At 58.6% G+C, this 125,452-nt stretch overlaps 4 protein-coding genes and 2 non-coding genes across 10 annotated transcripts in view; 3 read left to right on the top strand and 3 right to left on the bottom strand.

Annotated features, from left to right (window-relative positions):
• Positions 1-9,267: 9,267 nt before the first annotated feature.
• Positions 9,268-38,320, bottom strand: LOC135182745 (mucosa-associated lymphoid tissue lymphoma translocation protein 1 homolog). 4 transcript variants are annotated; one of them, XM_064157136.1, is made up of 15 exons: positions 38,219-38,320; positions 37,439-37,524; positions 37,039-37,157; positions 36,480-36,633; positions 35,693-35,871; positions 34,035-34,131; positions 29,340-29,366; positions 28,465-28,668; positions 23,027-23,204; positions 19,847-19,921; positions 19,179-19,306; positions 18,660-18,791; positions 18,292-18,554; positions 11,803-11,925; positions 9,268-10,064 (listed from the first exon to the last, which is right to left on the bottom strand). In XM_064157136.1, the coding sequence occupies exons 2-15, from the start codon at positions 37,446-37,448 to the stop codon at positions 9,750-9,752; spliced, it is 2,004 nt and encodes a 667-aa protein (XP_064013206.1). In that variant the 5' UTR covers positions 37,449-37,524; positions 38,219-38,320; the 3' UTR covers positions 9,268-9,749. The 4 variants fall into 4 exon arrangements, with proteins under 4 accessions (XP_064013206.1, XP_064013207.1, XP_064013208.1 ...); XM_064157137.1 differs by lacking the exons at positions 11,803-11,925; positions 38,219-38,320 and having other exon boundaries at positions 37,439-37,592; XM_064157138.1 differs by lacking the exons at positions 28,465-28,668; positions 38,219-38,320 and having other exon boundaries at positions 37,439-37,592.
• Positions 38,321-41,922: 3,602 nt separating this feature from the next.
• On the top strand, positions 41,923-79,936 carry ALPK3 (alpha kinase 3). The gene is made up of 13 exons (XM_064157135.1): positions 41,923-42,164; positions 57,552-57,673; positions 63,503-63,620; positions 64,210-65,245; positions 71,344-73,219; positions 74,499-74,646; positions 75,856-75,983; positions 76,195-76,230; positions 76,331-76,608; positions 77,496-77,584; positions 77,707-77,924; positions 78,102-78,150; positions 78,298-79,936. Exons 1-13 carry the CDS (start codon positions 42,022-42,024, stop codon positions 78,617-78,619), a joined length of 4,563 nt encoding a protein of 1,520 aa, XP_064013205.1. The 5' UTR covers positions 41,923-42,021; the 3' UTR covers positions 78,620-79,936.
• A 715-nt stretch (positions 79,937-80,651) lies between these two features.
• Positions 80,652-89,913, bottom strand: SLC28A2 (solute carrier family 28 member 2). The gene is made up of 18 exons (XM_064158169.1): positions 89,887-89,913; positions 89,473-89,602; positions 89,304-89,401; positions 88,200-88,291; positions 87,278-87,467; positions 86,810-86,951; positions 86,013-86,126; positions 85,595-85,672; positions 85,178-85,258; positions 84,774-84,854; positions 84,538-84,663; positions 83,300-83,430; positions 82,895-83,063; positions 82,525-82,722; positions 82,004-82,085; positions 81,440-81,538; positions 80,870-80,981; positions 80,652-80,775 (listed from the first exon to the last, which is right to left on the bottom strand). The coding sequence occupies exons 2-18, from the start codon at positions 89,545-89,547 to the stop codon at positions 80,652-80,654; spliced, it is 1,992 nt and encodes a 663-aa protein (XP_064014239.1). The 5' UTR covers positions 89,548-89,602; positions 89,887-89,913.
• Positions 89,914-91,834: 1,921 nt separating this feature from the next.
• On the top strand, positions 91,835-91,906 carry TRNAH-GUG (transfer RNA histidin (anticodon GUG)). Its single transcript has one exon. It is a non-coding gene; the product is annotated as a tRNA-His (tRNA).
• A 916-nt stretch (positions 91,907-92,822) lies between these two features.
• On the bottom strand, positions 92,823-92,894 carry TRNAH-GUG (transfer RNA histidin (anticodon GUG)). Its single transcript has one exon. It is a non-coding gene; the product is annotated as a tRNA-His (tRNA).
• An 11,674-nt stretch (positions 92,895-104,568) lies between these two features.
• SHF (Src homology 2 domain containing F) overlaps positions 104,569-125,452 on the top strand; it is a 21,727-nt gene continuing 843 nt past the window's right edge. The window contains exons 1-6 of one of the 2 annotated variants that reach the window (XM_064157130.1): positions 104,569-105,093; positions 113,986-114,115; positions 115,768-115,986; positions 117,499-117,636; positions 121,232-121,403; positions 121,771-121,890. In XM_064157130.1, coding sequence (XP_064013200.1) covers positions 104,626-105,093; positions 113,986-114,115; positions 115,768-115,986; positions 117,499-117,636; positions 121,232-121,403; positions 121,771-121,890 — 1,247 coding nt within the window. In that variant the 5' untranslated portion in view covers positions 104,569-104,625. The remainder of the gene's footprint in view (positions 105,094-113,985; positions 114,116-115,767; positions 115,987-117,498; positions 117,637-121,231; positions 121,404-121,770; positions 121,891-125,452) is intronic. The other variant, XM_064157131.1, reaches the window with a different exon arrangement.

Here is a 125,452-nt window from a genome sequence, read left to right as displayed (position 1 = left end):
GGCTCGATCCCAGCGCGGGCACTGCACAGGCACTGCTCCTGCGGGCAGGACCCCTTTGCTCACCCCCTTCACGCCCGCAGGGCAGGCGGGGGGGGGAGGGAACCAGGCGGCTTTCCCTCTCCCCCGAAGTCACGGCAGGAGAGGAATTTAGGGGTATACAGGACTCCAGGACATCAGGTATCAAAGCCTACAGTTTAAAACAAACCAAAAGATGAATTGCAGAGTTTTGTGCTTAACCAATGTCCCACAGCTAGAGATGGAGTTGGAAGTTGTGGTGAGGCTGTGCCCAGATTGCTGTGCCCTGTGCTGGGGCAGAGTCCAGCAAAGGGCCTGGATGTGCAGGAGGCTCACAGACACCTGCACGGCCCCAGCACATCACTGAGCTTTCTGTGCAAAGACAGCCTCAGAGAACTGTCCACCCAGCTCCAGACACACCTGCAGGGAGGGTGTCAGGAGGACCACTGCTGGCTCATGCTTGTCACTGGCAGGCACCTTTAAGTCTGCTCCTGGCCCCGCGGCCGCAGAGGGGAACTGAGGGTTTTAACGCAGAGCTCTGTCCCGGACCTTGCAGCAGAGCCTCACCAGCGCTGCGCTCCTCCAGAATCGCCACAGACTGCAGCTGCACCCAGGCAGCCCGGGCTGAGAGGCAGCCCTGCCGTGGCTGGGTGGGCAGCTGCAGGCACCTCTGTAAGGCAGCAGAGACAGGAGCAGGGTGAGGAGGCTCTGCCTGCTGCTGCGGGACCTGCAGATCTTTGCTTGTGCTCTGAGTGCAGCGTGCTGAGCTGACAGGTCTGGGAATAACACAAACCCTCCTCCTTTGGGTTTTTTTAAGGTTTAAATCTGTCCCTTCGGGCTTGTTTCATAATCTCAGCAAAAGGACTTGACAAAGGAAGAGACAAAGCTGTAGATCTAAAGGAGAAGCTGGCACAAACCAGCCCTCTGCACTTGTGACACGCCGAGGCTGGAGCAGCGAGCAGCACTGGTGGCAACCACTGTGCCCTGCTGGCACCTTTGTGAGGGAAGCCCCCAGATGAAATACTCTAAGGCCACGTCCAGCTGTAGATGTGGTCTTCATCAAATCATGGAGAGGTTTGGGTTGGAAAGGGCCTCCAGTTGCTTTTGTTGGAGTAATGCTTCCCCTGACAGCTTGAGGAGGTAGCTCCTGCACGAGCTTGGTAGTGTTTAAAGGGCTGTGTTGGAAGCAGCTCTGCTTCTGCTGACCCTGGCATAAGGAGAGGCTGTTTTCCACCATGTTGCTTGAGGCACTAGGAGCAGCTCTGCTCACAACCCAGCCCAAATGGGGAGGGTTGGTTGGCAGGGCAGGAGAGAACAGCTCCTGTCACCTGCCCCTGCCAGCTTGAGCAGGCAGGATGGGACCTGAGCTCTTGCTGATCCTCCAGGTATATCTGTAGATGAGGTCTTCATCAAATCACAGAGTGGTCTGGGTTGGAAGGGACCTCCAAAGCTCATCCAGTCCAAGCACTGCACTCAGCAGGGGCATCTTCCACTAAAGCAGGTTGCTCACAGCCCTGTCCAGCCTCACCTTGAACATCTCCAGCCATGGGGCCTCAGCCACTGCCCTGGGCAACCTGCTGCAGAACTTGTTCCTCACATCCACTCTCAATCTGCTCTGCTCTCATTTCAAACCATTGCCCCTGCTGTTGTCCCTGCAGGCCTTTGGGCACAGTCCCTCTGCAGCCTGCTTGCAGCCCCTGCAGGCACTGGAAGGCCACTGGCCCTGGGTTTCTTTTTGCCCCAAACAGACAGTTCCCAGACTCTTTGGCTGACCATATCCTGTCACTTTTCATTCCTCTTTCTGCTTGGGGTTTTTGGCTCTTGCTTGTTAGCTGAGGGACATAAGTCCTTTGCAGGCACTGCCTGTGCTGGAGGTCTTTGTAGGCAACCATAGAACCATGAATGTGAGGAGCTGGAAGGGACCTTCAGAAATCATCCAGTGTCGTCGTCCCCCACCAGGGCAGGATCACCCAGGGCAGACCCCACAGCAACATATTCAGGTGGGTGTGGAAGGCCTCCAGAGAAGGGAGCCCCAGCCAGGGCCACAGAGCAGCTGTCGGTTCTCAGGGCAGTGATCAATGTCCTTCTGTCAGAGCTGGGAGATTCACCTGGAGCTGCTTGCAAAACATTGCTTGTTCCAAAAGTCTAATTAATGCTGCAGAAACTCAGGGGGAAGGTTTCTGACTGGTGGGGAGGGGAGGGAGCTCCAGACACAAATGCTCCTGCACCACAGCAGTGCAGCCTGCAGCGCTCTGCAGGCACACTCCCAACCTGCTGTGCGTCAGACCTCACCTGGACACCTGTCAAGCCATTTGACACTTCTCACTTGGGCTTGTTGGGCTCTGTGACTCCCAGAGCATGTCCTCTGTATTGCCCCAAACTGAATTTTTTGCTCTTTCTTTGCTCCATGATACATCTGCTGCTGAGCCAACATTTACCCGGTGAAGATCTCACTGCCACCACTGAGCCACCAGGGACATGGAGAGAGCTTGCCTTGGCTCCATGCCTGGCTCCATGCCTGTGCTCAAAGCAGCTGGGAGACAGTGTTTGTGGTCCTCTTGCAGCAATGGACACTTGACCTGAAATTCCTGTGTCAAAAGAATCTTTGAATCATTGAATCCTAGAATGGAGGAGTGGGAAGGAAACTTAAAGGCCATCCAGACCAACCCCTGCCAGGGCAGGGGCACCCAAGGCAGGGCACATAGCAACACATCCAGGGTCCCAGCCTCCACCCAGCACTGCAGGGGCACCACTGAACCCTGGCCCTAAGTGCCGGCTCACAGCAGCTGAACATCCCCAGGGATGGGCGCTGCAGCACTGCCCTGGGCAGCCTGTGCCAGTGTCTGAGAACCCTTCCAGTGCAGAAACATTCCTTGAGCTCCAGCCTGAGCCTCCCCTGGGGCAGCTTGAAGCCATTTCCTCTGCTCCTATCCCTTGCCACCAAGGAGCACAGGCTGGGCCCTCCCTTCAGGCTTCACCATGGCAGGACCCTGCCCACTCCAGCCTCCATCTTCTTGATGAAGAGAGCAATGAGGCCTCTGCTCAGTGATGCCTGGGCTGTAGAGAAGGAGAGAAACTAACATCAGGTATCAGGACACAGCACAAAGAACACATCCAGATGGGTGAGGAATGGCTGAGGTCAGCCTGGAAGGGAAGGCCTTGGGGGTGTCAGTTGGTGCCAAAGTGCCCAGCAGCCAGCACTGCTCCCAGCCCAGAGGCAGCTGTGTGCTGGCTGCAGCCAGAGCAGGGAGAGCAGCAGCACAGGGAGGGGATTCTGCCCCTCTGCTCTGCTCAGCCCTCACCTGAGAACTGCCTGCGGCTCTGGGGCCCCAGCACAAGAGGGACCTGGAGCTGCTGGAGAGGGGCCAGAGGAGGCCATGGAGGTGATCAGGGGCTGGAGAAGCTCTGCTGTGGGGCCAGGCAGGGAGAGTTGGGGCTGTTCAGCCTGGAGAAGGCTGCAGGGAGATCTCACAGCAGCCTTGCAGTAGCTGAAGGGCCCCAGGAGAGCAGGAGAGGGACTTTTGGCAAAGGCTGAGAGTTCCAGGCTGAGGGACAATGGAGGGGAGACTGAGAGTGGAGAGGAGGAAGAAATTAATTCTTGAGTGTGAGGGTGGGAAGAGACTGGCACAGGCTGCTCAGGGAGGTTGTGGCTGCCTCCTGCCCGGAGGTGTTGCAGGCCAGGCTGGATGAGGCCTTGAGCTCATGGAAGATTGAAGATCATCTAGTTCCAAGCCCATGGCCTTACCCATGGCAGGGGGCTTGGAACCAGATGATCTTCAAGGTCCCTTCCAAGCCAACTCATTCTAGGAGTGCCTTGCAGCTCGGGCTGGTGGGAGGTGTCCTTGCCCATGGCAGGGGGTTGGACCCGGATGAGCTTTGAGTCCCTAAAGCATTCTGTGACTCTGTGAATCTCTGAACCTCTAAGAGGTGCAGGGGGCCTGAATACTTTTTTCTTCCAATGAAGCCTCGGGAGAAAGGAGAAGGAAGCCAGCAGGGAGAGTGACAAACATGGGCTCTGCAGAGAGGGAGAGGGAAAGAAGGGTCTGTGGTGGGGAAAAGGCTTCTGAGTGCTTCCCAGCAGCAGGAAAGGTGATGCTAAGGAAGCAGTGTGTGTGACATGGCCTTCAGCCCCCTGCAAATGAAGTTTGCCGTGGTGGGCCCCCCCCTTGGCCCCACTCCCTGTGGCCATCTGGGGATGCCAATGTCCCTTCTCATCCTGCCAGGCAGTGGCTGCTGCTCAGCTGGGCTGTGCTGCTGCTCAGGCTGCTCAGTGCAGGGCTGTGCTTGCTCCCACCTGTCAGGCAGAGCTCTTGAAGTGCAGGACAAATGTCTGTGGCCTTCAGAAACCATTTCCCAAAGGTTGAGCTTGTGTTGACTCACAGCAGCGCAGCAGAGAGATGGGCTGAATGCTCCTGCTGCACCCCACCGGGGAGCAGGAACAGCAGAGAGGGGCCAACCCCTGCCTGCAGCTGGCAGGGCTCTGTAGCACAGCAGCTCCCCTGCAGATCTCCACCATGGCAGCACAGCCACACTGCTCTTCTCCAGGAAGTTTCCCTCCCAGAATGACTCCACCTGAGAAGACTCAGAGGCCTCAGATGCTGGCAGATAACAGCAGTCATTAAAAAGGCATCAGCAAAGGGCATGCTGTTTGCTCTGCCAGCTCCAGCCCCGCCACAGCCTGGGGTAACCTTTCCAGAATCCCATTGGCATTTGCAGGGCAGCAGCACAGGTGGTGCTGGAGCCTGCTGGTGTCACCCAGAAAGGCCAAAGGCATCCATCTGAGTGGAGGTCCTGTGCCTGAGCCTCAACACCACAGCAGCAGGCAGCCCAGGGGTGGCTGTGGTGACACAGCAGAAGCTGTCAGCTCTGAGACCAAAGCCTCTGTTCACAGAAGCACAGAATGACTCAGGTTGGGAGACACCTCAAAGTTCATCTGCTCCAAGCTCCTGCCATGCCCAGGGACACCTCTCACCTAGACTCGGCTGCTCAAGGCCTCATCCAGCTCAGTCTTGAACACCTTCAGGCAGGAGGCAGCCACAGCCTCCCTGGGCAGCCTGTGCCAGGCTCTCACCACCTTCACACTGCAGAACTTATTCCTCAGCTCCAGTCCAACCCTGCTCTGCCTCAGCTCCAAACCATTCCCCTTGGCTGTCTCTAGATAGCCTCAGCAAAAGTCTCTCTGCAGCCTTCCTGCAGGATCTCTTCAGGCACTGGCAGCAGCTCTGAGATGTCCCTGGAGCCTTCTTCTCTGCAGGCTGCACCCCCCCAGCTCCCTGTGGCCGTTTGAGCTGATTTTGTAGCTCAGACATAGGGGAGAGGTGAACATTCCAGGGATAGGCCATAGAATGGCAACAATGGCTAAGTTCATATCATTCCACTGGAGCATCAGGAGCCTCGTGTCTAGAAGCACAGCTTGTTCTTCCCCCTTGCTGGCTTCTGCTGCTTCAGCTGTGCCTGCTGCTATCTTCCCCCGCTGCTGCTTTGGCTGCTGCTGCTTTTGCTGCTTCGCCGCCACTTGACCCTTCCCCATCTTCCTTAAGGCTATTATATTTTTCCTCTGGTTGTTTATTTCTCTGTGTTCTGTTATACAAACTATAAGAAATACAATTTAATCTTTCCCTCACTGTCAGAAAAAAAACCCATCTGTGTTGTGGTGAGTTTATTCTACCGGGGGAGGAATCCACCCTAACCCAGGACACTCCCTCAGCCTGTGCCCACAACAGAGTTGCTCCAGCCCTTGGAGCATCTTTCTGGCCTCGGTGAGTGGTTCCTATTTCTCCCCCGCAGCAGGGAATGGACACAAAGAGGTTACTCTGCTGACACGTCCTGGGTAGTCCTATCTGAAATCTCTGCCTTGTCCCTTCCATCTGGTTATTGTCAGCACTTGGTGTCCCAAGTGCCTCTGCAGCTGCTCGCAGCAGGGCCGCAGAGCGCAGCAGAGCAGGAGAGCTCTGTGGCAGCCCTCAGTGCTCTGACACCACCTCCGCGGATCCTCCGGCTGCGGCTGCAAAGAGCAACTCCCAGCCCCGGCAGGGGCCAAGCCGACAGCACCAGCACCGCTCCGGCGGGCAGCGTCATGCCAAAGCTGCCCAAACTGTGAGAGAAGCAGCAGCTTCAGACACTTCAGGGATCCTCCTTTATCCTCTGATGTTTTCTCTCCTCAGCTGCGCCGTGAGGTCCTGCAGCTCATTGCTAGCAATTAGTGACAGTGGGCACAGAGCCTTCAAGATGGGCTTGGACAGCAGGAGGAAGCCTGCCACCAGCTGCAGGAGCTCTGCTGCCACTCACTGCTCACCATCGACGCAGTCCTAGCCTGCTGGCTGCACCATGGCACCAACCCTGTACCCGTCACCATGGCTCTAACCCTGCAGACTGCAGCATGGCACCAACCCTTCACCCCTCACCATGGCTCCAACCCTGCACCCATCACCTTGACTCCAACCCTGCACCCATCACCTTGACTCCAACCCTGCACCCCTCACCATGGCTCCAACCCTGCACCCATCACCTTGACTCCAACCCTGCACCCCTCACCATGGCTCCAACCCTGCACCCATCACCTTGACTCCAACCCTGCACCCCTCACCATGGCTCCAACCCTGCACCCATCACCTTGACTCCAACCCTGCACCCCTCACCTTGACTCCAACCCTGCACCCATCACCTTGACTCCAACCCTGCACCCCTCACCATGGCTCCAACCCTGCACCCATCACCTTGACTCCAACCCTGCACCCCTCACCCTGGGTCTGCCTGGGACCTTGAGGAGTACTCAGATTTTCCCTTACCATTCACTGCCTGCATGCAGGGAAGCCTGCAAAGTGTCATGCTGAGCTCAGGGGAGTTAGAGTCAGAGAAAGATTTAGGTTGGAAGGGACCACAGAGCTCAGCAAGTTCCAACCCTCCTGTGCCATAGGCAAGGACTCCTCCCACTAGAACAGGTTGCTCAAGGCCTCATCGATCTTGGTTCTGAACACCACCAAGGAGGCTGTGGAGCACAGAATGACTCAAAGTGATTGAAGATGAGAGATCACATTCAGTGATTCTGTGCTCTACAACCGCCCTGGGCAACCTGTGCCAGTGTCTCACCACCCTCACTGTCAAGAACTTCTCCCTAGCATCCAGTTTCAATCTCCTCTCTGCCAGTTCAAACACATTCCTCCTCCTCCTCCTGGCATTACAACTCCTTGCCAATAGTCCCTCCCCAGCCTTCCTGTAGCCCACTCCAGTTCCTGGAAGGCCACTCCAAGGTCTCCTGGAAGCCTCCTCCAGACTGCACAGCCCCAACTCTCTCAGCCTGTCCTCAGAGCAGAGGTGCTGCAGCTTCTGAGCATCTTGGTGGCCTCCCCTGGACTGGCTCAAACAGTTCTATGCCCTGCTTGTGCTGGGGGCTGCAGAACTGCACACAGGACTACAGGTCTGAGGAGAGCAGAGCCAAGGGGCAGAATCCCCTCCCTTGCCCTGCTGGTCGCGCTGCCCTTGCTGCAGCTGGTGACCTCTAACCCAGTCGGTTCCGCGCTGTGAGCCGACCAGAAGCTGCTCCTCCAGAGTCATCTGCGCCGTCAGGCTGTGCCAGCCCTTGGGTTCCCGAGTCAGAAACAGGTCATCTGCTCAGTCCCGGCTGCCGAGTCCGAGAAGACTTTGTCTCCTCCAGCACAAGAGGGCCGACAGCCTATCCTGCGCCCGAGCCCCCTGGCTCCCTGGCCTGTGCTGTGCAGCTTGCTCAGCTGCACGCCTGGGCAGTGCCTGCCAGCTGCAGCGATGGTGGCAGTGCTGCGCCTCCTGCCGCTACCGTCCCAAACCGCTGTGTTGGTGTTACAGGCTCAGCCTCTAGGGGGTTGGGAGGTGGTCTGGAACCTGAGCCCTCCAGGTACAGAGGGTAGTTCACTCCACTCCCTCTCTGCAGCACTCTCAAAGCAGGCCAAGCTGTTCTGCCGCTGCCTTGCCTGAAGAGCAATGCCCTCGCTGCTCCAGCTGTGCCATGTGCCAGACCAGCTACCTCCCGGAGCCACCTCCACCACTGCCGTCCCTCTGGGGCTGTGTATGGAATTTTGCACCTCTTTTCCCTCCCCTTATACCTCTGTAAACTCCTTACCTTAAATATCCTTTATTCATTGCTCAAATGATCTTTCTGACTTCCAAAGAATCACAGCTAGACTGCTTTCTGTGGGCTTTACCCTGCCCACGCTCTCCACCCAACTCTTTTCTTTGCAAAGCGGGGAGAGGGGAGGCATCCTATAGTTCACTCTGTTCTGTGGGCTTCGGGGCTCTGGGAAGCTCTAAACCAGAACATTTAGTCACTGGCCACACGTTTTTCTGCCCAATAATCTCCTCCTCACCACAGTCACAGAGTCACAGAACTCACAGATGTCAGGGGTTGGCAGGGCCCCAACAAGATGGAGTCCAACCCCTCTGCCAGAGCAGGACCACACAATCCAGCTCAGGGCACACAGGAACACATCCAGACAGGCCTGGAAAGGCTCCACAGAAGGAGACTCCACAGCCTCTCTGGGCAGCCTGTGCCAGGGATCTGGGACCCTTCCAGTCCAGAAGTTCCTCTTGTGCTGAGCTGGAACCTCCTGTGCTGCAGCTTCCATCCACTGCTGCTTGTCCTGTCCCAGGCAGCAGTGAGCAGAGCCTGTCCCCCCGACTCCTGACTCCCAGCCCTCAGATATTGATTAAATCCCCTCTCAGTCTTCTCTTCTCCAGATTAAATAGCCCCAGGTCCATCAGCCTCTCCTCATCAGGCACTGCTCCAGTCCCCTACTCATCCCTTGGACTCTCTCAGCAGTTCCTGTCCCTCTGCAACTGGGGAGCCCAGAACTGAAGGCAGTATTCAAGATGAGATCTCACCAGGGCAGAGCAGAGAGGGAGGAGAACCTCCCTGGATCTGCTGGACACACTCTGCTTAATGCCCCCCAGGACCCCATTGCCCTCTTGGCCACAAGGGCACATTGCTGTGCCATGGATGTTCTCCACCAGCACTCCCAGGTCCCTCTCCACAAGGCTGCTCTCCAGCAGATCACCTCCCAGCCTGTCCTGCTGCAGTTTATTGGTCCTCCCCAGGTGCTCACCACAGGAGAGTCCCTCTCTGGTTTGGACTTGGGCGTTTTAGGCAGCTTCTTTGGGGCTGAGTGCAGCGTGTGGGCAGGCATGACAGGGTCCTGGGCAGCAGCAGCAGCACCTCTGCCACACGATCTGCCAGGGTGCCCTGCCCCACCACTCTCTGCCAAAAGAGTCTCACACCAAGAGTGCTCTGAGCGAATTCAGCTTTATCTCCTTCTTCATAGTGTCTCAGAATGGGTTGGGTTTGAAGGCACCTGAAAGTTCAGCCAGCTCCAACCCCCTGCCATGGACAGGAACAGCACAGGCTGCTCAAGGCCTCATCCAGCCTGGCCTTCAACACCCCCAGGCAGGAGGCAGCCACAGTCTCCCTGGGCAGCCTGTGTCAGTCTCTCCCCACCCTCACTCTCAACAATTTCTTCCTCCACTCTCAGTCTCCCCTCTCCCAGCTCAAAGCCATTGTCCCTCAGCCTGGCACTGCCAGCCCTTGCCAAATGTCCATCCCAGGTCCCACCCACACCAGCAGCTCTCACCACACCAGCAGCTCCCACTCACACCAGCTGCCCCTGCCCACACCAGCAGCTCCCGCTCATGCCAGCAGCTCTCACAACACACCAGCAGCTCCCACCCACAGTAGCAGCACCCACCCAGAGCAGCAGTACCCAGCCGGGTCAGGGGCAGCCATGCCCAGTGCCAGCCCACAGCAGGGCACAGCAGAGCTCACTCTCATCGTTCTCCTCTGGCTGACTGCTACTGGAGGGGCTGCTGCTGGGCAAGCTGTGGCTAGAGCCTGTCCTCAGATGTGTCTGCCCCGCGGGGTCCGTGCTCAGCACATCCTGCAGCCACACATGTGCAGAGGCTGCAGCCCCCTGGCCACAGAACTGCCTCAGCAGAGCTCTCCGGAGGGTTGTCCGCAGGCTCTCACAAGTCCTTTGCTTGGTGCCCTGCTGGCTGTAGTGCAAGTCCAGCTGCAGCACCACGTCTGCCTGCCAGGGGAGAGCAGAGGGCACAGTCAGTTAGCGAGCAGGGCTCAGCAGAGGCGCTGGGCTGTTGTGCAGGCTCACAGCCCCATGCTGTGGCCTGAGAGAGTAATGCTGCTGCCAAGGAGATCGGCGCTGTTCCTGCACCCCGGGCAGCTGCGAGCCTCAGCCGGGGCTGCTGCGCTTCAGGACTCCTGAAACCAGGCCACTGAGACCCCAGCCAGGACAGGGCACTGCCACTGGGAACATCACTCCCAGGATGCTGGCAGACGGCAGCAGGAATCACAGATGGCACACGTGGTCAGAGAGGCACACAGGGTCAGATGGCACACACAGTCAGGCAGGCACACAGGGTCAGGCAGGCACACAGGGTCAGGTGGCACACAGGGTCAGAGAGGCACACACGGTCAGAGAGGCACACACGGTCGGATGGCACACAGGGTTGGATGGCACACAGGGTCAGGCAGGCACACACAGTCGGATGGCACACAGGGTCAGATGGCACACACGGTCAGCGGATGGCACACATGGTCAGGTGGCACACATGGTCAGGCAGGCACACACGGTCAGATGGCACACACAGTCGGATGGCACACACGGTCAGAGGGCACACATGGTCAGAGGGCACACAGGGTCAGGGAGGCACACATGGTCGGATGGCACACATAGTCAGGCAGGCACACACGGTCAGATGGCACACAGGGTCGGATGGCACATATGGTCAGGCAGGCACACACGGTCAGATGGCACACACGGTCAGATGGCACACATGGTCAGGCAGGCACACACGGTCAGATGGCACACACGGTCGGATGGCACACACGGTCAGGCAGGCACACACGGTCAGATGGCACACATGGTCAGGCAGGCACACACGGTCAGATGGCACACACGGTCGGATGGCACACACGGTCGGATGGCACACATGGTCGGCGGATGGCACACATGGTCAGAGGGCACACACGGTCAGATGGCACACACGGTCGGATGGCACACACGGTCGGATGGCACACATGGTCGGCGGATGGCACACATGGTCAGAGGGCACACACGGTCAGAGGGCACACACGGTCGGATGGCACACACGGTCGGATGGCACACATGGTCGGCGGATGGCACACATGGTCAGAGGGCACACATGGTCAGAGGGCACACACGGTCAGATGGCACACACGGTCGGATGGCACACATGGTCAGATGGCACACATGGTCAGATGGCACACACGGTCGGATGGCACACACGGTCAGGCAGGCACACACGGTCGGATGGCACACATGGTCGGCGGATGGCACACATGGTCAGATGGCACACACGGTCGGATGGCACACATGGTCAGAGGGCACACACGGTCGGATGGCACACAGGGTCAGGCAGGCACACACGGTCGGATGGCACACATGGTCGGCGGATGGCACACACGGTCAGAGGGCACACATGGTCAGAGGGCACACAGGGTCAGGGAGGCACACACGGTCGGATGGCACACATGGTCGGCGGATGGCACACACGGTCAGAGGGCACACAGGGTCAGAGGGCACACAGGGTCAGGGAGGCACACACGGTCGGATGGCACACATGGTCAGCAGATGGCACACATGGTCGGCGGATGACACACATGGTCAGAGGGCACACAGGGTCAGGGAGGCACACACGGTCGGATGGCACACACGGTCGCAAACAAGGGGTGGGGAGTGGCACCTATGTGAGGGTGCAAGAGGAGACCTGTAGCTGGCAGCTCCATACCTGAATCTTCTGCAGCTCAGGCAGCTGCAGGCTGCAGTCCCTCTCCTGCTTGCACACCGAGGCCAGCAGGGAGCTCAGGAGCTGTGGGTGGCACTGCCTCGGGATGCCCACATTGTCCTTGTCCTGGGGCAGGAAAACAAGAGTGGACAGCAGGAAATAAGGCCCAGGGCAGGGTCCTGCACCTGCCTCAGGGCAGCTCCTCAGTGCCAACCCAGGCTAAGTGGGACGAGACCTGCAAAGGAGGGCCTGGGGATGCTGGTGGGGGAGAAGCTGGGCAGGATCCAGCAATGGGCACTGGCAGCACAGAAGGCTAAGGGCATCCAGAGCAGTGTGGGCAGAGCTGGAGAGAGGGATCCTGCCCCTCTGCTGTGTGCTGGGGAGACCTCACCTGCAGGGCTAGGGCCAGCTCTGGTGTCCCCAGCACAAGAGAGACCTGGGCGTGATGGAGAGGGTCCAGAGTAGGCCACTGCTCAGAGGGCTGGGGAACCTCTGCCATGGCACAGGCTGGCAGAGTTGGGACTGCTCAGCCTGGAGAGGAGAAGGCTGCAGGGAGACCTCAGAGCTGCATTTCAGTGTCTGCAGGGGAGCTGCAGGCTGCGACTGTTCAGAAGGGGCTGTGGGGACAGGATGAGGAGCAGAAGCAGGAGCAGGGCAAAGTTAGGCTGGGCACCAGGAGGAGCTGTGCAGAGTGAGGGTGGGCAGACACTGGCATAGGCTGCCCAGGGCTGTGGTGGAGGGTCCATCCCTGGAGACACTGAGGATCAGCCTGGATGTGTCCCTGTGCAGCCTGCTGCAGCTGGAGGTGTCCCTGCTGGGTGCAGGGGGCTGGGTGAGATGCCCTTTGGGGCCCTCCCAGCACAGTGCAGGCTGTGAGGAGTAGCAGCTCCCAGAGCTGACCCCATGCCTGCACTGAAGCAGGCTGCAGGAGCACATCTGAGCCCTGCACAAAGCAAAGCCAAAGCCAAGGCCAAGGCTGCTCCTGGCAGCTCACTGCTGGAAAGATCAACTGGAGGAGGCTGGGGAAGATGTGGGCTGGAGCTGGCAGAGAGGGAGCTGGGTGAGCCAGGAGGGCAGGGCTCAGCTCAGCGGGCAGGCAGCAGCTCTGCTGCCCAGGCAGCCTCACCCTAGTGCCTTCCAGGAGCTGTGCCTGCAGCAGATGCCAGGCTGTGAGGCAGAGCCACCTCCTGCCCTGCCTCACTGCACTGGGCACCTGCTGCCAGCTACCCCCATGGCATCACTGCTGTGCTGAGCCCAGCACCAGGCTGAACTGCAGCTGGAGACCCAGACGGGCACAAAGCAGATCACCCTGGATGCCACACATGGGTAGGAGGCCTCTAAGAAGAGATGGCCCCACTGCAGCCAGCCAGCTCCAGCCTCCAGCTGATGCCAGGGGAGGGAAAAGATGTGCATGGCACCAGCCCTGCCAGCCCGAGCAATGGGGGAGTCAGGACTGCTCCAGTCAGAGCTGCTGTCTGTGCCCTCAAGAGCCTTCAGGGACTGTCCTGGAGCTGTCAAAGATATCTCTGAACCCTGCTAGACTTGGCACACACATCACATCCTGAGCACCGGCAGCAAAAGGCTGCCCAGAAGTCCTCCCCAAAGTTCTTACTCACAGAATGGGTTGGGCTGGGAGGGACCCCAAAGCTCATCCAGCTCCAACCCCTGCCCCTCCCTCCAGCCCAGCTGCTCAAGGCTTCATCCAGCCTGGCCTGCAACGCCTCCAGACAGGAGGCAGCCACAGCCTCCCTGGGCAGCCTCTGCCAGGCTCTCCCACTCTCACTCTCAACAGTTTCTTCCTCCTCTCCACTCTCAGTCTCCCCTCTCCCAGCTCAGAGCCATTGGCCCTCAGCCTGGCACTGCCAGCCCTGCACAAAAGTCCCTCCCCAGCTCTCCTGGATCCCTTCAGCTGCTGCAAGGCTGCTCTGAGCTCTCCCTGCAGCCTTCTCTCCTCCAGGCTGCGCAGCCCCAACTCTCCCAGCCTGTCCCCACAGCAGAGCTTCTCCAGCTCTCTGGCCCTGCTCTGGCAGCTCCATGTCCTTGTGCTGGGGGCTGCAGAACTGGACACATGGCATCTGCCATCCCACACTCACACTGATGCTCATTCCAGCCTTAGCCCCAGCCTTCATCTCCACCCAAATTCTTCTAAAACTTGGCTCTGTCCCTGCCATGGCATCTGGACAGGGCAGGGACTCCTTCCATGAGGCCTTGAGCACCCTGGGCTGGTGGGAGCTGTCCCTGCCCATGGCAAGGGGCTGGACCTGGATGACCTTCGAGGTCATTTCCAAGCCAACCCATTCTGTGACTCAAGGAACTTGGATCTCATGAGCGCCTCTGTGGAGCAGCTCTGGGGCCAGCAGTGCCCACACAGAGTGGCCCTGGGGCCAGCAGTGCCCACACAGAGCAGCCCTGGGGCCGGCAGTGCCCACGCAGAGAGGCCCTGGGGCCAGCAGTGCCCACGCAGAGCAGCCCTGGGGCCGGCAGTGCCCACGCAGAGAGGCCCTGGGGCCGGCAGTGCCCACGCAGAGCAGCCCTGGGGCCGGCAGTGCCCACGCAGAGCGGCCCTGGGGCCGGCAGTGCCCACGCAGAGCAGCCCTGGGGCCGGCAGTGCCCACGCAGAGCAGCCCCACACCACCTTGCACCACGCCTGCAGCTGGAAACTTTCTCCTGGCTTTACAGGGATTGTCCTCGCCTGCACTTTTTGCCCACAGCCTCTGGTCCTGGCACTGGGCACCAGTGGGCAGATCCCAGCTGTCCTATTTGCACCCTCCCTGAAGATGCTGGCACAGCTTGATGAGTTTGAGCTCCTAAGCCTCCTGCTGCCAGCTCTGCCAGCAGTGCTGCTCCCCTGCCATCCTTGCAGCTCTCTGCGGGACTCTTCCCCGTCTCTGCTCCTGAGGAGCCCAGGAGTGGGCACAGCTCTCCAGGTGTGGCCTCACCAGTGCCAAGGGCACAGATCAGTTTGCCAATCACCTTGGTCCCTATGAGGGCCCTTTGCTGTTGTGGTCAGCTTGGTGCCCAGCACGAGGCCTCTCCAGCCTGCTGGCCTGCAGCTGTGCCTGTGAAGGGGACACAGCTTCTCAGGGCAGGACCCTGCCCTGCCTCCTGCTGACCCATTCCCGTGTGCCCACCCACATCCCTCTGGGTGGCAGCAGCAGCTGTTCCTCCTCACGTGCGTGAGCAGTGAACTTGCTGAGGGCCCACTCTGTTCACTCATGATGATGCAAACTGGTACTGGTGCCAGCAGGAATGCCTGGCACTGCCCGTTAGTGCATCTAGCTGGACTGCCCAGCAGGGACCACAAAGCTTCAAGCCCTCCTGGCTGGCAGCTGCCAGCTGAGCCCAGGTTCCACCCACTCCAGCCTGTTACCAGCTTGTCTGGGAGGCTGCCACACCTAAGTGTCCAAAGCTTTCCCATGAAATCAGGACAGCCAAGGTCCCCTGCTGCCCCCTCACCTGTGGAGCTGCTCACTGCCAGGCTCACCAGGCACAGCAGCCCCTCGAAACCTGACCACTGCTACTCAGCCCTGCCCTTGCTGTGCCTGGAGACAGCTCCAGGGGTCACTGCCTCCACTGCCTCCCCAGGGAGCAAGCTGAGGCTGTAGCTCCCCAGATATCACCTCTTGTCCCTCTGCAGGGCTTTCCTCTGGGCCTCAGGGAAACCACCAAGAGTCGAGGCACTGCCCTTCAGCCCATGGCCAGCTCTCTCAGCACCCACGGGTGCCCCCTGCCAGACCCCATGGCTTTATCGGTGCCCATTTCTGTTAAGTGCTCCCTGACCTGCTCTTCCTCCACCATGTCCTGCTTGCCCTGGACCTTGCCTGGGGAGGTGGTGGATGCCATCCAGGATGGCAGAGCACTGGGCAGCTACAGAACAGGGACCAGAGCTGTAAACCCCAGCACAACTCCCTATGGCAGGGCCTGCAGCAAGCCCAGGCCCCTCTGCTTGGTTCACCTGGGGAAGCAGTATGTGGCAGATGGTAGGAAAACTGCCCCTTCTCACCCAAACAGCTCCCTGGGCACACCTCACAGCCAAGCCTGGCCTTGTTGGCCTTCAGCCTCCAGCTCCTGCACTCAGCAAGGCCAGTATGGCTCAGGCAGTGCCAGCAGCTCCCCTGAGGGCTGGCACAACCAGGATGCTGCCAGCTTGCCAGGTGTGCTCCTGCAGACAGCCCTGCAGCTATCTGTGGCCCCACAGGTGAGGGTGAGGTAGCAGTGGGTGCCAGGTGGGCAGCTGAATGCCACATAAGCAGGCAGCAGCGGAGGTCTGCAAGAGCCAGCAGTGCTGTGGAGTAGGACAAGGACAGGCTCCTGCTGCCCTGCACACATTTCTGCCCCCCCAGCCCCTCTACAGACAGCTGTGGAGGCAACAGCCAGCAGCTGGGTGCCTCAGGTTGGGGGGCTGGGTGACACACACACAAGGGACCTCCATATTGCCGAGGGAGCTCGGAAGAGAAGACGAAGAGAAAGGGCAGGATCAGCTCCAATGCTGTGGCTGGAACCAGCAGACAGCAGGCAGGGGCAGTGCCCTTCCTCCAGCCACCACACAGCACCCAGGGGCAGTGCCCCTGCTCCAGCAGCAGGGCCCAGATGTTCACCACTGTCAGGCTGAAGGACTGCAGGGAAGGAGGAAGGTGCTCAGCAGAGGAGCAGCAGAGACCCCAGAGAGGTAGCATGGAGAGCACCAGGAAAGAGCAGGCTGGGCAGGCAGTGTGCTGGGCAGGGTGTGGGAAAGGGTGGAAGGAAGCTGGCAGGCCTCAGCAGTGCTGCCTGCAGAGTTGTTAGCAGGGTGGGCCAAGCTGGCTCAGAGAGCCAGAGCTGTTCCCAGAGGTGCCACCAGGAAGCTCCTCACCCCCACCAGATGGAACGCAGCAATGTGGACAGCTCAGAAATGGCTCAGGGGGAACTGGCTAAAGGCATCCAAACTGGAGCCAAAGCCTTCTGCAGTCATCATTACAATTGGAAAAGGCCTCCAAAAACATCCAGTCCAACCTGCAACCCAGCACCACCATGGCCACTGGACCATGGCCCCATGTGCCATGACCACTCAGAATCACAGGACCATGGAATGGGCTGGGTTGGGAGGGACCTCCAAAGCTCATCCAGTCCAAGCCCTGCACTCAGCAGGGACATCTTTCCCTAGAGCAGGTTGCTCACAGCTCTGTCACCTTGAATGTCTCCAGCCATGAGGCCTCAACCACCTCCTGGGCAACCTGCTGCAGTGCTCCAGCAGCCTCCTGCTGCAGAACTTGTTCCTCACATCCACTCTCAGTCTGCTCTGCTCTCATTTCAAACCATTGCCCCTGCTGCTGCCCCTGCAGGCCTTTGGGCACAGTCCCTCTGCAGTCTGCAGACTGGCAGGCAGCCCTGAGGTCTGCCTGGAGCCTTCTCTTCTCCAGGCTGACCCCCCCCAGCTCCCTCAGCCTGTCCTCGCAGCAGAGCTGCTCCAAGGCCCTGAGCATTTCTGCAGCCTCCTCTGGATCCTCTCCACCAGGCTCAGTCCCCTCTGTTTTGGGGTCCCACAGCTGGACCCAGCCCTGCAGGTGAGGTCTCCTCAGCACAGATCAGGATCCCTCTCTCTATCTCTGCCCACGCTCCTTTGGATGCAGCCCAGGCTGCCCTTGGCCTTCTGTACTGCCAGTGTTCACTGCTGGCTCCTGCCCAGCCTCTCCCCACCAGCACCTCCAAGTCCTTCTCTTCAGAGCTTTCTCTCACCTCCTCCCCCTGCCTGCACTGACAGAGGATAGCTCCACCTAGCTGCAGGACCCTGCACTTGCTCCTTTGAACCTCACGGCCACATGGCTCTGGAACATCACCAGGGATGGAGCCTCCACCACAGCCCTAGGCAGCCTGTGCCAGTCTCTCCCCACCCTCACTCTGCACAGCTTCCTCCCGATGCCCAACCTAACTCTGCCTTGCTACAGTTCCAAACCACTGCCCTCGGCCTGTCCCCATAGCCCCTTCTGAACTGTCCATCCTCAGCTCTCCTGTCAGCCTCTGTCAGTGCCTGACCACTCTGGCACCAAAGACATATTTCCTCCTCTCCACCCTAACTCTCCCCTGGCACAACTCCAGGACAGTTCCTCTCCTTCTATACCCTGAGACTGGGCAGCAGAGCCCAACCCCAGCTCACTGGGAGCTGCAGAGAGCAATGAGCTCTGCCCTCAGCCTCCTTTTCTCCACACCAACCCCCGCCAGCTGCCTCAGCTGCTCCTCCCCAGCCCTGCTCTCCAGACCCTGCCCCAGCTTTGGTGCCCTTCTCTGGCCCTGCTCCAGCCCCTCAGTGCCCTTCTGAGAGTGAGGGGCCCAGGGCTGGGCTGCATTAGGAGCCAATCAGGAAACCCATATGGCCCTGGTGGGTGGCAGAGGCTCTTCAGGAGGTGCTGACAGAGGTCTCTCTCCAACAGAGGCAGCAGTGCCAGGGGTCTTCCACCTGGGCTTGGCCTTTCCCAGCTCTCAGCACCCCTTGGGCTCCCCCCAGCCACTCCTCACCTCTGCCATGGGGGAAGGAGCCTTCTGGAATGGAGGGGAATGGGTCCAGGTGGAGCAGCTGCTCCCTGAGGTGTCCTCCACGCTCAGCCATTCTCTGAGCCCCTGAGTCCCAGGGGCCTGGCACAGCAGCAGGTGGGCATCAGCGAGGTGTGCTGGGGTGGGCAGTAGCTTGGCACAGACGTGGAGCAGGTTGGAGAAGAGCCAGTGGCAGTGTAGCTCCACCTCTGCCCCGCAGGAGAAGGTCACCACTCTGCTCAGCAGCTCTGCAAGCACAGCTCAGCTGTCGGCAGCTCAAAGCCTCCCTGCAGCAGTGCCACTGAGGGGCACAGGCACCTCTCCTGCCCCCTGCCCATGCTCCCAGGGCTCACCATGGCCATGGCCCCAGCGCTGGGCAGCTGCTGCCGAGGGGCAGAGGGGGTCGGTGAGGGCTCGGGGCTCCTTCAGCGTGTGCTTGATCTCCATCACCTGTCTGCCAGCCACCAGTGGGTCCTGCCCCACAGCTGGGCACAGCACGGGAGGCACAGGGTCATGGCAGGCTTCTCGGGCACCTTCCTGGCTGCCAGATCCTGCACTAGTGGGAGGGGTCCCTGCCAGGGCAGGGGGCTCCAACTGCCAGCCCATGCCAGGCTGTGATGCTGGGAATGAAGCTCCAGGCTGCTGCCAGCTCACCCAGAGTTGCCAGCAGGCATGGCCTGGCACTGGGCTGTAAGGGAGGGAGGGAGGGAGAGGTTGGGTGGGATGGGAAGGGAAAGGATGGGGAAGGAGGAAGGGGAGGGGGAAGAGAATAGAAGGGAAAGGAAGGGAAGGGAAAGGGTGGAACTGCTTCTTTCCTGCTGCTGTCTCTCTTGAGCCCAGCTGCTGCAGCTGGTTTCCAGCCCAGCCCTTACCCTCTAAGACCTTCTCCAGCATGTGTGTGACCTTCTTCTCCTGCAGGATGTGCTGCTTTAGGTACTTCATGAAGATGCCCGAGCTGAGCTCCCCATCTTGCAGCTCATAGGCTTCAGCATCTTCACTCCTGCAGCAGGAAGGACTTATGCTCACCCTCTGCAGTGCCACCCAGCCCTGAGTGAGGTAGGGCAGGGCTTGCTGGTTCTGGGCAGGAGCCCTCAGAGTGAGGCAAGGCAGGGCTTGCTGGCTCCGGGCAGGCTCTGCTGGCACGCAGGAGAGGATGGGAAGGGCACAGGATGGGCAAGAGCAGCAGAAAGGGTGGGGGGCAGAGCAGCCTCTTCTGCCAGCCTCCATGGGTGACAGAAGCTGACAAGCAGAGGAATTGACAGTGGAGCAGCTCAGGAGGCTTCAGGTGACATGCTCACAGCACAGGCACCTGGGCAAACAGGGGCAGGCCTGGGAGGACAGGACAGGAGCTGATGCCACCTTCGCCCATCACCTGACTGATGACACGCTACCACCGGGGCTGTCAGGAGGAAGGACAGAAGAGCCTGAGCAGCAGTGCTGGGAGCAGGGGGAGTGCCAGAGGAGACCTGAGAGAAGCTCTTTGAAGCCCTCAAAGCCACCAGGCAGGCAGGGATGGGCATGAGGCTGCAGTGGCACTCACGTAGCATAGCCATAGACTGTATTGCCCCAGGGCTGCAGTGGCTGCAGCTGTGACAGGGCACCCCCGGGGTTGTACCTGCAAGAGAAGACCAAGCCAGGATCACTGCTGGGCACAGCTGGCAGTACCCAGATCTGCCTGCAGGGCAGACACAGCTCCTGTCCAGGGCAGCAAGGCCAATACAGAACCACTCCCAGCAGACACCCGGTGGGGAGAGCCCTCCAGGTTCAGCCAGTCCAAGTCCCCACCCAGCACTGAATCTTAAGTGCCAGCTCCACAGCAGCTGAACTGAACATCTCCAGAGACTGCAGCACTGCTCTGGGCAGCCTGTGTCAGTGTCTGAGAACCCCTCCAGTGCAGAAACACTTCCTGAGAACAGCTCAGAGAACACGGCACAGAGAATACAGTGCAGAGAACAGCTCAGAGAACAGCTCAGAGAACACAGAGCAGAGAACAGCGCAGAGAACACAGAGCAGAGAACAGCGCAGAGAACACAGCGCAGAGAACAGCGCAGAGAACACAGCGCAGAGAACAGTGCAGAGAACACAGCACAGAGAACACAGAGCAGAGAACAGCTCAGAGAACAGTGCAGAGAACACAGCACAGAGAATACAGAGCAGAGAACAGTGCAGAGAACACAGCGCAGAGAACACAACGCAGAGAACACAGCGCAGAGAACAGCTCAGAGAACAGCTCAGAGAACAGCTCAGAGAACAGTGCAGAGAACACAGCACAGAGAATACAGAGCAGAGAACAGCGCAGAGAACACAGCGCAGAGAACACAGCGCAGAGAACAGCGCAGAGAACACAGAGCAGAGAACACAGAGCAGAGAACACAGCGCAGAGAACAGCGCAGAGAACACAGAGCAGAGAACACAGAGCAGAGAACACAGTGCAGAGAACACAGCGCGGAGAACATAGTGCAGAGAACACAGCGCGGAGAACATAGTGCAGAGAACACAGCGCAGAGAACACAGCGCAGAGAACACAGAGCAGAGAACACAGCGCAGAGAACACAGCGCAGAGAACACAGCGCAGAGAACAGCTCAGAGAACAGTGCAGAGAACACAGCACAGAGAATACAGAGCAGAGAACAGCTCAGAGAACACAGCGCAGAGAACACAGCGCAGAGAACACAGCGCAGAGAACAGCGCAGAGAACAGCGCAGAGAACACAGAGCAGAGAACACAGAGCAGAGAACACAGCGCAGAGAACACAGCGCGGAGAACATAGTGCAGAGAACACAGTGCAGAGAACACAGCGCAGAGAACACAGAGCAGAGAACACAGAGCAGAGAACATAGTGCAGAGAACACAGCGCAGAGAACACAGCGCAGAGAACACAGCGCAGAGAACATAGTGCAGAGAACACAGAGCAGAGAACACAGAGCAGAGAACACAGCGCAGAGAACACAGCGCAGAGAACACAGAGTAGAGAACACAGCGCAGAGAACACAGCGCAGAGAACACAGAGAACATAGTGCAGAGAACACAGAGAACACAGAGCAGAGAACACAGAGCAGAGAACACAGTGCAGAGAACACAGCGCAGAGAACACAGAGCAGAGAACACAGCGCAGAGAACACAGAGCAGAGAACACAGCGCAGAGAACACAGCGCAGAGAACACAGAGCAGAGAACACAGAGCAGAGAACATAGTGCAGAGAACACAGCGCAGAGAACACAGAGCAGAGAACACAGAGCAGAGAACACAGCGCAGAGAACACAGAGCAGAGAACAGCGCAGAGAACACAGCGCAGAGAACACAGCGCAGAGAACACAGAGCAGAGAACATAGTGCAGAGAACACAGCGCAGAGAACACAGCGCAGAGAACACAGAGCAGAGAACACAGCGCAGAGAACACAGAGCAGAGAACACAGCGCAGAGAACACAGCGCAGAGAACACAGCGCAGAGAACACAGAGCAGAGAACACAGTGCAGAGAACACAGCGCAGAGAACACAGAGCAGAGAACACAGCGCAGAGAACACAGCGCAGAGAACACAGAGCAGAGAACACAGAGCAGAGAACACAGCGCAGAGAACACAGCGCAGAGAACACAGCGCAGAGAACACAGAGCAGAGAACACAGAGCAGAGAACACAGCGCAGAGAACACAGCGCAGAGAACACAGAGCAAAGAACACAGCGCAGAGAACACAGCGCAGAGAACACAGAGCAGAGAACACAGAGCAGAGAACATAGTGCAGAGAACACAGCGCAGAGAACACAGAGCAGAGAACACAGAGCAGAGAACACAGCGCAGAGAACACAGAGCAGAGAACAGCGCAGAGAACACAGTGCAGAGAACACAGCGCAGAGAACACAGAGCAGAGAACATAGTGCAGAGAACACAGCGCAGAGAACACAGAGCAGAGAACAGAGCAGAGAACACAGCGCAGAGAACACAGCGCAGAGAACACAGAGCAGAGAACACAGAGCAGAGAACACAGCGCAGAGAACACAGAGCAGAGAACAGCGCAGAGAACAGCACAGAGAACACAGAGCAGAGAACACAGAGCAGAGAACAGTGCAGAGAACAGCACAGAGAACAGCGCAGAGAACACAGAGCAGAGAACAGTGCAGAGAACAGCACAGAGAACAGCGCAGAGAACACAGAGCAGAGAACAGCGCAGAGAACACAGCAAGAGCACAGCCAGAAGAGGTGAGCTGAGCAGCCCCAGATGGTGGCCATCACCTCCCTTGGCAGCAGCAGGTCAGCAGCACTGCTGCAGCCTGTCAGGTCAGGTGGCTCAGTGAGGGTGAAACACAGAGGTACAAACCCTGTGCTTAGTTGCAGCCACTCCTTCATGCCAGGGCACAGTCACCCCTCTGCAGCCTGCAGGGATTCTGCCTTTGCTCGACAGGCCACTTCAGCATAAAGAACACAGCAAGGCCTCCAGCAGAGCTTGGGCAGCACCAGTGCCCTCTGCACCTCATACAGAAGCAGGACACCCTGCTGGACCTGGCAGGCTGCTGATCTTATGGCACAACAAGGCGGACCTTTACAGAGGTCTGGACTGGGCAGCACAAGGGGGATGTGGCTTTGGGCAGCCACAGAAGTACCCCAGGAGGTCAGTAAGAAGCTCACTGCTGAAGCCGGGCTGAGCATGGCAGCTTCTTCCCCTGGCCCCTCTACACAGCAGGCTGTGCCCAGCTGCAGGCAGGGAAGGGAGCAGCAGCCTACCATTTCCTGCAGGTGTCCAGCAGGACAAGGTTTAGGGCCGTCTGCTGCTGCTGCATCTTCTGGAGGATCCTCTGCACGCTGATGCAGTTCTCAGGGCTGTAGGGCTGTGGAGCATCAACAGGGACCATGTAGTTCCTGCCCAGGTGTTCATAGCCATGCCCAGCATAGTAGAAGACAGCTGGGAACAGGGAGAGGAGAGCTGAGTTATGGTGTGAACCTGCAGGGCTCTAACTGCTTCTCACAGTCAGAGAACCAACAGAACTCTTTGGGCTGTAAAAGCCCTCCCACACCAACCAGTCCCAGTCCAACCAGCAACCCAAACCCACCATGTCAACACGGTTCTGGAACACCTCCAGGCATGGAGACTCCACCACCTCCCTGGGCAGCCTCTGCCAATCCCTGACCACTCTTGCACAGCAGACATTTTTTTCCTACTCCCCTTGCACCTCTGACACTGTCTGGGTTGAGACTTCTTAGGATGCTCAAAATAGCGTTTAGGGGCAGAATGCATCAGGTTGGAAGATACTCTCCAAGGGCACCTTGCCCAGCCCCCTGCACCCATCAGGGACACGTCCAGCTGGAGCAGGCTGCACAGGGACACATCCAGGCTGATTCTCATTGTCTCCAGGGATGGAGCCTCCACCACAGCCCTGGGCAGCCTGTGCCAGTCCCTCCCCACCCTCACTCTGCACAGCTTCCTCCTGATGTCCAACCTAACTCTGTCCCGCTCCAGTTGCAAACCATTGCCCTCGGCCTGTACCCACAGACCCTTCTGAACAGTCCCTGCCCAGCACGCGCCTGCATGACTCAGATGCTTTCCCCAGCCAGGAAGGAGCAGCGGGCACTAAGGGAGACAAGCACTGAAGTTCAAACATGGCATGGCAGACGAGACGTTTGCTGTCCTCAAACTTTGCTGCCCTCCAGGCTGCCGAAGGAGGTGCTGCAGTCCCCATCCTGGAGGTGCTGCAGAACTGTGTGGCCATGGCACCTGGGACACGGTTTGGTGGCCATGGTGGTGCTGGGCTGATGATCCTGGAGGCCTTCCCCAGCCCAGACAATTCCATGATTGTGTGAAAAAAGGGAAGCACCAAGTGCCATCTGTGTCCTCACTTGCCATGGATGCAGGCTAGGGATGGCAGCTTTGTAGCACAAGAGCAGTAGCTCCTAGGGATGGCCCTGGCCAGAGAAAGGAGCTGAAGGCTGAGTTCGAGGCGATGCCAGAGAGCAACCACCAGAGGAGGCTGCAGGTGAAGTCACGGCAATGGGCTGTCACCAGCTGGCATGGTGCCAACTTCCCTGCCAGCTCAGCCTGCCCCAGTGACTCAGAACTTCCAGAAACATCTCACATGTGCCCGATCCCTGCCCACTGCACCACCTCCAGACCCCGTGCTGACTTCCACTGCCTTCTGTGCCACAGGGAAGTGCTGAGGTTTGGCAGCAAAATCCAGCCCCAACACCTGCAGGGTGATCTCAGGAGATCTGTTGGGATGGGAGAACCTCAGAAAGCCCAAAGGAGTGATAGGTACCAGCAAATCTGCCCAACCACAAGACCTGCTGCTTGGGGTCCTGAGGACCCCTGCCCTTGTTCTGGTGGGCGACTTTAACCTACCAGACATCTGCTGGGACTTAAACACTGCAGAGAAGAAGCAGTCTAGAAGGTTCCTAGAGTGTGTGGAAGACAACTTCTTATCCCAGCTGTTATGTGAGCCTACCAGGGGGGCAGCCCTGCTTGACCTGCTGCTCACAAATAGAGAGGGGCTGGTAGGGGATGTGGTGGTTGGAGGCTGCCTGGGGTCCAGTGACCATGAAATGATAGAGTGTTCAATACATGGAGAAACCAGGAGGGGATCAACAGAACCTCCACACTGGACTGCCCAAGGGCAGACTGCAGCCTATTTAAGGAGCTAACTCAGAAAGTTCCTTGGGAAAGAGCCCTTAGAAACAAAGGGGCCCAGGCAGGCAGGAGCTGCTTCAAGAGAGAACTCCTGCAGGCACAGGAGCAGCTGTGCCATTGAGCCGGCAGCGGAGCCGAGGAGGGAGGCAGCCAGGCTGGATGGGCAGGGAGCTGCTGAAGGGATTAAAGATAAAAAGAGAATATATCACCTTTGGAAAAGAGGGGAGGTGTCCCAGGAGAAGTTCAAGGATGTTGCTAGGTCTTGTAGAGGAAAAATGAGAGAGGCAAAAGCCCATTTGGAGCTCAGGCTGGCCACTGCTGGTAAGGAGAGTAAAAAATGTTTCTTTAAATATCTGAATGGCAGAGAAGGGCCAAGGACAACCTCCAGTCCTTGTTAGATAGAGAGGGGAATAGAGTGACAAAGGATGAGGAAAAGGCAGAGGTGCTTAACACCTTCTTTGTCTAAATCTTCACTAGTGGGACAGGTTGTCTCCAGGACAGCTGGACTCCTGAAGTGGTGGATGGAGTCAGGGACCAGTACAGTCCCCCTCTAATCCATGAGGAAGCAGTAAGGGACCTGCTGAGACACTTGGATCCTCACAAGTCCATGGGACCGGATGGGATCCACCCTAGGGTGCTGAGAGAGCTGGCAGCTGAGCTGGCCAAGCCACTCTCCATCATTTATCAGCAGTCCTGGCTCACTGGAGAGGTCCCTGAAGACTGGAAGCTGCCAATGTGATTCCCATACACAAGAAGGGTCGTAAGGAGGAGCCAGAAAACTACAGACCTGTGAGCCTGACCCCAGTGCCAGGCAAGGGCATGGAACAGGTCATCTTGGGTGCCATCACAAAGCACCTACAGGATAGCCAAGGGATCAGGCCCAGCCAGCATGGGTTTAGGAAGGGCAGGTCCTGCCTCACCAACCTGATCTCCTTTTATGATCAGGTTACCCACCTGGTGAATGTGGGGAAGGCTGTGGATGGAGTCTACTTGGACTTCAGCAAAGCCTTTGACACTGTCTGCCACAAGAAGCTCCTGGCCAAGCTGGCAGCTCATGGTTTGGACAGATTCACCCTGTGCTGGATCAAGAACTGGCTGGATGGCAGAGCCCAGAGAGTGGTGGTGAATGGTGCCACATCCAGCTGGCAGCTGTCACTAGTGGTGTGCCCCAGGGATCAGTGCTGGGCACAGTCCTGTTCAATATCTTTATTGATGATCTGGACGAGGGCATTGAGTCCAGCATCAGTAAGTTTGCAGATGACACCAAGCTAGGAGCAGGTGGAAGGTAGGAGAGCCCTGCAGAGGGACCTGGACAGGCTGGATGGGTGGGCAGAGGCCAATGGGATGAGATTTAACAAGGCCAAGGGCAGTGTTCTGCACTTTGGCCACAACAACCCCAAGCAGCACTATAGGCTGGGGACTGAGTGGCTGGAGAGCAGCCAGGAGGAAAGGGACCTGGGGGTACTGATAGATAGTAGCTGAAGATGAGCCAGCAGTGTGCCCAAGTGGCCAAGAGAGCCAATGGCATCCTGGCCTGCATCAGGAACAGTGTGGCCAGCAGGACAAGGGAGGTTATTCATCCCCTGTACTCAGTACTGGTCAGGCCACACCTTGAGTACTGTGTCCAGTTCTGGGCTCAATTCAAGAGAGATGTTGAGGTGCTGGAACATGTCCAGAGAAGGGCAACAAAGCTGGTGAGGGGCCTGGAGCACAAATCCTATGAGGAGAGGTTGAGGGAGCTGGGCCTGTTTAGCCTGGAGAAGAGGAGGCTCAGGGGTGATCTTATTACTGTCTACAACTACCTGAAGGGGCATTGTAGCCAGGTGGGGGGTGGCCTCTTCTCCCAGGCAACCAGCAATAGAACAAGGGGACACAGTCTCAAGCTGTGCCAGGGTAGGTATAGGCTGGATGTTAGGAAGAAGTTCTTCACAGAGAGAGTGATTGGCATTGGAATGGGCTGCCCAGGGAGGTGGTGGAGGCACCGTCCCTGGGGGTCTTCAAGAAAAGACTGGATGAGGCACTTAGTGCCATGGTCTGGTTGACTGGATAGGGCTGGGTGCTAGGTTGGACTGGATGATCTTGGAGGTCTCTTCCAACCTGGTTGATTCTATGATTCTATGACCCCTGCCCACAGAGGACAGCATCTGGGAAGCTCAAGGTCCAACCTCAAAGCCACCTGCAGATGGGAATGCTCTTCTGCAAAAAAGCCTTTCAGAGGCCCAAAAAGGAAGAAAATTGTGAGCAGCTGTGGCAGCCACAAATGGGCTCAAGTTGTGCCAGGGGAGGGCTAGGCTGGAGATGAGGAAAAATGTCTTTGCTGTAAGAGTGGTCAGGGATTGCCAGAGGCTGTCCAGGGAGGTGATGGAGTCCCCATGCCTGGAGGTGTTGAGGAAGCTGTAGATGTGGTGCCTCAGGACAAGCTTCAGTGCTCCTGGCAGCTGAGTTCTGGTTGGACTTAATGAGCTCAGAGGCTTTTTCCAGCCTTAAGCATTCTGAGCTCCTCTGGTTCTGTAAGCCCTGATCTCATCAACAGAGTGCTGGGGACAACCAAGGGTCAGCCTCTCGGTTCTGACATCTGAGGCAGTATCAGAGCATCTCCTCCCATCTGCCACCACAAACACTGCCTCCCCAAAACCTCAGCTTCAGAGCAGGCTGCTAGAGGGGGAGGTGAATCAGGTGCTGAGCAACGCCTGCTCCACCCACTTGAACCCAGCCCAAACTGAACTCTCTTTTGTCTGGGGGCTTCTGTCAAGCCTGGCACCACTGAGGGGCATTCTGCAGGCCTCTCTTGCCACCTTCCCCAATGCAAAGCTCAATTTCTTCTCTTTTGATTCACTCTGAGAGGCACTTGGGTGCCAAAGTGCCCAGGAGCCAGCACTGCTCACAGCTCAGAGGCAGCTGTGTGCTGGCTGCAGCCAGAGCAGGGAGAGCAGCAGCACAGGGAGGGGATTCTGCCCTTCTGCTCTGCTCTGCTCTGACCTCACCTGCAGCACTGCCTGCCGCTCTGGGGCCCCCAGCACAAGATGAACCTGGAGCTGCTGTAGAGGGTCCAGAGGAGGCCATGGAGATGCTGAGAGGGCTGGAGAAGCTCTGCTGTGGGGACAGGCTGGCAGAGTTGGGGCTGTTCAGCCTGGAGAAGAGAAGGCTGCAGGGAGACCATACAGCAACCTTGCAGTAGTAGCTGACGGGCTGCAGGAGAGCTGGGGAGGGACTTTTGCCAAGGGCTGGGAGTGCCAGGCCGAAGGCCAATGGCTTTGAGCTGGGAGAGGGGAGACTGAGAGTGGAGGAGGAGGAAATTGTCGAGAGTGAGGTGGGGAAGAGACTGGCACAGTCTGCCCAGGGAGGCTGTGGAGGTGCTGAAGGCCTTGAGCGATCTGGGCTGGTGAGAGGTGTCCCTGTCCCTGGCAGGGGGTTGGAGCTGGATGAGCTTTGGGGTCCCTTCCAACCCAAACCATTCCATGAATCCACGAATCCTGCTCCTCCCTGGCATCCACCCCCTGCTTCCCGCACACTGCTGCCCAGAGCAGGGCTGGCTACCCCTTACCGTAGACTCCCTTCCCCAGGAGCTGCAGGAACCGACTGACTGCTGCCAGCATCTCAGCCTTGTTGAGGTCCAGCAGGGACACCACCTGGAAGCTGAGCTGCTCCAGCAGCAGCCTGAGCTCGAACACATCTCTGACGGGAGCCAGCAGGTTGGGGTGGTGCCAGTAGCGGTTATTGCCCACCAGCAGTGCTACCTTGCCTGTGGCTGGGAGGGACACCGAGGGGCAAGGCTGGGAGCAGGCACAGGAGGCAAGGTCTCACCTTCCAGACAAGGGAGACACTTCCCTTCATCTTGGCAGGAAGGACAGCCCTGCCCTGCCCTCTGCCAGCCCGGGGCAGCCTGCAGACAGCTCCAGGCTTTGACAGAGCACAGAAAACGGCACTGTGCCAGGGGTGCCGGGGAAGCTGCCACCTCACAGCCACACTGCAGCACTGCCAGCACCTGACAGCAGTGCCTGAGACAGGATGAGAGGCTCCTTCCCCCACAGGGCTGCAGGAGGAACCCCACCACGCTCCTGTTTTCCTTCTATCCTCACTTCCCATTGCAGAGAAACCAGATTGATGGGGGTGGGGGCAAGGAGCCCTGCCCTGGGAGGTATTTCAGGGAAGGGCAGAGGTGCCACATGCACAACACCCCTTTGGTGGGCACAGAGAACACAACTGGGGATGAATCCTGCTGAGATCAGTCAGGGTTTGGCAGGGAATGGGACTCACCCTGTGCCTGGCAGCTGTGACCCCCACAGCACAGAGCCTGTGGCAATATGGGCAGCCTCTGCTGAGGAGCATTGTCCCGCCCTGCCCTGCCCTGCCAGCCACCCACAGCCTGCCTTTAATGGAGGGATTTACTGCTTAGAAGAAAAAGATGCCAACACTCACCAAAGAGCTTCTCTGAGCAACATGGACCTGAAGAAGAAACAGAGACATGTTTGCCTTGTGCGTAGCACTCAGTGCCAGCTCCCACCACAGCCTGACACCTGCTCCAGCAGCTGCCAGCAGCACAGCTGGATCAGACACCATGGCTGAGACCTTCACAGCATGGATCTGGTGAGCTTAGGGAAGACTTGTGAGCCAGCAGGGCTGGGGAGGTTCTACTGCCCCTCTGCTCTGCCCTGCTGAGGCCACCCCTGCAGTGCTGTGTCCAGGGCTGGGCTGCCCAGTTCCAGCAGCAGGGACCTGCTGGAGAGAGGACAGCAGAGGCTGTGAGGATGCTGAAGGGCCTGGGGCAGCTCTGCTGTGAGGAAAGGCTGAGAGCCCTGGGGCTGGGTAGTGTGGAGAGGAGAAGGCTGAGAGGGACCTGAGCAGTGGCTGTAAATATCTGAGGGCTGGGGGTCAGGAGGAAGGTGCCAGGCTCTGTGTGCTGGTGCCCAGTGACAGCACAAGGAGCAATGAGTGCAAGCTGGAGCCCAGGAGGTTCCACCTGAACAGGAGGAACAACCTGCTTGGTGTGAGGGTGCTGGAGGCCTGGAGCAGGCTGCCCAGAGAGGTTGTGGAGTCTCCTGCTCTGGAGGGATTCTCAGCCCCCCTGGATGTGTTGCTGTGTGCCCTGCCCTGGATGCCCCTGACCTGGCAGGGGTTGGACTGGATGATCTCTGGAGATCCCTTCCAAACCCTGATTTCTGTGATCCTGATCAGCTGGTAAGCAAAGTTTGGAGGCAGGCCAGGGGTTGGTGGAATGGCACAGAGGAGCTCACACCCATCAGCAGCTCTGTGTTACTTATACCTGCTGGGGTGCCCAAGATGATCTCTCTGCTGCTCTGCTACAGGGAAAGCCAAGCAAGCAGGACTCAAGGTCAACAGAAGCTTCAAATCTGAGAGGTTCTGCCCAGGAGCACAGAGGAAGGCATCTCTTTGAGTTTGGTTGTGAGAATACATCCAGCACTTTGCAGAAGAAGGACCTGGAGCTGCTGCAGAGGGTCCAGAGGAGGCCATGGAAATGATCAGAGGGCTGGAGAAGCTCTACTGTGGGGACAGGCTGGGAAAGTTGGGGCTGATCAGCCTGGTGAGGAGAAGGCTGCAGGGAGACCTGAGGAGTATGAGCAGCCTTGCAGTAGCTGAAGAGCTCCAGGAGAGCTGGGGAGGGACTTTTGCCAAGGGCTGGCAGTGCCAGGCTGAGGGACAATGGTTTTGAGCTAGGAGAGGGGGGACAGAGTGGAGAGGAGGAAGAAATTCTTGAGTGAGGGTGGGGAGAGACTGGCACAGGCTGCCCAGGGAGGCTGTGGCTGCCCCCTGCCTGGAAGTGCTGAAGGCCAGGCTGGATAAGGCTCGTGAGAGGTGTCCCTGCGCGTGGCAGGGGCTTGGCGCCGGATAGACTTTGGGGTCCCTTCCAACCCAAGCCATTCCATCAGCCTCTGCACCCTTCACCACCCTGCTTTGCCTACCCGCAGCTCCAGCTCAGAAAGGCCACCCCAGAGTCAGGACTCACTTCCAGGAGCTCCACAAGCTCCTCTGCCCAGCACTCTCAGCCTCTCACAACTGTTGCCCTCACAGCTCTACCTTTTCCTTGGCCCCACAAAAATCCATTCGCAAAGCCAGCCCAGGAGGGATCTCTCCCCAGCTGCAAGCTCCAAACAGTAGAAACTGAAGGCAGATTTTTCCTTGCACCTATCTCCTGTGTCTGGAAGACTTTTAGCCCCTGGAGCAGTGCTGTTGCTGCACCAGAGAAGTCTGAAAGCCCAAGGCTGCTCATACTCCTCTGCCTCCATCTGAGCCACCTCACAGATCCATAGAATGGGCTGGGTTGGAAGGGACCTCCAAAGGGCATCCAGTCCAACACTCGACAGGGACCTTCTCCACTACAGCAGGCTATTCACAGCCTCAAAGAGCCTGACCTTGGATATCTCCTCTTCAACCACCTCCCTGGGCCCAGATGTTCACCACTGTCAGGCTGAAGGACTGCAGGGAAGGAGGAAGGTGCTCAGCAGAGGAGCAGCAGAGACCCCAGAGAGGTAGCATGGAGAGCACCAGGAAAGAGCAGGCTGGGCAGGCAGTGTGCTGGGCAGGGTGTGGGAAAGGGTGGAAGGAAGCTGGCAGGCCTCAGCAGTGCTGCCTGCAGAGTTGTTAGCAGGGTGGGCCAAGCTGGCTCAGAGAGCCAGAGCTGTTCCCAGAGGTGCCACCAGGAAGCTCCTCACCCCCACCAGATGGAACGCAGCAATGTGGACAGCTCAGAAATGGCTCAGGGGGAACTGGCTAAAGGCATCCAAACTGGAGCCAAAGCCTTCTGCAGTCATCATTACAGTTGGAAAAGGCCTCCAAAAACATCCAGTCCAACCTGCAACCCAGCACCACCATGGCCACTGGACCATGGCCCCATGTGCCATGACCACTCAGAATCACAGGACCATGGAATGGGCTGGGTTGGGAGGGACCTCCAAAGCTCATCCAGTCCAAGCCCTGCACTCAGCAGGGACATCTTTCCCTAGAGCAGGTTGCTCACAGCTCTGTCACCTTGAATGTCTCCAGCCATGGGGCCTCAACCACCTCCTGGGCAACCTGCTGCAGTGCTCCAGCAGCCTCCTGCTGCAGAACTTGTTCCTCACATCCACTCTCAGTCTGCTCTGCTCTCATTTCAAACCATTGCCCCTGCTGCTGCCCCTGCAGGCCTCCTGCATGTTAAAGCCACCCATCTGTAACATTTTGCATCCAGCTATATTTGGTGCCCCTTTCTCACTGCCTGTGCCCCCTTGCCAGGCTGTGGTGTTGGGCCGAGGGCTCTCTGGCTCCACACGAGTGATCTGCAAAGGGCAGCCCACGCTGCTCCTGCCACACGGCAGCACCAAGCAGCCCACACACCAAAGCTGGAGCCTGCCCAAGCCTCTGGTGACACATCTTCTCCCTGGGATCCATCAGGTCCTGCAGGCCTGGGCTGCCAACCCTGCAAAGTCTTCCCCTGCTTCACCTCTGCACAGGAGCCTGCCGAATCCTGGCTCCTGGCTCCACCCCTAGTGCTGTTCAAGCAGCTGTGGACCTGGTGCACAGGGACCTCGCAGAGCTGGGTGGAAGGCTGGACCGGATGGTCCTGAAAGTCTCTTCTAACCAAAGGTATGATCTGTGTGAACCAGCACCTTGGCAAAGCAAGGCTTTCACGGCGAGCAGCTGAGCACCCGACCCGCCCTAATGCAGCAGGCTCCTGGCTGCGGGGCACAGCAGCGCTGGGGCCGGGCTCCTCCCTCTGTTGAGGGCATTGGCAGCACTGCTTCTGAGCTGGCACCGAGTCCCGTTTGACATGGACCAGCAGAGGCCTGTGCAGCAGCCTGTGCACCTTGGCTGAGATCACCACAGCCAAGCTGCAACCCTGCTCTCCATGGGCTCCTCACTACGACCCAACCCCATCTGGCTACAGCCTCCCTTCAGGTAGTTGTAGACAGCAATGAGCCCTGCCCTGAGCCTCCTCTGCTGCAGGCTGCACCCCCCCAGCTCCCTCAGCCTCTCCTCACAGGGCTGTGCTCCAGGCCCCTCCCCAGCCTTGCTGCCCTTCTCCAAACACCTTCCAGCACCTCAACATCTTTCTTACGCTGAGAGGCCCAGAACTGGACCAAGCACTCAAGGTGTGGTCTAAACAGTGCAGAAGGACTACCCTGGTCCTGCTGGCTATGTTGTTCCTGATCTGAGCCAGGATGCCACTGGCCTTCTTGGCCACCTGGGCACACTGCTGGCTCATGTTCAGCTGCCAGCCAGAACTCCCAGGTCCCTCTCTGCCTGGCTGTTCTCCAGCCACTCTGTCCCCAGCCTGTAGTGCTGCATGGGGTTGTTGTGGTCAAAGTGCAGAATCGGGCACTTAGATTTGTTAAACCTCCCAGCACTGGACTGTGCCATCTGTCCAGCCTGTCCAGATCTCTCCGCAGAGCCCTCCTGCCCTCTATGGAGGGACACATGTTCCCAACTTGGTGTCACTGCAAACTCACTGATGCTGGACTCAATCCCCTCATCCAGATCATCAATGAAGATATTAAATAGGCCTGGGCCAGCACTGATCCCCGGGGGACACCACTAGTGACAGCTGCCAACTGGATGTCCCCATAGCAGAGCTGCTCCAGCCCATTTGATCATCTTCTTGCCCTCCTCTGGACCCTCTCCATCAGGTCCATATCTCTCTTGTTTTGAGGTCCCACAGCTGGCCCCAGCCCTGCAGGTGAGGTCTCCTCAGAGCAGAGGGGCAGGATCTCCTCTCTCCATCTCTGCCAATGCTGCTTTGGATGTGGCCCAGGCTGCCATTGGCCTTCTCTGCTGCCAGTGCCCATTGCTGGCTCTTCACAGAGAGAGTGATTTCCCAATGGAATGGGCTGCCCAGGGAGGTGGTGGAGGCACCGTCCCTGGGGGTCTTCAAGAAAAGCCTGGATGAGGCACTTAGTGCCATGGTCTGGTTGATTGGATAGGGCTGGGTGCTAGGTTGGACTGGATGAGCTTGGAGGTCTCTTCCAACCTGGCTGATTCTATGATTCTATGATTCTCTCCCACCAGCACCCCACTCTGCAGGAATGCTCTCAGTCTCATCCCCCCAGTCTGGACTGGTATGGAGGGTGCCAGGATGGGAGGCCACCTGCAGCCCAGCAGGCATGGGCTGGCTCTGCTTACCCACAAGCACATCCACGGCACTGCTCCAGTGCTGCCCACGGCTGTTGAAGGCACAGCAGAGGTAGGTGCCCGAGTCGCTGAGCTGCGCCTGGGCCACCTGGAGACCAAACAGCAAACGCCAGCAGTTATGGTGAGTCTGCACCCCCTGAGGGCATCTGCCCAAGGCACCCCTGCTCCTGCAGGAACAACTCTTGCTGAGGCCTCACTGCTCGCCTCATCTGAGCTTTCCCACAGCTGCTAGCCACAGCTTCTGGAGTGCAAGAATATTCTGTCCAAATGCCTTCCCTCCTCTCTGCAGCACCCTGGCAGCCTGTCCCAGCCATATTCTGCCCCTGAAGCCACTCTGGGAAAACAGAGCATGGCCAGCAACAGCAGGCTGCTCATCTGACCCCTGAGGTGACTGTTTCTCAATGCCTGATCATGTCCACTGCTCTCCCTTGGTAAGTTTTCAGCTCTTACCCACTTCTCTTGGCATAGGACAAGAGTCAGAGCAGTACTGGCTGGTAAGGAGCTCTGTGGTTCTCCAGCCCAAGCTCCTGCTCAGAGAGGAATCAAAGACAGCAGTGGGTCAGGCTGGCCGTGGCTTTGTGTAGTCAAGTGCTGAAAACTTGCACGGGCAGAGCTGCAGCTGCCCCTTGGGCTGCACGGCAGCACCACTCACCTCCAAAGGAAGAACCTCTTCCTAATCCCCACCCTGGACTTGCCCAAGGAAAGAGCAATCTGGACCATCCACCACTCTAAAACCACCCTGCTGAGCAGCTGTCTTGTCTTCCTTACCCTCCACAGGATGCCCCAGAAGGACATTCCCAGGGCAAATGGATGCAAGCTAGAGGGAGGCAGATTCAGATTGCAAGAAATTCTTCACTGCAGGGGTGGTGAGACAGTGGCACAGGTTGCCCAGGGAGGTGGTGGAGGCCACACCCCTGCAAGTTTTTTAAGCCAGGCTAGATGTGGCTCTGGGCAACCTGATCTAGTGTGAGGTGTCCCTGCCCATGGCAGGGGTCTGGAACTGGATGGTCCTTGAGGTCCCTTCAAGCCCTGAAAGCTCTGTGGTTCAATGAAGTCTGCCTCAGGAAGACAGCCCTGAGTCACCCTGAGTCACCACCTTCAGCTGATGACCCAGAAAACCCCAGAGCTGCTGTTGTCCCCTGACTCCTTTGTGTCAGGAGTGTCCTCACTTTGCTGCAGGCTGGCACCACACAAAACCAACAGAGAGCTGTGCCGAAAGCCCTTGACACATCTCTGATAGGCTACTCCTGAGAGCACCGTTGAAAGCTCATCAGATGTGTTCCCTCTTCACCCAGCATGCTTCAGGCAGCACCAAAGCACCAGGGGCACATCTTGAAGCTCCCTCACAGCCCTGTCACGTGGCACAGAAAGAGCTGGTCAGGAGGCTGCTCCTCAGGGGCTGGATGTGGGGAGGCTGGACAAGGGGAGGCTGCTCTCTGCCAGCACTCACCTGAGCACACAGACCAAAGCACACTTCAGCCCTGACAGGCAGCTGCAAGCCAGGCTGAAGGACTGGCAGTATCCAGGATGACAGTAACACCACTTTCACCAGGCCCTCCAAAGCCTCTGAGGCTCTCCAACCTCTCTGAGCTTCTGCCATCACCCACCTCAGCAGCCCAAGTTTCTGAGCTACCCCAAGGCAACATTACCCAGAGCCTTTTTTTCTTCTGGTGCTCCAGCAGGTTGCCGTTGTGGTACCACTGGTAGTTGGGGGCTGGCACTCCCATGGCAGCACAGCGCAATTGCAGTGGACTCCCCACCTCCAGCCTCTGCTCAGTGGGGTTGAGGACAATGACAGGTTCTCCTTGCCAGAGTTGAGGGGGCAGCCCTGTGAAACAGTGGTACAGAATGGGTCCTCTCTCCACCAAGCTAGTGCCCATCAGCCTCTGGCAGTCCTGTGCAGCCTGTCAGAGCACCCCAAGGTGCTGTCCCACAGGGTGGCTCTGGCTGCATCACCACTGCACCCTTCTGTCTGGGAGCAGGGAACCCTTGAGTGACACCCACCACAGTAAGGGACACACCAAATCCCTGCCTCTGGCTTCTCAGACCTGACTCTTGCCCTTTTCTGCCAAGGCCAGCCAACATGCAGAGGGTAGCCAGCCCTAGAGTTATTTTTGCTCAGCTTGGAAACAGCCAAACTCGCTCTTCCAGCTGCTCTGCCCACTGCAAACTGGCAAGGCCCAGTGCAGCGCTGGGAACACCCTGGTGAATGCTCAGCAGGTGGGGCAGGCACAGACAGATGAGGGGTTTGGGACCACCACAGGAACCTGAACCATCCAGAGGACGAAGAGACCTGGCTCAGAGCTGCAGGCTGGAGCAAACCTGTATTGTGCTTTGTGCTCTGGGAGAAAACAACTGCCCCTGGAGCTGCCCCAGACACTGCTGCAGGGCTGAGGAAAGGACCAGCTGCCGCAGAGCAACCAGACAGGCTCATACCTCTGGCCACACACTGGTGCACCTCCACCTTCACCCAGTCAGAGAAGATGCAGTTTCTGTCGAGGTCATTGACTCTGCAGGTGTAGAGCTGGGACTGCTGGGCAGTGATTGGCAAGTCTTGCTCGGTGGCACCTGGGATCTGCTGGCAGACAGACTAAAGGGAAAGCACAGGCAGTAGGTACCAAGGCCTCCCTCAGCATTGGTAGGGGAAGGCACCAGCAGGCCAGTTTCAAGAGCAGAAGTGGAACTCCCTGGTCTCCCCCCTCCTGCAGCTGCTGGGATGCAGACAGATTTTGTCCATTCCATTTTCATGAACAAGGCCCTGAGCAACTTGATCAGGTGTCCCTGCCCAGAAGGTCTTGAAAGGCTCTCCCAACCCAAACCATTCTATGAGTCTGCCCTCCCTCGGTACCTGCACAAGCCCTTGGCACACACGCATCCTACTCCCTCTCCTGCCGGCCCCCTGGGTCTCACCATCTCTGCCCACAGAGAGACAGCTCCACCACCGCGGGCTGGCACCCGGCCTGGTGCTGTGCCAGGGACACCTGTGGAGCCTCACCTGGCGCTGGCAGAACCATTGGAAGCGCAGTGCCGTGCGCCCCTCGGCTCGGCACCGCAGGCTGAAGCTGTGTCCCACGGGCACGGCGACGGAGATCGGCTGCTCAGTGATCACGATGGCTGAGGAGGGACAGGGCACGGAGGTGGCAGTCGCCGGCCGGGCACGACTCCCAGGCTCGCTCCCACCGCGCCGGGCTGCGGGACTCGGCCCTCGGCGCCCATGCCGGGAGGAACGGGCGGAAAGGGGATTGGGCAGGGCCGGGGTGCTCGGCCGCCCGTGCCCAGGGTGCCTCCGCGGGGCATCTTCCGGGCGGGCCCCGGCACCCCGCGCAGGGGACGCGACTCTCGCACGCCGCGGGGCACGGCGGGGCCGAGCTGCGCGCTGGCTCCCGGCCTCTCACCTGCCTGCATCGCTCCCCCGGCGGCTCCTGGGCGGCCGCCGGCCGAACCCGCGGCAGCTCCTCTCGTGGGGCGGCGGCAGCAGCACCTGCGGCGGGCGGGACGGCAGCGCCCGGAGCTCGGAGGGTGGCTCGGGCCCCGGGCCCCGGCGGCGGGCGGGCATGGCGGCCTGCGGGGCGGGGCGGGCCTAGCGCCGGGCGCTGACTCGCAGGGCCGTGGCCTCAGAGGCTCCCCCGCGACCTGCCGCCGGCCCCAGACCGCCCCCACGGCCGGGCCCCTCGGGGGCTGCCTGTCGGGGCGGCGCCGCACGGCCTGGCATGCTCCGGCGGGGACGCTCCTGCCGGCGCCTCTAGCTCGGGGACCGAGGCGATCTGCGCCTCCCCTGCCCGCGGGTGTCCTCGCTCCATCCCCACACGTGTCCTCATCCCGTCCCCACGACTGACTTCTCTCACAGCCCCATAGCGTACTCCTCGCAGCACCACCAGTGTCCTTGACCCTATTCCCACGGGTGTCCTCACTCCCACCCCACAAGCGTCCTCGCCCCTTGCCCATCAATAACCTTACTCCCACCTCCACGCGTGTCCCCGCTCCCTTCCGCATGGACGCCCATGCCTCTTCCCCAGCGGTGCCCTTTCCCCTGTCACAACAGCTGTCCTCCCCGTCCCCACAGGTGTTCCTGCTGATGTCCCCACGACCGCACTTCCACACATGCCCACGACCACCCTCGCACCCTCCCCGCAGCATCTCTGCCTTCAGTCCCCACTCCGCACAGCTGCCCTCACCTCTCTCCGAGTGCCCGCGGCCCCGAGGCTCATGGTGGAGCCGCAGCAGCGGTGACCCTTTCCACCAGGCGAGTGGCAAGCCCGCGGGGCTGCTTCCTCTGCGAAATCCCCGCCGGCTGGGGATCACGCGGCCGGGGGGAAGTGATGCTGGGGCAGCCCGCCCCGAGGTTGCTCAAGGCCACCCAGACCGCGGCGGAACCGGACAGCTGGGCAGCAGCATGGTGGTGAGCGCCAGGACAAGCTTCTGCTGTGCTGTGACCTTCACCGATTAAGTCAGGGCAAGTAAGGGCAGGATCCTTAACCCAAACCTTTCCAAAGATGGGAGGACCACGTGGAGAGGAGCTGGCAATGGTGAACAGAGAGGTGGGGGTGACCAGGGAGTCCTTCCCAAAGGCCTTTCAAGGACAGGGCAAGGACCATGACATGCTCCCAGGGGGATGAAATAGAGCTCAGGACTCGTGGGGCATAACTTGACTGGCTTCCAGCCCCAGAGGGCAGACAAATATCCCCATCAGTCTGGCTTCTCCCCAAGTCAATGGCCCGGGGCAGCAGGTCTTTATGGTGCCAGAAGTGATGGAGACCAGGACATCATCATGACGGGGACCTCATCACCATGGAGAAGCAGCTGTGAGAGAGACTCTTGCTCCCTGCTATTTCTCCCTGCTGGGGCTGCAGCAGCGGCTCTGATGGGGGCTGGCCGAGGAAAAGCAAAGCCGACAGGGATGTCTCTCCCAGGTGCCTTCCGTGCTAGTGCAGAAGGGTGCAGGCAGGTCTCCAGGATGGTGGAGAGAAGCAGTCATGGCTGAAAGTGGTCATGGACCACCTCCACAGGATTCTCTGGGGAACCTGGGACAGAGCTGAGCCATGCCATAGCACAAGCATGGCTGAGGGAAGCCCTCCTCTTGCTGCTTTTCTCTTCTAAGGGGTGGGAAGGACGATGGTGGCAAAAAGCCAAGCCCAGCAGAGTTGGTCCTTCCTTGTCCTTTCCTCTGTGCAGGGTGGGACAGTCACACCATGCTCCTGCAAAGGCACTTCCCTGCAGCTGAAGATGACAACTGTGGTTGATGCAGCATCTTTTCAACCAGCCAGAGGTTGCTGTGCTGCACAAAGACCACTTCTCTGGCCTTCAGAGACAGCATCCACCAACCCCCCAGACAAAAGGTCTGTCATGCTTGGCTGCTGTGAGAGCCCTGCACAGCCTGCACCAACATCAGGTGAAGAACCAGGGCTGAGAACTTGCTGACATAAGTCACAGACCGCATTTAGGAGGGATCCATCAAGCACATCTTGCCCAGCCCCTTGCACTCAGCAGGGACACCTCCAGATGTGAGCAGGCTGCCCAGAGACGCATCCAGGCTGATCCTCAATGTCTCCAGAGATTAGACCCCAACTACAGCCCCGGGCAGCCTGTGCCATTCTCTCCCCACCCTCACTTTGCACAACTTCCTCATGATGTCCGACTCAACTCTGCCCTGCTGTCTGGAGTCCTTTATACCCCTAAATTCCTCTCCCTCTGTGGCTTGAATGGGAGAGGAAAAGACACCTGGTTCCCCCGCCTTGCCCTGCAGGTGTGAAGGGGGCAGCAAGGGGCCCTTAGGTGTAAGGGGTGCCCGTGCAGTGCCCGCGCTGGGATCGGGCTGGGACTGGCTGTGCCCTTTGCACCTAGGTGTGGTAACTCTGCTCTGTGTCTAGGGAGGGTATAAATATTGGGGGACTTCCCGCCTTGGGGTTCCTGCCTTGGAGTTCGTTCCTGCCTGAGAGATCCTGCCTGCCTGAGCGTTCGTGCTTGCCTGAGCCTTCTCCCCCCCTCGCCTGGCCTGGATACAGACAGAGCGCAGCGCTCCAAAGGACTGCTACAGCCATTACTGTCCTTTGTGCAGACCTTAACGACCCTTGCCGACTCTTCTACGGCTTCAGAAGAGAGAGAGAGCCCAGGCCGTGGGACCAAGCCAGCCTGACCGTGAGTGATTCTGGCTCAGCTTTATTATTAAGTGGGAAACGCTGTTCATTAACAGCTAAGCCTTTTCCAACTTCTGACTTCCAAAATAGTCAGACTATTGATGGCATCCTGTAGATCTTCTCGAATGAGCTGAATCTGGTAATGAAAACTAAAATGGTTTCTGTCTCTAGTTTTGGGGGTGGGTTTTTGGGAAAATAAAATAACTCTATTTTTGTATAAAATTCCTGATTCAGCCACATTAATTCCCTGCCTCCACAACACCTGCTCCACTTCCAAGCCATTGCCCTCAGCCTGTCCCCACAGGCCCTTCTGAACAGTCCCTGCCCAGCCTACCTGCAGCCCCCTTCAGGTACTGGAAAGCAGCTCTGAGCTCTCCTTGAAGCCTTCTCCAGGCTGAACAGCCCCAACTGTCCCTGCCTGTCCCACCTCTGATCATCTTCGTGGCCTCCTTTGGACCTGTCTCTCTTGTGTTGGGGTTGTCCCTGCCCATGTCAGGGTGGTTGGGAGATGACCTCTGAAGGTCCCTTCTACCCTGAGCCATTCTGTGATTCCCTGCCTGGTTCCTGCTGCCATACTCATGCTCTCTCCTGCCCAGGGAGGATCAGCTCAAAGCCTGCTGTTGTCCCCAGCCTGCAGCTCTCTGCTCATCACCTTCCTCCTCTGCAGCAAAGGCTGCTGTGCAGTGGTGGGCAGACAGCTGACGCACAGCAAACCTGCTCCATCCATCAGCCCTGTGCTGGAGGGATGTGGTGCCACTGGCACTGTGGTTCTGCTACACCATACAACAGCTTGACAGGCGAGACAGAGGTGGAACAGGAATAAATCCCATTTTATTGCTTGTTACGTTTCCACTGGGCATTAAATCACTGCTGGGAACAGTCTTGACATGCACTCACCTTGTGCAGCCAGCTTTTGTGCTGTCCCTTTTCATGTGGAGCCTGAACAGACACCGTCACAGACCTTCTCCCAGGCACCCAGAGTAAGCACCAGGCTGCCAGGTGAGGTACTCCTGAGGCTGATATGAGGAGGTGGCTGCAGCTGTGGCTGCACAGAGCAGTGCTACTGGCCAGGGTGGCAGCCTCCTGCCTGCTTGGAGCAGGAGGAATGGTAGAATGGGTTTGGTTGGAAGGGTCCTCTAAAGGTCATCTAATCAAATCCTCCTGCATCCAGCAGAGACATCCCCAAACAGAGCAGGTTGCTTAGAGCCCCAGACAACCTGACCTTCAGTGGTGCCTGTATGAGGCAGCTCCCACTTCTCTGGGCAATCCGGGCCAGAGTCTCAGCACCCTCAGTGTCAGACATTTCTCCCTTCCCTCCACTCCCAACCTTACCAGCCCCATCTAAAGAAGGAAGCACCAAAGCAGAGGAGAAAATCCAGCAAGGTGAAGGAGGAAAAAAGAGAAGCAGAAAGAGATTAAAGTTCAAACCAAAGAGATTCCAGTTCAAACCAAAGAGATTCCAGTTCAAACCATCCCCCCTTGCCCTGCCACAGCAGGTCCTGCTCAGAAGCCTGTCCCCAGCTCTCTGCTCGGCCCTTTTACGTCTTCAGCTGATCCTGAGCCACGTTGGAGCGCGAGGAATGCCCCAGGGCAAGGCGAGGGTTAGGGTGATAAAACTAAACCGGAGCACCTTCCACTGCGTCCCTGAAGGCCGTCCCGAAGCGGCAGCGGCAGCGGCAGCGGCAGCGGCGGGGCCGGCCCCAGCCCCGGGGCCCCAGCCTGCGCCCCTGCCCCGCGCGTCACGGCGCGGCCGCCCCGACTGACAGCGGCATGTGCAGGGCGGCTATAAACGGCGCTGGGCGACGGCGGCCAAGAGGCTGCGGCAGCGGAGCCCGGAGCGCGCCATGGGCTCCTCCCGCCGGGCCCTCGCTGGCCTCTACGGACGGGGAACGGGCGACGTGGAGGGGGCAGAGGAGGCCGAGAGCGTGGCCTGGGCCTCCCGGCCGGACCGGCGCAGCTACCTGCTGGGCATACGGCCCCAGAACAGGTGAGGGCGGCCGGGCCGGGGCGGGCCTGGGGGAGCCACGTCCAGCTGCTGCCGAGAGAGCGCGGGGCCGCCTGGGCTGGGGACGGGGCCTGCGAGACACCTCCCAGCGGCAGGCTGCGGGCGAGGCGCGGGGGAAGCGGGCCCGGGGGCACGGGAGCAGGGCGGCAGCGGAGCGGGCTGCCGGCAGCCCAGGCTGTAAGGCAACACCGCGGCCCCGGCAGCCCCGGGGCCTTCCTCTGCTCCAGGGCTGCTCCGTGCTGCGGAACTGTTCGTTTGCTGCGAGCCAGCCCCTGGCGTCCCAGAAACGGCTTTGCTGTGGGGCAGAGACTGTCGGCGTGGGGCACGGTGGGGTGCCAGGGCAGGAGTGAAACCGCTGGCCTGGCCCCCGCGTCCTGGCGGACACCAGCTGCTGTGGCTCACCAGTTCAGGCTGCTCGCAGGGCCCTGCGCTGCCCCCCCGGCGGTGTTACCGGCAGCAGGATGTGAGCAGGGCCCCGCTGCGTGTGTGCCTTATCTTCCTGCCCGAGAGACATTGCTACAACGCGGACACAGGCTGGGCGGTGATGGGGACAGCATTCCTGGGCCGGAGGGGGCTGTGCCGCAGCGGGGCCGTGCTCGCACAGCAGCAGGCACGGCACTCACGCTGTCAGAGCGCCCCGGCGCAGAGCCAGCGCAGGCAGAGGTGTCAGTGGCTGTGCTGGGGGTTCAGATAAAGCCTCTACATCACTTTGAATGCAGGAGGAATGCTCTGCAGTCTGGAGCTCTTGAAGCGAGCCTGCCTTTTCCCTCTTGATGGTTTATAAATAATCCATCGCCAGCGTCTGGAGTGTTGATGCCTCAAAGAGCCAGAGATTGGTAAAAATAAACACAGCACCAAGAGATCTAAAAAGTGCTGTGTGGAAGGCAGGTGTGAAACTGGGGTAATGCTAAAGGGAAGTTTCCTGAACTCAGCTCCTGTGTGCCTGTATCACAGCTTGTGACCTGATTGCAGTCTACTTGCAGAACAGATCCTGTGGCACCTTTCATGGATTCACAGAAGGGGTTGGGTTGGAAAGGACCTCAAAGCTCATCCAGTCCCAGCCCCCTGCCATAGGCAGGGACACCTCCCACCAGCACAGGTTGCTCAAGGTCTCATCCAGCCTGGCCTTGAACACCTCTAGGCAGGGGGCAGCCACAGCCTCCCTGGGCAGCCTCTGCCAGTCTCCTCACCTGCACTCTCAACAGTTTCTTCCTTCTCCCCACTCTCAGTCTCCCCTCTCCCAGCTCAAAGCCATTGTCCCTCGGCTTGACACTCCTGACCCTTGGCACAAGTCCCTCCCCAGCTCTCCTGGAGCCCCTTTAACTACTGCAAGGCTGCTCTGAGGACTCCCTGCAGTCTTCTCTCCAGGCTAAACAGCCACAACTCTTCCAGCCTGTCCCTACAGCAGAGCTTCTCCAGCCATCTGATCACTGCCATGGCCTCCTCTGGACCTTCTCCAGCAGTTCGACATCCTTCCCATGCTGGGGGCATCTTCAGTGCCACCAAATGCCCACACAGTACCCACAACCCACCTGTGACCTCCGACCACACCATGTAAAGCAAATCACAGAATGGCTCAGGTTGGATGGGACCTCAGAGCTCATCTGCTCCAACCTCACCACCATGCCTAGGGACACTTCTTACCAAGACTCAACTGGCCAAGGTCTCACCCAGCCTGGCCTTGAGCACCCCCAGGCAGGAGGCAGCCACAGCCTCCCTGGGCGGCCTGTGCCAGATTCTCATCACTCTCCTACAGCAGAACTTTGTCCTCAGCTCCAGTCTAACCCTGCTCTACCTCAGCTGCAAGCCATTGCCCCTTGGCCTGTTCTAGCCCCCCTCATGGAGTCACAGGATTGAGTCATTTGAGGCCATTCTGCGGACTGCAGGAGGAGAGGTGCTGAGGTGTTTAATTGCCTGTAGCTTGACCTTTATTCCCCCTGAGTGTGTTCAAGTTGCAGCTTCAGTCAGTTTAACCATGCAGGAGAGTTCTCCAGCACTGCATGCAACCCCTGCAGTGCTCACAGCCAGTTTCCCCAGCTCCCCAAACTTTCCTCCAGGCTGCTGAGGAGGGCCCAGAGCAATGCAGACTGCCTGGGGCGAGCCTGGGCTCCTCTGGCTGGCTCCATGCTGCAGGTCAGGCAAGCTGAATCCAGGCTCTGTCTGCAAAGCGCTGAGGCTTGAGCACCTTGAGCTTGTCAGGCTGGGTAGGTGCACCCTGAGTCCCACCCATGGGAGCCTAATGCCTTGCAGGCAAAGGGGCACTGGTGCCACATTTAGATCAGCAAAGCACTTGATCTCCACAGCTGGCCCAGTCCCTTCTCTGACCCACTGCTGTACTTGGTGGCCAAGAAGGCCAGGGGCACCCTGGGGTGCATTAGAAGGCCTGTGGTTAGAAGGTCCAGAGAGGTTCTCCTGCCCCTCTGCCCTGCTGAGGTCACATCTGGAATACTGTGTCCAGTTCTGGGCCCCTCAGCACAAGAAGCAGCTCAGGGAAGTGCTACAGAGAGCCCAGCCCAGAGCCAAAGCTGCTGCAGGCAGTGAACTTCTCCTGTGAGGCCAGGCTGAGGCAGCTGGGGCTGGCAGCTGGCAGCAGAGGAGCCTGAGGGCTGCCCTCGGAGCTGTGCTAAAGGTGTGCAGGGGCCCAGCCAGGCTCTGCTCAGGGCTGGCCAAGGGCAGCACAAGGGGCACCGGGTGCCAGCTGGAGCAGAGGAGGTGCCACAGGAACAGGAGGGAGAGCTTTGTCCCTGGGAGGGTGCTGGAGGCCTGGAGCAGGCTGCCCAGAGAGGTTGTGGAGTCTCCTCTGGAGAGATTTCCAAACCCATCTGGATGTGCTTCTTTGTGCCCTGTCCTGAGTGGGGGGCAGGGGGGTTGGGCTGGATGATCTCTGGAAGTGCCTTCCAGCCCCTGCCAGTCTGTGACTCTGTGCTGGTCAAAGCCTGTGTCAAGGTCGTTTCATTTTGCCTGTTGCCTTCAGTAGCTGTCCCTTCTGTTGCAATGGCAGAAGGGAACAGATCCCCTCCAAAGAGCAGAACTGACCTTTCCCTCTGCTCATGACACCTTCGAGTTTCTCTAATGAGATAGGGAGGAGCAACAGGAATGTCTCATCTGCCTGCACAGCCTTGAGAGCACCTGCAGCTTCTGAGGGCTTGAGCTGGGATGTGAGCACTGCCTCCTTGTCTGTGATTCATGGAATCACAGAATGGGTTGGGTTGGAAGGGATCTTAAAGACCATCCAGTTCCATAGGCAGGGGCACATCCCACTAGCCCAGGTTGCTCAAGGCCTTGTCCAGCCTGGCCTTGAACGCCTCCAGGGAGGATGGTGTGGCAGGAAGGCCTTCAGAAAGCAGTGATGAGTTTAAGCCCAGGAACATCTGGAGAGCTTGCCTGGGAGAACTCGACGAGCAAGCTGGGTTGCATACCTCCAGGAGCAGGTAATAGGCAGCAGTTCTCTTGAACTCAGGACATTGGATTTGATGGGCTTGGTGCTAACAAAGCTGTGAGACAGATGCTGCAGCCACAGGGCTGTGGAGGAAGGTTGCCCTGGTGGCTAGAAAGCAAAACTGCAAATTTGCAGCTGAAGAAATTTTTTTTTCCCCAGGCTTCTCTGCCTGTCTATCAGTGGGGTGAGCTTCACTGAGGCTCTGCTCTGCTCTCCTCGCTCATCCTTAAGGCAGCAGAAAGTGCAGTGACATGGGAGGGGTGGTCGCAGACATGGCAGTGGCTTCATGAAAGCACACCAAAGCTAGAAATCCAGCTGGGTGAGGAATGGCTGAGGGCAGCCTGGAAGGGAAGGCCTTGGGGGTGTCAGTTGGTGCCAAAGTGCCCAGCAGCCAGCACTGCTCCCAGCCCAGAGGCAGCTGTGTGCTGGCTGCAGCCAGAGCAGGGAGAGCAGCAGCACAGGGAGGGGATTCTGCCCCTCTGCTCTGCTCAGCCCTCACCTGCAGCACTGCCTGTGGCTCTGGGGCCCCAGCACAAGAGGGACCTGGAGCTGCTGGAGAGGGTCCAGAGGAGGCCATGGAGGTGATCAGGGGCTGGAGAAGCTCTGCTGTGGGGCCAGGCTGAGGGAGCTGGGGTTGATCAGCCTGGAGAAGAGAAGGCTGCAGGGAGAGCTCAGAGCAGCCTTGCAGTAGCTGAAGGGCTGCAGGAGAGCTGGGGAGGGACTTTTGGCAAAGGCTGGGAGTGCCAGGCCAAGGGACAATGGCTTTGAGCTGGGAGACTGAGAGTGGTGAGGAAGAAGAAACTGTTGAGAGTGAGGGTGGGGAGAGACTGGCACAGTCTGCCCAGGGAGGCTGTGGCTGCCCCCTGCCTGGAGGTGTTCAGGGCCAGGCTGGATGAGGCCTTGAGCAACCTGTGCTGGTGGGAGGTGTCCCTGGCCCTGGCAGGGGGTTGGAGCTGGATGAGCTTTGAGGTCCCTTCCAGCCCAGTCCAGTGCATGGTTCTGTGGCATTTACTGGGCAGGTCCTTGCCCGTGGGCAGCAGCTCGGCGCCGCAGGACAGTGACTATGCTGAGCTAGGGCACAGCCAGCAGCAGCTGCTGCTGAGGCCTGGCCTGCCCCTAGACCTTTGCTCTTCGGTGGGAGGTGTTGGGTGGTTGTGCTTCGCAGGCCCCGGTCACAGAGCACTGCCCTGTGAGCTGCACCAGTGGGGCGCAGGAGCTGCCAGCCTGCCCGGGCACTGCCCTGGCTGCACGCCTCGGCCGTGGCTGCAGGCTGCTCTGCAGGTGTCCTCTGGGTGATGGAGAAGTCTTGTGCAGGGAGGTGCATTTTTATCTGCAAACTTCATCTGAGTCCTCGGCAAACTCCTTGGAGGTGGACAGGGCTGCAGAGGTACTGAGGGCACTGGAGCAGCTCTGTGAGGCCTCAGCTCTCTGTGAGCTGAGAGGGTTGGGGCTGCTTGGTCTGGAGAGAAACAGCCTGAGGGGGACCTGATCAGTGCTCATCAACACTTCAGGGGTGACTGTCAGCAAGGTAGGATCAGGCTTTGTTCAGTGGTGCCCAGGGACAGGCCGAGGGGCAGTGGGCACAGACTGGAACATCAGAAGTTCTCTCTGAACATGAGGAGGAGCTTCTGTAATTGAAGGGTGCTGGAGGCCTGGAGCAGGCTGCCCAGAGAGGTGCTGGAGCCTCCATCTCTGGAGGCATTCCAAACCCACCCAGATGTGTTTCTCTGTGACCTGCTCTGGGTGACCCTGCCTTGGCAGGGGGGTTGGTCTGGGTGAGCTCTGGAGGTCCCAGCCCCTGCCATCCTGCACTTCTGTGTTCTGCACCTCTTTGTCTCTGCAGCTGTCTTCTCCTTGGCCTCATTACAGCATTGCCTCCTTGCTTAACTACCTTGCTGCTGTGCCAGCTTCACCATAGGTGGCTGTTTCTGGAGTGCAGTGACATTCATTGCCTCTGCTCTGCTTCTGGGCTCTCTCTTGCTGTCATGGCAGTGGAGCACTGCAGGCTGCCTTGTCTGGCTGGCAACCATGCCTGCTCCTGCAGTCCTTGCCCCACACATGGTCTCAGATGAAGGTAAAGGATCTGTTACTAAAATAGAGTGAGCTGAGAGCCCAGGAGGGCTTGTTTCCTGGAAAGCATGGTGAGCTTGCCTAGGGCAGAGAAGGTCCTCTGCAACCTCTTCTGAGATCTTACTGTTGTCAGCAAGTGGTGCAAATCCCCAGAACTCCCCTGTGGTACCCGGGGGAGTTCAGTCCATTGGCTTTGTTGGGTGGAAGTGTCCCAAGCTCTGGAAGGAGAAACATCCAGTGCCTACTGGTAGGGCAAGAGTCAAGGCTGGTCTGTGGAATCTCTAGGACAGAGAGGGGGTCTTGTCCCTACTGCTGTGACCTCACAGCAGCTAAGACTCACACTTGTTCAAGGTGATCAGGGGCAGGAGTGCCTCTGCTGTGGGAACAGGCTGGGAGGGTTGGGGCTGTTCAGCCTGGAGAGGAGAAGGCTGCAGGGAGACCTCGGAGCAGCTTTGCAGCAGCTGAAGGGCTCCAGGAGAGCTGGGGAGAGACTTTGGAGAAGGGCTGTGAGTGCCAGACTGAGGGACAATGGCTTTGAGCTGGGAGAGGGGAGACTGAGATGGGAAAGAAGAGGGGAGATGAAGAAGAAAGTCTTGGTGGTGAGGGTGGGGAGAGACTGGCACAGGAGTCCCTTCCAGCCCAACACACTCTAGGATTCTGTGATCATTCCGAGTTCAAACATACAGCTCTGAGCCCCTCTCAGAGCACGGCAGAGGCTGATCCAGGAGCCTGTATCTTGGTTTATCACCTTCTACCTTCTCTGTCGGTGAACTCCAGCTCTGAACTGTTGCAGGCAGTTCCTGCTCATCTCCACTCGGTCACCGCAGCAAGCACAAGCACTGTCTGCAGCTCCCGCATGGCTTTGTTCTGTGACCTTGACGGGCACAGACTCCATCCAAGGTGTTCCCTGCAGCTCCGCGGCACTCACAGCTGCCTTGTCGTGAGAGCCTGATAACCACTGCTGTGAGCTGGGAAACAACCGCCTCCTGCCTCTGCTTCAGGGCCTAGATAAGGAGCAGGACACATGGCAGGAGAGGAGCCTTAAATATATATGTGGGAAAACTTCACTCAGCTGTGGAATCACAGTCACAGAACGGTTTGGGTTGGAAGGGACTTCCACAGGGCATCCAGCCCAACTCCCGCACCCAGCAGGGACATCCTCCACCAGAGCAGGTTGCTCACAGCCCTGTTCAGCCTCACCTTGAACGTCTCCAGGCATAGGGCCTCAACTCTCTCCCTGGGCAACCTGCTGCAGTGTTCCAGCAGCCTCCTGCTGCAGAACTTGTTCCTCACATCCACTCTCAATCTGCTCTGCTCTCATTTCAAACCACTGCCCCTGCTGCTGTCCCTGCAGGCCTTTGGGCACAGTCCCTCTGCAGCCTGCTTGGAGCCCCTGTCAGGCAGCTCTGAGGTCTGCCTGGAGACTTCTCCAGGCTGAACACCCCCAGCTCCCTCAGCCTGTCCTCACAGCAGAGCTGCTCCAAGCCCTCAATCATTTCCATGCCTCCTCTGGCTCCTCTCCATGTCCTTCCTGTGCTGAGAGCTCCAGAGCTGAATGCAGCCCTGCAGGTGAGGTCTCCCCAGAGCAGAGCAGAGCAGAGGAGGCAGGATCCCCTCTCTCCATCTCTGGCCATGCTGCCTTCGCTGCAGCCCAGGCTGTGTGATGTGGTACAAACATTTTGCTGCTTCAAGCTGAGAAGACACTCAAGTGGATTGTGTTTGTCTGGAGGAGATTAACCTTGGGGGTAGAGAGATCCATGTGGAATCTTATCCTTTGAAGTCTGCAGGTGCAAACCAGACTCAACAGTGTCAGGAGTTGGAGTGCCAGCGAGATGGAGCATCGCTGGGGCTTCCCGTGGCCACCCCTCTGGCCTGGCCTGCCATGGAAAGGTTGCCTGATCCTCAGGGGGCTCTTTTCAGCAGCTCTTGTGGCTTTGAGCAACCTGGACTAGTGGGAGGTGTCCCTGCCCAGGGCAGGGGGTTGGAGCTCAGTGATCTTTAAGGTCCCTTCCAACCCTGAGCAGTCTGTGACTCATCATTTCGTGGTTCTGCCATGCTGTTAATGCTGTCTCTGACAGAGCAGACCTTGGAGCCCTCAGCTGGGCTGCCCCTGGCAGGTTCTGCTCTTCGCCTGCTGTACTGCACAGCTTGTGTGGTGCTGTGGAGGAGCACTGAAGTGTCTCAGTGACTGCTGCAGCTCAAGCAGCTCAACTCTAGGCACTTGTGCATAGAACCTTAGAACTGTTTGGGCTGGAAGAGCCCTCCCAGCCCACCCAGTCCAACAGCAGCTGCTGAGCACCACCATGGGCACCAAACCATGGCCACAAGTGCCATGGCCACATGGATATGGAACACCTCCAGGCATGGGGACTCCACTACATCCCTTAGCAACCTCTGCCAACCTCTGACCACTCCTGCAGGAAAGAATATTCCCTCATCTCCATGTGAGGGTGGAGCCACTGTGAAGCCCATTTCGAGGTCTGAGCTCTTGTCGGCTTCCATCTGAGGGCATGAGCTGGCAGGAGATTGATTTCTTCATCTCAAGGAGAAGCATTGGAGAAGAAGGAGAATTTCCTGCAGTGATTGCTTGGGAGGGTTCAAAAAGCTGTGGGGTTTCTGTCTGTGTTTCAGACAGAGACCTTTCCAGAGCTCGGGGGGTGATGTCCCAGTCTGGGCCATCAACCTGAGCGGTATTTTTTAGTAATTAAAAAGGAGTGAGTGGTGTTGACAGTTGTGCCTCCTGCCCTGGCAGCAGGACTGAAGTGTGGCAAGTGCATGAAAAATGAGGCAGATGTCTGCACTGCTGGGGAAGAGAGAGGAGCTGAAGGGCAGAGCCCTTCAGAGGATGATGAATGTCCAAAGGGGTTTGAAAGTATCTGAGAAACAGCAATGCAAAGGACTGAGGCTGGGGAAAGTACCAAGCAGAGAGGTAGAACTCAGTCACAGCTTGCACTGGATTGGGAGGGACGCCAGTGTCTGCCCACCCTCACTCTGCACAGCTTCCTCCCAATGCCCAACCTAACTGTGCCCTGCTCCAGTTCCAAACCGTTGCCCTCAGCCTGTCCCCACAGCCCCTTCTGAACAATCCCTGCCCAGCCTGCAGCTCTCCTTCAGCTACTGCAAGGCTGCTCTGAGCTCTCCCTGCAGCCTTCTCCAGGCTGAGCAGCCTCAACTCTGCCAGCCTGTCCCCACAGCAGAGCTTCTCCAGCCCCTGATCACGTCCTTGGCCTCCTCTGGCCCCTCTCCAGCAGCTCCAGGTCCCTCTTGTGCTGGGGCCCCAGAGCCGCAGGCAGTGCTGCGGGTGAGGGCTGAGCAGAGCAGAGGGGCAGAATCCCCTCCCTGTGCTGCTGCTCTCCCTGCTCTGGCTGCAGCCAGCACACAGCTGACTCTGGGCTGGGAGCAGTGCTGGCTGCTGGCCACTTTGGCACCAACTGACACCCCCAAGGCCTTCTCTTTCAGGCTGCTCTCAGCCACTCCTCACCCAGCTGGATTTGTGCTGGGGATTTCCCCCCTTTAGACTTTGATTCCTCCAGCTCAGAGGTGTTCCTCAGGCTCGGGCAGGCGTTTGCCTTCACCCAGCAAATGACATGGCCTCAGGCTTGCTCTGGGGGAGTCGCTGCTGCTGCTGTTCAGCAGAGTCCTGCAGCCTGTGAGCTAATGAGTGTCTGGGAAGCTGAGGACACAGCTCAGTCCCAGGAGGACCAGGGCAGGGTTGCTGTGTCTTGCTGAGGTGCTTGCAGGGGTGGGTTTGCTGGCTGTGTGAAGGTGGTGAAATGCCAGCAGGGCTGGGCCCACTCAAGCACTCGGGATCGAACTTTGCTCACTGCCGGCTTAAAGTTCTCCTGTGAGAAGCTCCTGAGCAGATTGAGGCTAAATTTCAGTAAGGTGGATCTGTGTGCCCCCAGCCCCCTGAGGGCCAGGCTGTGTCTCAGCACTGGGGTGCGGGAGGCAGCCCTGAGGCTGCCCTGATCGCAGTGCTGAGCACAGGGGTTTGTGGCACAGCTCCCCCTTGGCTGATGCTTGCTGTTTGGGTGATTTGCTTTATGTCCCACCGCAGACACCTTCCCATTTGTCTTGTGCAAGAGCAGCATGATTAAGTCCTCCCACTGCTGCCTGTCCTGCCCTTCTCCAGCAAACCTTCCAGGGTCCTGCCTGCTGCCTCCTCGGGCAGAGCTCAGCTCCTTAGCGTTCCCGGAGCCTAACAGAACATGTTTCCTTTGCAGCAGTGGGCAGATTCCGTTTGACTCATTAAGAAGCATTGAGACAGTTGAAGTTCAGGAGTTGTGTTTCCAGATAGACAGAGCTGCCTGGGAACAGCCTGGAGCACAAGGTGGCTGCCGCTGCCCCTGGACTCCCTGTTGGAGGTCATGCTTGGGAAGGCTGTGGAGGAGGAAGTTGCTTGCCCTGGGGAGCCAGGGCAGGGTGAGAGCAGCTGGAGGTGCAACTTGAGCTCTCCAAGCTGTCGGGACAGCTGGGAGTGATGAGGACGAGGGGGCAGGGCAGTCACAGGTAGTGCAGGGGCATGCCCTGAGTGCTGCAGGGGACTTGGGGCACAGAGGGGTGCCCAGGTGGTGGCACTCAGCTGGAAAGGCCACATTCCACTGGCGCCTGCACAAGGTCAGCATGCAGGATGGATCAGGTGCTGCTCTGCAGCGTGCTGTGGCTGCTGTGTGACTTTTCCAGCCGGATAACCTCAGATCCGCTCATCCTCTGGCTGCCTGAGCAGCACTTGGCACTGGGGAGGGATCAGGATCGTGTGGCTGGGGGTGGAGAGGGTGAAGCTGCTGCCAGGAGGGCAAGAGCCAGCCCCGTCTGGTGGGTTAAGGCTGCTCTAAGTCCTTGGTTCAAGTGAACCTCTGCTGTCGTTGCTCTCCTGAGCTGATGGAGAGGAGCTGGTGGAGCCCTGTGGGGTGCTGTGAGCTCTGCAACGTGAACCTAAAGCTGCCTGAGTGAAGCTGCAAGCTGAGAACTTCCACTGCTTGGCCTGGGGGCTCTGCTCCACAGGTGGAAACACAGAACGGTTTAGCTTGGAAGGAACCTCAGAGATCATCTACCCCAACCCCCTGCATGCCCAGGGACACCTCTCACTTAGACTTGGCTGCCCAAGGCCTCATCCAGCTCAGCCTTGAACACCCCCAGGCAGGAGGCAGCCACAGCCTCCCTGGGCAGCCTGTGCCAGGCTCTCACCACCCTCACACTGCAGAACTTCTTCCTCAGCTCCAGTCCAGCCCTGCTCTGCCTCAGTTCCAAACCATTCCCCCTTGGCTGTCTCTGGAGCGTTCCTGCAGGATCCCTTCAGGCACTGACAGCAGCTCTGAGATCCCCGTGGATCCTTCTCCAGGCTCTGTGGTTGTGCTCTGTGGTTGGCAGGAGCAGTTTTCAGAGACTCTGTGTGGTTGTTTTCAGGGCAAGCCCTGAAGTTCTGCTGAGTTCTGTGCCCCTGGGATTGGCACAGAGCCTGGCTGCAGTGGTTTGGGTGGGAGCCCTGGGGAAGCAGCTCTTGTACCCTTGTGCTCTCCTCTGCAGCACTCAGCGTTGGGTGATCCTTGGGGCCTTTCGGCAGGAGGCCGAGCAGCTCTGCTGTGAGGCTGACTCCTCACAGCCTAGAGTGGCATCGGTGCTGCTTGGCTGTGTGCCAAGGGTGTTGCACAGCCGTGGCCAAGGTAGAACCACAGAATGGGCTGGGTTGGAAAGGACCTCCAAAGAGCACCCAGTCCAACCCCTGCACTCAGCAGGGACCTCCTCCACTAGAGCATGTGCAGAGCCTTCTTGAACCTGACCTTGAATATCTCCAGGGTTGTGGCCTCAGCCACCTCCCTGGGCACTAAGCTAACTGATGACCAGCTGCTACCTCCTTAGTTTGAGCCTTCGATTGCCCTGAAGGTGGTGTGGGATTGCCTGGAGCCCTTCAGCTGCTGCAAGCCTACTCTAAGGTTTCCCTGCAGCCTCCTATTCTACAACCTGAGCAGCCCCAGCTCTGCCACCCTGTCCCCACAGCAGAGCTTCTCCAGCCCTCTCAGTATCTCCATGGCCTCCTCTGGACCCTCTCCAGCAGCTCCAGGTCCCTCTTGTGCTGGGGCCCCAGAGCCGCAGGCAGTGCTCAGGTGAGGGCTGAGCAGAGCAGAGGGGCAGAATCCCCTCCCTGTGCTGCTGCTCTCCCTGCTCTGGCTGCAGCCAGCACACAGCTGGCTCTGGGCTGGGAGCAGTGCTGGCTGCTGGGCACTTTGGCACCAACTGACACCCCCAAGGCCTTCTCCTTCAGGCTGCTCTCAGCCATTCCTCAGCCAGCCTGGAGTTGTGCCCTGGCCCAGCATCTCCCGGGGTGGATTTGCCTGCTTTGAGCCCAGTGCTTCAGGTGGTGCATGGAAGGCTCAGGTGCTGCTCCTCGGAAACTTCCCTGGCCAGGGTTCTCAAGGGGCTCTAACCTGGGGCTCTGGGTAACGACCATTTCATTCCTGAACAGCCTGATGGTTTCAGCAGGCAGCGTGGCTGGCTGGTGCTGGCAGCAGCCTGGGCAAGGCAGCTGCACCTTCTTATAACAGGAGCTGTGCCCTCTGCCACCCAGCTGATCATTAATGCCTCTCTGTCCTGTTTCAGTTCCTCTCCACCCTGCTCTCTTTAATGGTCTTTATGCTGTTTTTTGCTTAGCTTATCAAGCAGCAGATTCTCTCCCTCCAGCTTAGGAAGGTAAAAAACTACATTGCATTAAAACTGCTCTGACCAAATCACTTGGCTGGACCTGACTGCACCTGACTAACCTGTCCTGCCTTGGTACTAACCCCTTAGAGACAGAGCTGAGGTGATGCTAATAGCCTGGTCGTGCACGGTTGGTGCCTAACCCCTGCTGGCACTACGGACAGCACAGTGGTGCTCAGCTCTGTGTTAGGGCGCAAGGAACATTTCTCGTCCTTAGCCCAAGGGTGGGTGTTGAGCCACTTCTGATGTGAAAGGGAGGCTTCCATACGGAGGCACTCAGCGTCTGGGGAGCCTGCCCCGAGGCTTTCACAGCACACAGAGGGGTTTTGCTCCCCCTGCCACCCTGTGCCTTGTGAAGATCCTCATCCATTCCGACCCTGCCTTGCAGGGCTGCACTTTGCCTGCTCTGAAAATCGGCTGGCAGTACCAGTTTGCTGCAGGAGCAGCCTTGGAGCTGTGGGACTGCTCACCCAAAAATCGAGGATGGCAGACTCGGGCTGCAGCTTCTGGCTCCTCAGCTCCCCTTTTTCTGCAGGCTGCTTCTGCATGGAAGTCCCCCTGATGTGAAAGGCTACTGAATCACAGGGTCCTGCCTGGGCTGGAGGGCTGCTGCTGCGGCAGGGGAGAGAGTCTGCCCCTTTGTACTGGATTTCTGGAATGCCAGTAATGCCTGGTTTAGAGAGCGATTGGAACTGGATGAGGCTGTGGCAGCTGGTGGAGACACCTGAGAGCCCCCCACTGCTTCAGTCTCTGAACCTTACACGTCAAACACCCTGGGGTTTGGAGAGGTGGCATAGACCTGCCAGGGCTTCCCGACAGGGGGGCCTCTGGGCAATGCTCCCCTGCTGTCCCTGCAGAGCCTGAAAAGCCTCCCCAGCATTCCCAAACCATTCAGTAGCCTTTGGGGTTTGCACCGAGTGGGACCAACCTTACTCCTGGTGCCACCTGCCGAGCCTGGTGGCCTGGCACTGGGATTAAACTTGGTCCCAAGTGTCACTGTGTGTGTGTGCATCACCTGGGTGTGTTTTAAGATGCTGATCTGTTTGCTCTCCTGCTGAAGTATGAAATGTTCTTTGATGCTTGGGAAGTTCTTGATGTGGATCCAAAAGGCATTTACTGGTTTAGGGCTGGGGGTCTGTATCAAAGGGGGCATCAAGCCCCCACCAGTAACTGCCTTGGTACTGGATTGTCTGCCTTGCTCTTTGGGAGTGGGAGTTTTGCCTCCTAGGGTTGGAGTATGGAGAAGTTTCTCTGGTTTGAAACAGCTGTTTGCCCCCTCAGCCCTCTCCTGGCCCTGTAGTTGTGTTAAGAGCTGCTTGTCAGGGCCTGGGGCCCACTGATCTCCAGAGGAGTCTGAGCTGTGGCACCTGCTGTGTACCCCACTCCTGTGTGCCGGGGTGCAGGCAGTGCTTGCAGCCCTCTTTCAGCAGATGAACCCAGTCTGCAGCAGCTCTGCCTGCCCCTCTGCCATGTCCTTACACAGCTCAGAGTGCCTGGGAGCTGGCTGAGACTCCCACTGCATCCTGGTTGTTTGTACCCAGGGGTTCACCTCCCTGGGCCTGTCCCAGCCCCACTCTAGCATGACGCCAGAGGGGAAATGCTTGTGCCGCAGCCTCCAGGTAAGTTTGCTGGGTGGATGGAACAAGCAGCTGCTGTGGCTGGGGCTCTGCTGGCACCTTCAGCCGTGCAGGTCAGTCCCTACCAGTGCAGCTAACTCTGCTGGGTGGTGCCAGAGGCGAGGTTCCCTTTGGTTTTCTCTGCTTCCTCGGCAGGCAGAGCAGCAGCAGCACCCTGCTTGCCTGCCAGCCGAGGACTGCTTGGGAGGCCAGGGTCCTCCTGCAGCCCTCACCGCTGTGCTGTCAGCCTCTGGTTCAGGGCAGGAGCAGGCTGGGGTTTTGTCCCACCTTTTGCGTGTCTCACCCCGGAGCCAATCACTCGTTTGAGGAATGCCTTTCACTGCTGGAATTGCACAACCAGGGCTGCCAGAGTTGCTGGCTGTCCTGAGATCCTTGCCCTTGAGGCCTGAGGGTCCTGCTCTCCCCACGTATAAATGTGCTGTGTTTTAACTGCAGAGGGCAAAGGTAGAGAGATTCTTCCCTTCCACAAGCCCCAGAGCTCCTACCTGAAGACTCAGTTCCTTCTGTTCAGAAAGCCCAACTCTTCCCAGGCCTCTCTGCAGCAGGGCTGGCAGCGATCTGTTGCTGTCACTGAGCAGTGCTCGTGTGGTTGGGGACTGAAAGGCCCAGCTCTGAGCTCCAAAGGTGGCATCTTTGGGCAGCTCCTGGCTGTTGGGGGTGTCCCAGTCTGGTCCCATGGGGTGTACACAATGTGAGTGCCCACACAGGAGGTTCAGCAGGGAATGGATGCCAGCCTCACACCTACGCCCTGAGCTCAGAAAGCCTCAAGCCAGGGTGGAGGGCTCCTTCCATGAGCATCAGGCAGCTTTTCTTCATTCAGAGCCCCCTGAGAGGGCTGCCTTTGGGAGGCTGAAATTGCTCATGCAGTAAAACACCAACGCCCAGCACACCACTGCTGGAGCAGTGCTGGCAGAGGGAAGCTGACACTGGCAGGGTCTCCCCTGGAGCCTGCTGGCTGAGCAAGTTTGCCGGGAGAACCACAGAATCCTTTTGGTTGGCAGAGGCCTTTAAGATCCCCAAGTCCAACATAAACCCAGCACTGCCAGGGCACCACTAACCTGTGGCTCTCAGCACCGCAGCTCCACGGCTTTGAAATCCCCCAGTGATGGGGACTCCACCACTGCCTTGGGCAGCCTGGGCCAGGCCTTGACAACCCTTTCAGAGGAGAAGTTGTTCCTCATGGCCAACCTGAACCAGGCACAGCTTGAGGCCATTTTCTCTTGTTCTGCTGTAATCAAGGACTGAAACGGCTCTTGATGTTCCTTATCCTGGTAGCCACCAAGGCTAGGCCAAAGGGGACATCTGTCAGAGGATACTGCATTGACAGCCACCTTAGGAGTGCCAGACCAGTCCCATGCCCTGCCCAGGACTGGGCCTTGTGAGCATCCCCAGGGTTAGCAAAGGTGGGAGGGCAGGAGGCCGCTCACAGCAAGGAGGGCACCACAGGCTTGGGCTAGCAGGTAGGAAGTGGAGCCTTTGACCCTCGTGGTGCTTGGATCTCTAAGAAATGCTTCTTGGCTCTTCCAGGAGCACCTTCTGTGCCATCATCTCCCAGCTGACCGAGGAGACCCAGCCCCTCTTTGAGACCACCATCCAGTCGCGCGCGGTGTCCGAAGACGCTGATGCCAAGTTCACCTGCATAGTGACAGGTAAGGGGCTGCAGCCTGGCACCCCTGCCCTGCCACCAGGGCAGCTCCACGGCAGTTGCTGACAGGGCTGCACCTCAGCAGCCCTGCCCGGCGAGGGCCTCCAGCTCTGACTGCCTGGGATTTCTGGAGGGGTTGTGAGGAGGCAAAGGCACAACCTGGCAGCTCAGGCTGAGCCAGTGGCAGGCCTGGACAAGGGATATAGGTAGGGCATATAGAGAGTGTAGGCTGGAGAGCACCTGCTGGAGAGCAGCTCTGGGGAAAGGAACCTGGTGGTCCTCCTGGTGGCCAGGAGGATGCCCATGAGCCAGCAGTGTGCTCTTGTGGCCAATGGCCAATAGCACCCTGGGGTGCATTACAAGGGCTGTGGTTAGAAGGTCTGGACCTGCCCCTCTGCTCTGCCATGCTGAGGCCACATCTGGAATACTGTGTCCAGTTCTGGGCCCCTCAGCTCAAGAAGGACCTCAGAGAGAGAGCCCAGCCCAGAGCCAAAGCTGCTGCAGGCAGTGAACATCTCCTGTGAGGCCAAGCTGAGTGAGCTGGAGCTATGAACTGGCAGCAGAGGAGCCTGAGGGCTGCCCTCAGTGCTGCCCTCAGTGCTGTGCTAAAGACATGCAGGGACCCAGCCAGGCTCTGCTCAGGGCTGGCCAAGGGCAGCACAAGGGCCACTGGGTGCCAGCTGGAGCAGAGGAGGTGCTGCAGGAACAGCAGGGAGAGCTTTGTCCCTGGGAGAGTGCTGGAGGCTTGGAGCAGGCTGCCCAGAGAGGTTGTGGAGCCTCCTGCTCTGGAGGGATTCCAAACCCATCTGGCTGTGCTACTGTATGCCCTGCCCTGGGGTGCTCCTGCTCTGGCACTGAATGATCCCTGGAGGTCCCTCCCAGCCCCTTCCATCCTGTGGTTTCTTGCCGCTTTTGAAGTGCTTAGATCTGGCTCCTCTCACTAAGCTAAATCTTCCCCAGCTTCATGCCAACCTCTTTTTGCTGCTTCTTGGCCATAATGAGCGCTGCTGGAGAGCAGCAGGGACCTGCTGGCCATGTCCCAGGCAGGCAGCCAGACACCAGTGTTGGAAGAGGCAATCTCCAGAGTGTGCTGCATGGTGCAGGCAGAGGCAAACTTCCTGATGCTCCTGGTTGGCTGCACAAACCCCCTTTTGCCTGGTTCTGCCTGCTGGTAGTGTCCCTGCCATGTCTGATTTGATTGTTTTGGGTCAACTCCTGCATCAGTTGTGACCTGTTTTCTTTTTTCAGACAAAATGAGTCCATCCTTTGTTCTCTGAGAGCAGTGGAGAAAGCAACAAGAAGCTTTCTAGTCACAGCTCCTCACAGAGCAGGGCACACCTTGCTTCTCTGTACCAACTGCCCTGGGCAGCTCCTTCCCAGTGAGAGGGTTTGGGGCTCTTGGGAGGATAAGGACGTGGCCACATGGTTGCAGTCAGAGATCTGTGATCAGTGGCTCCATGTCCAGGTGGAGATCAGTGACAAGTGGAGTTCCACAGAGGTCTGCCCTGGGTCCAGTACCTTTAATATCTCTGTCACAGACATGGGCAGTGGCATTGAGACACTCTCAACAGGTTTTCTGGTGGTGCCAAGCTGTGTGGTGCCATGGACTCACTGAAAGGCAGGGATGGAATCCAGAAGGGTCTTGACAGGCTTCAGAAGTGGCCAGTGCCAGCTGCAGGAGATTCAACAAGTCGGAGGGCAAGGTCCTGCAGCTGGGTCAGGCCAAGCCCAGGCACAAGTCCAGGCTGGGTGCGGTGAGGTGAGAGCAGCCCTGAAGAAAGAGCCTTGGGGGTGCTGGGTGCTGAGCAGCTCCCCAGGAGCCAGCAGTGCCCTCCTGCAGCCCAGCAGGCAGCCAAGTGCTGGGCTGCAGCCAGAGCAGTGTGGGCAGCAGGGCAGCAGAGGGGATTGAGCCCCTTGGCTCTGCTCTGCTCAGACTTCACCTCCAGTCCTGCCTCCAGTGCTGCTGTCCCCCAGCACAAGAAGGGACAGAGCTGCTGCGGTGAGGCCAGAGGAGGGCACAGAGGTGATCCCAAGGCTGGAGCAGCTCTGCTTTGGTCTACTGACCCTCCCAAAGCCTGCAGTAGGTCCAGCAGTCGGTGCCCCACGGTGCTGGTGCTCCTGGGAGCAGGGCAGGTCTGTGCTGCACCGCTTCCAGCCCAGCATTGCTCCAGCAGGGTGGGCAGCACAGCAGGAGCCAGGGGACTGCTGTGGGCGAGGCAGTTGTTTGCCTTGGAGCTGACCAGGTCAGACATTCCTTCTCCCAAAGCTGTTAAAGCCTGAGAAGCCCTCAGTGCTGTGGTGACCTTTCAGTAGCTCCAGTTTGTGATGCAGAAGTCACAGCAAGACCTCGTCCTTCCTGGCTTTATGGATTTCAACCTGCCCAAACCGTGTAAACAAGGAGGCTTCCACGAGTGCTGACAGACCATCCCCAGCCTTCCTGTAGGTCCCCTTCTAGTACTGGAAGGCTGCTCTGAGGTGTCTCTGGAGCCTTCTTTTCTCCAGGCTGAACAGCCCCAACTCTCCCAGCCTGTTCCCACAGGGGAGCTTCTCCAGCCTTTCATCATCTCCATGACCTCCTCTGGACCCACTCCATCAGGTCCTTGTCGCTTTTGTGTCGAGGGCCCCAGCTGGACACAGCAGTGCAGATGAAGTCTGAGCAGAGTGGAGGGGCAGGATGCCCTCTCTCCCTCTCTGGCTGCACTGCTTTGGGTGCTTTGAGCTCTGAGCGCAGAAGGCAGTGGCAGCTGGCTCATCCACGAGTGCTGTGGGGTGATAGAGCTGGTGTGCCTGGCAGCCTGGGGGGTGTCTGCAGTGTCAGCAGCTGCTGCCCTCCGCAGCAGAGTACAGGCACACTGGGGAGCCTCCTTCTGCGCAGGCATCGCTGCAACTCCTGCCCGGCTCTGGCTGCAGCCCCTGGGGAGCCACTGGGGCCGCTGCTGCTGCGGGGGAGCTGGGGCCCGGTGGCTCCCTTCGCCTGCAGCGAGCTGGCAGAAGCCAGGCCCTTCTTGTCTGCACTGGCAGGGAGCAGGACAAGAGTGCTGCAGGTGAGAGGAGTCCGGGCTGAGGCAGGGCCACGATGCTGCCTGGCAGCTGCCAGCTGAATGGGAATCAGTGGCAAGGGCACGGCAGGGTCACGGTGTGGGGTGGCAGGCAGGGGGCACGGAGGCAGTGCCCAGAGCCAGCTGCTGTGCCTGCTGCTCTAGAGGCCTGAGGACAATCTGCCTGGGAACATGGGGGGCTTCTGCAGAGCCTGCCTGCAGGACAAAGCTCCGGGCACAGTGCGAGCTGTGAATGAAAACTCCTAGGATGTTCCTCAGCCCTGGCACAGAAAGGAGCCACCAAAGGCTTCTGCATCCCAGGTGCCTGCTGCCAAGTAAGTCATCAGCTGGCATTTATGGCAGATGCAAGCAGCAGCGTTGATATCTGTTGATCTCATCACTGGGATTCGTGGCCTCCTCCAATTAGTGGACTAGAGCTCATTAGAGTCAGCCACAGCCATCACCAGAGCCACCTCCAGCCCTGTCTGCTCTGGGAGCCTTCCTAAACCCCCCTAGGTGTGTTCCTGTGTGACCTGCCCTGGGTGATTCTGCTCTGGCAGGGGGGCTGGAGTCAGTGATCTCTGGAGGTCCCTTCTGACCCCTACATTCCGTGATTCTGTGTGAGGGCTTTGCACTTCTAGAAACCAGTTTGGACAGGCAGAGCCACAGCAAAGAGCAGCTCAGGGTGAGACAGGACCAAAGCAGAGGATGGGAAGGGCCTTACAGGAAGGGCTTCAGGAGGAAATCATGACTTGGCATCCTACAGAAGAGTAAGGAGGAACTAACCAGCAGAAGCCCAGAGCTGCTAAGGGGGAGCAAAGGGTGCAAGAGGTGTGGGGGCAATGAGGATGGTGGCAGGGGCAGTGCAGAAAGGAACCCACAGTGTGGAGGCTGTGGGGCTGGCTGCCATTCATGGGGGAGAGCAGAAAAGGAAAACTTCTGAGGCTTTGCCCCCCAACCCTGACTGATTTCAGTGGGTTCAGAGGACACTGGAGAGCTCCAGCAGCCCAGGCTGGGGTCAGGCAGGGCACCAGAAGAGCAGAGTGTGGGGGTGCAGTGCACAAGGAGATGTGGCTCTGTTGCTTCTCTGGGCAAAGGCCAGGCCCAGAGAGGATCCTGCCAAGCAGTCTTTACTGCTGCTCCTTTGCTCCTGCTGTGGGTCCTTCCCAGGAGCAGTGTAAGCTGGGCTCAGATGTGGCTACAGGCTGCCAGTGTCTCTGGCTACTTCCAGGAGGAGATAGTGCTGGTGCACTCTGGAGATTCAAACAGACCTGGTCAGCCCTGATACCTGTGGGCTGGCAGCTGGAAAGTACCCAGGAGAGGGGTAGGTAGTGCCCTGTCCTGCCCTCTCTCTGCTTCAGAGCCATCAGTGGATATTCCTGGAGAGCCCTTGCTGGCCCCGAGCCAGGGATGTCCATGAAAGCTGACCCTCTGCTGCATTTGTGGGGTGATGGTGGCTCATGGGTTGACCTCTGGGGACTGGTGGAAGTGAGCAGTGTGCTGAAGCTGACTTCAGCAGCAGGGGAAGGCAGCAGGGGATGTGCAGGAGGTAAGCTTTGGTTATTTGCCTTGGGGCCTCAAACAACTGTTGGGTGTATGGACTTCAGTGATGATCACTGAACCTTCTTTCCCATGCCCTTAGGGTCAGCTTGGCTGTGCCAGGAGCTCCATGTGAAGCCCCAGAACCGAGGCTGCCTGAAGGCTGGGGCAGTTTGCCTCTGAAGGCTGCTGTGGGCCCGAGCTGCTGTGGGTGGGAGATGAGGGCTGTGCTCCCACTGGTCCGTGTGGGGCTCTCACAGGGCTCAGGGAAGATGGCACCGTGCCCAGTGCCGCTCACCAGCCAGTCACACGCATCATGATGTCATTGGACTGAAAAGGCAGGTGACATCTGTTGTCAAGTGACATTTGTAGGACACCGAGCTGGCTGTGATGCAATCAAGGTTGTTCCTGTTTGATGGAAACTTTAGGATCAGCTTACGGGCAGCAGCAAGAGGCTGGAGCTGGGCAGCCAGGCCAGTGCCTGCTTTCTAAGCACAGCCTGCCCAGAAGCAGCCTCCTCTGATCCAGTGGCAGAGTGCTCCCAGGAGCCAGTCGTGTGATCCCTTCCCTCTGCTCAGGAATGAGGTGCTGGGATTTTCTTCTCAAAAATAGCTCTGTGCCCAGGAGTGATAAAAGCCTCAGATAAGCCTTCAGGTTTCCACTCAACAATGCTGCCACTGCTGCGTCACCCTGGGGCCGCAGGCAGCCCAGAGCTCCCTGCTGCCAGGGAAACCGAGGGGTACCTTGTTCCCAGGAGCAGGTTTGGTGTGTTCCTGGAACCCTCAGCACAGGAAGGGCATGGACTTGAGAGAGAGGTCCAGAAGAGGGACATGGAAATTATGAGAGGCTGGAGCAGCTCTGCTGTGAGGACAGGCTGAGGGAGCTGGGGGTGTTCAGCCTGGAGGAGAGAAGGCTCCAGGCAGACTTCAGGGCTGCCTGACAGTGTCTGCAGGGGCTGCAAGCAGGCTGCAGAGGGACTGTGCCCAAAGGCCTGCAGGGACAGCAGCAGGGGCAATGGTTTGAAATGAGAGCAGAGCAGATTGAGAGTGGATGTGAGGAACAAGTTCTGCAGCAGGAGGCTGCTGGAACACTGCAGCAGGCTGCCCAGGGCGGTGGCTGAGGCCCTATGCCTGGAGACGTTCAAGGTGAGGCTGGACAGGGCTCTGGGCAAGCTGCTCTGGTGGAGGATGTCCCTGCTGGGTGCGGGGTTGGACTGGATGCCCTGTGGAGGTCCCAGCCATTCTGTGTCCCTGCAGGGTACCCACAGCCGGAGGTGACGTGGTACAAGGACGATGAGGAGATGGATCGCTACTGCGGCCTGCCCAAGTACCAGATCTTCCGCCACGGCAACCGCCACACTCTGCAGCTCTACAAGTGAGTGGAGAGGCTGGACACGGGTGGCACTTAGTGAGGGACGAGCTGTCTGCCAGCACTCATCTACTCGCCACAGCCATGTCCCCTGCTGTCCCTTTCCCTTCATTTCATCCCGATCTCAGCAGTGTGAGATCCATCACTGGAGATGAGGAGGAAATCCTTGAGAGTGGGGAGACACTGGCACAGGTTGCCGAGGGAGGCTGTGGATGCCCCCTCCCTGGAGGTGCTGAAGGCCAGGTTGGATGAAGCCTTGAGCAACTGGGGCTGATGGAAAATTGAAGATCATCTAGTTCCAAGCCCATGGCTTTGCCCATTGCAGAAGGCCTGGAACTAGATGATCTTCAAGGTCACTTCCAACCCAACTCATTCTAGAAGTGCCTTGAGCAACCTGGGCTGGTGGGAGGTGTCCGTGCCCCTGGCAGGGGAGTTAGAGTAGATGGTGTCTGAGGTCCTTTCTAACTTGGGCCATTCCATAATTCTCTGGTCCTGGCCCTTCTAGAAGCAGAAGTGACAGAGTGTGGGTGCTGTGCGCCCAGCAGCCGTGCCAGGGGAGGCTGGGCAGGTCTCACACAGAGCTTTTGGTTTCCAGGTGCCAAGAAGAAGATGCAGGCATTTATCAGGCCTCAGCAAGAAACACCAAAGGCATAGTGTCCTGCTCTGGTGTGCTGGAGGTGGGCACCATGACAGAGTTCAGAATCCACCAGAGATGGTTTGACAAAATCAAGAGGAAGGCAGAAGAAAAGCTGCGAGAGATAGAAGAGGGCAAGAAGCGAGGGAAAGAGAATGTGGAGGTGGAGAGGCTGCAGGGGATGAGCCCCGATCGGCTGCAGAGGAAGCGGAGGCTGGACCGGGACCTGAGCACCCGGTTGGGAGCCTCTGCCTGGGAGAAGGAGGAGGCAGCGAAGGTGCACGTGGCTGATTCCGAGTCCAGGCTGCAGGAGGACATGGCTGAGCTGAAGGAGCAGCCAGGCCGCCTGAGGACAGGCTTTGCGAGCAAGCTGGTGGCACCTCTGGAGGCAGAGGTGACTGCCAACGGAGACGCCTCTCTGGAGAGCGTGGAGGAGAGCGGGCACAGCTTCCTCAAGTACATGTACGAGACGGTGGAGGGCTTGGCCGCCCAGCCTGCAGCCAAGGACTCTGCAGCTAAGAAGAAGAAGAAGGTGGAGGCTGCTCCAGCAGCGCAGCAGGAAGCTTCAGTGCAAGAAGACAGCGGGAGGGAGAGGGCTCCCCCCGTGCCCAACCCCAGGTTTGCCCCTCCAGGCGCCTCCCGCAGAAGTGCCAGGCTGAGGGCAGGCAGCGACCCAGAAGTGGAGAGCGGCACAAAGGTCAAGGAGCCCGGGCAGGCGGCAGGGCAGGGCAGTGCGGGCAAGGGTGCCCTGCGCTTCTCCTTGAGGGAGATGTTCCTTGATAAGCAAGGGCAGGCGGCGGCAGGGCAGCAGCAGGAGGAGGCAGCCAGGGAAGAGACTGCGACCGAGCCTGTCCTGCAGCCTGTGGCAGCCAGCGGGCAGCCAGAGGACGTGGCACCAACCTCAGACGTGGTGCAGGCAGCACCTGTGCCACCCCGGGGACACAGAGGCCAGCGCCGCGGGCACGAGCCAGAGGCAAACAGAGCCAACAGTGCAGAGGTAACTAGGGCAGAGCAGCCTGGGTGGAGTCACAGAGCCATAGAATGGGCTGGGTCAGAAGGGACCTCCAAAGCTCATCCAGCCCAGCCCCGCACCCAGCAGGGACATCCTCCACCAGAGCAGCTTGCCCAGAGCCTTGTACAGACTCACCTTGAACATCTCCAGGCATAGGGCCTCAGCCACCGCCCTGGGCAGCCTGCTGCAGTGTTCCAGCAGCCTCCTGCTGCAGAACTTGTTCCTCACATCCACTCTCAATCTGCTCTGCTCTCATTTCAAACCATTGCCCCTGCTGCTGTCCCTGCAGGCCTTTGGACACAGTCCCTCTGCAGCCTGCTTGCAGCCCCTGCAGGCACTGTCAGGCAGCCCTGAGGTCTGCCTGGAGCCTTCTCACCTCCAGGCTGAACATCCCCAGCTCCCTCAGCCTGTCCCATAGCAGAGCTGCTCCAACCCCCTGATCATCTTCACAGCCTTCTCTGGCCCCTCTCCATCAGCTCTATGTCTTTCCTGTGCTGAGGGCTCCAGAGCTTGATGCAGTGCTGCAGGTGAGGTCTCCCTCACACTGCTGCTGGTGCCTCATCCCACTGTCTACAGCAAACAAAACATTAAACAGTGCTGGTCCCAGCACAAAGCCTTGAGGGACACCACTGCTCACTGCTCTCCAGCTGGGCTTGGAGCCATTGAGGACCGATTGGCTGGATGCCACCATCCAGCCAATTCCCTACCCACTGAACAGTGCACCCAGCAAATCCACATCTCTCCAACTTGGCCAGCAGGATGTTGTGGGGACTGTGGCAAAGGCCTTGCAGCAGTCCAGACAGATCACACCCAGAGGTTGTCTGTTGTTCACTTCAGAGTCACTCCCTTGTAGAAGGCTACCAGGTAGGTCAGGCAGGATTTGCCCTCAGTAAAGCCCTGCTGGCTGTCTTGAGTCACCTCCCTGCCCTCCATGTGCCTTAGGATGGCAGCTCTGTGATCTGCCCAGGCAGGGAGGTGAGGCTGGCAGGTCAGAGGTGAGGTTAACACTGGGTGCAATGTTTCCTGCAGCTGGCTGCCAGGGATTTTTGGGTATCATGGAGAGTGGCTTGGTAGCTCTATCAGCTACCTGCCCCAGGGCTCTGGGATGTACAGAATCACAGAATGGTCTGGGTGGGAAGGGACCTCCAAAGGTCATCCAGTCCAAGCCCCTGCGCAGTCAGCAGGGACATCCCCAACTAGAGCAGATTGCCCAGAGCCATGTCCTCAGGTCCCATGGACTTGTCTCCATGTTGCTCATGTGCTCACTCCCCGCTGTCTGCACTTACCGTGGGAGGACTTTGTCTCCCTGGTCCTCATCCTCTGGGCCCTCACTACGAGAGCCATGAGCAGAGGGTTGCCAGAAAGCTGTGGAGAACCTCAGCCTTCTCCTGCTCTCTTCCTAGTTCCCCACTGCTGCTCCTCAAGGGACTTTCTTCGCCCTTCCTTTGCTGCTTCAGGGACCTGCAGAACCCTTCTTGTTTTTCTTATTCCTTGTTACATTCTTGCCAAGTTCAGTTCAGCTGTGCCTTGGCCTTCCTGACGTGTCCCTACACAACCAGGCAAGGTCCTGATGCTCTTCTAGGATGCCTTTTCCTTCTGGGGAGGCCACACTTCAAGTGCTGTGTTCAGCTCTGGGCCCCTCACTGCAGGAAGGACATTGAGGAGCTGGAGCAGGTCCAGAGCAGGGCACTGAGGCTGGAGAAGGGCCTGGTGCAGCTGGGGGTGAGGAGGGGCTCGGGGAGCTGGGGGTGTGCAGGTGGAGCAGAGGAGCCTGAGGGCAGAGCTCCCTGCAGGGAGGTGGCAGTGAGCAGGGAGCAGCCTCTGCTGCTTGGTGCCAAGGGACAGGGCAGAGGGAATGGCTCCAAGCTGCCCCAGGGGAGGCTCAGGCTGCAGCTCAGGAAGTGTTTCTGCACTGGAAGGGTTCTCAGACGCTGGCACAGGCTGCCCAGGGCAGTGTTGCAGCCCCCGGAGGTGTTCAGCTGCTGTGAGCTGGCACTTAGGGCCAGGTTCAGTGGTGCCCCTGCAGTGCTGGGTGGGGGCTGGGACTGGCCGAGCCTGGAGGGTTCTTCCTGCTAGGTATGTTGTGTGATTCTGTGATTATTCCATCCTCTGTGTGGTCCCACAGCACAGAGACTGGACTGAGCAAACCTTCAGCCTGTGTGGCTGGATGAGGCCTAGAGCAGCCAAGTCTAGCTGAGAGGTGTCCCTGCCCATGGCAGGGGCTTGGGGCAGGGGCTTGAGGTCACTTCCACCCTGAGCCATTCTGTGATCGATTCTGTGGCTGTGGCACCAGCCCTGGGTGCTGTGTGTACCTCACAGGATCTGCTGTTGAGGGTTCCTAAGCCTCCACTTGCAAAAGCACCCAGGAGCAAGGGCTTGGTGTGCCCAGGCTTCCACCCCATGCCGCAGCCTGCAGTGGTGAGGAGAGCTGCAGCCAGGGCCCTGCACACAGCAGCTGGTCCCTGCTGGGCTGGGGCACAGCCTGAGCTCTGCTGGGTTAGCAGCAGCCTGGCCTCATGGGAAAGGTTTCCAAATCAGTGGAGCTGGCAGCTCAGTGCCTATTTATAGTGAGGGGTGGATGTGACAGTGGTGACATCAGTGCCGCGGCTGAGCCTCAGCTCCAGCCCAGGCTGAAGGAGCCCCCACGCAGAAGGGCACATCCTGCCAGGTGTAGGGAGCTAGGAGCTGGGGCAGGGCCCCGGGGCTTGTTTACAGTGCAGGAGCAATACAGTAGCTCACATCCAGGCTGCTTTTGGGCTCTTCCCTGGTGGAAAATCTGTGGAAGACTCATTGTGGTGGCAGTGCAGTGCCAGGACACAGCACCTGCTCCTGACCTTCATCACCACATCTTTTAGTCAACTTCTATTTTTGCCACCTAACCTGAAGCACTTTGCAGGGGCTGCCAGGGCTCCTTTTCTTCTTGCATGACCCCTGCTGAGAGCCGTGGGGCTGGGTAGTGTGGAGAGGAGAAGGCTGAGAGGGACCTGAGCAGTGTCTGTAAATATGAGGGATAGGGGTCAGGAGGAAGGTGCCAAGCACTATGTGCACAGTGACAAGACAAGGAACATGGGTACAAAGTGGAGCCCAAGAGCTTCCAGCTGAACGTGAGGAGAAAATTCTTTGGTGTGAGGGTGCTGGAGGCCTGGAGCAGGCTGCACAGAGAGATTGTGGAGTCTCCTTCAAGGCTCCCCTGGATGTACTCCTGTGTCCCCTGCCCTGGGTGATCCTGGTCTGGCAGAGGAGTTGGACTCAGTAATCCTTTGGTGTCCCCTGCAGCCTCTGGCATTCTGTGAGAACATCCGGGCTGAGAGAGTTGAAGATCATCTGGTTCCAAGCCCGAAGGGACCTTGAAGATCATCTAGTTCCAAGCCCCCTGCCTCAGGCAAAGCCAAGTGATCTTCAAGGTCCCTTCCAAGCCAACTCATTCTAGGAGTGCTTTGAGCAGCCTGGGCTGGTGGGAGGTGTCCCTGCCGGTGGCAGGAGTTGGAGCTGGCTGATCTTTGAGGTCCCTTCCAGCCCAGCCTGTTCTGCGATTCTGTGACACAGGACGTGGGGCTGCCAGGTGCTGCAGTGACAGAAAAGCCTTTTCTCTTCTGGAGTTCTTCAGCCATAGGCAGGAGCCTCACTCACTGGCAGGGGACCTCACTCACAGAGTGCAGTGTGCTGAGCCCACCCCTAACCTGCCCCCCAGCATCACACAGTGCTGGACAGGGCAGAGCAATTTGTTTTCTGCCCCTCTCTGCCCTTTGTTTTCTCCCTCTCTGCTCACCCTTTTCTCCTCCCCTTGCTCTTAGGGAGGGTGGGAAGTGTTGGTGCAGAGCAGCCAGGCTCAGGCTGTCATTCACGAGCCTTTGACATGCATCAAGAGCTCTTCCTCTTCAAAAATCTTCTCGGTGGGGAAGCTGCAGCTTGTCTGCGGTGTGCCTTTGAGCGGGGGATGCTTTGATTTGCATTCGAATGCTTCAGCAGCTGCTGATGTTGGGCTAAGCGCTCAGGCTTTTGTGTGGCTAAATAAGTTATTGTAAAGACCTTCAGAGCTGACTCCCATTTTGAGGATGTTATCCCTCCCCGGGACACCTGAGGATGATTTCCCTCCCCAGGACACCCGAGGGTATTTTCCCTGCCCAGGACCACAGTTGCTTGTTTTTCTCCTTTAGCCTTTGTTTTAAAGCAGGCAGGGTGGCAGCAGCGCTCTTCCAGACCTTGGCACCTACCTGTGCGTCAGGCTCAGGACTTCTCCTTTGAGCTGGATTTAAGCCTTGCAAAGAGCCAGACCTGCAGCCAGGCTCTGAAGATCCTCGTGCAGCAGGGCAGAGAGGGCACAGGGTGTCCGTGGTGATGGCTGCTGCCCAGCTGTGGTGACCTGGTTGCTTTTCTTTGCCGTGTCCTGCTCCGAGTCTTCTGCAGCTAAGGACAGAGGCTTTTCTGAGGAGCCCCCAGAGAGCTTTTCTGGCTGACCTTGTGTCAGTGCACCAATGATAGCCAAAATTCTCCCAACACAGGTCCCCACTGACCACCACCATTGTGCCTTCATCGTGAACCACCAACCCTGGTCCATCTCCAGACCCCTTGGGCACTGGGCTGCTTTAGCAAGGTGCCCTCATGGCTAACAACACCAATGGTCTCCTGGGGTGCAGTCAGAAGACTCTGGTCAAGGGAGGTTCTCCCAGTCTGCTCTGCTCTAGTCAGGCCACATCTGGAGTATCGAGTTCAAGAGGGACAGGGAACAGCTGCAGAGTCCAGAGGAGGCTGCAAAGCTGCTGAGGGCCTGGAGCAGCTCTGTGAGGAGCAAAGGCTGAGAGCCCTGAGGCTGAGAGCCTGCAGGAGAGCAGCCCCAGAGGGGATCTAAGCAATGCTCAGCAAGAGCTAAAGGGTGGGGAGCAAGAGGATGGGGCTGGGCTCTTGTCAGTGGTGCCCAATGCCAGGACAAGGAGCACTGGGCACAAACTGGAAGCTAGAAGGCTTCATCTGAGCAGGAGGAACTGCTTTGGTGTGAGGGTCCTGGAGGCCTGGAGCAGGTTGTCCAGAGAGGCTGTGGAGTCTCATTCTCTGGAGAGCTTCCAAATCCCCCTAGGCCACTGTGACCATGGGCAAGACTTTGGGTGGTGGGAGCAGTGCAGGTAGCAGCAGGGGCAGCTTCATGGAGGCAGTGTGTGACATGCCCATGGCCCTGTCTCAGAGGAGATGCAGATACAGCAGAGGGGAAGCATGGAGCTTAAAAAAGAAGAAGGAAATGATACAAGATCTTGGCAACAGCTGGTGAAAAGGGGAACCCTGAGCTCCTTGGGAAGGCTTCATGTCAGAGGACACTGAATTGTGGCCAACTTGAGCAAGGCAGGCCCTGTGCTGGGCACTGCTGAAGCTACAATCTGAATGCTGGGTTCAGTTTTGGGTCCCTCACTCCAAGAAGGTGGAGCAGGTCCAGAGGAAGGCAACGAAGCTGGGGCAGGGTCTGAAGAACAGAGCTAGAGAGGAGCAGCTGAGGAAGCTGGGGGATTGGTGTGGAGAAGAGGAGGCTGAGGGCAGAGCTCATTGCTCTCTACAGCTCCCTGAGAGGAGGCTGCAGTGAGCTGGGGTTGGGCTCTGCTGCCTAGGAGAGGAACTGGCCTGGAATTGTGCCAGGGGAGGGTTAGATTGGACATTAGAAGAAACACTTTTACTCAAAGTGCTCTCAGGCTCTGGCATAGGCTGCCCCTGCGTGTGGCTGAATGCCCATCCCTGGAGGTGTTTCCAGGAGGCTGAGTTGTGGTGATGAGGATGATGATTTAGCCCCAGCCTTGGCAGAGTTAGGATCTGAACGGGCTTCTCCATCCAAAGGACTCTGATTCTTGAGAGGGTTCTAGAGGCATATCTCCTGCCTGTGCACAGCCGAGGCACTGAAGAGTTGGAGCTGATGAGAAAACCATTCTGTGCAGCATGTCAGGGGCTGAGGCACCCACTGCTGTGGCATCCTGGGTATCAGCGACTGCAGGTTGATACTTCAGATTGCAGCAGAGGTTGGGCAGTGCAGAAGGATCACAAGAGCCCCTGAGCAGACCCAGGCAGACAAACGATGCTGATTGTCCATTTTCTTTTGTGCCCAGGTTTCAGCATCAGGGGGACAGTCTGCTGGTGACCTGCAACATGTAGTGTCTGTGCCAGCTGCAGAGACCAAGCAGCAGGCTAACAGGTCAGAGGAGCCCAGGAAAGAGCTGCCTGTCTGCCAGAACACCACAGGGGCTGCCAGAAGGACAAATCCTCGGCTGAGACCCCGGGAGCCACCAAAGCCACCGGCACCTTCTGCAAACCATGTGCAGTCCAGCAAGCAGCATCCTCCCTCTAGGAAGCAGACAGAAGGACATTCCCATGCTCTTAAGGGCAGAGAGACAAAACAAGGACTGCTAAATCAAAAAGACAAAAGCCAAGGTGAGGAAGAGCCATTGCCAAAGAAACTGAGTCCTCCAGGACCTGGAGAAAAGACTCCTCTGGAGCAAATCAGACATCAGACAGCAGTCAAGAATGGGGAGAGCAAAGAGGCAGGAGCAGAGCTGGCTAGGAGCCATGGCGGCGCAGGGGCAGGGGGAAGCAGTGCAGCAGAGCCCTCTCCTGGGGCTGTGAACAGGGAAGCAGGAGGGACACCTCTGGGACATCAGGAGACCCAAAGGTCAGCTCCTGCCTCAGTTCAGCTTGCCGAAGAAGAATCAGCTCCTGCCCCTGCAGCGGGGATGACTGCGGCTCAGGGGGCATCGCCTGCAGCCCCGGGCATGGAGGCCTCAGCAGGAGAGCACCCAGCTGCAGCCCAGAGCCTGCCTCCTGCCTCCAGAGAAGCAGCCATCAAAAAAGCAGATGGGGCAGCCCCACATGAGAAGCTTTATGGATCAGCCCCACAGGAGGAGTTTTGTGGATCAGCCCCACAGAAGGAGTTCTCAGCCAGCATGCAGTGGGAAGAGAGTGCCAAAGCAGCGCTTGCAGGACCTCTGAAGGAGGAAGGAGAGGAGCAAACAGATACGGCCCCACACCAGGAATCAGCAGCACCTTCAGACACTTCGGAGGGGGGTGCTGAGGTTCAGCCACAAGTGCCACTGGTCCTGCCTAGCCCCAAGACACCTGAGGAGGTGTCCTTGGAGGAGGAGATGCAGCACAAGAACCTCGTTTCCTCCTTGAAGAACTATCTGCTGCTGCTTTTGAAGATGTCGGATGGCAGCAGGGATGCCACGCAAGAGGAGCCTGAGGGTGGTGCCCAGGAGCAGCCCAGCGCAGAGGCATCCCTGCTGCCGGAGATGGGCATCGCGGGGCTAAGCCCGCGCACGTCGCGGCGGGTGCTGGCCAAGGCACAGGATGAGCAGCTCTTCCGCTCGGCCGAGCGCCTGCAGCTCACACCGCGCACCTCCCGCCGCATCACCGGCATCATCGACCGGGAGCTGCGCACCAACACCGAGCTGCTGGCCGCCAGGCCTGTGCCGCCGAAGAGACGGCCCCGGGTGGCCGCCGAGGCAGAGGGGCCGCCCCAGCTGCCTGTGCCCTCCATAGTGGTGGGAGGCGTGCCAGCAGAGGGAGCCGGGCAGCCTGCCCACGGCACCTGCCCTCTGCCCACGGGGAGCTCTAAGGAGGGTCCCACTGGCTCTGTGGCACCGCTACCCTGTGCCACGCCAGAAGAGCTGGCATCTGGCGCCCGGCGCAAGATCTTCCTGCCCAAAGCCGTGCTGGGTGGGCAGGAGGGACAGGCAGCCCCCCAGGGCCCCAGCCTTGAGGGGAGTCCAGCTGCTTCCCCAGGGTACCCTGGAAAGGGCACGGTGCCGGCTGTGTCCCTGCCCGCAGAGCGGTGCCTGGCAGCCCCCACCAGGAAGATGGACATGCTGGAGGTGCCCAAGCTGTACGAGGAACCCGCAGCTGACAGCAGTGGTGACCAGCAGGTCCCCGAGGACGCCAAGCCAGAGGCAAAGCCGACAGAGCCCAAGCAGGCCAATTATCCATTGAAAGGTAGGGGCAGAGGTGGTCCCCAGGAGGCCTCTTTCCTTGCTGCCTTCCAAGGAAGCCTGTCCAGCTGGGCAGGTGAGAGTCACCTGGGGCCACCAGAGCCGTGTGCCCCTGCAGGGTGCTCATCACTGCCTTTTGGCTGTGGCACCAGAACTGTCCTGGCACAGGGAGGGTGGAGGAACACAAGAGACAGCAGTGCTGGGACTGGCTGTACCCACAGCCTGCACAGCCCTGCGCAAGGAAGCACAGAGCCCTCCTTCGTGGTCTCTGTCCTGGTTCTCACCGCACCTCACACTGGTCAAGTCTCCAGTGTCTGTCAAGGTGCACCCTCCCTTTCCACCTCCCACGGGCAATGCTGAGTTGATCCCTTGTGGCATCTCATTAAAAGTATGATCCTGGTGCTGAAGTGCTTCTGGGAGCCAAACAGTACCCTCCCAGTGCTCAGCACTCTTGCAGAAGGAAGGGCAGCCTTTGAAAAGCCCTGCTGGAGGAACCTTCCCTCCAGCACTCTGCAGTGGTCTCCTGAACTGCCTCTGACCAAGTCCTGCTGGGCACTGCAGCCCTACAGCAAAGACTTTGTACCACTTGTATGCCACCAGAGTGAGCTCTTGAGTCTTCCTGGTAAGGTTGTACTGAGAGGATCACAGAGCTGGTTTGGCTGGAAGAGATCTTTTAAGATTTTCAAGTCCAGTTGTTAGCACTACCAGGGCACCACTAAACCATGGCCCTCAGGACCACATCTCCACCACTTTTAAACCCCTCCAGGGATGGAGACTCCACCACTGTCCTGGGCAGCCCGGGTCAGGACTGGAAAACTCTTTTGAGGAAGAAACTGTTCCTTGTGGCCAATCCAATAAGAAGACATTTCCTCTCCTTGGGAGAAGAGAGCAATCCCCTCCTGGCTCCAACCTTCTTCCAGGGTGTTGTGGAGAGCCAAAAGGTCTCCCTTCAGCCTTCTTTCCTCCAGGCTGAACACTCTCAGGTCCCTCAGCTACTCCTCACCAGCCCTGTGCTCCAGTGCCTTCTCTGACCCTGCTTCAGCCCCTCAATGTCCTTCTTGAAGTGTGGGGTCCAAAACTGAACCCAGTACCCAAGGTGTGGCCTCACCGGTGCCAAGCACAGAGGGACAATTTCTGCCCAGCCCTGCATGTTACACCAGGCTGTGCTTGCAGAGGTGGTGCTAGCATCAAAGCCCTGTATGGCAGTGCTAGGGCTAGCTGGCCTGTGCCCAGAGCTGCAGCTGGCATGGCCTCAGCACAGCTCTCTCTGCCCCTGTGCCCAGCTCCACAGGTCATTCGTAAGATAAGGGCAGAGCAGTTTTCCGACGCCTCGGGAAACCTGAAACTGTGGTGCCAGTTCTTCAACATCCTGAGTGATTCCAAGCTGCTGTGGTACAAGGACGAGAGCCCTGTAGCAGAAGTCCACAGGAGGTAACCTGCCAGCTGCATGTTGCTGTGCTTGCAGGCATGGCCCTCACCTCAGCTTCAGCTCCTTGCCTTCCTCCTGGAGTGGAGGTGCCCTCTGCCAGGGCTGCATGGAAGGCTTGCTGCATGGCATGGTACACTGTGACCTTGATCTTCTCACTGTGCAGGGCAGGAGGGATTGTCCAGATGGGGACCTGCTGCTGAGTGTGCCCCATTGATGTCCATGGATGACAGTTTGAGCAGCAGAGCCCTGGCAGAGCATGGGTTGAACACAAGCTCCATAGAGGGCAAAACTGGGTCCCCAGATGACACATGGGAGAGTGGCAGCTGTGTGAGGAGGGCCTGCAGGTTGCACTCAAGCAGGTGCTCCCATGCAGCCACCACTGGCAAACAGCGCCAGGGAGAAGGCAGATCCAGCTGTGCCCACTCTGTCCCATTGCACTACCTTTGCACAGGGAGAGCCTGCTTGGACAGCTGGATGGCTCCTTGTGCCCTGGATGTTCCTTTGGGCATGTCGTGCACAGCAGATTATTCCCAAGCCCACAGCAGCTTGTGTGGGAGCGTCTTCCAGATTGGAGAGGATTTGCCCTATGCCCTTGGGCGTCCCTTGAGTTCTCTCTCTAATGAAGGGGCAGAAAGAGGCATTGCTGGGGAGAAACGACCTTTTGCAGCAGATGTCTGAGCTGGGCCAGGTGGACCAGGAGTGGCCATGGCTTGCAGCTGACAGCAGGTCTCAGGATGGTGGTGCCAGATCTTCCCTCTGTGGCCTGTCATGCCCGTGCTGGTTCATGCTGGCCAGAAACAGGCCTTGGATTCTTGTGCAGAGCTTGTGCTTGGGCAGTCTGCTGGAGAGGGGCAGGCTGCAGGCAGGGGAGTGAGTGGTGTCTGCCCTCGCCTGGAGCAGATGAAGGTGACGCCGCACAGCCCTGGGGACTTTGGCTTCTACCACCTCACCCAGCTGCAGCTCTGCCAGCTCAGCCCCAGCCCCTCCACACTCAGTACCCCAGTCCTAGGCAGATGCCCCAGGCCTGCAGATGGCATCTCTGTGAGTGCGAATGTGAGGTGCCAAGGGAGCAGCTGAGATACCCTTGGGCCAGTTTCTGCGGTAGCCCTCTTCCAGTCTCTGAAAGGGCAGCACGGTGCCTATCCTGTGCGAGGTCCCGCGGGCCCCTGGCAGCTCTCCCTGGGCTGAGGCCCTACCCTGGTTTCTTGCAGTGCTGGAGATGAGAGCCAGGTGGCCTTGGCCGTGGTGCAGCATCGCCCGGGGGACTGCGGTGCCTTCCGCTGCGTGATCAGCAACGAGCATGGCACCGCTGCCACCCACTTCCTGCTCACCCCAGAAGGTGAGGAGCTCTCGGCAGCCTGGCAGGCGTGCCAGCTGTGGGCTGGCCCGTGGAGAGGGTTTGGTGCCAGGCTGCAGAGGGGCAGCCCCGCATGTACCGCAAAACAGCGAGGTGCACCTGCCCCTGCCTGCCGGGCGCTGCCTGTTCAGGTGCCCCTGCCATGGGCGGGCAGAGGCAGGCTCCTGACACCTCTGCGCTCTGTCCCTCGCAGTGCTGTCGGGACTGGTGCCACGGGAGGAGATGGAAGGTAAGGGCCAGGGGCTGGGGAGCCGCCAGCACTGTTGCGGGCTGCGCGGCGGCGGCAGGAGGCCCTCGGGCTGCCCTCCCTCGCTGGCTCTTGCCCCCAGCAGTTGGAGAGGAGATCGAGCTGACGCCCATGGTGTTCGCCAAGGGGCTGGCTGAGGCGGGCTGCTGGGGGGACAAGCTGTTCGGGCGTGTGGAGAGCCAGGACTGCGCGCTGCGTGCCGGGCCACTGCGGAAGGGCTGCCGCGCCAGGGCCATCTATGGCCTGGAGCCGCTCTTCGAGTCCGGCCGCACCTGCGTCATCAAGGTGCACAACTTCATCGCCTTCGGGACCAAGAACGACAACAGCCTCGTGGAGAAGAACTACGACATCACCATCCAGGTGACAGCCTCCCCATCAGCGCACTGGGCCACAGTCTGCAGCTCCCTGCCTGCATCACTTGATAGAATCACAGAGTGGCAGGGGTTGGAAGGGATCTCCAGAGATCATCCAGTCCAACCTCCGCCGGGGCAGGGGTATCCAGGGCAGGGCACACAGCAACACATCCAGCGGAGCTGGAGTCCCTCCAGAGCAGGAGACTCCACAACCTCTCTGGGCAGCCTGCTCCAGGCCTCCAGCACCCTCACACCAAGCAGGTTGTTCCTCCTGTTCAGGTGGAACCTCCTGGGCTCCAGCTTGCACTCATTGCTCCTTGTGCTGTCACTGGGCACCAGCACACAGAGCCTGGCACCTTCCTCCTGACCCCCAGCCCTCAGATATTTACAGCCACTGCTCAGGTCCCTCTCAGCCTTCTCCTCTCCACACTACCCAGCCCCAGGGCTCTCAGCCTTTCCTCACAGCAGAGCTGCCCCAGGCCCTTCAGCATCCTCACAGCCTCTGCTGGCCTCTCTCCAGCAGGTCCCTGCCACTGGAACTGGGCAGCCCAGCCCTGGACACAGCACTGCAGGGGTGGCCTCAGCAGGGCAGAGCAGAGGGGCAGCAGAACCTCCCCAGCCCTGCTGCCCACACTTGGTGCCCCCAAGGATCCAATTTCCTTTCCCTTTGGGAGGGAGTGCTCCAGAGGGGCTGATTTGCATTCCAGGAGGCTGCCAATGCCCTTTGCTGTTCCTGGCTTCAACTCTTTCAGAGCTCCTGGAAGCATTCCTGCCACTTGTCCTTTGACCACCAGGACATGGATTAACTGGCAGTGGTCCCAGGGAATGCCACTCCTTGTGGCAGCGCTGGAAGAGGCTGGGGCAGGTCTCTGAGTGCTCTGTTTGCTCCCTCAGGAATGCAAAGTGCAGAACTCCAGCCGTGAGTACTGCAAGATCTTCGCTGCTGAGGCTCGAGCTGCCCCCGGCTTTGGAGCGGTGCCTGAGTGAGTACCATGGTGTGGCAGCCCAGCACAGCGTCCCAGGGCAACCTGGGGCTGCTGGGCACATCCCAAAGGGCAGAGCTCAGCAGCTGGGATGACCCCCCCTCACTGTGCCCCCCCCGCAGGATCCTTCCCTTGTACCTTATCTACCGTCCAGCCAATAACATCCCCTATGCCACCATGGAGGAGGACTTGGGCATGCCCTGCCAGCAGTACTGTGCCACCGAGAAAGATGGTAGCTTGGTGGCACGAGGCACCTCTGAGATCGTGCTCAAATGCTGCACCTTTCAGCACTGGGTCTACCAGTGGACAAATGGAAACATCCTTGTGACTGACATGGAAGGTAAATGCATCACCCAGCCAGTTTCCCCTGACCTCCTGCCACCCCTGGGCTGGGAAAGGAGGAGGAAAGCTCCCAGCCTTGCTATCCTGCCCCCTTCCCCAAGTGCCAGAGCCCAGTTCCCTTGGTGCCAGTGTCTGTCCTTTGAGCAGGGCCTGGTTGGCCTCCCTTTCCTTGCAGGAGTGGGCTGGAAGGTGACCAACGTGCGGATCGCCACTAACCTGAAAGGGTGAGTGGCACTGAGCTGCTGGCAGGTGTGGTCTTGGCTGCCACCAGCTGCAGTACTCAGGTGGTAAAGGGCTGTGGTGGTGAGCACAGCTGGGCAACATCCTCAGCCCCTTGCCCTGGTGGCACACCTGTGCCATCTGTGCTGCAGGTACCAGGGGCTGAAGGAAAGCTGCTTCCCCTCGCTGCTGGAGCAGTTCGTGACCGCTCACCGCTGTAACCACTACTGCAGCATCCTGGGCCTGAAGATGCTGGAGCCAGCCAAGCCCAAGGGCTCCCGGAGCCCCTCCATGAGCAGGAAGTCTGCCCAGTCAAGCCCCCAGCTCCAGAAGAAGGGACCGGCAAGCCCCCATGCCATGCGCAAGGCTGCAGTGAGCCCCAAGGCCACTCGGAAAGCCGCGGAAACCAGGGAGGCTGCAGCAGGCTCCAAACTGGGGACTGGAGAGCGGGGCAGGGCTGGCGCCCCACAGTAGCCAGAGCAGCTGCAGCTGGGACCCCCCACTCTGACCCCAGCCTGAGCAGCCTGGAGGCAGTCTGCAGCTTGGCTGGGCAGGGGCACCCCAGCAGTGGCTGCTGCTGCTGCTCCTCTCCTGGCCTGCAGTGTGCCCAGTGTGTGGTGTGTGCGAGTGTCAGTGCCTCAGCCAGGGCCATGGCAGCTGCCAGCTGTGGGCAGCTTGGGCCCCTGCCCACTGCCTGACAGGGCCACACGGACTGCCAGCTGTGGGCAGTGTGGGGACCTTCCCACTGCCCATCAGTGCTGCAGCAGTGGTGCCCATGGGGCTGTGTCCCTGCACACTCAGGTTCAGGTCCTTCTCCCAGCTCTCTCTGTTTGCCTGCCTTAAGGCAGTGCCAGCAACCTGCTTCCTTGGCTCTGCAGGTGCTGTGTCCCCCTGCCTGGCTGCCCTCCAGCAAACTGGGATAATGCAGTGCCCTCCTGACTCCCAGTACCTCCTGTCCCTCTTTGTGTCCTACCGTAAAGTGACTGTGCCAAGCCCTGCTCGTGTTCCATGCCACAGCTGGGAGTCCCAGTGGTGCCCAAGTGGCCTCTTTGGCCTGGCACACCCTGAGCTACATGCTGCAAAAGAGCCTCATGGTGAGCTGCAGGGCTGCTGCTGTTGTGTGAGGCTCTGGCCTGTACCAGGGCACTGGCATTGGCACCGGCAGCTGAACAAAGGTGGGGGTTTGCCCCCTGCCCTCCCACTCTCCCCTGCCACCCAAGATAAGCCTCCCAGCCCTGTTCTGGGTGGATGTCGAGGGTTGTGGGTGCCAGCTAGCCTCACAGGAAGGATGCTCTACCTCATATGGAGCACCCAGGAGCAGGCAAAAGCATGACATCTCCTCCATGCCAGGCATTCCTGTGGCACATGTGGGTGTCCAGCCCACAGGACTTCACTCTCCTTGCCCACTTGCCACATGCAGAACCTGTAGGCACTGCCCAGCCCCACAACGTGACCTGGTCATGCTTGCTTAGCATCGCCCCTGCTTGGTACATTGCCTAGCCCAGTGGCAGCTGGCAGTTAGGCAGTGATGGGCAGGCAGTGGTGCTCACATGGCTAAGGAAAGCCACCTGCGTTGCATCAAAGCCTCTCAGGTGCCAATCAACTCAGCTGCTCAGCAGCCAGTGGAGCAGGGCAGTGGGCAGTGAGGCTTGCAAAGAAAGATTTGGAGGAGGGTGCTGGGCACCAGTAGTGCCACCCTGCATGGTGGTGACAGAAGGCTCATTGTGACAAGGCTGTACAGAAGGTGGCTGCTGGAGTGCAATAAAGCAAGGCCTGGCCTGCTGCCCGGAGTGTGCTGCCTGCAGGCATTGGGCACTGAGTGTGGCAGCACCAAGGGCTGTGTGTTGTGGGCATGGCAACATCTGTGAGTGGTGGCTGCCACCCCAGCCTGCAGACAAGGGGGTGGCTGGGCTCCCACCTGAAAGCTGGCACCCAGTGGAGGCTGGGCCAGGCTGTCCTGAGGAAAGCAACACAGGCTGTGGCCTGCACAGCCAGTGGCACAGAATGGCAGGGGGTGGAAGGGAGCCCTGGCGATCACTGAGGCCAACGCCTGCCAGGGCAGGGCCACCCAGGAACACATCCAGGTGGGTTTGAAAGCCTCCAGAGCAGGAGACTCCACAGCCTCTCTGGGCAGCCTGCCCCAGGCCTCCAGCACTCTCACACCAAAGAAGTTTCTCTGGTGCTGAGGTGAATGCTCCTGGCCTCCAGCTTGTACCCCTTGGTGCTTGTCCAGTCACTGGGTACCACTGCAAAGAGCCTGGCACCTTCATCTTGGCCTCCACTCCTGAAGGTAGGCAAGAGCAACATCTGGGGAGTTACAGGCTTTATTTGGGAGCAGTTCCCAAGTGTGCCTGGGGCCAGCACCTGAGAGTGCTGGCAGCAGGGTGCCTGCTGCTGTCACTCCTGCTGCGGAGATCAAGCACAGCTGCGCCAGGGCTGCTTGTCTCCCCCTGGCCTTGGTGCTCCTAGGCCCTTGCCTCTGCAGTGGGCAGTTTCTGGCATGTTTCTAGGCTGTCCCCACGCAGGAGGTGTGGTTGTAGTGCCCACAGCACTGCGTCAGGTACAGCACACCCTGTGCCAGGGCAGCCCAGGGGCCCGTGAAGGACAGTGTCCCATTTTCCAGTACTGAGCTGGCAGGAGACAGAAGCATGGTCAGGACAAGCTGCTGCCCATCACCTGGGTCCCCTGGCAGCTCCGTATGGCTCTAGGGCCCCTCACACCCACCTGGTGAAGAGCTCCTTGCAGCAGGTGTACAGGGGGTAGCTGGGGGAGCTGAAGTTGACAGTGCTGAAGAAGGTTGCACAGTCAATTGCTTCCGTTGGTACATGAAGGAGACCTTGGGGACAAAGTCTGGTTGGGGCTCTTGAGGACCATGCATGCAAATCCCATCCTCTGGGCTTGCTTCCAAGTCCTGAGCCCGAAGCCTGCTACTACATCTGTGCCACTCAGCTGTGCTTGAGTGCAGGTCCTGGACCTGGCACTGTGCTTGCAGGTCCCATGCAGTCACCCCGAAAACAGCTGCAGCAGTGCCCCCAGGGAGCTCCTTGCAGTGCTGCAAAAGCTGCCCTTGACGTGTCCCCAAGTGAGGATGAGGAGCCCAGGCAGGGTTTTGGGCCTGGGCAGCTCGTGGCAAAGCCACAAAGGGAGAGTGGAGGGTTTGCAGCCATGGCAGAGCCACGGGGAGGACAGGCCCAGCTGTCCCCAGCCCTGCACCTGCATTTGAAGGAGGCTTCAGCCTTTTGCCTGTCCCTCCCCAGGTCCTTCTGGCCCCACTGGTGGTGGGCAGGGACCTACCTGCCAGGCAGGCGTTGAGCATGGAGACGCAGATGCCAGCGAGGAGGGCACGCAGCACGAGGGAGGCGATGACACCTCTGCGCTGGGGAACCAGGGAGGCTGCAGGCAAGGGATGCCAGTGGTCAGATCCTTGCTGTGCTGCTTCCCCAGCCTGGCACATGTCCCAGGCACCCAGCTGGCTCTGCCACACGATGTCCTGCCCACCCCAGCCTTAGGGACATGGTGATCGCAGCCCATTATCTGCCTGTCCTGTGCCATGCCCACCCAGCACCCATAGGTGATCAACCAGAGCCCTCAGTGCGCTCAGCACTGGCGTCTCTGCTTTTTGGCCCATGGCTGGATGGCACCTGGGTTTGTGGGGCATGCATGTGTTCCTGCCCATGGGTGCAGTGCAGACTCATGCCCATCACCTCATGCAGAACCAGTTCCGTATCTGTTTGGTGGTGGAGATCAGACTTGGAGGAATGAAGGCAGCAAACTCCTGCCCCTGCTGAGCCTCTGCTCCCTGTGCTCAGGATACCCCCGGAATGGTGCCCAGGCACCCAGGCCATGGGGGACACTCACCCAGGCATCCCAGCACTATGCCAATGGAGCTGAGGTTGGCGAAGCCACAGAGTGCGAAGGTGGCAATGCTCTCGGCTCGCTCCTGAAAGGGGCACAGTGGCACAGGATGGTCACTGCCAGCCAGCTGCTGGCCCAGAGCACCTGGAGCTGGACACCATGCAGTAGCTCCCAGCCCAGCCAGACACGACTGAGATGAGGTCCCCACCGCAGGCCTCTCTCTTTCAGCTGCCTTTAGGCCACAGGTGGCAGGCAGCCTGCCCCTGAGCAAGGCTGGGCCTGGGAGACAGGCAGCCCTGTGGTACCATGAGCTGTCCTTGCAGGGAGCAGCACGCACAGGAAGGGGCATTCACGATGTCCTCCAGCAGCAGGTGGTGAACAGCCAAATTGTGGCCAAAGGTGTTCCCCACTCAGCACCACTACGCGCCTGCCTGCCCACCACCCGTCTGCTTGGCCATGGCCCCTGCCTCACTCAGGTGATGCCAGCTCTGCCCCGTGCCCAGCAGAGTCACAGTGCCCCTCACAGATATCCACTGCTTGTGGTCACCATCCCACTCGGGCAGCCCTGCCAGCCGCTTCTTCTTGTACTGTGCCAGCTGCTGGTATGCCACAAATTCATTCAAGAAGATCTTGATCCCCAGGAGCTCGGCCACCAGCGGGGAGTCTGCCCAGTCTGCCCCCATCAGAAAGGCCACTGGCATGAGGACGTAGGAGCAGATCACCTGGGAAAAGCATCCCAGCAGGGAGCAGCTCAGAGCTGACCCACAGCCCCTGGCCTGAGCACCCACTGCCAGCATTTGCCAAGAACCCAACAAGGGTCTCTGCAGCCTGCTGAGATGATGGAGAAGGGTGGGAGTGGGTGGGGGCAGTTCATAGAGCTGCCCTTGGGGTTACCTGGAAGGAAAGCCCCTGGATGTCCACCATCCCCCCAAGCCAGCGCAGGGCAGCATTGATGAACTCCAGCACTGCCAGGAAGGCGATGAGGTTGGCTGCAATGTTGGCCACCAGCCCCACCGAGGCAGCAGCCCCATTGCTGGCAGCTTCCAGAACGTTCTGCGCTTCCCTGTGGGGGCAAGACCCTGGTGGGCTCCTGTGGCCTCACAGCTCTTGCTCTATTGGTGTCTGCACACCAAAGGCTCTCCCAGTCTCAGGCCACTTCCAGTGTCCACTTGTGCCCCCAGTTTTCCCCCACAGCTTCTGCTTTTGGGCAGGATGCGGGCAGCCCCATGCTGCCATCCCTCTACTCAGGCTCACCCAGCAGAGAGCTGAATGCTTTCCCTACCCTCTCTGCAGACTTACCCACTGGAGAACTGGATGCTTTCCTTGCCCTTGAACTTGGACTCTTCCACCTCTGGGTAGGTGAGTTTGGCCATGGCGAGGGCGCAGGGCGCAGCCATCACTGAAGCTGCGATCAGCGACGCCGCATCTATCTGCAGCATGCCCTGGGCTTAGGCATCTCCCTGCCAAGCTGTGCCCCACGGCATCCCACCTCAAGGCATCCCCCCACATGGCTGGCACCAGAGCAGTTCAGGGCTCCCTATTTACTCGGAGCGGGGAGAATGTCTCTGCTTTTCCCATCTCAGCTGGCCCTGGCATGCAGGTGTGGCCCTGGCAGGAGTTGCAGCACTGGCAGCCTCAGAGATGCTGATCTGCCCTGCTGTTTGACCTCATCCTGAGGATCCTTGTCCCTTTTTATCAGTATCAGAGCAATAGGTTGTGCAACATCCTGAACTTCTACCTAGTGATGAAGAACCAAGCCCCCAGCCTCACCCCTCCCCTGCAAGATCTCATTTCTGTGACCTTTCACCCTTGGCTCCTCATTTAAGGAGGCTAATTAATGTTTAAATTGCAGGAGCTCAGCCAGCAGGTCAAGGGGAAGGTTTCATCCCCATTACAGAACACTCATGAGGCCTCATCTGGACACCCTGCCCAGGGCTGAGTTGATGAGGAACTAGAGAGGGCATCCCCAGCATCTTGGGGCACAGGAGCACTGAGGCAGTGCTGGAGGAGCAGGCTTTGTGCAGGTGGGAGAAGAGGGGGCTGCAGCTGCTTTAACAAGCTCTGGCAGCAGGATAGTGCCCAAAGGCAGAGCAGGCTTAGTGGAGGAGTTCCAGTTGGATATATGGAAAAAAAATTCTTCCCTGTGACCGAGGCAGCTGCGGGGTGGAGCAGAGAGGTGTGGGGAGATCTCCATCCATGAAGATGTTCACCAACAACTGGGACAAGTCCCTAAGCATCCCCTTGGGCTCTGCCATCTGCTTGTTTGGGCAGGAGGGGGGATCAGAGCTCCCCAGAGGGTCCCCCCAGGCTAAGTTATCCAGAGCTGCAGCCAGCCTGGCACTGCTCCCCATGCGAGGACAGGCAGCCAGCGTGCCACATCTGTGCCTCGGCCCTGGCAGGGCTCTGGGCAAGGCTGGGCATGGAGGAGCCCTGCTTTCATCCCGTTTATGGAAGGGCAGCGTGGGAGTCTTCGCTGCCAGCGGAGGGCGGGTCCCGCAGGCCCGGGCCGGGCAGCAGGGAGCAGGTGGCAGACTCACCCCGAAGGATATGTAGGCGCCCATGACGCTGCCCGCGATGGTGGAGAAGCCGCCGACCATCACCGCGTGGAGCTCCGAGCGAGTCATGTCCGCCAGGTACGGCTTCACCAGCAGCGGCGCCTCCGTCTGCCGGGCACACACCCTGCTGGCTCCAGCTGGGCACGGCCTCCCGGGCACGGAGGGGACTCCTCCTGCGGGCCAGGCTCAGCTGCGAGGGCTGGGGAGCTGCACGGTACCTGACCCACAAAAATGTTCCCTGCCACGCTGAGGGTCTCAGTGGAAGTGGTGCCCATGGAAACTTGAAGCAGCCAGGAGATCTGGGGAAAGTCAGGGCCACTATGGTCACCAGGACCTCGGGCACCTTGCCACCCAGCCCATGCAGCATGGCACTCTCTGACCCTGAAGCTGCACAGAGGTGATCTCAGGAATGCCCTCAGAGCAGGCAGCATGCACCCCAGGGTTAGACTTTCTCAGCACATGCAGCGGGGGGGTGGGGGTCTGTGCCTTGATGCAGGACCAACCACCCCAAACCAGTACCCTGCCTCTTGCTGGAACATCCCTCAGCTGATGGCCACAGCCAGAGAGCCAACAGCTTCTTCCCCACTCCAGCTCCCCCTGAGCCAGACGTGAGACCCCTCACCTTGACAATGATCCACTGCATGACACCCAGGTAGTAGAGGATGGACATCACGCAGCTGAAGAAGACAACGATGGGCAGAGTCTGCAAGCAGGCACCAGAGCACACAGCTAAAGCAGGGATGAGCAACACATCTGAGTCCACCTGGGGCCCAGGCTTCTCTGAGCCTGGTGCAGTACTGCACAGCCAGCCCATGCCGTTGGGGTGCCACAGCACCGGGCCAGGCTGGCAGGAGGGACAGGAACGGGTGCAAATCCTCCATGGCACTCAGGAGGTCTGAGGGTGGGCATAAGCTGTAGGAGCCCCAGCCTGGGGCTGGTGGAGCTGTGGCTATCAGCTCCATGCTCTGCAAGGACCCAGCAAGGCAGCCAGCCCAGGAGGGGCCAGGCCCTGCCCCCATGCTCCACGCCCCAGGCTGACCTGGAAGGCGAAGACCTCTTCAATGAGCGAGTTCCCGAAGACAAAGCTGGAGCCAGCTGTGGTGTAGCCCAGGAAGTACTGCAAAGGGAGGATGTACATGGTAGGATAGAGAGCTCCATTAGCTCTTGCCCAGCCCTCAGTGCTGCTTAGCAGGGGCTGTGCCCCCAGACGATGGCTCTGAAACCTAAGATGGGGACACCAGTTAGCTGTCTCTGAGCCATGGGAGACCACACTGAAAGGTCTCTGCAGAAAGACAGGAAGGAGCTGGTGGCTTTTCTCCAGACCCAAACAACAGTGTCTGAGTGCCCAGCCCCAGCAGCTTCTCTGTCCCATGCCACCCTCAGCAATTCGGGCTGATCCCGCGGTGAGGGGGAGGAATGGAGGCTGCAAGCATGGATGGGGTGGGCAGATGCAGTACCTGGATTTGGTCACCCAGCCACTGAAAAGCTTGGGTGCCAGGGGCTGTTCGGAGGACAAAGATTCCAAACAAGAACTCCAAGCCAAGACCCCAAAAAACAGCTCTCCAGGACACCTGAGGACCAAGAGCAGAACAGGGACTGAGACATGAGGAAAGCCTACAGGACCTTCCCTCCCTGATTTCCTCCCCTTCCACAGCTGCAGATGGCAGTCACTGTGCCCTGGGTGAAGGCGACCAGATACCAGCACGGGAAGTGTCGCAGGAGCCCACAAATGTAGCTTGGTGATAGAGGAGCTGGTGGGACCTGGGAGCTGAGCCTGTCAGGTTTTCCCAGAGACCTCCTGCTGCTGAAGCCCAGGAGATCAGAGCTGCCTGTTCAGCCCTTGGCGTGCGGCTGCAGGGGTTAACCAAAGCACTGCAACGACCTGGGCACTTCAATCGCTTCTGCCTAACTCATCCAGGGCACTCTTTGGGTGGATCAGGCCCGCCCTGCACCAATAGGCACCTGAAGCTCAGGCATGGTGCTGGGTCCCTGGATCTGACTCACTGTGAGGGACATGGTAGAAACCAAGGTGGAAGCACCATTGGGGAGCCCTGGGTTGAACAGCAAGAAGGAGAGCATTGAGGTGGCTTTGAGGCTTCATACACCCAACCAGTTCATCTCCCCACGATGTGACCAGCTCTGCCCAGGAGCCCTGCTAGGTTCTGCTTCTTCCAGGGAGCTCCAGTAAAGGGCCATCAGGGGATGGCAGCGGGGCAGAAGCAACTCCTGTGAGGGGGGCATCTGAAACACCTACTGCACCGTGGTGCTTGGAGCAGGCGAAGAGGAACAGCACCAGGAAGCAGAAGCCAGCCAATGAGATGAGCTGCTCTGGGTGTTTGGAGGTGTCCAACACCAGCCACGCGATCAGACCCCCCAGGAGAGCTGCCCACAGGAGCCTGCAAAGGAAATCCCAGACTGTCACAGACAGGATGAACCCATGGGGAGGGGAGCCCACGAAGGGCAGGAACTGATGGTGTGGGAGATAGCACCAGGAGATCCATGCAGATGAACAAATCTGAGGCTCGGACACGAGTGAGGGCTGTGAGTAGCCAACACAATGTCTCTCCTGTAACTTTGACGTGGTCCCCAGGCTGGTCCCTGCCTCATTATTCATGAGGTGCCTGAGTGGCACGAGGGCAGTGCCCACTTCGGTATCTATGGCCACATAGGCAGGTGGCACCAGGTGCTGAGAGGGCCCCAGCCCTGCCTTTTCCTGACTCACCATCTCAGCCAGGGCCAGCACTTCTGGCAGCATTTCCAAACAGGCCTGAGCAGCAGCAATACTTTTGCCCCACAGAACTTCTTGAAGAGGCTCCAGAAGCTGAAGAAGGCAACCACAGCAGTCATGATGACCAAGGGAAGGGCTCGCTGGAAGTTGAGCCAACAGGCAGCAATAAAGTAGCACAGGTAGCCTGGAGGAGGCACATGGTGGGTCAGAAACACCAGGGCTGTATCTGCAGGAGAGCTGGGGAGGGACTTCTCAGAAGGGCCTGTGGGGACAGGCTGAGGGCAGTGGTTTGGAACCGGAGCAGGGCAGAGTTAGGTTGGGTATGAGGAGGAAGCTGTGCAGCGTGAGGGTGGGCAGACACTGGCACAGGCTGCCCAGGGCTGTGCTGGAGGCTCCATCACTGGAGACACTGAGGATCAGCCTGGATGCATCCCTGTGCAGCCTGCTGCAGCTGGAGGCGTCCTTGCTGGATGCAGGGGCTGGGTGAGATGCCCTTGGAGCCCAGTGCAGTGTGTGAATCTATGATCACAGATTCATAACTTATTTGGGCCAACAATGAGGTTTTATTTCCTTCAAATGTCCTTCTCTGGGCACCCTTGAGGCTCCCATCTGCATGTGAAGCGGACTCAGCACCACCCCAGCAGCCAGGCTCATTGGTGACAGCACTTCAGCTGCCTGGGGGTACATGGAGCAGGTGGAAGAGGCACAGCAAACCCTTTGGGTAGATGGAGAAGGAGAGGAGGACAACAAAGTGCAGGCAGCCCTTACAGAGAGCAGTGGTGGTGTAAGAAGGGGCAGGCAGTGGGGCTGGTTTGAGTGGAGGAAGCCTCCAGGTGGGTGGCCATGCCCAGTGCTTGGAGGCTGGGGACACGGTCAGCCAAAGGGATGTGAAGATAGGTTTTCAGAAATTCCTTACCCACTCCAAGGAGTCCCAGCATGATTCTTCTCAGCATCTTGGTATGAGCCTTGCAGAAGCGCTTGGCCTTGGCCACTGGCTGCAGAGCCCTCCTGGGTAAGAGGCACACATCAGAGATGTGAGAGGAGCAAGAGATGGGGGCCAAAGATCAGCCCAGCCCAACTCAACAGATGATAGAATCATACAATAGAATCAAGCAGGTTGGAAGAGAGCTCTAAGCTCACCCAGCCCAACCTAGCACCCAGCCCTGGCCAATCAACCAGACTATGGCACTAAGTGCCCCAGCCAGGCTTGGCTTCAACACCTCCAGCCACGGCCACTCCACCACCTCCCTGGGCAGCCCATTCCAATGCCAATTGCTCTCTCTGCCAACGACTTCCTCCTAACATCCAGCCTAGACCTCCCCTGGCACAAATTGAGACTGTATCCCCTTGTTCTGTTGCTGGCTGCCTGGCAGAAGAGCCCAACCCCACCTGGCTACAGCCTCCCTGCAGGCAGCTGCAGGCAGCAGTGAGCTCTGCCCTGAGCCTCCTCTGCTGCAGGCTGCACTCCCCCAGCTCCCTCAGCCTCTCCTCACAGGGCTGTGCTCCAGGCCCCTCCCCAGCCTTGCTGCCCTTCTCCAAACACCTTCCAGCACCTCAACATCTCTCTGCAATGGAGGAGCCCAGAACTGGACACAGCACTCAAGTGGTGGCCTAAGCAGTGCTGAGTACAGGGGCAGAAGAACCTTCTTTGTCCTGCTGCCCACACTGCTCCTAATACAGGTCATGTGGGCACCTATGGCAGCAGTTGGGTGGTCTGGTTGTGCGGTAGCGCTGCCCACTCCCAGAAGCTGGTCCATTGTGCTGGGGCAGACCCCACCACATACCCCCATGCCTGAGCTGGAGGCTTACTCTGAGTGGCTACTACAGGGACAGAGACCTGCTGCTGCCACTCTGCAAGGCCACACAGAGCCATCAGGCACTGTCCCCCCTGTGCAGTCAGTAAGAGCCAACTCTGCTGCCAGATCAGGTTTGGCTTTGGGAGAATGGCTGGCCCAAGGCTTGCAGCCCTGCTTTGACCACTGCACATCCCCTGCACCGGCACCCCTAGGGCGTATCCTACCTGCAGCAGGAGAGCTGCCCTTGCCCTTCCTCTTCTGTGCCCCTCTCCTTGCTCTCACCACACCGACCGTGGTCTTCCTCACCAAGCCTCTCCTCCCCCTGAAAAAGATCCTTAGGTGGAGCATGCTGAGCAGCCGTGACAGCGGCGAGGAGGGGAAGGGCTGGCTTACCGTGGGGCTGAAAGCTGGGTTCTCTGTGCCCTTCTCCAAGCTCTCCAAGGTTATCTGGTTTGCTTCCATCTCCATCAGTGCCACAGTTTTGGTGCGCTAGAGAAACAGCACTGGGGCAGACCAACAGCAGCTGAGGAGACGAAGGAGGCCCACGTCTGGGAAGGACAAAGGCCCAAGCCCAGGTTTGGGTCTCCACAAGCCCTCCTGTGCAGCAGGGCTTTGGAGCAGCTCCTGACCAGCACAGCAAGAGACCATCCCACAGGGCCCCTGGGCCATGGGCTGCTCTCCTGTGGCTCTGGGAAAACTGGTCCCTATGGAGGCTTATGCTGAGGGAACTTGTCCAGCCAAACCAGAACCAGTGCCATGCAGAAACACTTGGAGCGTCTCATCTGGACACTCCTCTGGCTCCACTACCTGGAGAAGGATGAGGGAAGAGCAGGGAGGTCGCAGAGGAGGCAGTGATTGACTGTAGGAGCTCTTCTCTGTGAGGCCAGAGGGAGTAAGGAGTTGTCCTGGTTTCAGAGGAGAGTCGCAGAGGTCTGCACAGAGGAGGTGGAGACAGCAGGGCATGAACTGCTTCCCAGTGTGACAATTGATGTCTGCTGAGGGAGCCACCCAGCCCCAAGAGAAACAAGTGTTGGGAAGGAGCTCTGAAGAGGACCACCCTGACACGGGGCCTCCTGGCAGTGGGCTCCGCAGGCCAGCAGAGCCACCAAGGGGGACCACTGAAGCCTGCTGTCCCTAAGTGTGTCCCCTGGGCTCATGACTCCTTTGCAGCTGACCTAGGACCCCAGACCTCCTCCAGGGCCTCCAGCATGCCTGGTGTCCCACAGGGCTCATGGAGCCCCTCCTCAGGACTCTGGCAGGGTTCAGGACCTCCCCTCCCCAGGCTCACTCCCATTTCAGAGACATTCCCCTGGGGCTCTTCTGGACCTCTACAGCACCCCTGGTACTCAGAGACCCCTCCAGAACCTCTCAGGGCTCTGGGACCCTGCCAGGGCTCTTGGTTCTCCCCATCTCTTCTAGGGGCAATGCCTTCCAGGACCCCTGGCCTGACCTCACCTCTGTGCCCACCCCCAGTGCCACTCCTTTCCACGCAGCTCATCTGGCTTCAGTGAGGACTCAGTGACTGCCTTCCCCTTCAGGGCTGGGCCCTCAGTCATCAGTGGGGCAGCAGGTGGGTGTCCTCAGCACGTCCCCCCATCCCTGTGCCCCATACCTTCACCCCCCCCCGCCACATCCTCATGATCCATGTCATCATGTCCCTGTGCCCCACACCTTCACACTCCCTGTGTCCTTGTGCCCCATGTCATTATGTCCTTGCACCCCAAGTCCTCATACCTCTCATGCCCTTACACCCCATGCCCTAACACCCACTGTGTCCTCATGCCTCACACTCTCATACCCCAAACAGCCTCACACCCTCCCTGTGCCCCACATCTTCCCCCCAGCCTGGTGCCCACTGGCTCCCACACTCACCTGCCAGCCCAGCTGACCACAGAGCTCCTGGCCCCACGCCCCAGTTACCGATTAACAGCTCGGTCCAAAGAGCTGGGCTGGGCTGGGCACCACGGGGCCAGGGCACCTCAGCCTCTCCCAGGGCTCACATCCGGGTGGCCACGAGGGCATGCAGGGAGGCCAGTGGGGCACCACGCCGGGCACCATGCTGCCTAAAAGAAGTTTGCCCAGGACAGTTTCATGCCCCAGCGAAAGAGGCCTCAGAGGAAGGCACTGAAAGCAGAAATGCAACCTCTACCCCACCCCAGGAAGGGCTGCCCCAGTCAGGGTCTGGGAACAGTCTGAGCCCGCGGCGGTGCGGAGCTGCGGCGCCAGCCCCTGGGCGGCCCGGGACGGGCGGGTGGCAGCCAAGGGAGCGCTTGTAGCCGGGCTCTGCGGCGGGCGCCGGTCGGTGCGGGCTCTGCCATCCACGCTCGGGCTTGGCATAGGGAGGGCGAAAGGGCTGAGGGGATGCCAGGGAGGTCAGTGGATCAGCGATGGCTCAGACATCACCTCCGCGGGACGGCCGGGGCCTTGGCAGTGCTCGGATGGCCCGCATGGCATACTCCTGGTGTTGCTCCCGCACGGGCAGGACCTTCCAGCCGCGGGCTTTGCCCGAGCCGGCGCTGGCGCCGTTGGCATTTGAGCCTGGTGCCGGTAAGGGCGCTCAGCACCTGTCCCCAGCGCCGGTGCTACTGGCAGTAGAACCGGGATCGTGGCTTGTGCAGGGTCGAGCCACCCCCCAGATTCCCTCGGAACTGCCCCGCCGCAGTACCAGCGAAAGAAGGGCAGCAACAGGCCCCGCCCCGCTGGCCTCAGCTAACAGCCGCCGAGCCGCGCGTCTCGCCCGGAGCCCCGGTAGCGCGCCGTGATCGTATAGTGGTTAGTACTCTGCGTTGTGGCCGCAGCAACCTCGGTTCGAATCCGAGTCACGGCATCGCCCCGCGGTACCACGGCACACGGGCTCGCTTTTGCCCCAAACGACGCCCGGAGATTTTTTGACTCCCCCGGACACCTCCTCTCCTTCGCTTCGCCTCACAAAATGTTTTCACCTTTATTAAAAACAAAAATAAAATTTAAAATATAAAGTAAAATAAAATATGTAAAATAGTTTTAACAAACTACAGCAACAAAACCCGCAAACCAGTAAAGAACGATAAAGGGAAAAGAGAAGAGCAGGAGAAAAGAAAAAAAATAGCAAAGATAAAAGTGAAAGGAAAAAGAAAAAGGAAAAGGAAGGAAGAATGAACAACAATACAGATAAAATAACAAAGTATAGTTAAACGAGATTATATTAAAATAAAAGGAAAAGAAAGAGCCATGAGAACCACCGTTTTCCTTCCCTGTTCTTCTATTCATCATCATCACCATCATCATCGTCGTCATCATCATCATCTGAATAACACTAACAACAACAGCATTTTCTTCCCCCTCCCCCTTTTTTCCTTTCTTTTCTTCCTTCCCCCCGCTTTTTTTCCCTTTCTTTTTTTCTTTCCCCCCTATTTTCTTCTTTTCCTTTCATCGTTCTGCACTGGTTTCTTCTATGATTTTACCTTTTTTAAAAAAACATATATTAGTTTTATTTTATTTTACTGTACATTGTTCTGATCCCTTTCCCGTCGCGCCGTTGCTGCCCACATAGCATCTCCGGGCAGCAGGGCGGGTTCCGGGAGGGCCCCAGAGTCCCCCGACCCGCCGCGAGGCAGGAAAATGAATAGTCCGAACCGCTGTGGGGTAGGTGAAAACATTTTGTGAGGCGAAGCGAAGGAGAGGAGGTGTCCGGGGGAGTCAAAAAATCTCCGGGCGTCGTTTGGGGCAAAAGCGAGCCCGTGTGCCGTGGTACCGCGGGGCGATGCCGTGACTCGGATTCGAACCGAGGTTGCTGCGGCCACAACGCAGAGTACTAACCACTATACGATCACGGCGCGCTACCGGGGCTCCGGGCGAGACGCGCGGCTCGGCGGCTGTTAGCTGAGGCCAGCGGGGCGGGGCTGGGCGCACTGAGGCCAGCCGCGCTCCGCCTCGAGAGGCGTCTCCTGACTCCTCCTCATCGAGGGGCTCGGCTCGGCGTGGAGGAGTCGTCTGGGTCCAGCTCGGCTCGATCGGACTCTCAGCTCTGCTTCCCACTGTAGGCCCGAGCCAGAGGCCGTTGACTCTTGGGTCTCTCGCCGCCCCTCATTCCGCACCCTGCCCTGCCTGACCGAAACCCACCTCCGACCCCACCTCCAGCCCTTCGTTACTCCAGCCCCGCATCCACCCCAGCTGTGTCTCACCCTGGCCGCGGTTTTACTGCTCTCTAACCCCACTCCGCACCCTGAGCGCCTCTCTCTGGCCTTGGCTGCAGGCTGTGACCCTGATGCTGTCCCTGCCTGAGCCCTGACCCCACTCAACTCTTGCTGCCACCCTTCTCCACACTCCAGATCTTACTGTCTCCCCACGCCCCCAGCTGTAATCCCACCTCTCACCCTCATGTTTGTGTCTCAGGGAACAGTTTCTCTTTACAATGGCATCAACGGCACCAGGGTAGTTCCCACAGAGAGGAGGATGAGGGGGCAGGCACCAGCCTGTGCTGGGCTCCTGTAATCTTCCTGCTGAGCCCCCCCGCTGGCTGATGACTGTTTGCTGATGATGATTTTCACCGTACTTGGTGTGCCAAAGGCTCCTTATTCCAGCAGATATGCAAAGAAATTCAGGACATCTGCCATCAAAAGCATTTCTTTGTAGAATATTTTCGGAGCAGCTATGGCACATCAAGGCACTCTGGTGGCCCAGATGACTCATGCCTCTGAGCTGCTCAGAGAAACCTCATCGCAGCATCACCTGAGTGCAGCTCTGCCTGTTTTGTTTGCATGTGAGGAGGGGTGGGAAGAGGCAGAGGTCTCCTGCAACTTGTGCTGGCCAGGGTATATCCCTGCACCAGCTCTGTCCTGGTGTATCAACTGCAGCTGGTGAGTGCTAAAGCTGAGGCTCAGGACAAGCCAGAGAAAGGCTCTGTGCACCTTGATTACTCTGTGGAGTAATTGCTTCTGCCACCCTGAGCTCCATATCTTGCTCATATCCAACTCATAAAAGCTCAGAGTGGTGGATGATGACAAAATGACCTTTTGTGCCCTCCCTTTGTCTATGCCTAACTCTTTCTTCCCTCAACCTCTTTGCTGCTGACTTGTGCTGGGCACAGGTGTGTGTGTGCTGGGCTCCAGTGGTGGTGGGAACCTTCACAATGGGAGATGCTCTCCACAGCCTCCAACCTGGCTGACACGGAGGTGGTGGAGGAGAGACTCTCCAGTGGCATCTCTAGACGACTGTGGATGTCCCTGTGGTTTTCAGTGCTGCCCTCCTTCCCGAGTGCTGCTCTTCTCCTTCCTTGTCCACCCTGTAAGGATGCCAGTCCACCCCTCTCATAGGACTGCTGTTGCTCATCTATCTGTGTCCTTACACTGAACCCTAAAGTGGGTGCAGCATCACTGGTGGGAGGTGCTGTGTATGTCCTTCTATTTGTGTGGGTCTGTGCCAGGCACTGTGGGGAGGAGGCAGAGGGAGTCTGCTTTGGATGCTCAGCAGGTGCTTCTGGAAGGCAGCAGAACAACGATGACCTCAATTGTGAGCCTGGCCGGATGAGATAAACACTGCAATGATAAGGAGGAGTTGGCCAAACACAGAAGTGAGCAGGGAGTGCATATGAAGATAATTGGCAGGGGCTTCATGGGTGCAGAAGAGGAGGTATGAAGATGCTGACACCCATCACTGGGGGTGGTGGCCCCATCCCAGCTCCCTGCCTTTACCAAGGGGATTTGGGTATGACCACTCCTAATGAGCCAGGCCAGGTTGTCAGGGCCCCAGCAACCTTACGTGGGTTTATCCACAAGCTGCTGCTGCTGCTCCAGCCTAGGTGTTTCAGACTTGCTAAAACATCTTCACACAGCATGGAGGGAAAGGGATGGATGAGCTTGTGGGGCCATTAGGGGACCATCTGTCTACTGGGTGACTGATCCCTTTGGGCTCTGCACAGCACCTGGGCAGAATGGTGGCTGCTGCCAGGCCTCTCTGCTCTTCCCACACTGCTCTGTCCCCCGGTGGCTCTCCACAAGCCTTCTGATGCCTGTGAGTTGTGTTCAAGGCGATTGCAAAGGTGCCTGCAGTGCTGAAACACCAGCACAGCCAGGCAGAGAGCACTGCTGGGCACAGACATTGCCACTCTGTGGCACAAGCATAAATCTTCCAGTGGCACAGGCACAAGAGCCATTCATCACCACATAGTTGTCTTGGCTTCTCTGCCTCTTGCCTGGCCTCTTCAGCTGTTCTCTCACTGGGAGTAGCTGCTGCCATCCTTTTCCCATCTCTGGGAGGCAGGTGGGAGGCAGAGTGATCCCCACCACTTCCTCTGTTAGTCTCGGATGCCTAAAGCAGCCCCAGGAGTGTGGCTACTGCCAGGCGAGGCAGGACAGTACATCACTGTAAGCTGATGAGACCAGCACTGTCATCTCTGGGCATTTAGAGGGCATAAACTCAGGTTGCCAGTTCTCTGCTGCTTGAAGCCCAATGGAAATCAGAATGGGGCCACTGAGTTACACCACCCAGACCAGGATCTCATCTTCCCATGACCACAGGATGCTGGAGCAGGGGCAGGCCAGGGAAGTGTCCTGGGGCTGGGATCATTCTGGAGATGAAAGTTTAGGTTTAATCTGGGGGTGAAGGACAGCACCTCTATGATGGGAGACAGTTGTAAGCAACCTGACATGGTACTGTCTCTGTTGTCCACCTCCTCAGCCTCTTCTAGTTCATAGATTCACAGAGTGGGTTGGGTTGGAAGAGACCTTGAAGATCATCCAGTTCTAACCCCCTGTCAGGGGCAGGGACACCTCCCACCAGCCCAGGTTGCTCATGGCACTCATAGAATGAGTTGGCTTGGAAGGACCTTGAAGATCATCTAATTCCAAGCCCCCTGCCCTGGCAGCTTTGCCATGATCTTCAATTTTCCACAAGTTTAAAGCCACATCCAGCCTGGCCTTAAACACTTCCAAGGGAGAGGGCATCCACAACCTCCCTAGGCAACTTGTTCCAGTCTCTCCTCACTCTCACTCTCAAGAATTTATTCCTCATCTCCACTCTCAATCTCCCCTCTCCCAGATCAAAGCCATTGTCCCTTCTCCTGGCCCCTTCATGAGACGAGCACCAAGAACTGAAGGAGAAGGAATGAAGCATTTCTTGATGTGAATGTTCATCGGTGATGCTCTTGGCAGGCTTGATGAGCCTGCCAAAGTGCTGGTTCTTCTAAAGCCCAAGTCTCAAAGGACATCTTCCAGTCTGCCAGCACTGGGCAGGGCAGGCAACAGCCTGCTTGGTTGTGGCTCAGGATCATCTCACCTGGCTTCACATTCAGACATCAAGGGAAACAGTCCCCAAAGTGCATGGACCAGGGACTCACCAGAGCTGTCTTGTACAACCTTGAGGGATCACAAAGCATGGAGCAGCCTCTTGAGCCCTTTCCTCCTGGGTCCAGCATCCAGCTGGAGATGGGATGTGACTGAAACATCCCCCAGGGTCCTGCAGAGACACTGCCACATGTTTGCATGTGCCCTGCCTTATTCCAGCTGCCAGCCCTAGCTCTGCCTCTGCCTGCACCCCAACCAGGAGCCTTCTGCAGCAGGGATTTATGGCCTGCAGGCAGCCACCTTTAACCCCTCTTCATGACACTTAGTGGGCAGAAAAAAGGGCAGCCACGTATTGCCAGGCAGCCCTCACTGCTCCAGGCTTAGCTCCCCTTTCAATTCATTTTCTGCCTCCCAGCCCTTTGGGAGACACAGGACTGGGTTGGTGGCAAAAGCAATTTGCGTGAGGGAAATGGCTCTGTTCTGCTCTTGTCCATGGTGCCCAAGTTCCTGAAGGTTGATGGCAGCCCTATTAAGAGATATAAGGCAGGGTGCCGGGGGTGGTTAACAGTGCCTAAGCCAGTAAAAGCTAGTGAGAGTCTGGCTGGAGAAGGACTCAGCTGTGTGGCCACTGCAGCTGGATTAATCTGATTGAGCTACAAATGCTCCAGCTCCTTAGTTTGCTCTGCCTCAGATCGATGAGTGCAGGCGGCTCCAATCAATTCCACTTTACCACTTGTTATCCGGTTCAGGGCTATGCTCTCCCAGCTGGTCTTGCTCCCTTTGTTCATTCAGGGGAGGAATTCAGGCAACTGACTCCACCAGGACACTGCAGGGTCAAGCACCCTGGTAGAGGTAAATAACAACCTGCAGATGAGATATTCCTCCCTGGTGTTCCCACTGGATCAAAGGGGTTGAATCTGTGCTGTAGTTGGAGCCCTGAAAGCCTCAGCCTGGCTGGGTAAAGTGAAAGTGTGTGGCTTGCTGAGGCCAGGAGTTCTGTGTGAGGTGATGCAGCTGCTGTCACTGAGCTGGGCTCTGTCTGGGGCTTTCCATGCCACAAGGCTGGTTTTGCTGGGGAAATGCTGAAGGCAGCTGCAGTGAGCTCCTGCGGTTTGTCCCTATGGGCAGAGAGCAGTGTCAGCTCTCCAAGGCTTCAGCCCATGCAAAACGAATCCACAGGAAAAAAAAATTAGTACCACCAGGTCGTTTAGACAGTGGCTGCTTGGCCATGTCCCTTGAGCCCAGCTGCAGCGTTCGCTGCTGCAAGAAGCCATTTCTCACCCTCTGCGTCTCAGTCCTGGAGCCATTTTTTCCTGCTAGCTGTCACCCAGCTCTCCTGCTGGCCCCTTTCCAGAGTGCTGTGGAAATGAAGCTCCTCACAGCTCTCCACACCTCATCAAGTGTTAATGAAAGAACAGATCACAGCGGGGAGCAGTTCTGACACTCCGGGCCGTGGATGCGCAGAGGCTGTCAGCAGAGGCAGCAGAGGCAGCGGAGGCGCTCGGCGTGGCTGCGGCAGTGACCGACGCCTCCGGCTCTGGGCTGGCAGATGTCTGTCAGCAAGCTGCAGTCCGTCGGTTGGTCAGCCAGCACGGCTCCGGCTGTTAGCATCTGCTCGGAATGTCTCCTGACAGAAAGGCTGGGGATCTGCTAAAAGTGTCTGCAAGCACAGTCTCCATTTACTCAACATGTGCACCTCGGCCTCACGCTGCTGTCCCGACAGCTGGCACCTGCCTGCCGCGGCCGTGGCTGTGCGCAGCTGCTAAGGCACAAATACCCCAGGATGTGCTGTGCGCAAGGAGCAGCATCAGACACGAGGCACGTTCTCCATATTCCTCCTTGCTTTCCCCCCAGCTCATCACTTGTCTTCATCCCTTGCCACATCTGCCACTCACCGTGGCTGCCTGGGGGGAGATGTGGCTGCAGAGCACCTCTGAATGTTCACAGAACTCAGAATTCATGGAATGGGTGGGGCTGGAAGGGACCTCAAATATCATCCAGTCCTAACTCCCCTGCCATGGGCAGGGACACCTCCCACCAGCACAGGTTGCTCAAGGCCTCATCCAGCCTGGCCTTGAACACCTCCAGGCAGGGACATCCACAACTTCCCTGGGCAACCTGTGGCAGTGTCTCCCTACCCTCACTGCCACAAATTTCTTCCTCATCTCCACTCTCAATCTCCCCTCTCCCAGCCCTTGCCAAAAGTCACTCCTCAGCTCTCCTGGAGCCCCTTCAGCTACTGCAAGGCTGCTCTGAGGTCTCCCTGAAGCCTTCTCCAGGCTGATCAGCCCCAACTCTCCCAGCCTGTCCCCACATAAGAGCTTCTCCAGCTCTCTAATCATCTTTGTGGCCTCCTCTGGACCCTCTCCAGCTGCTCCAGGTCCTTTTTGTGCTGGGGACCCAAGAGCTAAAGGCAGTGCTGCAGCAGAGCAGATCAGTGGGGCAGAATGCCCTTCCTGTGCTGCTGCTCTGACTGCTTTTGATACAGCCCAGGACACATCCTGCGCAGAGCATCCATTCCATGCCATGCCTACGTTTCTCCTGGGCACCTGGCAGTGAGCTGGAATAGGTGGGCATGGCTGCTCCATGCCACCTCCTTCCAGCCCCATGGGAGCTGGGATATCTGGAAGCTTGCAGGCTTCTAAGCACTCTAAGTGGTGGGGGCTGTGCTAGGTGTGCAGAGGAGGAGCTGCTGCAAGGGAGATGCTTCCAGCCTTGGGAATGGCTTCCCAGATGGCAGAATGCTGCCTGCATGATAGAGCTGGGAGCAGTGTCCTGCACCTTGGCTGTCCCATCTCACACACTGTTCACCCTTTGATGGACTCTTGGGGCATTTCTCCTGGGCATGAGGCCCACCCCTACATATTTGCAAGGTTCCTTGTGCCAGTCTCTGTATTTAGAGGTGTGTTGGACATGCTCCTATTCCATGCAGTGTCTGCAGTGGGCCGTGCTAGGGAGGGCTGCTGTGCACTGAGACACCTCCTCCTGCTTCTCCCCCTTTTGCCAGTCTCCCTCCACCTTTCTGTAGCCACACAGACTCCTCTGCCCTGTGACCCCAGGTGTCTCTTTGCCATGGCAAAGAGCCCTGCTCCATCATACATGCCAGATGCAGAAGCTTTTGGTTTCCTGTCCCCTTTCTCTGTACATTTTCCAGCTCTGCTGTTCTCTCAGGATGAGGAGATCAGGACCACACACAGGCCAATTTGACTGAGGATTATTGTCCCCTCTGATGTCATCCCTACCTTTCCCTAACCTGTCCTATCAGTTCTGACAGAGAGGTTTTGCATTTTTGACCTCTGATGACCACTGAGGGGCCATTGTCACTGCCTGCCAGAGCTCCTGCTCCAGAACCCATTGCTGCAGCCATGGGACTGAGCCTGGCTCCCTGGCGTCTGTCACCTCCCTGACATTGGCTTGCATCGGTTTATTGCCAGGCTAGTGAGGCTCTGAAACTCCTCCTCCTGCAGCTCTTAGGATTCATCCCCAGCATCCAGAATAATTCCAGCTTCTCGGCAGATTTTATCACTTCTCTGCTGACCTCACCTCCCTGTGACAATGCAGGTGACCTCTCTCAGCTGGATGGCCCTCAGACACCTGCTGTCTCTTTCCAAGAAAGCCACTAGCACTGGTCACTTGAGGAGAGCTGTGCTGACTCTGTGCCAATGTGCCACATTCACCCATCTGTCCGATGGTGGTGCCAGTTTCCTGCCTCTCATGCCAGTTTGTTCATTGGCAGAGGGCAGATGTGGCATTTACCAGTCTGAGGCTCCCTGGGTGCCTTCTAGCAAAGTGTCACATTTTTTTGGTGCCACAGTTGCCACCTTCCAGTCCTCATGCCCTCTGCTGCAGCCTGGCCTTGAGGGACGTCAGCAGACGTGACATCCTTTTGGTCCCTGCTGTGCTGTAGGGTGCAGCACAGACGTCTGGTGCTGGATTCACCACGGATGTTTTTAAACTCCCAGTGATAGCTTTTAGTTGAAGCTGTGGAAGAAGTACTTGGAGGCTGAAGGGTCTGCAGGCTTCCCTGCAAGCCAGGGCAGATGCTGGCATCAGGGGGAGCAGCCAAGCCAGTGCCTGACTCAGGTGACACACTGGGAAGTGTGAAATGCTAACTCCAGCCCCCACATCACCTGTGGGTGAATCATCTTCCTGCACTTCCTCAAGAGCATGCAGGAGCAGAGAACTCCTCTGAGTCACCACAAGCTGCTGCCTGGGGGACTCTGGGCTGTGCCCACATCACCCAGGGCTATATTGGTGGGAAGGTTTAGCCAGACCTGAGCACTCCTAGAGCCAGGGAATGTCCTGTGTCCTGCTCTTGGCCTGGCTGCCAAGCAGGGGGCCTGTCTCCAGCTGTAGGTGAGGAGCACAAGGAGCACTTGGGGCAGCTGAAGCAGCTCCTCACAGCCAGGAGGACAGAGAAAGGTTGAGGATGTGTGCAGCTCTCTGCAGGGCTGGCAGGAACTCAGAAGATGTTGCCTGGCATTTTCTTCCTGGTGCATGCTCCGACTTGCTTGGGGAATCTTTACCCTGGCAGCAGCTCCTGCTACCCTCAGTAAGAGGAAGGGCCAGGCTGTGAGCTCCAGCCCAGGAGCTTCTGTACTCTCAGAGATGGAGAAGAGAGCAGGAGCAGGGCTTTTGGTGCAGAGGTCCAGCCTCAGGGCCTTACAGGCCATTGCAGGAGGCCTCCATCCTACTTCTTCCTGTGATCTGTAAGAGTGAACCAAAAGTCACATCTGTACAGCCATGGGTTGTGCTTCTGTCTGAGGACTGCAGCCTCCATCCTTCCCTCCTTCCTGAGGCTGTGCTCTCCTCCCGAATGAGGACTGCAGCCTCCATCCTTCCCTCCTTGCCAGGAGTGAGGGGCCTGCGGGCAGGGTGAGCAGCAGGCACGTCCCAGCGGGATCTTCCTGCCGGTGCTGCGTGAGAGCAGCCCAACTGTGGCGTCTGGCACGCAAGCGGCTCCGCGGCTGCTCCGCGTTCCTCTGCTGTCTGCCAGCCGCACCCTGCAGCCCACGTCGGCCCCTGCCAGGTGCTGCCGCCTGGCAGCCATCCGCCACCGCGGGCCGCAGCGGCTCGCAGGCAGAGTGGCATCGCGGCCGCGGTAGCGGGGCCGGTCTGCGGGGCGGACATGGCAGCCGGGACCCGGCGTGCATCCCATCGGAGGGCGCGAAGGGCTCGGGGTTGGAGCAGCACCAGCTGCAGACGCAGACACAGACCAAGCCAGGCTTGGGCAGTGCCCGTGCAGAAATCCGCTGCTGTGCAGTGACCTGCTGTGGGTGGAAGGCTGCAGCCAGGGTCCTGCCACACCAATATGAGCAGCTCGTGCCTGTGACAAGCCATGCAGCGTGTAAGGAGCTCGTTTGGTCCCCTTAGAAACTCTTCAAGCACAAAGAAGTCTTCTGTGGGGGACTCCCACCCCAGATGTGTTCTGCTCACCCATGTTGCTGTCAGGGGGGTTTGGCCCAGGGATAGCAAACATCCAGGGGAAGCTCAGATCTGAAGCCTTAGGTGAGTCCACAGATGATCTTCATAATATTCTTCTAGGCTGTACTGAAGCCTCAGGTGAGAAAGGGATGCATTGTGGGGCACAGAAGGGGGCTGTACTGGACCAGGTGTCTACCTGCCAAAAGGCTACAGAGGAGTTTAGAATAGAAACAGGCCCAGCAAATGGTCAAGAAGTGCTGTGGTCCTGGGTGGGTTCAGGCCACAAATGCTCTTCAATGCCCAGCATGGCCCTGGTGAAGATGCCCTTCCAAGGACGAGTGATGGGAGGGATACGACAGGATGGGATAAGAAGGAAGGAGCTCTGCAGTTCCTCTGGTATGCACGGCCATGAGTGGATCCCTCCTTAGTCACTGCTCAGGAGATGCTGAGCATGTATTTTCCAGGCCCAAGAATTTACCAAGAGCCATCTCCAACAGGTGCTGCTAAACATCCTCCTTGGTTACGGACAGAGGGCGGAAGAACTCTCCATCTCCTGTGTCATCAGCCCTGTGTCCTGCTTCCTTCCAAATGACAATCGGATTTATTGAGAACCTCTGTCTCTTCTGCATGTCATTAGCAATCCCTTCGTTGCCATCTACTGGGACTGAGGTCTGACGCTAGACCTCAAACACTGCCTTGTATTCACTCAGTTCCTGGCAGACAATTTTTCTTTTCCTCATGCTTTGCATGTCTTGCATCCCCTATTCTCTGAAAATCCCAGTCTTGCTTTCCAGGTGCCATGGCTGTCTTCTCCCTGGAGCGGAGGCTCCTGTGATGCCTGGTTGGACCTGGGGGATGTGGGTGGGCTTACTGGGCAGGAGTGTGCAATGTGCCTGTACTCAGTGGGACTCAGTGGGCTCACTGGGCATATGCTCAGCATGTGCCATGCCAGGCTGGTGTAGGAGATTCAGCTCCTTGGAGGCCCTAGCCCAGCTGTCCTCCTGCTTAGGGGCTGGAAGGAGGGGTGGTCACCAAAAGGAAATTCTCCCTGCAGCCATCACTCCAACAGCTGCTCCCAGCATCTGTTGCCATCACGGGGCAGGAGCCTGGCTTACACTGCAAGGAAGGCCAGGAGCCTGGCTCAGTGTGAGAGGGGCAGAAGCACACTGATGTGAGGAAGGGCAGGAGCACACCGTGGCACCTCTCCTGCCTCTCTGCATGCTTCTGCATGGCCTCACCTCTGCTGTGGTCCAGTTTTCAGGGTATCATGTCTCTGGCCTCTTCCCTTTTGGGCACAGCTGACCATGGCTTTTGCGGGGTCCAGCCTGAGAGCAGGGCTGAGAGAATGGAGAGCCTCCAGAAAGGGGTGCGGAGGATTCAGGAGCACAGGTCCAGAAGCAGGGCTGTGCACAGGGCCTGCCAGGAGCTAGCAAGGTGTGGGGGACCAGCCAGAGCACGTGGTCAGGGAACAGGGGTGGTGGTGGCTGGTGATGGGTGTGCATGCAGTGATGACCATCACAACATTTGCCAGCATGCTGTTTTTCACAACAGCCTTGGCCTCCACTGCCACACTCCAACCTGCTGCTTCAAATACTGCTTTCCTGCTCTGCATGCCTGTCACCACTGGCCACTTATCAGCAAATCCAGCCCAGCGGGGGCTGCATTCCGGGAGATATCTTCCAGGCCATGTCCTGGCCTCTTGTGTCTTGGGGCCCAGCCCTACGCGCTCACCCTGATGATGTCCCCACACACCTAAATTTGCCTCATCCTTCTTCCCAGGCACCTTTCCCCTGGCTCAGCTTTGCTCATCGTTGTCCCATTGTGGTTCTTGTGTCGGGGTTGTTCAGCCTGGAAAGCTTTGGGGAGAACCTTCTGGTGGCCTTTCAGTGGTTAAAGCAGATGATCAGAAAGCTGGGGACAGACTTTGGAGCAGGGCCTATTGGGACAGGACAAAGAGTGCACAGTTTAAACTAAAAGAGAGCGGTCTAGACTTGACAAAAGAAAGAAATTGTTTATTCTGAGGGTAGTGAGAGCCTGGCCCAGGCTGCCCAGAGAGGTGGGAGATGCCCCATGCCTGGCACCATTCCAGGTCAGTTTGGTTGAGAGTCTGAGTAACCTGCTCTAGCTGCAGATGTTCCAGCTCCCTGCAGCAGGACTTTGGATTAGATGACCTTTAAAGGTCCCTTCCCGCCCAAACCAGCGTGTGATTCTGCGGTGCCTCTCCCTGGAGCAATTGTTGTGCGGGTACGCACGGAGCTGGTTCCATGAACACCTCATGGGCGTTGGCTTTGCCATCGAGGGGCCCTTTACCATTCCCGCCTCGCTCTTCTGTTGCCAACACGGACGCCTTTCCTCTGCTCCCGCAGCTGGGCAGCCGCGGCAGCCAGGTCCGGGTCAGGCCCGCGGGCTCCAGGCTCCGCCGCAAGAAGGCCGGGGGACTACGGGAGCCCTCGGAGACCGGTCCTCCCCCGGGGCCGAGGCGGGACGCGGTGCGGCTGGGAGACAGCCAAGTGCCAGCGGCTGCCCGGAGCTCAGCGGCGGCGGGGGCCGGCCTGAAGCGCCGGGGAAGGTCGGCCCGGGCGCGGCGGAAGGCGGGCCGGGCGGCGGGGAAGCGGGGCGGGCCCTGGGGGAGGCGGGCTGGGCCAGGCCGGGCGGCGGGGAGGCCGTGCCGTGCCGTACCGTGCCGGGGGGGAGCGGGTCCGGGGACGCGGGGCGGGCGGAGCTGGCGGGCGGGGGGAAGCCCCACTCGGCGCAGCCGGCGCGGCGGCTCCGGCAGGTGGCACTGGCCGCCTCCCCCCGCCGCCTCCCCCGCGCCCCCCCCAGCCCGAGCTCCGCCGCCGCGCTCAGTCCGCCAGAGCCAATGCTGCTGAGCGGAGCGGCGGCCGGCTCGGAGCGCGGCGGCGGGGCGACGGCCGGCGGGGGTCCGCAGTGCGTGGGCACCATGGCCCGCTGGCTCCGCGAGCACCTGGGCTTCCGCAGCGCCAAGCCCGCGCCCCCCGCGCCGCCCAAGCCCGACTATCGCGCCGGGCTGCCGCCGCAGCCGCCCCCGCCGCCGGGGGGCGCCGGCGAGCCGCTGGCCGCCGCCCAGCCGGACATCGTGGCGGCCTACCGGCTGCAGAAGGAGCGCGACTTCGAGGATCCCTACAGCGGAGCGCCGCCGCCTGCCGCTCCCGACGGACCCCGCTACGTCTCGCCCAAGCACCGGCTCATTAAGGTGGAGACGGTCGAGAAGGCGCCCGCCAGCCCCCCGCCGCCGTTGGTGACGCCCGCCGCCCCCAGCTCGCCATCGGCCGATCCCGAGCCGCTCGACGAGCCGCCGCCGGCGGAGGTAAGTGTCCCGGTACGGGCGCCCCGCCACCCTCCCCGGGATGGCGTTGTCCCATGGTCGGTGGAATACTCGGGGTGTCCCCGCCGAACCCTCGGCCCCCTCTGCGAGGAGCGGGGGCCAGTGGTCCCGGGACAGGTGGAGCCCGAGCGTCTACCACAGCGGGAGCCGCGGCTGGGCTCCGCGGGGACTGCCGCTGCGTGTCCCCCTGCGCCCCGGCAGCGGCGACATGACGGTCACACGTCAGCAGCCGCGGCGCCGAGAGGGTGGCCTCGCCTGCTCCTGCGGCCCCCGCGGGAGGCAGGTACCGTCTCGGCAGGCAGCGCTGAGGTGCCCCCGCTTCTGCCGTGGCTCTGCAGCCAGGTGCCCGCTGCTCCGCAGGGGTGAGGACCCTGCGGCTCGGGAGGCCCTCGCGTGGCACAGGACCGTCTCCGTTGGCCCTGGGCCTCCTTGCGCTCGGCGGCGCGAATCTCCCTCTGCCCGCTTGCCAAGGCCTGCCCGTCCCGGCGGCGGCCGAGCTCCCCCGAGTTGCTTTGTCAGGAGCCTCAGCGCCTCTTTGTCTGCCGCCTCTCAGCCAGCTGCTCGGGGAGGGAGAGAGGGGCCGGTGCCGGAAAGGCAGCGAGAAACATCCCCGGTGAGCGGCACCGGGACCCGGGCAGAGGAAGGGATGAGCCCGCCGCGGCTGTCAGTGCCTGGCCTCTCGGCTCGGAGATGGATGCGGGCACTGTGCAGAGGAAGGCAGGAGGGTACCGGGTGCCCGCCAGAGCTGCAGGACCGGGCTTGCCGAGCGCGGCTTTGGCTTGCGGAGGGAATGGGGGATACCAGGAGCCCGTCTGTGGTCCCGGCATCGCCGGGCAGCACGGCGGGGCGAGCACCTGGCCAGATCTGCTCGGGAGCGTTTCAAGCAGATAGAAGAACTGCTCGGTGGATGTTGGAAAGTTGCTGCTACTGCCTGGTCCTTGTCGGGAGGTTTCCGGAGGGACCGAGGAGAAAACTTCTGTGCGGAGGTCCTTACACTGGCCACTGTGGGCAGCAGAGGAGGAGGGCACTGACACAGAGAGCGGAGGTGCCACTGTGGTGATGAGGATTGCTGAGGCGGGCTGGATGGTTTTCCCTCTGGGATGAGCTTGTGGGATCATAGAGACCAGGAGAGAGTGGTGGTTGCAGGAAGGACTCAGGCTGCGAAGGGCTGAGCAGGAGCTGTGGGAAATGAGGGCTGCCCACAGTTGCAGGAAGGGGCCTGAGGGCTGGGGAGAAGCCAGGAAGCTTAGAGAAGCTGGGATGCATTGGGGGAAATGCTGGTAACATCACTAAGATGAAGAAGACCAAGATAAGTGGTGATTAGAGCATCTCCTGTGTGCTGGTGTGGGGATGTTTCTGGTTCTTCAGGACTCCAATATGTGATGGGCACTGGCAGAGCTCTGGAGGCTGGGAGAAGCCGGAGATAAGTGGTAGCATTTGATGGTGCACGCAGCTGTGGAGGATCTGGGCAGTGTCTACCATCTCTGCTCTGCCTGAGCCCCCTTTACAGCTCCCTTCCGCTGGCCTTGATGTTGGGCTGAGCAGTAGGAGGGTTCCCTGGTTTCTACAAGGTCATGGCAGTGGGCCAGGAGGATGGAGGTGCCTGCTGGGGGGGGGGTCTCTGGTGCTTGTGGCCCTTGCTTTTGGTGACAATGTCAAGGTGTCCTGGAGCAGAGAAGGCAGTCGAGGGCCAGGCTGGAGCCTCTGCTGAGCTCTTCAAGCTGAAGTGATGGTTGTGGCAAGGGGCTCTGTGCCATCCTGCTTAGGAAGAGGTAGTGGGCACTGTTCTCTGCCTGCTGTGGGGGCTGGAACTCCAGAAATGCCACGGGTATGGGCCTCGAGCTGTGTGATGCCGATGATGGAGGTAGAAGTCCAATTGTACAGGCAGGGCTGCTGGGGTAGAGAGTCTTTTTCTAGGGATTGACAGTGAACAACATGAATAAAATGTGCAGCCCTGGGGAGTGGGGAGGCTGAGAATGGACAGGAGGAAGGAGCTGCCACCAGTTCCTGGTTGTGTGGCTTGGCTGAGGCCATGTGGCTTGTGGTACAGGCTCTGTGTCGTGGTTGGGGGACCAGATGTGTTCCCTAGGAGCCCTGTGCTTGCTGTAGCTGCCCTGCCTGTTGTGGAGAATTGAAGACAGAGCAGGACCATCTCTGCTCTGGCATCCTTCCTGGCCAGGTGCTCACGTCTTTTTGCCTTGTGTGGCATTTGCAGTGTCTTGTGGGGACAGGCTTAGGGTGAGCTCTTCAGTGGCTCCTGCTCCATTAAAAAAGCTTGCTAGGCATGATGGGGGCCTGCACAGGTTCTTCTTCACCTACTTGGTCTGGATTTTTTCCTTACAGCAGTGGCCCTGTATGTCCTGCCTGAGTAAGGTGAATATTCCAGAGGTGGCTTCTTGGCTGTCTCTGGGTTAAAGGAGCAATGGCATCAGCAGTCAGGGACCTCCCTGTGTGGGGTCACAGTGTGTGTGGGGCATGGGGTGAGGGATCTGCCTGGGGACATCTTTGTGACACGGCTGGCAGGACGGGTTGCTGGGATTCCTGCTGCGAGTGGGGTCAGTGGAGGGGGTGTGGGAACGACCGGCCAGGAAGCTGCTGGGTGTGTGTCCTTCCTGCCACAGCCTCCCTGCGCTGACTCATCCTGCGTGGTGCTGCATGGCCCCTGTGCCTCCTCCCCTGAAACGGGGGCTCCCACCTGGCCACCCACCCTCCACGGCCTGGGGGACCTCACCCTCGGGACTTTGGGTCCCCAGTGCTCTGTTTGCTTTGAGGTTTGGCTTCAGCGTCCACCAAAAGGCAAGCTGCAAGATGTGCAGAGCTGGAGAAGATTTGCACCTGGCAGAGAGAACAAACTGGGATGAGCTGGAGAACTTCTGCCGTGGGCACAGGCTGAGGGAACTGGGACTGTTCAGCCTGGAGAAGAGAAGGCTGCAGGGAGGGAGACTCCAGGAGAGCTGGGGAGGAACTTTTTGCCAAGGGCTGGGTGTGCCAGGCCAAGGGGCAATGGCTTTGAGTTGGGAGAGGGGAGGCTGAGAGTAGAGGAAGAAATTCTTGAGAATGAGGGTGGGGAGAGACTGGCATAGGCTGCTCAGGGATATGGTTGAGGCCCTATCCCTGGAGGCATTGAAGATAAGACTGGATGTGTCCCTGTGCAGCCTGCTCTAGCTGGAGGTGCCCCTGCTGCCTGCAGGGAGGTTGGACAAGATGCCCTTTGAGGGTCTCTTCCAGCCTGATGCATTCCATGAATCTGTGATAACTCGGAGTGGCTCCAGTATTTAAACCCAGCAGGCTCTTGAGAGGACCCCAGACACACTTTAGCTCCAAGGCAAGAAACTTGTTCATAGAATAAAAGCTCTCCCTAGGTGCCCTCTGGGCACCTCTCCATAGAGAAGCCTGTCCTGTGGCCAGAGGTGGTGGCAGGCAGGACATTTGTAGGCAACATGGGGCGAAGAGCTCCAGCTCTGTGTCAGAACAATAAACACTCTTGCAGAGCTGCTGTGACTTTCCCCAAAGGGCAGCATAAAAGCTGTTTTAAGTGTGAGAACCTAGTGAAGATGTGGTCCTCTGCCTGTTTCACGTCTGTTCTTACGTTGGCACAGGTAATGGAGCCAGACCAAGCTTAGTACTGAAGCAGGGGGGTCTGGGTGTGCGTTGCCACGGCAAACACTCAGGTGCACAAGGAGGATGAGTGCCCAAGTGTCAGCCCTGCTGGGCTTCTCTCTGAAGGACAGATCTGCACCAAGAGCTGCCCTGTGGCACTGACTTTGCATATGCCAGGCTTTTGCTTTGCCCCCCCATTATTTCACAACCAGCAAAGCTGGTGCTGTGTGTGGGCAGGCAGCCGAGCACTGCGCAGTCAGCCGGGTGCTGAGCAGTGGCCTGGGCGACACGGGAGGAGAGCAAAGCATGGAAATGCCTGCTTGGCCTTTGCCCTGTGACATGGCAAAGGCTGAGGTTCTCACAACTTCTTTCCTTCAGTCTTCACTGCAAAGGCCTCCAGCCACACTCCTGGAGCCAGGGTCTAGAAGGAAGAGCTGCCCATCATAAGTGAAGATCAGGTTTGTGGTCACCTGAAGAACCTGAAAGTGTTCAAGTGCATGGGACCCGATGGGATGCACCCACGGGTGCTGAGGGAACTGGCAGATGAGGTTGCTAAACCCCTCTCTATTCTATTCCAGAAGTCATGGCCGTCTGGTGCAGTTCCCACTGACTGGAAAAAGGGAAACAGAACTCCCATTGTCAAATGGGGTAGGAAGGAGGAGCCAGGGAACTCCAGGCCAGTCAGTCTCACCTCTGTGCCCAGTAAGATCATGGAGCAGATCCTCCTGGAGGCACTGCTGAGGCAGGAGAACAGTGAAGAGGTGATTGGCTACAATCAGCATGGCTTCACCAAGGGCAAATCCTGCCTGACAAACCTGGTGGCCTTCTATGAACAGGTCACAACATGAATAGATGAGAGGTGAGCAACTGATGCCATTGACCTGGAGCTGAGCAAGGCCTTTGACACTGTCCCGCACCACATCCTGGTCTCCAAGCTGGTGCCACATGGGTTTGAGGGGTGCACCACTGGGTGGATACAGAACTGGCTTCATGGGCGCACCCAAAGAGTGGCTGTCAACGGGTCCATGTCCAAGTGGAGACCAGTGACAAGTGGGGGCCCTCAGAGATCAGTCCTGAGACCTTGTTCAACATCTTTGTGGGTGCCATGGACACTGGCACTGAGTGCAGCCTCAGCAAGTTTGCTGATGACACCAAGCTGTGTGGTGCAGCAGCCAGGCTGGAGGGCAGGGATCCATCCAGAGGGAGCTGGACAGGCTGGAGAGGTGGGCACAAGCCAAGCTCATGAGGTTCAACAAGACCAAGTGCAGTGTCCTGCATCTGGGTCGCGGCAATGCGAAGCACAAATCCAGGCTGGGCAGTGGGTGGCTGGGGAGCAGCCCTGAGGAGAGGGACTTGGGGGTGCTGGTGGACAAGAAGCTCCACAGGAGCCAGCAGTGTGTACTTGCATCCTGGAGGGCCAAGCAGAGCCTGGGCTGCATCAGGAGAAGTGTGGCCAGCAGGTTGAGGGAGGTGATTCTTCCCCTCTACTCTGCACTGCTGAGACCCCACCTGGAGTACTGCATCCAGTTCTGGGGCCCCCAGTACAAGAAGGATGCAGACGTGCTGGAGCGTGTCCAGAGAAGGGCCACAGGGCTGGAGCGGCTCTGCTATGAGGACAGACTGAAAGAGTTGGGGCTGTTCAGCCTGGGGAAGAGGAGGCTCCGAGGTGACCTTCTGGTGGCCATCCAGGATCTGAAGAGGGTCTACAAAAAAGCTGGGAAGGGACTTTTCAGGCTTTCAGGGAGTGCCAGGACTGGGGGGAACGGAGCAAAGCTGGAAATAGGTAGGTTCAGGCTGGACGTGAGGAGGAAGTTGTTGAGCAGGAGAGTGGTGAGAGGCTGGAATGGGTTGCCCAGGGAGATGGTTGAGGCCTCGTCCCTGGAGGTGTTTAAGGCCAGGCTGGCTGAGGCTATGGGCAGCCTGCTCTAGGGTAGGGTGTCCCTGGGCATGGCAGGGGGGTTGGAACCTGACTGATTCTAGGATTCTTTGGCGTGGCTGGGGGTGTGGGGGCACTCTTGGGACCTGCCCTGCTGGCGGCTGTGGCCCCCTCCCGTGCTGGGGGAGCAGCTGCAGGCACAGGGCTGTGGCAGAGGGCTTTGGCCTGGCTGGGGAAGTCCAGCCCTGGGGCTGGGGGATGTCAGAGCTGCGGTTTCCCAGGCAACCTTCATTTGGCCCCATGTGCAAGGGCGTTTGGATGGAGCTGGCAACTGTGTCATGCATGCTGCTTGCCCTCTAAGAGCCTTGCCCTGTTCTGGCACTGCCTAGAGGCTTCAGGCTTAGGGCCTGGGTTGCTCTTCTCGCTTGCTGGATGGTGCAGTTGAAATGTTCCTGGAGACATTTTGGAGCTGTTCTTCTGTGGCTTTCCACTGTAGTCTCTGAGCAGCTAAAGATGGGTTTGTGTTTCCAGCACTCCACGGTGCAGAGTCTTCACTCCTGTGAAGAGGCACTGTTGAGGTAGCGGAGGAGTAACACCAGCATGGCAAAGCTCCACCACCCTTAGGGATTCCCAAGACTCAAGCCTGTGATCTGAGCTGTTTGCTCTGGTCCTAGCTAAGCCCAGCAAACCAGGTCTGGCCTAGCAGAGCCCAGCTGACTGCTGTTCAGTGCCTCTGCACCCCCTGCCAGCAAAGTACTCTGCTGTAAGAGTGGCAGCAGAGACATGTTGGGAGTCTCCACTGCTCTCTGCTTTCTGGAGTGGGGGTGCTCTGGGAATGTGCTTGAGCCTGTGTTCCCATCCCTGGCAGCCAGGCCTGAGTGCAGAGGAGCTGTGGAGGGGCTTTGCTCCAGCTGGAAGCGCAGCGGCGTGTGGAGCAGCCTCTTGGCTGCCGAGCTGCTGTGCTGGTGCCCTGCCTGTCTGGAGCTGCCAGCTGTTTGTGGGAGAGAGGCAGGGCCCAGGGCCTGACGCTGATGCCAGCAGTGAGCTGGGTCTGTGCCTGCGAGCGCAGCGACTCCAGGGAGTGGAGTTCCTGGCAGGTGCCAATGTGGGCAGCTTGTGCTCAGGGCAGGAGGGCTGAGAAGGCCTTTCTGAAGCGAGGAGGGACAGAAGAGTGCATTTTGCAGTCCCACAACATGCTTGGAGCCATGAGAGCTCCTTGCAGAGGGTGAGCCTGGGGCATGGTGCTGCCTGCCTGCCTTGCTCATGTGCCAGCTGGTGCCTCTTTGCTTGCTGGGAGCCTGTCTGTGCATTTGCTCCCTTGGTACCTGTGCCTGTGTCAATAAGCTGTGACCAGCATGGGGCTGTGTTCTGCAGACCTCCTGCAGAAGCCTCTTCACAGCTTTCTGAGGCATGTGGGCAGCCTGTGGGATCTCAGATTCATAGATTGGATCAGGTGGGAATGGACCCCTGAAGGGCACCTTGCCCAGCCTCCTTGCACTCATCAGAGACACCTCCAGCTGGGGCAGGCTGCACGGGGACAAATCCAGGCTGGTCCTGAATGTCTCCAGGGATGGAGCCTCCACCACAGCCCTGGGCAGCCTGTGCCAGCCTCTCCCCACCCTCACTCTGCACAATTTGCTCCTTATGCCCAACATAACTCTGCCCTGCTCCAGTTCCAAACCATTGCCCTCAGCCTGTCCCCACAGCCCCTTCTGAACAGTCCCTCCCCAGCTCTCCTGGAGCCCTTCAGCTACTACAAGGCTGCTCTAAGCTCTCCGTGCAGCTTTCTCTTCTCCAGGCTGAACAGCCCCAACTCTCAGCCTGTCTCCTTAGGGGAGGTTCTCCAGCCCTTCCCATGGCGCCCCAAGCAGCTGCCCATCCTGCTGGTGCCTTGCAGAGGTGTCAGAGCAGCTGCTGGCTGCCACCCTTGAGCCCTGCTTGTGGTGTCCCTGGTGAGAGTGAGCGCTGCGGCTGGTGGGCTTTGCCTCACTGCTTGCTTGTGCTGTGGGACAGAGAGGCTGAGTTGGGAGAGCTGTCCTGGCTCTCTGCTGCTCTGAAGGAGATGGTGGATCAGAGGCTTGGGGAGCTGCCTTCATCCCACAGCTCAGAGAGATGTGAAGGCTTAGGACAGAACAGAGGTGTTTATGAATCCAGTTCCTGTTCCCTTTTCCTGCTGGGTTTTGTTGCTCCAAGTTACTGTCAGGTCATTTTGCACAGGCAGGAGGAAGAAGTGGTTTTAAGCTGATTGTGAGAACTACAGAAGAATGAATGCCTAAGTGGTCCTGGGCTGCAGGGCTGGCCAGGAGCAGGGAGAGTGCAGTGGTGAGGACAGAACCTGGCCTTGGTTGGCATTAGGTAGCTGCCAAGCTGTGCTTGGGCCTTTTGGTCCTTGCTGTGGGAGCTCCGTAGCTGACAACTGTGCTGCCAGTGCCCATCTCTGTGGATGGTCCAGCATGGAGTTTGCAGACCCTGCAAACGTGCTGAGGTGCACTCAGGCACTACTGCAGATATTGCCTGGGTCCATTTCAGGATCAGGCTTTGGGGCTGGGATGGGGTGTCCAGGTTTGCCAGGGGATGCAGGGTCATGCAATAGGGTGCCCCAAATGGGAAGCTGATGAGGAGCTGGAGCAGACAGTTGCCTCCAGCTGGAGGGGATTGAGGTCTGGGACATACTTCAGGATCATCTCCTTTTGGCTGCTGAGGGCAAACCTCGGGTATTTTGTGCTGTGCCCATGCCATGGCACTTGAGAGGCTCCTGGTCCTGTTTTCCAGTGACTCCTGATTGCATGGAGGAGCTGTCTTGTGTCCTTGGAATGCATGTGAGGATGCTGTGGGGGCCTGGGAGTGAGCAGAAAGGAAGCCAGATGCTGTTCTTAGCCTTGTCTTTAAGAGACGTCTTCAAATGAGCCTGCAGGAGCACTGGAAAGCAACCAGTGAGTTCCCAGTCGTGCCAGTGCCAGCTGACACCCCTGCGCCCCTGCTCCACCTTGGGGGAGGAAGTGTGGCTGCATGCAGGAGGAGCATCTGCATGCCATGGTGGGGGCATGGCACTGCCAGCAACCCGACAGCATAGTGGGAGCCTTGCTGGGGCATCTGCTCACTGGTTCTGGCAGCACTGAGCCTGTGGTAAGGGAGGAGGCTGGAGAGCCTTCTGCTCAGCTTGGCTCCCTCCCAGCTTCTGGGACAAAGGCTGGAGCATTTCCATGGCCCAGTGCCAGCGCCTGGAAAGCCACTGGCTGCCAGCACCTGCTCTGCATGGCTGCAGTGATGGGGTCGGGCTGCCAGCTGCCATTCTGACTAAGTGGAGCACATGGTGAGGTTTCAGGGGGCTTCAAGTGGTACCTGATTGCCTTCAGAAAGGGTACTCTAACCCTTCTCCTACCCTTTCCCTCTTCCAGCTGCCTGTCCTGGAGGATTATGCAGACCCCTTTGATGCAGCGCAGGTGGCTGGCAGCCAGGCAGCACTGGAGAAGGTGACAGAGAACGATGGCTACATGGAGCCCTATGAAGCCCAAAAGATGATGGCAGGTAAGGTGGGAGGCTCTGGACAAGGGCTGCTCCTTGTGCCTGTGGTACCTGCTCTGTGAATTTGGTGGCTGTGGTGCCCTGTCTCTTGCGGCTTTGGGAAGCTCCAGGCCCCTCAGAGCAGGCACTGGGGTGATCACTATTGGGGGCCACAGGCACCTCTGCAGGTGGATTTCCAGAGCTTGTGTGTGAGGGGCTGGCTGTAGGCAGAGCACTCAGGAGCTGCCTCAGCAGTTCAAGGCACCTCCACATTCTTCCTGTGTTGCTCGCCCAGCACCACGTTGTGTGTGCTGGCCAGGTGGAGCCAGGAGAGAGCTGGCATTGGGTGCAAGCAGCATTAAACCATGATGGATGTGTGAGCTGCGGAATGTGGCTAGGGGTAGGCAGAACATGCCAGGATCTGCCACAGCAGTGGGGGCAGAGCAGGCTGGTGACTACCTGGGAAGCCAGAGAGGGGCAGCTGGGTACTTCCAAGGGCATCATTCCTGCTGCTGCGGCCTGCACAGGGTGGCTGTGGTGCCTGGCATGCTCCAGGCTCTGGCCCTGATCTGTAGTTCCCTGGTTCTCCTGAAGTGAGTGGCTGCTGGGAAGCTTGTGTAGCTTTTTGGAGGAGTAGCCCTGAAGAAAGAGCCTTGGGGGTGCTGGGTGCTGAGCAGCTCCCCTAGAGCCATCAGTGCCCTTCTGCAGCCCAGCAGGCAGCCAAGTGCTGGGCTGCAGCCAGAGCAGTGTGGGCAGCAGGGCAGCAGAGGGGATTATGCCCTTTAGCTCTGCTCTGCTCAGACTTCACCTCTAATCCTGCCTCCAGTGCTGCTGTCCCCAGCACAAGAAGGACACAGAGCTGCCGGGGTGAGGCCAGATGATCTAAGGCCAGAGGCTGGAGCAGCTCTGCTGTGGGGACAGGCTTGAGGGAGATGGGAGTGTGCAGCCTGCAGAGGAGAAGGCTCCAGAGGCACCCCAGAGCTGCTGCCAGTGCCTGAAGGGATCCTGCAGGAAGGCTGCAGAGAGACTTTTGCTGAGGGGGTCTAGAGACAGCCAAGGGGAATGGTTTGGAGCTGAGGCAGAGCAGGGTTGGACTGGAGCTGAGGAAGAAGTTCTGCAGTGTGAAGGTGGTGAGAGCCTGGCACAGGCTGCCCAGGGAGGCTGAGGCTGTGGCTGTCTTCTGCCTGGAGGTGTTCAAGGTCCGGTTGGATGAGACCTTGGGCAACCTGGGCTAGTTGAGAGGTGTTCCTGCCCATGGCAGGGGTCACTTCCAACATGAGCCATTCTGTGATTTCTTGTAACAAGGAGCAAGCAGTGAGGATGCTGCTGGTGTCTGGGAGACTTCTGTTCAGCTCAGGGAAAGACATTTTATTAACTGGCCACACTCGGGCATTCAGGGCAGACCTGCTGCACCCAAGCCACCTGTCCGCAGCAGCTGCGCTTCGTAGGGCCGCCCAGGAGTGGGGACGCTGTGCCGTGGTGGGAGGAGATTCTTCATGCTGTGGGCTGCCAAAGGCTCCTCTGCTTCTGGCGGGTGCTGGCTGCAGGTCTGCAGGAGGTGCCTGTGGCTGAGGCTCCCTACCCTCTGTTGCCTTGGGCATAGTTGAGCAGGGCTTTGGTGCCCGTGGCTGGTCTCGCTGGGCAGAGAGTTCACAGACTTTTCCCTCTTCGGCCAGAGATCCGCCAGAAGGGCCTGCGGGAGGCCCCTGCCCGGCCGCTGCACCTCTACGACACCCCCTACGAGCCCGTGCTGGCGGGGCTGGAGGTGGAGGGCGAACGCCCGGTGTGCCCCAGACCCAGGGAGTCCAGGCTGCCCGAGGACGACGAGCGGCCGCCCGAGGAGTACGACCAGCCCTGGGAGTGGAAGAAGGAGCGGATCTCCAAAGCCTTCGCGGGTGAGTCTGGGGCAGCCGTGAGCAGGGAGTGGCCGTCAAGGACGCAGCCTCCATAAAGCAGCTGGTGCTGCCCTGCCTTCTGCAGGTGGCAGGCTCCTGCGGGCTCCTTCGACTTCTGGGGTTCAGTAGTGTTGGCCTCCACATCGCTGTGGCTCGGGGAGCCCTGTGCACTGGCAGAGGCTGTCTGAGGGAGCACTGTGCACTGGCAGAGGCTGTTTCTTTTCAGTAGGGAGCTGGGCTGGGTGGAGTGGTGGTTGGAGCCACCTTGGCAGCCTCTCTAGTGCCCCTCTCTCATTGCCTCATTCCCCTTCTGACTGATCACAGCCTGCAGTGCAGTGCAGCCCCCCCAGCCTCAGGGGAGAAGTGGGGAGAAGCTCCACCCTGGCCTGGGGCAGAGAAGACATGGTTCTTCTTGGGGAGCCTTTGGCCTTGGGTAGCTGTGCCCTTCGTGTGGGTGCTGCAGGATCGATGGCATTTGCGTTTGCTAACGAGGAGCCCCCTGCTGTGCTGAGTGCTGCAACCCAGGCTGCATTTCAATGGCAGCACAGTGTGGCTGTAGCTGATGGGTGCCAGCACTGTGCAGGGGCACAGACAGGGAAGCTGTGGGGTTCACAGACTCCCTTTTCGGGTTTGGGCTCTGCCAGCTGGAGGTGCCTCTGCTGGGCTCAACACTGCAGTGCCTGCTTATGCTCAGCACTGAGTTTGTGCTGTGGGGGCTCGGCTGGGCACAGGGCTGGTGCCCGTGGCATGGCTGTGCTGAAGACAGCCTATCGGGGTCTGTCAGGGAGTGTGGTGTGCTGCCATATGCTGAGCTGTCTGTGCTTGGAGTCTGGGCAGAGGAGCCAACTTGCTCGATTTCCTTGGGTAGAGGTGGTGTGCTGAGAGGTCTGGCCCTTGTGTGGGTGCTCCCTGGAGTCCTGAGGGAGTTGAGTCACTGTGCCCTGGGCCACATTAGGACTCTGCCCATTTTCTGTCAGAGCTGGAGCAGGTCTTGCTGTAGCTTCTTGCAGGGAGCTGCTTCTCTGTTGTGCTGTCAGTCTCTCTGCAGGCACATTCAGCCTCTGGGGGGTTTGCCGATAGGCAGCCTGTATGGACGTAAGATAGCAACCCCCTGGTGCCCGGAAGGGGAATGTGGAAGCACCCAGAGCAGAAAGGATGCCTGGGTAGGACAGATGGCAATGGAACGCTCTGCCAAGGTTTCCTGCATGGATGTGCACACGGGGATCAGGCTAGTCACAGGCTCCCCCTTGACTGTAGAAGGTCTGCTGGGAAAGCTGATAGAGGAGCAGTGCCTCTCCACTGGAAATGTGCCCTGCATCAGGCCTGTTCCTGCTCAGTGCTTGGGAGAGGATGAGATGGCCAAGCTGACATAGAGCTCCCAGGAATTGAGGTCTTTCTGGCCACAGCTGCTCTCCTCCACAGGCCTGGTGTTACTCATGTTTTTTTTCTAAGCCCTTTCCTTCTCTCTTTCTCTCTCTTTCCTCTCCATCCCTGCCTTCCTCCTCCATCCAGTTGAAATCAAGGTCATTAAAGACCTGCCATGGCCACCACCGGTGGGACAGCTGGACAGCAGTGAAAGCCCCCTGGAGGGTGAGGCCGGTGCCTTGGTGCCCCTGCAGCACGGCCAGCCCAGCTCTGAGGACACCAACGGTGGGTCTCGCGGGGCGCGGGGGGACCCTGCCTTGCTGCCCTGCCACCAAGCAGGCTTGCCCGGACCTGGCAGGGCTCTGCTCGCTGCCCGATGGTGCTGCCAGACACCCACCCTCCTCCTCTGCCTTCCTCCAGCTCCTGGCCCACTCAGGTGCCAGCAGGTTTTCCTCTCCTCCTCTGCTGCTTCTCCAGCCCCACTGTGCCTCTGCTCGACGCAGCAGCTGCACTGGTGGCACAGTTCCTGCCTCCTCTTTTGTTCTCTCCTCTTTGTCTCCAAGTTCCGAGGTACGAGGGCTGATTTACGGTCTTCTCACCAACACTCAATTGCTGTTTTCTTGCTGCTCTTAATGCCCACTGGCAGTGTCGGAATAGCTGGCTCCAGGTGGCAGTGCTGAGGTGGGGCTAGTGTTCTCACCCTGCGCCTGCCTTTGTCTCTTCCCACCTTCTATGACCTCACTGCTCGGCGGCAGGAGGTCCGTCTGGGTCCCCTGCTCTCCTTTCTGCCGTCCTGAGCAGCGAAGTCTCCCGAGTACACTTTGTCATCTCCAGTTTGCCTTGTAAATTCTTTCTCGTGCGTGAGGAGCAGCATAGCCCTGGCGGGAATCCCCTCGGGCTCCTCTGGCACTGCCCTATGGAGCCCAAGCATCGCTGCTGCTCCTTTAGCCTGCTGTTGGGATTTTAAAGACCTTGCTCTATGCTGCAGTGAATTGGGGTTTTGCCAGGAGGTGAGGCGCTTTGTTGAAAGCCATTCCAGGCTTCTGGGGCTGGGAGAACCCCACCATTCTCTTCTTGCAGTGAATGAGGACGTGTGTGAGAGCTGCAGCTTGCTCTCTGGTGTGCCATGGCTGCCCGTTCAGCACTGACGCCGCTCCTGGCTGGCACTGCGACGTGCCCGGTGCAGATGACTGATTGCCTTATCTGCAGCTACCCAGATCCCTGCAGAGCCTAGGAAAGAAAAAACAGTCTTGGTTTTGCTTCTTCCCAGCTGGGGCTGAGCACCAGGCTGCACACCACAGCTAGTTTTGCTGCCTGTGGTAGCTGCCATACTCTGCCATTGACGTATCAAGGCACTGCCTCAAACCCACAGGGATGCTACAGACTGAGGTCAGCTCTTGCCAGGGGGAAACTTCCTGATCCTCTTCCTACAATGAATGCAGGTGTCAAGAAAAATTAATTTATTTTCTGTGCAGCCTCTCCTTTCCCCTCCTCTCACTGTTTATTGCCCCCACAGTGGCTGTGACATGTGTTCCGCTCCCAGTGAACACATCGGGCCCTCGCTTCTCCTGCCTTTGGCAACACAGAAGCACTTTTTTTCCCCCTGCCCTGACTGCTTTGTTGTGTTAGGGTTATCTTGTCTGAGTTCTGTTTTGTTTTTTGCCTCCCCTGTCTGAAGGTGTCTTGAACTGCTTTAGTCTTCTTGCTCCTAGGGGCTTGTTTTTAATATCCTGTTTAATCATGCACATGCCTCTCTGTCTTGCTGGTCTTGGCCGAGCCTCTGCCACGGCAGCTAGGCAGAACAGCAGACACTTTACTGTTCTGATTGTCTGGCTTTTTAACGAGTACTGCCCTTTAGTTAAGGCCATGGATTGAAACTGAAGCCTGAATGTTAGGTACAAGGACAAACCTGGGCAGTGAGCAGCAGATGGCTGCAGAGGCAGAGCTTAGCAAGCTTTAGTGCCAAGCATCTCCTCCCCGAGCTCCTTCTCAGAGAGGTTTGAGCCTCCCAGCTTAGCTGCTGGAGATTTTGGCTGGGTTTTCTTTCAGCTGCCTTGCTCCCAGTGCTGGGGCTGGGACTGTAAACCTGCTTGCCTGTGTAGGGCCCAGGTAAGATGTCCCTCAAGCAGCCACCTTAGAGGATCATAGACTCACTGAGTGGGTTGGGTTAGAAGGGACCGCAAAGACTATCCAGCTCCAACCCCCTGCCATGGTTGCTCAAGGCCTCATCCAGCCTGGCCTTGAACACCTCCAGGCAGGGGATAGCCACAGCCTCCTTGGGCAACCTGTGCCAGTGTCTGCTCACTCTCAACAATTTCTTCCTCATCTCCACTCTCAATCTGCCCTGCTAGAGAGAAGAGCAGCCCTTTGTGGCTGTTTGTTACCTCTGCCCTGCAGTAGAGTGGTTGCAGCATGTCTCTGCTTTTGCCTCCTTCTCCTCCTTTGCCTCAGGAAGCATGGAGTGAGGGGCAGCTGCCCAGCCCACCACATCCCACATTCCCTGGGAGCTGCAGTTCCCCAGGCTCATCCAGGCGAAGCCTTTCTGCAGGCAATACAGCTCCTGCCAGGGCAGTGGTGCTGATCGATATGCAATCTGTGCTAGGGGCTGCCTGGCAGGGGAGCAGTGATGAACTCTCTGGAGGAGGGAGAAACTAAATTGTTAATGCTGAAATCATCCTGCATGGAAACAACAGGCAGCAGCAGGCTGTGTCCCTGGGGCTCCACTGTTCCTGTAGCACACAGTACCTGTCGCGCCTCAGCCATGCACAGCTGCTGCAGCTGGGCAGGAAGCTGTGTTGGGGAGGCATCTTGCAGTCAAAATGTCCCCTTCTCGCCTTGGGGAATCTGTCATTTCTTTTTCCACCCTCCAGGAGGTTTACTTATGCCAGCAGAAATGTGTCCCTTGTGCCCAAATTCCCTTTGGTTCCACCTTTGACTTTAATCATCGACCTCAGGGAGTGCTGAGTGACAGCAAAGTCACTTGGCCTGTACAGTTCACACAGTATGACAGAACCAGAGAACATAGAGGTTGGAAGGGACTTCCAGAGATCATCCAGTCCAATACCTGCCAGAGCAGATGCACACAGGGATACATCTAGGGGAGGGCTGGAATCCCTCCAGAGCAGGGCAGCCTGCTCCAGGCCTCCAGTACCCTCACACCAAGCAGGTTGTTCCTCCTGTTCACGTGGAACCTCCTGGGCTCCAACTTGCACTCATTGCTCCTTGTGCTGCCACTGGGCACCAGCACACAGAGCCTGGCACCTTCCTCCTGACCCCCAGCCCTCAGATATTTACAGCCACTGCTCAGGTCCCTCTCAGCCTTCTCCTCTCCACACTACCCAGCCCCGGGGCTCTCAGCATTTTCTCACAGCAGAGCTGCCCCAGGCCCTTCAGCATCCTCACAGCCTCTGCTGGCCTCTCTCCAGCAGGTCCCTGCCGCTGGAACTGGGCAGCCCAGCCCTGGACACAGCATTGCAGGGGTGGCCTCAGCAAGGCAGGGCAGAGGGGCAGAAGAACCCCCTTGGCCACACGGCCTCATTGCTGACCTTCCTCCTCACTTGGCTCTCTGCTGCAGCTGCTGCCTCTCTGGTTTCATCAGCCAAACTTCACTGGCATTTTGAAACCTGCCAGAAAACTCCAGGGGCTCAGGTGCTGTGAGTATCCCAGTCCTGGCATGGGGACACAACCATGTCTCTCCTGGGGTGCTGCAGTGAGCAGCAGGCTGCCCTTGCTTGGAGCAGAGGGAGAGGACAGTTTGAGGAGATCCAGCACGATGTGATGTGACTCTGGCTGCTTCTGTGGGTTCCTCTGTGGGGGGTAGCTGGGGCCCAGCCTGTCCAGGTGTCCTCACTGCCAGCTGTGCCGTGGGTCTATCTTGCAGGTCCCCTGGAGGTGCTGGGCTATGGCCGCACCTCACCCTGCAAGGAGGACAAGGCCAGGGCTTCCCTCAGGCATGGCTCCAGCAGCCTGAAGAGCACCAAGACGCTGATCCCTGAGCCTGGACACTTCGTTGGAGAGAAAATTGACCCTGCCCTGCCCCTAGAGAGTCAGTGGTGAGTCCTGCCTGCTCTCAGAGGCTGCCTGACCCCTCTGCTTGCTCCAGCATCCCTGTGGCCACACCATGATGAGCCCCAGGACAGACTTGCCTCTTACTTTCTCCCCTGGCCCTGCCTTTCTGCCTGCTCGTCCCTACCACCTGTTTCATGGTCATGGTGTTCCCTCTTCACTCCTCTGCTGCCCAGTGGAAGCCTCCGAACTTTGTCCCCCAGTCCTGGTGCTGCTACCTGCATCCCTCTCCCTGACTGTGGCTATCGTCTCTGGCAAGGTGCCGGGGTGCTGGCACTGCTGCTGCCCTGGGGCTGATTCCTGCTGCGGTGCCTGCTCCCTGCCTGGCACAGCCGGTTCCTCTCCTGCCCGCAGCTGGTACCACGGAGCCATCAGCCGGACAGATGCGGAGACGCTGCTGCGGCTGTGCAAGGAGGCCAGCTACCTGGTGCGCAACAGCGAGACCAGCAAGAACGACTTCTCCCTCTCCCTGAAGTGAGTCAGCCAGGGGACACTCAGAGGTGGTGCCAGACCCACAGCAGAGCTGCCCTGGTGCCATGGGTGGGTGCCCCCCATGAACTGTGTTGTTGGGGGATGACTGAGATGGACACAAGCTAGTCAGAAATGGCTGGACTGTGAGGTCTGCACTGCTGTGCTGTGCCAGCAGCTTCTCTTTTGCTGTCTGGCAGAAGTTTCTCTTGGGAACTGTATGGTGTCCCCAGCATACAAGGGACTTGGAACTGCTGTAGAGGATCCAGAGGAGGCCATGGAAGTGATCATAGGGCTGGAGAACCTCCCCCATGGGGACAGGCTGGGAGAGTTGGGGCTGTTCAGCCGCAAGAAGAGAAGGCTGCAGGGAGACCTCATAGCAGCCTTGCAGTAGCTGAAGGACTCCAGGAGAGCTGCGGAGGCACTTTGGACAGGGGCTGGGAGTGCCAGGCTGAGGAACAACGGCTTTGATCTGGGAGAGGGGAGACTGAGAGTGGAGAGGAGGAAGGAATTCTTGGCAGTGGGGGTGGGGAGAGACTGGCACAGTTTGCCCAGAGAGGTTATGGAAGTGTTGCTGGCCAGGTTGGATGAGGCTTTGAGCACCCTGGGCTAGTATAATATTGAAGATCATCTAGTTCCAAACCCATGTCTTTGCCTTGCCCAGGGAGTGTGGAACTAGCTGATCTTCAAGGTCCCTTCCAAGCCAACTCATTCTGTGAGTGCCTTGAGCAGTCTGGACTGGTGAGAGGTATCCTTGCCTCTAGCAGGGGTTGGAGCTGGCTGATCTTTGAGATCACTTCCACCCCAACCCATTCTGTGAACCTAGAAAGGTTTGTGGATCTGCAGGCTGCCTCTCCCCTGGCAGTGCAAGAAATCCCTCAAATGGATCCAGGGAATGTGCCTCAGTGCTTGCCTGGTTGTATCTGGTTACAGCTTCCAGCTCTGGCTTCCCCTTCCCCTGTTATTTTTGTATCTTAGTGTCACAAAAAAAGAAAATCTGTCTGATGTTGAGCCCTCTCCAGGCCCCCTGGCCTCCCTAGCCCTTGTAATCACTGCTGCCTTGAGGCTCTTGGTTGGCAGGGGCAGTACCCTGCTGTGGTTCCCAGCAGGATCCCCTCACCCCTGCAGTGTGCCCTGGATTCTACCTGGACTTTTTTGGGGGGGGATCTTTGCACCCTGCCCAGGTTTTCCAGATTCCCTGAGCACCAGAGCTTTTGCTGCCCAGAGCACCCGTCTTCAGTCAGCCCCAAGCCATGAAACCAAAGCTGTAAGTGTGTTGAAGATGATGATGGATGAGCAGACAGCTTCTTGTCTTGCTGCTGGCTCTGTTAGCTCTGCTCCCGCCAGATGGGAAACAAGAATTTATTGAGCACTGCAGCCAGCTCTGCCCAGCTGCAGCCCACAGAGCCTGATGCTTTTCTCTGGTGGTCTCTGCTCTTGCACTGCTCCCTGCTGCACTCAGCCTGCCCTGGTTGTTACCCAGCAACACAACTGTGAGTTCATGGATTCATGGAATAGTTTGGGTTGGAAACAATCTTGAAGATCATTTACTCCAACCCCCTGCTATGGGCAGGGACACCTCCCACCAGCCCAGGTCGTTCAAGGTCTCATCCAACCTGGCCTGCAACACCTCCAGGCAGGGAGCAGCCACAGCCTCCCTGGGCAACCTGTGCCAGTCTCTCCCCTCCCTCACTCTCAACAATTTCTTCATCTCCTGTCTCAATCTCCCCTCTCCTAGCTCAAAGCCATTGTCCCTCAGCCTGGCACTAGATTGCTCTCTCTCTTTTATATATGTAGATAGATATAATTTTCCTTTTTTTTTCTGCCTTCAACACCAAACCAGTGTAGAATCTGAGCTGAAAACACTCTTTCTTCCATAGGCATTTGTGGCATTCAACTTGCATAAGCAGCCCTGCTGGGAAGGCTCTCTCCTTTCTTTGCTTTTTGCTCAGAATTTTTACTGATGTTTTAATTTTCTCACTCTTTTTGTCTTGCTTCAGCTTCTGAGCAGTTTTGAAGCAACAGCTTCTGCCAGCTGGCTGAGGCAGATTTGAGGCTGTAAGAGGTCCACTCAGCCGTGTCCTTGTGGGTAGCATCAGCTGGTGTGTGTGCTGCAAAGCCAGGGAGGTGGTGCTGGGGTTGGTGCTGGGGCTGCCTCCCTTGCCAGCCCTGCTGCCTCTTTCCATTACCTCTCTGCAAGGCCATCTGGTGGTTTTTTTCCTTTCTTACTGCTTGTCTTTATCCCTAGTGAGAAAAATGGCCAAATCCTCTCCTCAAGTGGCATGTGTGGCTAGGCTGGGGCCTTGCAGCAGTGTGCCACCTCCCCAGGGAAGCCTGCACCCCCTCCCGGAGCCTGTCCTGTCCACCAGCACTTCTTGCAGAGAGCCCACACCTTGGCAGCACAATTGGCATTCCTGCCTTTCTCTGCAGAGTCTTTTGAGGCAGATCCCCCGGGAGGTTTTGTGTCTCACCGGAAGCTGCCTGCCTGCATTGCCTCAGTTGTTTGTTTATTTTTACATTCCTTTTGTGTCCATTTATCTTTTTTGCCTTGAGGAAGGAGGCCAGCGGAGGAGTGGTCTGAGAGAGAGCTCCGGTGCTGACCTGAAGCCCTTTTGTGCTGCTTTAAAATAATATGCACAAGAGAGAGCGGCAGGAGTGGCTGTCCCCCTGGCATGGCAGGTAGCTGGAAGGACTCAGTGTTGTCTGGTCCAGGCTGTGCAGCCCAACACGGCCTGTCGTGTGCCTGGGACACACAGAGAATGAGACCCCCTGGCTTGGACCTCTCTGAGAGTGGCTGAGGCCATGCTGCAAATGTTCGGGTCCTGCCTCATCCCTATAAGGTGCTCAGCAGGAGCAGCACCTGTGCCTTGTTCTTGTCTTATCCCTGCTGCTGGCTTTGAGGTTGTTTAGTTTGCTGCCTCGGGAATCTCTCCAGGGGTCCAGTCTCAGTCATGTCCCTGAGCTGGTGACAAAGACCTGTGGAGTGGTTTGGGAAACGCAGCCAGCATCACCTCTCTGGAGTTGTCGGTGCTGCTGCCCTGGGCTCCCATCAGCAGCAGCCAGGGGCTGGGTGTGCCTGCAGCCAGGATGCAGACCCCAGTGTGTGTGTGCTGGGTCAGCCCCTGCGCCTTTGCAGATGCCACGCAGGCTGCAGCCCTTCCCCACACCCTGCTGCCGGAACACAGGATGAAGCCAGAGATCACTTTTCCTTGCCCCGGGCAGGGGGCTGCAGCTCTCCCCCTACCCTCCCTGGAGGCAGGCAGCTCCCTGCCTTTCCTCGATAAATGGATTGCAAACTCATTTTGCTAATGCAGCCGTGCCACGTCCATTATGGGCAGCGTCTGCAGCGGGGGATGGGGCTGGGCTGTGGCGTGCTGGCAGTGGCTCAGCATGGCTGATGAGGTCCTGTCTGCTTTTAAGTCATCAATATTTTGCTATAATGTGCATTCCAGACGCTGCAGACAGGCTGTGGCTCTCCTCGGAGACACAATTTAATAGCACCAGGGCCATTAGGCCGTCACTCAGCATCAGTGCTGGTGGCAGAAGCTGCCCACGCTGCCTGTGCTCC

This window comes from Pogoniulus pusillus, chromosome 17 (genome assembly GCF_015220805.1).
Source record: "Pogoniulus pusillus isolate bPogPus1 chromosome 17, bPogPus1.pri, whole genome shotgun sequence".
In the NCBI taxonomy this organism is placed as follows: domain Eukaryota; kingdom Metazoa; phylum Chordata; class Aves; order Piciformes; family Lybiidae; genus Pogoniulus; species Pogoniulus pusillus.
Note: the sequence above shows the minus strand (reverse complement) of the source record. Positions and strands in the feature narration are given on the sequence as shown.

Coding starts and splice junctions, on each gene's coding strand:
- LOC135182745 (XM_064157136.1), bottom strand. Junction 28,669..29,339: donor TTGCTCAGAGAAGCTCTTTG/GTGAGTGTTGGC, acceptor TGTCCCTCCCAG/CCACAGGCAAGGTAGCACTG. Junction 19,922..23,026: donor CTGGACACCTGCAGGAAATG/GTAGGCTGCTGC, acceptor CTTCTCTTGCAG/GTACAACCCCGGGGGTGCCC.
- ALPK3 (XM_064157135.1), top strand. CDS start 42,022: ATGGGCTCCTCCCGCCGGGCCCTCGCTGGCCTCTACGGACGGGGAACG. Junction 65,246..71,343: donor ACAGAGCCAACAGTGCAGAG/GTAACTAGGGCA, acceptor TTTTGTGCCCAG/GTTTCAGCATCAGGGGGACA. Junction 73,220..74,498: donor GGCCAATTATCCATTGAAAG/GTAGGGGCAGAG, acceptor CCCTGTGCCCAG/CTCCACAGGTCATTCGTAAG.
- SLC28A2 (XM_064158169.1), bottom strand. CDS start 89,547: ATGGAGATGGAAGCAAACCAGATAACCTTGGAGAGCTTGGAGAAGGGC. Junction 84,664..84,773: donor GGAACATTTTTGTGGGTCAG/GTACCGTGCAGC, acceptor TGTGCCCGGCAG/ACGGAGGCGCCGCTGCTGGT. Junction 83,064..83,299: donor AGCATCCAGTTCTCCAGTGG/GTAAGTCTGCAG, acceptor TTGCCCCCACAG/GGAAGCGCAGAACGTTCTGG.